The sequence below is a fragment of the Hordeum vulgare genome, chromosome 5H (genome assembly GCF_904849725.1).
Source record: "Hordeum vulgare subsp. vulgare chromosome 5H, MorexV3_pseudomolecules_assembly, whole genome shotgun sequence".
Taxonomy (NCBI): Eukaryota; Viridiplantae; Streptophyta; class Magnoliopsida; order Poales; family Poaceae; genus Hordeum; species Hordeum vulgare.
In genome coordinates, this window is record NC_058522.1 from 524,860,291 (window position 1) to 525,004,469 (window position 144,179).

A 144,179-nucleotide genomic window follows, 5' to 3' on the forward strand; every position below is an offset into this window, starting at 1 on the left:
ATCGAAATAACTAGCATGGCAATGATAGTAATGGTATCTGGGGAAATGATCATCTTGCCTGAGATCCCGCTTGGAAGAAGAACAACTCCGTGAAGTCGGCAAACCAACGTAGTCGAACGGGTCCTCACATTCCGACACGCTTGCGGAACTCTATCGAGACGGGCAAACCGGAAACAAACATCAACACAAATATTCACCACACGATGCACAACATGATGCATAACCTACTATCATGCATGATCAGTTCATTGATGCAAGGGATGGCATGGCAATTCATCTCACGCAAACTCTACACATTAAGTGAAGCTCGATATGCAACGGGTTGCATATCGATGAAACTCCACGATTAATTATTTAATTCACTCTCTTTAATTATCACGGCAATATTTAATTGTTGTTAACATGGCAAGGGGTGAAGCGACGGTTCTACGTGGCATCCTAGTCGGTTAACACGCGGAGCATAGACCGAACGCTACGGCACAAGAGACATGCAACACAAGATTATATGCCATGAATGCGTCATGCACGCGAGTTTATAACACCACGGTCAAGAAGAGAAAGAAACAGGTGTCGCCACAGGGTGCGAGAGGGAACCATGGCGGCAAAACGGAAACGAAGCCACGACAACGTTCCTATCCCGACAACTCGTCGAGATCTCGTGCCAACGTACTGGGAACGCGTGCGGGAACGTAAATAAAGATGGGGTGATCCTGTATCTCGGGTTCCCATGTGTCGAGGCACGACAAAAGAAGACAACGTGCAACGGGCAACATACGGTGCAAAAAAGGATACAACTCATACAACACTACACACGGTCACGACAATGTCTCAACGTTATACCTTCAAAGCGTGCATATCGGAGGGGTTCGGGTCGTAGCGGACCAACGGTCGTCGAGGAAGTCTTGGTCGTCGAGGAACTCGGGTCTCGTCGACGGTAGTCGTACTCGGCATTGTGGTACACGGTCTTCGACATCGGTAGTCGATCACGTTCCGGGGGTCATCGAGGACGTCGTGGTTCCCGGCGAACTTGTCGACGAACCACGGCAGGCGGGGAAGGTGCACACGGCCTTCGGCGTCGGTAACCAGCGACGCAACAGTAGCACCGGCGGCAACAACTAACAGCAAGCTACGGCGACACAACAACATGGAAAACTAGCACTATTTAGCAGCAATCTACAAGCAGCAGCAGCTACAACATCTACCCGCGGCAGCATAACGGCAAGCATCCTATAGCAACAGCCAGCGACAGGCAACAACATTAGGCACACAAGCAAGCCACTGACACAAGCTAGTAACAGCAACTAAGCAACTGCAGCAAGAGCAGGCTAGCATGCATGCTAGCAAGCATGCTACAGCACGACATCAAGCAAAACGCACGCAACAACTAGGCAAGCATTAGCAGCTAATTAGCAGCAGCAACGGCAGGGTAGCACCAAGATGCATCAGCCGGCAACGGCACAAGAAAGCATAGGCTCGCAGGCCAGCAAGCAACAGGCAACCGGCAGCAACAGCGGCAGCAAGCAAACAACAACTACATGACAGCAACATGCATCGGCACGCAGGCTTCAGGCCAGCAAGCAACAACACAGCGGGCAAGCAGCTAAGCAGCGGCAACTACAACAAAGCAGCTCGGCAGCAGGTCAACGACACGGCAACAACTACAGCGGCAGCAGCGGCTACCTCAACCGGCCAGCAGCAGCAGCTACAAGTCGGCAGCAACAGGCAGGCACTAGGGCATCAACAGCAACGGCAACGGGACACGCCAGGCAGAAGCTAGAACAGCAACAATCGGAAAGGCGAGCAAGGCTGCAGCAACAGCAAAACGGGCAGGGGAACGCCAAGGCGGCTCGGTAGCGAAGCATCGGGGGCCATGGCGAGGAGGAGGGAGGTGGCCATGTTGAGAGGAGGCGGCCGACGGGGGCTGCTGGAGGCGGCGGCGCGGCCATGGCGAGGGCGAGGCCGAGGGCAACGGTGGGGCCACGGCGACGAGCTCGGCTCGACGAGACGCGATCTGCAGGCGACAGGGCAGGGAGGCGGCGACCTGGAAGCGGGGGTTGGAGTGGCAAGCAGAGGACGGCGCGGTGGCTCGGGCTGCAGGAGGGTCGGGGCGAGCGCGGGCTGATGGAGAGGAGCGGGGCGCGGGGCACCTCGGCACGGCACGGCAGGGCAGCGCGGGGAGGGCGGCCATGACGGGAGGAGGAAGGGACTGGAGGGGAGGAGCACGACGAGGTCGGCGCGGCAAGGGGAGCTGGATCGGGCTGATGCTCGAGGGGAATCGGGGCAGAGGGCAACGCGCACAGGGGAGGACGACAGCGCGACAAGAGCAGGGAGAAGAGCTCCTCTCGCTAGGGCTACCAGGAGGGGGCTGGCTGGGCCTTGGGCCTCGCCGGCAGGCTCCTCCTCCTAATAGTTTTTTTAACTTTGAAATCAGATAAATTTAAAGAAAGAAAGCTTTTAACAAAAACAAATAAAATAAAACAAATGCTTTTGCTCGTTTGAAAATTATACCCCGACCATAAAAATAGATTGGGCATTTTAAAACAACTAAAAATAAAACCCTTTTGAAGAATAAAATAAAACCTCTTTTATTTATAGAATAAAATAAAATCTCTTTAAAAGAGAAAAGAAAATGAGACGGTTTAAAATTAAAACACAAGGAAAAATAAAATAAAACCCAAGGGTTGCCCCCACATTTAATAAAAAGGGTTTTTAAAAGAAGACTCATTTTTTAAAGGGTTAAAATGGAAACTTCTACACAACCCCAAAACAAAAATCAAAGAGAAGAGAGGAAGGGAGTTCCTATCGCCCTAAGACTCGGTGAGCACTCGAAGCACACACACTCAAAACACCACACGCGACAGACGATGCAAGATGCCATGCATGATGCGATGATGCAAAGTAAATGATGATGCAACCAACAAAATAAAATAGCCACACGACGGAAACGGAAATAAAGGGGAATCTTTTCGGGCATCGGTCTCGGGCTGCCAGACACCGCCCAGACCAGGCGGTACTACCGCTAGCTCGTGAAGCAGTACTACCGCCCTGTCCGAGCGGTACTACTGCTAGTTCTCGATTTGCTGCCTTTGCTAGCTACTACTTGGTTTCCTTTGTGGTTTCTCCTTGTTCTGGATGTTGCCATGACTTCTCTTGTCGTTTTCGTGTGTATGTGTTGCGTGTCTCAGGTGGTAGCTCTCGTTGTTCCAACCCGGTTCGCAACACCGAGTCCAAGATGTACCGCAACCCTGAAGAATTGGAAAGTTCTCGTCCTTTCAAGCGCCCCGTCAAGAAGACTGTATCCAAGGACAAGGGGTCCAAAGTTGACTTTGACACTATGGCTCCCAAGGAGTTTACCAGGCGCCGCAAGCTGAACCTTTATCTCACAGAAAGGGAGGAGTTCAGGAGCGGAGAGATGTTCTGGACGAAGCAACAACTCATGACCTATCAAGATGTCGTCCTGACCAAGAAGAAGAAGTTTGTTCTGGTGCAGTGGATTGATATCAATCATCTCCGGAGGGATATGGATTATTTTGGTGAGGCCCTGCGTATGATTGAGCAGCTTGGTATTGAGGACATCATCACCTTACACTGTGACTTTGATGCAGAGGTCGTGGCTCAGTTCTATACCACTGTCTTCTTCGAGAAAGATGAGAACCTCTCTTTGTCTTGGATGTCTCATGGCGAGCTGTTGCATGTCTCTTGGGCTGAGTTCATGAATCTTTTGGGGATCAAGTTCACTGGACTGCATAGCTCTCTTGGCCCGCGCCCTCATCGCAACCCTGATACCACCCCCAAGGACAAGCCTCAGCCGTTCTATGTCAGGAAGGGTGTGCTCATTCCCTTTTTGGATATCATGCATCAGGTCCTCCGCAACACTTTGTTTCCTCGGGTTGGTAACAAAGACGAGGTTCACTCCTATCTGGTGGACATGCTCCTGATGTGTCAAGAAGGACTGGAACAGCCAAATGGGCCACTTGATGTGGCAAATGTGATGTTCTGCGAGCTTCAGATGGCCATTTACAACCGTAGGGTGCCCATCTATGGGCCTTACTTGTACTACTACATCAAGACCAAGTGGGCTGAGACCTTCCCTGCCATGGCCTTTCCTGCACCCACAGAGCTCGTCAGCCATGATCCCATCAAACTGCGCCAGAAAGAGAAGTGGGCCAACACCTCCTCTTCTCGTTCTGCTGCTCACATGGAAGCTGAGGAGGAGACTGATGCTGCTCGGGCCGAGGGCGGCCCTGCTTCCCAGACCCGTTCTTCTGCTGAGCCATCTTGGGCCAAGAAGCTGAAGGCACATATGGGGTCCCTGTAGGACCAGATGAGGACCTTGTTTTGCATGCAGGCAAAAGGACAGTATCAGACTCATGTGGCTCAGAAGGAGAACCGTCAGCGGAATAAGTGTTTGCTGAGGACGCTTGATGTGCACGTCTCTAGTGGCTCTGAGGATGTCATCACTCCAGAGGCTGACTGGATGCACGCTAGAGACTACCAGTTGGTTGGTTCTGAGGACGAAGAAGCTGCAGCAGGGTCTGATCACAAGGAGGAGCAGCGGGATGATGAGGACGATGAGGACGCTACAGATGTGTCTGATGAGGATGAGGATGCATGAGCCACCACCTGTGTTCATGATTCTCTCTGCCTTTTTGGTGGACTAATGCCAAAGGGGGAGAGAGTGTTAGAGATTTGCCTTTCGTGTTTTCATTCGTGTTTGAGTCTTTCTTTTCTGAACTTGGTTGGTTTAAATCTGTTGGATATCTTATCATGTGTGTGAAGACTCTTCGTCATATGGTGTGAGACATATGCTATCTCTATATTATCTCTAAAGTCTCTCTCTATACTTAGCATGTGAGATCATTCATCTTGTGCTATTATCTTTATGCTCACATGTCTATGATGTTCTTTATTATGTGTTTTGGCAAATCCGGTGTTGTTGTCATTAATCCACCAAAAAGGGGGAGATTGTTAGGGCATATTTTGTTCTAAGTAGTTTTGGTGATTGATGACAACACCTCTGCGGACTAATCGTGTGCACTGAGCATTTCATATAATACATTGCAAAGCACAAGATGGTTCGTCGCCCCTCGGTGTTATTGGAGCACGGTGTTTCCTACGGTTATCTTTGTTAAGTGTTGAGTAAGTAGGAAAGCCGTACTATTAAGATGGGGTCCGCGTCGGAAAGGTTTGGGTGGAATCAACTCACTCACGCGCACATTTTTATTTTCCTCCACTTTCTCTTTGCGGCAATGGAGCATCCGCTAGGTCTCTCTCAGCCTTTGCAGAATGTCTAGCGGTAGTACCGCCAGCTCCTGGCGATAGTACCGCTGGGGCTTGCGGTAGTACCGCCAGATCTTGGCGGTAGTACCGCTCGGGCTTGCGGTATTACCGCTAGCTCCTGGCGGTAGTACCGCTAGGGATGGTAATACCTCCCTCTCTGAGCGGTTGTACTTCATCGGACTTTTTGCGAACACTTTTCTAGCGGTGGTAGACTCGGTAGTAGTATTTATACTACCGTGGCTTTGTGTCAGCCTAGCGGTAGTACCGCTTGGTCCTGGCGGTAGTGCCGCCAGGGTCAGTGGTAGTACCGCTTCCTCCTTGGCGGTAGTACCGCCAGCTGCGCCCAAGCAGCAGTACCGCCAGGAGCGTGCTGACAGTGAGGATAACGGTTGGTTTTGTTCTCCCACTATATAAAGGGTTCACCTACCTCACAAACCCAACCTTTGACCCTCCAAGACTCCATTGATGCTCCCTAAGCTCATATGTGCCCGATCTCTCTCCCTATCCAATCAAACTTGTTGATTTCCTAGGGATTGGTTGAGAAGGCCTAGATCTACACTTCCACCAAGATAAAATTGATTCCCCCCACTAATCCCTTGTGGATCTTGTTACTCTTGGGTGTTTGAGCACCCTAGACGGTTGAGGTCACCTCGGAGCCACATTCCATTGTGGTGAAGCCCTGTGGTCTTGTTGGGAGCCTCCAAGCTTTGTGTGGAGATAGCCCCAACCTTGTTTGTAAAGGTTCGGTCGCCGCCTTCAAGGGCACCTATAGTGGAATCACGGCACCTTGCATTGTGTGAGGGCGTGAGGAGAATACGGTGTCCCTAGTGGCTTATTGGGGAGCATTGTGCCTCCACATCGCTCCAAGGGAGACGTACTTCTTGTCAAAGGGAAGGAACTTCGGTAACACATCCTTGTCTTCATCGGTTCCACTTGTGGTTATCTCTAACCTTTACATTGTGTATGTTATTTTTGCAGAGTATTTCTTACTTGCCTTAGCGGTTATAGTTGGTAGCATCATATAGGTTGCTCACCTAGTTGTCATTTTAGAGAACCTTTATGTTGCTAACCCTAACTTGTTAAGAATAGCAAAAAATTGGTAGTTGCCTATTCACCCACCTTCTAGTCAACCATATCGATCCTTTCACTTTAGCTTAAGGATCCGAGTAGTGGCAATGAGTTGTTGCGTGAAAACTTCCTGATCCAATGGGTCTTCGGGGACAATAAAGTTTTCGGCTCCCAAGTTCTCATCCTCCTCGATTAGATGGATCTAGTTGCTATCTTCGGAGTCGTCGAGATCTTCAGGCTGGTGTGTATCCATGTATCCTAGTAAGTCGGGGTTATATGGGGGGTGAAGGTTTTGGGGATTCGGTGAGATTTTTTGTATCCTCGGGATGTGGGTTTTTCCCTATGCCTGCATTGCTTTCCTTGCCCTTACGAGCTTCACGCTTTCTGTGCTGGCGGCGACGTTTGACAGGTTTATCGCCACTGTTGTTGGTTGGGGTGTCGTCATCGATTTTCCCGTATCACCTTCGTACCTGGGGGTGTCAACCATATATACATCGTACGTAGAGGTGGTGGTCCATCGTCCCGTTATGGGAGGTTCTGGTGATTGAATAGCGATGTCCATATCTCCGGCTTCTTCAGAAGAGAAATCTAACACATCGGATAGATCTTTGATGGTGGCGATCAAGTGGTTGGTGGGTGGGGAATAAAGTTCCCTGCACCTAGTTCCAGGGCCGGAAAGGTACAGCGTCGGAGACTTCTCGCCCAAATAGTCATCGGTTCGGGCTTGGGGTCTTTGTCTCATACGACCATGAGAGATCTGCCAGACTAGCGCTTGGAGCCCGAACGGAACTGTATTCCGAGGCTTCGGCGTAGGAAGTGTGTTCGGGTGGGGTGACCCTCGTGCCCTAGAATTCCATAGCCGAATCCTGGCCCGAGGCCGAATCAAGGTTAAATCTATTCCGGACTCGAAGTGTAGAATAGGGTCCGAAGTTAAAGCTTCGGATTTTCCGAGGTTTTCACACACAACCGGAACCTCGAAAAATATCAGGTCGCCCCGGGTAACGACAACGAATTCCAACTCGCCGAACGTAAATTCCTGACCCGGGGTGACCCCGTCGATCTCATGATGAGCCACCTTGAAGTGTGAGGTACTACTGAAAGAAGAGGATTGGCCGGAGACGAAGATAACTCCGGAATTAACACTGTCGCTCGTGACCAAGCGAGCCATCGAGCCTTTCTGCGATCTCACGGCGGAGCTCTCAATGAAAGCACCAATGTCGATGTCAAAACCAACCGATCTCGAGTAAGGGGTCTGAACTGCAGATCTAGGGTCGATGGGTAATAAGAGATGATGGAGAAGGTGTTTTACCCAGGTTCGGGTCCTCTTAATGGAGGTAAAACCCTACGTCATGTTCTTGTTGTTATTGATGAGGTAGTACATAGTACAGAGTTGATCTACTACGATATCGATGTTGTGGTCTAAACCCTAATCGTAATGGGCTTGATGTGTCCTACGAGCTACGACCCCCTGGCTTATTTAGGTGCTAGGAGTGTCAGGGTTTACACAAGGTCGGTTACAATAGAGAAGGAATATGTCGATTACTACATCTCCTTGGATTACACGTCAAGTCTTCGGAAGAGACCATCTCGAATCCAACACTATTGCCAACGGTAGAATAGGCGAGAGAGTCTGCCCGATAAGGACAGCTAGGCGGCCTAGGGACCCCATAATTCCAGACTCCTTCACCGGGATTTTTTGGTAATTCCTCAAGTGCACTTGTGTGACAAGCATGTTGAATAAAGCATGAAAGCACTTCCCCTTCCAATAGGAATAAATAAGAGGAGTTGGGACCCCCCTTGTCCAGTGCCTCTAGTAGGTGTAAATTCTCCTGTACGTCATCCATTAAAAAGGACCAAAAGGTGAATGAAGGACACTCCTCATAACTGCATCCACACAATAATGACTCAGTCCAATCTTCTTCGTGATTCCCTCAAGATATACCCATTCCAATCTATCATAAGCATTTTACATGTCTAGCTTTAATGTGCAATGAAAGTTTATTTTGTTTATGTTCCTCTTCATGAAATGTAAATACTAATACGTTGTGATGACATTGTCACTGATAAGTCGACCGGGCACAACTGCTCTTCAGAAATAATTTCATGGAGAATTTACTTCAGTCTGTTAGCTAGTACTTTTGAGGCAATCTCAAAGACTACGTTGCACAAGCTAAATGGCTGTAATAGAGACAGAAGGGTTAGATATTGTACCTTAGGAATGAGTACTACGAGCGTCCTATTTCTCTCCTCATGGGAGTCCTCCCCTTTCAATATCCCGATGACAACCTTGGTCACCTCCTCACCACACATATGTCAATACTTTTGAAAGAGTGTGCTGAAAAATCCTCCGGTCCCAATGCCTTGGTTGGGAACATATGGAACAATGCAATTTTCACCTCGCGCCCGGTATACGAACTAGTAAGAATCTCATTCATATCGTCTGTCACTTTACAAGGTACATGTGACAACACTTCTTCCATGCCTATTAGCCCTCGGGTATTTGTTTAAATTTCCCTATTTCCTTGTTTTCTATTTCATGCGTCCCAAAATTCTTGTCTTCGATTTGTCTATAAATGGATGTATCTAGATACATCCATTTATAGACAAATCGAAGACAAGAATTTTAGATACATCCATTTATAGACAAATCGAAGACAAGAATTTTGGGACGGAGCACATGTCGCTGGGAACTCCTATGCGCCGCATTCTGCACGCAGTAGCCACTCGACGCACACACAGGCAGCATCCTGGGCTGCCCAGTAGGCCCGTGGGTACTGTAGTTTTTTTCTTATTTTGTTTTCATCTATCTGTTATTTATTTTATTTTCTATTTATTTTTAATTCCTTTTCCTTCTCTTTCTTGATTTTCACAATTTCATTTTTTTTAAAATTTCAAAAAATGTTCAATAGCTCAAAAAATATTCCTATGATTATTTTTATTCACAAATTAAAAAAAGTTTGCATATTTAAAAAACATGTTCGCCTTTCAGAAAGTATTCATAACTTCGAAAAATGTTGGGTATTTTCAAAACAATTCGGGAATTTCAAGAAATGTTTGTGTTTTCAAAATTGGTTGGGATTTTCATATTGATTTACTGATTTTAATTTTCGAAAACAATTCAAAAGATATATACCATTTGAAATTCCTGGACACTTTTTGAAACACAAACCATTTTATGAAAATCGTGACCAAATTTTGAGAATGAGGCTAATTTTTTAACCACAAACGTTTTATGAAAACCATGAACAAAATTTGAAAAGGAGAACAATTTTTGAAACACACAATATATTTATGAAATCATGTTTTTTATTTTAAAAATAAAAACATATTCTTAAATCCATGTTTTTGAAATAAGAAATTTGTGAAAATTCATACAGTTTTTTGAATACAAGAACCATTTTTGATAAAGGAACATTTTCGAAAATCTGAATACATTTTGGAAGTAAGAACATTTTTTGCAATTTCTGATTATTTTTTGTAGTATGAACATTTAAATATAAATTGTGAACACGATTTTTTTTTAAATTCACTACAAAAATTAGAAAATCTCAAACAAATGCAATAGGAAAAGCAAAAAGGAAAGAAAGACAGGAAAGAAATGAAAGGAAAACAAATTTTTCTTTGGAAATCCTGAACATTTTATGGAAAAGCGATTTTTTTTAAAACCCGAACATTTTGTGAAGTTGTGAATATTTTTGCAAAATAGCATTTTTTTTACAATTTAGAATATTTTTATAAAAGCAAGGACATTTTCTGAATTTATGAAAAAAATCGAACATTAACTTAATTTTAAAAAGATAAAATAACCTGGAAAAAGTAGAACCAGAAAACAAAAATAAAGAAAAGAAAAAATAAAAAAGAAACAGAAAAGAAGAAAGAAAAAACTGTAAAACACAAAAATATAGTTCGAAGAACCTCCTAGATGGTTTCCAAAATCGGTGGCTAATCAAAACTTGGCCGGCTCAAAACCAGTCGGGGGATGTGTGGAGCCTCGGCAATTCGCTGCAAAATGCAGTGAATAGGGTTTTCCCATGTCACCTTCCGTCGAGTGAGTGCTTTGGCGTCTAATTCACGCACAACGTGTGGAATAGGAGTTCCCTATTATTGGGTGTTCCAATATAATCCAATATAATCCAATATAATCCATCAACCAAATGTCCGCATTTGGTGAAGCCGACCTGTGATGATAGCAAATCCTATTGGATTCCTGCAAAAGTCGAGTAATAGTGGCAATACTTATGACCACCCTGAAGATAGGTCGACCCACGTTCAACTGTTTAATTTGGTTGTTTCTTTTCTGTTGTTTTGTCGTACCAAGGTCGGCCGAAATTGATGGATCCCACTTTCTCTGTTCACGGGTTTTCATTCTTTTTGTCTTTTTTTAATCTTGTTTTTATTTCTTTTTTCCTTTTGCGGGGTTTTCTCAATTTGTTTTTACATTTTCCCTTTTTATTTGTCCATACTACAAGCATTGTTTTTAATATAATAGATTGTGAACAAGTTTTTATGTACATTGAACTTTTTAATATATTTTAGACTTTATTAAAGTACAAATTGAACTTTTCTCAATATAGGGTGAATTATCATACACGTTGAACAATTTTTGTTTGCACATTGTTCTTTTCCAATATATGGTGAACAATTTTAATATATGGTGATCTTTTATACAAACTAGTCCTTTTTATATTGTATGGTGGACAGTTTTTAATATATTTTGTATGTTTTATACACAAGAAACTTTTTAAAATTACACATCGAATAATTTTTAAGAAGAATAAATAGAAAACGATGAAACAAAAGGAAAAATATCGAACAACCATTTTTGGGAAAATAAAGGACGAAGAAACCGAATAGAAAAGCCAAAGAGAATATGTTCAACTGAGGTTGCTGAGTGGGGCCGACCCATTTGCACTTGCTTCAGGTAACACATGGCCTATTTGACGCCAATGGACATTAACTAGGAGGTATCCTACTGGATCAACGATGAAGCCACACTTGCCCAAATGCCCACAATGTTGTTGGAGGCCGGAATCCCTTTCCTCTCCAACCTAAAAACACATGCGATCGCAACGATGGTTATTACCATTGTGGGTCAATAGCTTATGGGATCCAACCATCGCGCCCGATGCCTAGATATGTAACCAATGTATCTATAGTGTTTGTATCTTTCATCCATATTATCCTTTAAGAAGATGCTCGTTGCTTCATTGGGGCAAAAACCAGCTGCATCGTGGAAGCTAGCAAGCTATGGACGACATGTACATCAAGCATCCTTTTGTATCAATTATCCCCAAAGGATTCAATGCAACCAATATTTTGGATGAACCATACATAGGAAACCTCATAATATGATGCCGATAACCATGGTTATGTTGTGTCATTTCACCTTCACCCTTTTCTGCGGTAGCCCGTTGAAACCTAGGATAGAACCGTATGAGGTGGAAGCTAAGTGTTCTCGACATCCTTCAATTAGTTTTGATATCCATCACTAACCTCTTCAAAACCATTTTATCAGTGTTCTCCATTTTTTACATGACAACATCGTTTGAGGATAATCTACAAAACCATGTTTCAAGTTTGTTTTGGCAGCTACCACTCGTTGTCATTTAGTTCATATTCTAATATGAGTTTGCGATTGTTTCTGGTTGTGTAGTCCATTTCTAAGCGTATAGAATGATATTCGTGCCCCCTTGACCATAAGCAATGGATTTCACTTGCGATATTGAATCACCAGCATATATTGAAAAATAAATTACCCCTGTAAATAAATATAAGACTGTTTAGATCACTTATATTTCAATGATCTAAATGGCCTTATATTTCTTTATAGAGGGAATATGCAATTGATGTATCATCCTAGTAATTCTCGACGGAGCAAAGCGCAGATATCCATAAGTGAATCGTCATCATAATTGACCATTTCTCGGGTCTACCACCGGAATGGTGGTATTTCTCGCAAAAAATGAATAAATAATTACTGAAATGGTGCTGTTTCAACTCTCTCAGCGAGCACACGACTAGTCTGTTGGTGTTAAACTCAGTGATGTTCTCTTATCTTTTCAGTTTTACCATGTCGATCTTTACGTCATTTATATTTTAATCTTTTATGATACATGAATGAGATACGTATTACCATAAAAAAGTACAAGTCCAGCAAGTCCAGTCCATCAGAGACAAGACCACCATGAGAGCAAACAACGAAAAAGTGGGCGGATCCTATTGGACGCCCGTATGCATCCAATAGCGATGCTTTCGCTGAAGCGCGCGGAAAGGGCCGGCCCATATCAAACGTTTAAACCAGCGCGAGGCAACCGATTTTGGAAACCTTTCACAAGGTTCCCTCAACCGTTTTTGCTTTTTCTGAGCTTTCTGTTTTTCCTGTTTCGGGTTTACTTTTTTTTTAATTTTACTGGTTTTCTGTTTTTTCTTGTTTTCTTTCTTCTCTTTCCTTTTGTTATTTTTGTTTCTGTTTCAATTTGTTCTATTTTATTTTATTCTTTTATGTTATCCTTTTTCGTTTTCATTAATCCTTTGTTTTGAAAAATGTTCAGAAATCCAAATTTATTTATAATTTCAAAAATTGTCCACGGTTTTAAAAAATTTCATACTACAAAAAATGTTCAATGCATATTACAAAAATGTTAAATATATGTTTCGAAATTGTTCATCGCATATAAAAAAAAGTTCATTGTATATCTGAATATTGTTCAGCTTATATCACAAAAACTGTTCAAATTGTATTTTAAAACTGTTCATCATGTATTTACAAAATATGTTTCATGGAAATTTAACAAATGTTCTTTTTAGTTTCCTTTTTTCTTCTTGTAGATTTTTTGGCGTATTATACCTATTCATCGCATATTTACATACGAAAATGTTTATCGTATTTTAAGAAAATGTTCTTCATATTAAGAAAATGCTCAAGATATTTTTAAAAAGGTTCACTGTGTATTTTGAAATTGTTCAACATATATTAAAAATTTGTTCAATGTGTACTTAAATGTTGTTCAGTACATATCATCAAAATGTTCAGTGTGTATGTAAGTATTTGTTCAGCACATACCACAAAATGTTCAGTTTGTATTTAAAAGTTGTTCAGCATATACTACAAATGTTTAACGCGTATAAATAAATGTTCAATGTGTATTCAAAAATTGTTCAACGTATACTACAAATGTTCAATGCCTATTTGAAAATAGTTCAACGTATATACTACAAATTTTCAACGCATATTTCAAAATAGTTCAACATATACTGCAAATGTTCAATGCATATTTGAAAATAGTTCAACACATATACTACAAATTTTCATCGTATATTTGAAAATAGTTCAACGTATACTACAAATGTTCAATGCATATTTGAAAAAAGTTCAACGCATATACTACAAATTTTCAATGCATATTTGAAAATAATAAACCATACCCACAGGAAACATACAGGAATCAAACTTTCAGGAAACAAAGTTAGCGGGCCGAGAAAAAACCAACCCGCTAAGGGCATCTCCAAAACACACACAAAAAAGACCGCGCGGGCTAAAAACTAGCAGTTTTGTGCGCGGGAGACATAAAACGATGCTCCTGCACAAGCTTTAAAATAGGACGCGCACAAAAAGTGTCACCACGCGCGCTGCAAATGTTGTGCGTGCTGGCTTCCAGGCTCAAATTTAGGACGCCGGATCGCGCGCGTTTCATAATTTACACTGCGTGTTCTTTTGGGCGCGCATTTTTTGGCATTTGAAAGAGCAACGTTGGTCCACGTAATAAAAATGCTACAGTGACACTTTTAATTTTTTATTGCGTGTGAAACTTTTGTGGGGCTGTTGGGATGCTCTAACAATTTGTATGAGCGAAAGCTCCTAATTCTAACGCGCACCAGCGTCCAACAGGGAGTCTCAAAAAAGTGTGCCCTAAAAAAAAATACTCCGTTGTCGCGTCTCCTAATCTCCGTTAGTTCGACCCAAATCCATGAGCGGAGCCGGAAGGTGGCGAGCCTCACCAGCGGTCGGCCTCTGCAGGGAAGATGGGACAACCGACTCGCTACACTTGTACAATCTGGTTGAGGAGCAGGTGGAGGCGTTGGCCGCAGACTTCGCGCATCTTCTAAATGCAACAAGGGTGAGGTGGAGGAGGCCCGCAAGGCGATGCTTCCCGGGGGCAAGGCCAAGGAAACGCTTGTCAAGCGTGCACCTTTAGTTACGTGGTTCCACTTCTTTAGTTAATGGATGGTTTCAATCCAACATCTACGAGTGATCCAACGGCTCGCATGGCTTGCCGTTTTACCGAAACGTTATTACTTTTCACTGTACCGTTTCATTCTTAGCTGTAACTGTCACCCCATTGTCGGCTGAGCTATATAGCCAGCAACACGCGCCTGTAATCGCCATGGAATATTCTATGAACCAATCCAAACAATCATACATCTCATAGCAATACAAACCCTAGCGGTGACTACTTTTCCCCTTCCTCATACGCGTTCTGAGTGACCTGGTAGATGTTCTACGTCTGATCCCCTCTGGGCATGACAATTGGTATCATGAGCATAGTCTTTCATCGACGCTGTCGTAGTGATTTCCCACCCTTCCCTCCCTTTCTTTTTCGACGACGTGGTAAACATGGCGGCAGAGTTCTGGCGGCATGGCGGTGATAGACCCATTCGACGGTAACCCGTTGAGTGAGACTGGTTGTTTTAGCACACCGCTCTCTTAGTAAAATCCCACGTCAAGCGATGTGTGGTGCTATTTTGGTGGCGTAATCGACGACGGAAGCAGGATTTGGTGACCAGATCTGGTTCTCGACGAGGTCCGACGGTAAAATTCCTCTTGAAACCACTGAATCGGGATGGGGGCATTCCAAAGCTAGCCTTGATGAATTGGATGTGGCCTATCTGCTTGCTATGCAGGGCGACTTCATGTAGGAGCGTGAAAAAGCGACAGATCTGCGGGGTGAAATGGATGACCAACGGAAGGAAGTGCACAACATCAACATCAAACATGATACAATGGTTCCGGTGTTGAACGAAGTACGTAAAGCTGTTTCTTCACTGAATTGACAGTTATCGACTATGGCTGAGGTGCTCAAATCTCTTCGACCTAGTGAAGCTTCCAGTTCGCACAACAGGGCCAACCATCACCAAACAATTATCCCTCCTGCACAACAACTGCAGAAGGAAGTCACGGCAGTGGACACAACACTTACTGAAGAAACGTGAAAGTGTCTCCTTTTGGAGCAAGAGAAACCAAGGCATGTAGCTTCACAAATCCCACCTCACCTAGCACCAATTCAAGTACCTAGACTCTAGGCTTTGCAGCTATTCAGTGGAAATCCACTCGAGCAATGTCACCCCGATAGTAGCATACAAAACAGCCCGCACTCCAGGGTTCCACAGTTTCCACCCACGAGGCATTCTTCAAAACTCGGATGATTTCCAAAAGCAATATGATCAAGAGATGCGAACACAATTCCTTAAGAGCATCACCAAAGGCCCTCGCATGGATTTCCCTCGTTTTGATGGTGATAACTCTACTGGTTAGATTCACCAATGTGAGAAGTACTTTCAGATGGCACACACACTAGCCGAATATAAAGTCAATTTGGCACACCTATATGTAGTTGGCCGGGCTGATGTCTAGTTGCATCGTTCTGCCATTTTGAAGAAGCAACTCACATGGGCACAATTTTGTGAAGAAAGTCTGCACAAATTCTCTGCAGAAAGTTCCTATGAACTGACTCACAAATTTAGCAATCTGAAACAGGACACTTTAACAGTTTTAGAATAGATTAATCAATTTGAAGAATTAATGGCGCAGGTACAAGCAGAAAACCCAATCATGGATGAAATCTTGTTTGTTTGACGTTATGTCAATGGGTTGCGTTCCCAAATCAAGTTTCAAGTAAGACCATCAAGACCTTCAAACCTTACTGAAGCTTACTGTCTCACATCGACTTAGAAAAGGGAGTAGCTAAGAAGAAATCACATAGCAACTACTCTGGTGCCAACAAAAGCTCTGTAGGATGGCCGAAAACCTATGCAACTTCCCCTAAAAACCAACAGAGTCCAAACCACGTGTTGTAAATCAAAAGCAAGAGAGCGTGGCAAATGTTGGATATGTGGGGATGCTTGGTTTCATGGCCACAAATGTAAACTGGCCCCTGTCATCTATGTTCTTACTGGGGAAGATCCCAATGAACATCACAAAGAACCAGAGGAAATTGAAGAACAATATGCAGAAGAGCAAGCACAACCAGAAGAGCATTGCATGACTATTTCTGCACAAGCTATGCAATCTGACAATGTTAACACCATATCAATATTGGGTCAAATTGGGGGAAAACAAGGCATTGCTCTGGTAGATTCTGGGAGCAACTCTACTTTCACCAGTCTCAAGTTTTCTCTGTCTACAACCTGCACAATTCTGAAAGACACATCTAGAGCTGTAACAGTTGTTGGAGGGGGAACATTGTGGTATGGTTTTATATTCCATCCACAACATTCATTGCAGGCAACACTAAGTTTCAACAACAATTCATAGTCCTAGATATCTCTGGGCATGATATGGTCCTAGGAAGTGATTGGATGCCCCAACACAGTCCTGTCTCCTTCCATTAGAACCCTAGAAAAATCTCAATGATGTTGGACAAACACACTAAGGTGACTATCAAAGCCCGTGACACACTAACAGATGCCACTCCTATTGAGGCAGCTGAATTGGACAAGCTATTAGCACTAGGTCCTCTTGGTTATGTTCTACACCTCATTAGAGATACCATAGTGACAACACCAGTTCAGAAATAAATCCCACCTCCTGTGCAAGAAGTACTACAACAGTTTCCTGAAGTTGTCCAAGAACCAAAAGGATTACCCCCAAGAGATCACATGATCACAAAATACCCCTGAAAGCACAGGTAGTGCCACCAAATTCCAGGCCTTATAGAGTGCCTCACATGCGGAGGAATGAATTGGAAAGACAGATTGACTCCATGCTTAGAGATAAGATTATAAGAGCTAGTGAAAGTCCCTACTCTTCTCTAGCAAACCTAGTCATGAAAAAAGATGGCACTTGGAGAATGTGCATTGACTACAAAAAAATGAATGCTGCCACTATCAAAAACAAGTTCCCAATTCCTGTGACTGATTATTTATTGGATGAATGAAATGGTGAAACTTATTTCACCAAATTGGTCCTTAGATCTGGATATCATCAAGTGAGATGGATGAACAAGACATACCCAAAACTGCTTTCACAACATACTTTGGCCACTATGAATTTTTAGTTATGCCTTCTGGACTTGCTAATGCCCGTGGAACCTTTCAAGCCCTCATGAACAACATATTGGCCCATATCTGAGGAAATTTGTGCTGGTCTTTTTTGATGATATCCTTGTATTTAGCAAGTCCCTCTCTAAACACTTGGAACACTTAGAAATAGTTATGCAGCTCCTAAAAGAATATCAACTCTTTGTCAATCATTCCAAGTGTGCTTTTGCTACTCAACAAGTGGATTACCTTGGCCGTATCATAAGTGGTGAAGGAGTTTCTACTGACCCCTCTAAAGTGACAGCAGTTGCTGATTGTCCAGTTCCCACTACTCCTAAACATCTCAGAGGATTTCTAGGCCTTTGTGGTTATTACAAATGATTTGTATAGAACTTTGGGACCATAGCTCGACCACTGCATGATAACTTGAAAGAGGACAACTTCTATTGGACAGATACTCAAACCACTACTTTCCACAATCTAAAGCAAGCTATGAACAATGCACTAGTAGTGGCACTCCCCGCCTTCTCTGTACCCTTTACTGTGGAAACAGATGCTTCTGGAGCTGGTTTGGGAGCAGTAATGATGCAGAAAGGAAGACCCTTGGCCTATTACAACTCTACCTTATGCCCCCAAAATGACGTGCTTTCCACCTATGAAAAGGAAGCACTAGCAATTACTGTTGCTCTCAAAAGATGTAGGCACTACTTCCTAGGAAATGAACTTATCATTAAAACTGATCACGAGAGCTTGCACTTTATGATAGATCAAAAGATCAGTACAAGTGTTCAACATAAACTCATGTTGAAACTTATAGAGTTCAATTTTACTCTCCTATACAAAAAGGGCAAGGAAAACGTTGTTGCTGATGCTCTTTCCCGGAGGAATTCTCTCAGGGCTATCTCCATGGTTACACCACATTGGATTTCTATAGTGGAACAATCATATACCAAGGATAACACATGTCAGTCCTTGTTAGAAATATTACCGCTCTCTCCAAATCACCCTGAACACCATAATACTCTGCATTCAGGAATTATCAGGCACAAAGGGAAAATCTATGTGGGCAAGGATTTGGACCTGACAACTAAGTTACTGACAGCCTTACATGCCTCTGCCATAGGAGGACATTCTGGAAGGAAATCTACATACCACGGAATTAAGCAAATCTTCTAGTGGCCGGGTCCGAAACAAGCACTGGACAAGTTTGTGGCAGAGTGCCCTACATGTGAGAAAAAAAGATGAAAATTGCCAATACCCTGGTTACTTAGACCCTCTCCAGCTACCTGACATGGTTTGGACACACTTGAGCATGGATTTCATTGAGGGACTACCAAAATCTAATGGCCATGATGTCATATTTGTGGTAGTGGACAGGTTATCCAAATTTGCACATTTTATCCCTCTATCTCATCCATTCACTGTCCACAAAGTGGCTCAAGCTTTCATTGATAATGTATTGAAGCTACAAGGCCCACCATTAGCCATTGTGTCTGATCATGATCGCATCTTCACCGGCCAACTCTAGCAAGACATTTTCAAGGGCATGGGAACTGAATTACGCTACAGCTGTGCCTATCACCCTGAGTCTGATGGTCATGCTGAATGAGTAAACCAATGTATTGAGAAATACTTGCATTATCTCAGTTCAATGCAGCCAAAGAAATGGGCACAACACCTAGCAATGACAGAGTATTGGTACAACACCTCCTACCACAACTCTCTTTGGAGGACACCATTTGAAGCAACTTATGGATTTCCTCCCCCAAACATATGTGAAAACATCTTGCTAGATAGTATGACAGAGGATGCTCGACAGTTTTTTACTGACAGGGAAGCACTTATTCAACACCTGAAAAGTAACTTAACTGCAGCACGGGCTCTTATGAAGAACTATGCAGACCAAAAGCACACCAAGAGGACCTTGGAGGTTGGCGATATGGTCTACCTTAGAATGGAGCCATACCGGCTGAATGCGTTCGGATTGCGTACCCATATCAAGCTCCAAGTACGTACTACGACCCTTTCCGCATTCTTGCTAAAGTAGGGCATGTAGCCTACAAACTTATCTTGCCGGACAACACGAGCATCCACCCGGTCTTCCATGTCAGCCAAATGAAGAAGCACGTGGGACAAAAAACAATTCCGTGCTCTGATCTGCCCCTGGTCCGCTCAGACAGATTGATCTTAATTGAACCTGTTCTAGTTTTGGAGACTCGCCAGGTACCTCGCAACAACTTACCCTTGGTCCAGTGGCTCGTACAATGGGCTAATCTTCCTCGAGATGAAGCCTCCAGGGAAGACGCTGATTTCATGAAGAAAACCTTCCCTGCCTTCTTCAAGGCAACCATTGATAGGTGGTTCGATTAAACACCTCCTCGAGGACAAGTTCGTTTTCACCCAGGGGTATTGTTAGGCCTGCACCTTCAGTTACCAGGTTCCACTTCTTCAGTTAAGGGATGGTTCCGATCCAAGATCAACCAGTGATCCAACGTCTTGCATGGCTCGCTGTTTTACCGAAACGTTATTACTTTTCACTGTACCATTTCATTCTTAGCTGTAACTGTCACCACATTGCCATCTTAGCTATATAGCCAGCAGCACGCGTCTGTAATCTCTATGGAATATTCTATGAACCAATCCAAACAATCGTACATATCATAGCAATACAAACCCTAGCAGTGACTACTTTTCCCCTTCCTCATATGCGAACTGAGCGAACTCGTAGATGTTCTACGTATGATTCCCTATGGGTCATGACAACGCTCGCTGGTAATAAGACACCACCCATTGCCTCATGCTCGTCCTTCACAATTAGGGCTAATTTTGATCCCGCTAATAACAAATTTAGGGTTGATAATGTCGGGTGTGAGATACACGCTGTGATCGAGTCAGTTAACCGTACCGCCCCGTGTCATGAGGTTCTATGAAGTTTGAAGGTTTGGCAACACATCAATCTACTCCATCCGACGTTGCAGACTCGCAACATCCTCAAATATGTAGAGATCTGTCCCAATAAACAAAGTTGCTGAAGCATGCGGCATCATGCTTTAGAGAGCATCATATATAAATGACGGGGCGAAGACTGTTGCTGCATACAGGGTAAACATTAGGGGCTCTTGCTATTGTGTAGCTCCAGAATAAAGGTTTGTGAAGTTGGAAGAAATAATCTACATAGTTACGAAGCTTTGCTAAGAAAAAGAATCTATTCACGAAGTTGCAGCTACAATCTTATCATTTTCTTATGTCCGTCTTTATGTCGATTGCCTTTTACATTTTGACCCTCGTGGATATGTTACTTTGTGCAGATTTTATACCTTCACGTCACATTTGAATATGTGATTTGGTATGGTAGAGTTCTCAACGCTCCACTTTCAGAATGGAATTTATATTTGGTACTGATATTGTTGCCTTGCACGTAAGAATGTAGAACTCCAAGAGGGTGAGTTCGAGGATGTCAGAGTTTGTAGAGGTCTTCTTGCCCTACGAAGCACTGAACCTAAGGTAATGTACTTATCTACAAATCAGATGCATTCCTCAAAAGCTTGCAGCCCAGCTTGTGCATCTCATCGACTTTTCTGATTCCAATTTTGCATCTCTGGTTGGTTGGTTCCCTTGATGTTAATCGAAACCTAAGGAACTTCAAGATCGTCTTGAGCTTGGTGAATACACCAGGGATCATGAGCACAGTGTAAAAGTGTTGATAGAAAACCTTAGAAAACTAAAGGGAGCATTTGAGCCTCTGATGTCAAAGAAGGATAAGGATATTTATTCAGTAAAAGATGTTCTTCCGAACCAGTTGAGGACAATGGAAAGAAGGCAACATGCTCTTTGAGAACAAGAAACTAGAGGCAACACAAGCTACTGAAAGAAGCTTTTGCGGAATGTGCAGGCGTTGCATGTCCTAGGCCAAAACAAGGACGACGAGATTGACAAACTCCAAGCAGAAGATCTTGTGGCTCAAGAGAAGCTACATGAAATGGGTTCCATGCTGAAGGAGAAAGATGAAAGTATTGAAAAGCTCTATGCGGAAACATTGGGTTAGTTGCTGTAAAGGATTTTGTTTGCATCCAGTTCGAGATAAAGGAGCAAGAGGTGATGGACTACGACATCCTTCTTAAAAATGAGGAAGTGTTGGCAACAAAAGCTACTGAAGTAGCACAAAAGCTTGTAAAGGAGAATCGTATGATGGAAGCAAAAGTTGTTGATTATGGAAACAAGCTACTGATTCTAGAGGATAAGCTAAAGGACATGCGCTCCTTGGTGAAGGAGATAGATGATGAAATCCAAGAACTAAAAAATCGCCAACCGGAGATCACTAGTGTGAAGCACAAGTGTGACTCTTTGTTGGGGATATACCCCACGGTGTAACCCGGCTTGAAGTATGATCCGCCAAGGACTTGGCGACTCAGCAGTGACCTGGTGGGCAACTCATACTTGATCCCGCAGGCGACTCAGACAAACGACGAAAGCCCAAGGCTCGGCGTACACCCTGGCATAAAGGCGGCTCATAGAGAGGCCAAGAGGGCCGGCTTATAAGAGAAGGCCCAAGAAGAGGAAAGACTCCTTCACAAAGGAAACAAGACCCGGATTAGGATTCAATAGAGACTAGTCTTATTGCTACTCCTAGTAGGACTCTACATGTAAACCTACCCCTTCCACTTATATAAGGAGGGGTAAGGCGCTCCAAGAGGGACACGACAAGTTAGATTGGGCCATGACAAGTTTAAGAAATTAGAGATAGACATATTAGACACCCTCGAGATTAGAGGTAGCGATTCCGCACCCTTATAATCGAGATCATCATCTTCATCACTAAAACACAAGCATGACGTAGGCTTTTACCTTCATCGGAGGGGCCGAACCTGGGTAAACTCGCGTCTCTCGATTTCGACTAACCCCTCTCAAGCCGCCACATAGTTGCGATGACCTCACACCTAAGTTCTCCCACGAGGACATATGCCGGGACAAAACCACGACATTTGACGTCCACCGTGGGGCTGATCGCATGGTGGAATTGTGTTCTTAAAGGGATCTCTCCGAGGATCGAGAAGCTTATGATTCGCCAAATCTGCAAAAGATAGGATACAATAAAGATGAACATGGAGGAAAGAGAAGAAACAATCAAGTTTGACATCCGTCATGGAGCATCGATTGGACGGCGACGTACTGGCTCGAGTACAACAATTCTGTTACTCATGGCTGGTAGATTACATGCATTAGATCAGTTATAAAAAAGAGCAAAGGAAAATTTCACGACGACAAGATCCATCAAAAAGTTATGCAACCTCAGCGTAAAAGCAACTCCCAATCCATAACAGAGGAAAAACTGTGTGCTACGCGAACACTAGTGCATCGGCAAGTCTTCTGAGAAAAAAAGGCAGGGGTTTAGCTCGAGTACGAGCTGGAGATAGAGACAGAGATGAATTTACCCAGTCACGATCTAGAAGTAGACTCGGACTTCTTCGCCGCGACTTGGCCTCGAGACGGCTCGCCTCCGATGTGCCATCTGCATCGGCCGCGACTTCGCCTCGCCTCACGCCAGCTGCTCCGTCGCCACACATGTTCCCACGCACGCCTTGAGCCGACACCGCGTCGCGTCCGCTGCAGCTTGTCCGACTTCGCCGCCGCGCACGACCACGTGATACGTTCCAAACGTATCTATAATTTCTGCTTGTTTCATGATTTTTTGGGTGACATTGTTATATGTTTTGCTACACTTCTATATCATTTTACACATATTTTGACTAACCTACTAACTCAGTGCACCCAGTGTCAGTTTTTGTCTGCTGATGTCTATTTTGCAGGGGCTTTTACCTAATTTTTCAAAGTCCGAAAAATCCCGAGAAAAATATATAAAAAAATCAGCGTACCGGAAGCTTCCAGATTACCGAAGATGGGCCAGAGGGGGCCAGGGGCCGCCCAGGAGACCTGTGGGCGCGGCCTACCCCCTGGCCGCGCCAAGAGGCCGTCTGGGTGGGTCCCACATCCTCCGGTGCCCTCATTTCGCCTATATTTACTTCTATGAGAGAAAACCCTTCCACATGATCCAGAATCGCGAATTTCTCCATCGTTCCGCTGCCGCAGCGTTCCGAGATCGGGAGCGTAAGGATACCTCTTCCCGGCACCCTGTTGAAGGGAGGATTGACCTCCGGAAGCTTCTCCACCGCCATGGACGCTTTCCGGACCTGCCATGAGTAGTCCTCCTTGGACCATGAGTCCATGACCAGTAGCTATGCGATGTCTTCTCTCCAATCTTGTGCTTCAATGATTAGCCCTTGTGAGCTGCCCTACATGATCAAGGCATCTATGTAATTCTCTTGCTATTGCTATGCTCGGTTTTTGGGATCCGATGGATTATGAGATTATGTTCAAATTGTTATGAGTTTTATATTTGATTATCCTTTTATATTATGTTACTTAGTGGTTCATGCATGTTCTCCGTTGCTATTTATTGCTTTGGCCGAGTAGTAGATTGTACCTCCAAGAGAGAGCGTTATGCATGATTGTGGGTTCATGCCCCTCGATGTCTAGCTTGAGTGGTAGAAACATAAGACTAGGGGATGTGCTGTTGCCACCAGGGGGAAAACAACGGTGCTTCTGACCACGATTGCAAGGATTGTTTACCTTGCGCATAGTTCGTTAATGCAGTTGTCCGTTGCTTTGAGTTTACACTTTAGGTGGGGCTCGCAACTTAATATCAAAGAGATGTTCTGGATAGATATCTCAAGGTGGATGATTAGTAAGTAGATGATGATGAACAAACAGTCTACTTGTCTTGACGTACGGACCATTACTATTGAACCTCTAACTTTCAAGTGGCATAATTAGCATTGCGGTGCGTTCATAATTCTGTTAATTGCCCAACTGTAATTTGCTTACCCAAGCATAGTTGTTTATCGTCTTTTGGGAGAGAGACATCACTAGTGAACATCATGTGACTCCGGTCCATATCATCATCATTTTTACACCTTCATCATTTACTGTTTTCATTTAGTTTTCCGTTGCAATCACTATTACTTTTCCTGCTCGTGTTTTGATCCTTTGCAAACTAAAAGGCCGGAGAGATTGACAATCTCTCTATACTCGTTGGGAGAAAAGTTATTTGTTGTGTGTGCAGGTCCACATATTCTTCTAGCGCCAGGGTGAGAGACACCTACTTGTTAATCCCAGGAGTCCTCCTGGTTCGATAAACCTTAGAGTCACCGTGTCAGGGAAAACTTGGTGCTAACTACATCTCAACCTTCCACTTGGGGTAACCAACGAGGTGCGAGAAGTATATACACCATCTCGTCATCACCATGTTATTCAGGCCGCCCCCGTTCCAACGTTCCGAAACCTGCGCGTCGCTCCGCTACGCGCCGGCTTCGCCTCCCCGCGCTGTGCTAATCTCCGCTCCTTCACGTCAGAATTGCCGCGACTGATATGCCTCGCCGCCACCGTCGATCGCACGGCTTCACCTTGCCCTCCACCTTGCGCCGCTTGCCCATTGACGGTTCGCGCTGGTACACCGAGCCGCCATGACCACGCTGCGCGCTCACGCCCATGCTCCCCACTGTGCGTCGCCTGCTTGCAGCAACGACCCGTCGGCTCCCGCTCCTATCGCCGTTGCGCCGCTCCGCCCCACCACGCTCGCTACACCGTACACTCGCCGGTTCGCCACGCTGCTCGAGCCGCCCCGTGCGAGCCTGCTCCCCGCGCTGGCTCCGCCATGTCACGGCCGTTGCGCCTCTCCGCCTTGCCACTGCCCTGCCGGCAGTGGCCACACCATTCTCACCGTGGAGGAGGGTTACATCATGGTGAAGGATGACATGGACGTCCTGAAACTAGTCCAGGAGGGCATCGACCTCGGCGACTGCCATGGCCAGCACTCGGGCGCATGGGAATTCACCCTCGGCGAATCCCGCTCGCTGACCGATCCACACAAACGGCAAATTCCTCGCATACTCCATCTGCCGCGGCCTCGACATGGACAAAGCTTCGTGTCCGCGGTCTCAACACCAAGATGTTCAGCGAGGCGCTGCTGCGTTCCATCACCTGCTGCAACAATGTTTTCATCAAAGTTTGATTGAGCTAGATATCTGTTTCCAACAAGGTTTCCTGTTCATCATAACTACAAAACTCGCAAGACAACTAGGGGCTGCAGTGGGTCACGAGATATTTGATGGATCATTCTGCTACTACCTATCACCTGGAGAAAACTGGAGGCGATCTGTTATGATCTGCTATGATGTTAAACCAAGTAGTAGTAGTGCTACTACACCTCAGTGCATGCAAATTACGTGGAGGTGAAAGAAAAAAAAGAGAGAAAGACAAAGGAGGAGGAGTTTACTTGGAGGCCTGGTAGTGCAAGTAACATGATTTATACGGATCAAGGAGAAACATCTGCGTCTGACTACGCGCATAAAAATATCAGGTGTTGTATGTTCCATCTATTTTATTATCACATGATAATTTCTTTGAAAACATTACTTTGGCTTGTAATATTTTACTATGCAAGACAGTTGTTTATTAAAAACGGCGTCATATTGCGAGTACGGAGCTCGTGTCAATCAACGACTTCGGCGACTCACCATCTGTGCCGATTTACAATGACGCGGCCAACTCTCAAGTCCGCACGATCAAGGCGACTTACAATGACGCGGCCTACTTTCACGTCTGCGCGACTAAGACAACTTACAAGATATCGCCTTCGTGGTCCGGACGACATCAACCCGCCGATGCAGTGCACGCCAGTGCGAGCCGCCCAACAGACGCACCTGAGCCGCCGCCTCCGCTGCGTGGTTTATGTAAAATATGTCAGAAGATTTTCTGACGTTCATCCGTGAAAAACACATCAGGGGAATTCTTTATTAAAAAAGTGGTTTTATATCCCGGAGAGTGAGCGAGTACGAGCATCTTTCTCCACCGGGTCATGCCACAGAAAAATATGAAGATTCTCAAGCCGCCTCCTTGATTCGACTTAAGACTCGGGGGCTACACACACATGGCTCGCTAGATCCAAACAGGCTGAATAATTCAAAACACCGGGTCATTGCAGGGAAGATAACCCGGCCCCGAGGGCGATTGCCTCATTGGTAGACATTTTAAAGTCGCCCAAGAGGACGAGCCACCATGATGCGCAGTTCAAACATGGGTGCCCGGCTTAATGGCAAAATGGTTAAACCTGTCTGTCTGCGTGATGCTACCCCGAACCCCGTGTACCCGGTTTCACGATAAGTCAATCCATATGGATCCTGAACTTATCCGGGCTAAAACATAGATTGGGTCATGTGGGAGCCGACTTACAGAAAGTGAGGATACTCCATGGGCTATTAAGCCGCCTTCTTGGAAACTTGGTCAAACCTACCTATCTGGATGATGCTACTTGATACGTCTCCAAAGTATCTATAATTTTTGATGGTTTCATGCTATTATCTTGTCAAACTTTGGATACTTTGTATGCCTTTTATATCTTTTTTGGGACTAACTTATTAACTCAGTGCCAAGTACCAGTTCCTGTTTTTTCCGTGTTTTTGACCCCTTTCAGAGGAGGATTTTAAACGGAGTCCAAACGGAACGAAAGTTCCAAAAAGATTTTTTCCGAAACAGAAGACGATCGGGGGACTTGAGAACCAAGGCAGGGGGCCACCAGGGACCCCAAAAGCCCCCTAGCCACGGCCAGGGGGGCCCGCGCCTCCCAGGCTTGTGGGCTCTCTGGGCCACCTCTGGCCTAGGTCATTCGCCTATATATTCCCAATAATTTCAGAAAAAATCAGGAGATCATCGGAAGTACTTTTCTGCCGCCGCAAGCTTCTGTCTCCGCAAGATCCCATCTGGGGCACGCTCTGGTGCCCTGCAGGAGGGGGGATTCAGATACGGAGGGCTTCTTCATCAATAACATGACCTCTCCGATGATGCGTGAGTAGTTCACCATAGACCTACGGGTCCATAGCTAGTAGCTAGATGGATTCTTCTCTCTCTTGGATCTTCAATACAAAGTTCTCCATGATCTTCATGGAGATCTATCCGATGTAATCTTCTTTTGCGGTGTGTTTGTCGAGATCCGATGAATTGTGGATTTATGATCAGATTATCTATGAATCTTATTTGAGTTTCTTCTGATCTCTCTTATGCATGATTTCATATCCTTGTAATTCTCTTCGAGTTGTGGGTTTTGTTTGGCCAGCTTGATCTATGATTCTTGCAATGGGAGAAGTGCTTGGTTTTGGGTTCATACCGTGCGGTGACCTCACCCAGTGACAGAAGGGGTAGCGAGGCACGCATCGTGTTGTTGCCATCAAGGGTAAAAAGATGGGGTTTTCATCATTGGTTTGAGTTTATCCCTCTACATCATGTCATCTTGCTTAAGGCGTTACTCTGTTCGTCATGAACTCAATACACTAGATGCATGCTGGATAGTGGTCGATGTGTGGAGTAATAGTAGTAGGTGCAGAAAGTATCGGTCTACTTGTCTCAGACGTGATGCCTATATGTATGATCATTGCCTTAGATATCGTCATGACTTTGCGCGGTTCTATCCATTGCTCGACAGTAATTTGTTCACCCACCGTGATATTTGCTATTTTGAGAGAAGCCTCTAGTGAACACTATGGCCCCCGGGTCTACTCCACACCATATTTTCAGCCTTACTCTTTTACTTCGTTGCACTTTCCGCCTTCAGATCTCACTTTGCAATCAATCTTGAAGGGATTGACAACCCCTTTATAGCGTTGGGTGCAAGCTCTTTTGTGTTTGCGCAGGTACTCTGGACTTGGCGAGATTCTCCTACTAGATTGATACCTTGGTTCTCAAACTGAGGGAAATACTTACTACTCTGTGCTGCATCACCCTTTCCTCTTCAAGGGAAAAACCAACGCAAGCAAGTCTCCGTCAACGTGTCAATTTCTGGTGCTGTTGTTTGAGAAGTAGCAGAAGGATTTCTGGCACCGTTGTCGGGGAGGATCAAGTCAAGAACTCATCCAAGTAAGTGTCGCAAACTCATCTCTTGCATTTACTTTTTTGCCTCTCGTTTTCCTCTCCCCCACTTCAGAAAAACAAAAATTTATAAAAATATTTGCCTTTTTTTTCCTTTCCTTCGTTTGCCTTTTTCGTTCGCCCTTTTCTCTCGCTTGCTTTATGTTTGCTTGTGTGCTTGCTTGCTTGTTGAAGTTACCATGACTGAAAACACCAAACTTTGTGACTTCTCGAATACTAATAATAATGATTTTATTAGTACTCCGATTGCTCCAACCACTAGTGTGGAGTCGTACGAAATCAATGCTGCTTTGCTGAATCTTGTTATGAAAGAGCAATTCTCCGGCCTTCCTAGTGAAGATGCCGCATCCCATCTTAATACCTTCATTGAGCTTTGCAATATGCAAAAGAAGAAAGTGTGGATAATGATGTGATTAAATTGAAGCTTTTTTCCTTTCTCGTTGCGAGATCGAGCAAAAACTTGGTTTTCATCTTTGCCCAAAAATAGTATTGATTCTTGGAATAAGTGCAAAGATGCTTACATATCCAAGTATTTTCCGCCGGCTAAGATTATCTCTCTCTGTAATGACATCATGAATTTTAAGCAACTTGATCATGAACATGTTGCACAATCCTGGGAGAGAATGAAATTGATGATTATAAATTGTCCCGCTCATGGCTTGAGTCTTTGGATGATTATACAAATCTTCTACGTTGGCTTGAATTTCGCTTCTAGAAATATCTTGGACTCCGCCTCAGGTGGAACGTTCATGGAAATCACGTTAGGAGAAGCCACAAAACTCCTAGATAATATCATGAAGAACTACTCTCAGTGGCACACTGAAAGGTCACCTACTAGTAAGAAGGTACACGCTATAGAAGAAATTAACTCGTTGAGTGCTAAGATGGATGAGTTAATGAATTTGGTTGCTAGTAGAAGTGCTCCTTTAGATCCTAATGATATTCCCTTGTCTTCCTTGACTGAGAGTAGCAATGCTAGCTTGGACGTTAATTTTGTTGGTAGGAATAATTTTGGCAACAACAATGCTTTTAGAGGAAACTATGTTCCTAGGCCTTTTCCTAGTAACCCCTCTAATAACTTTGGCAACTCCTACAACAATACTCATGGAAATTACAATAGATTACCCTATGATCTAGAGAGTAATATCAAAGAGTTTATCAACTCACAAAAGTTTTTCAATGCGTCCATAGAGGAAAAACTACTCAAAAGTAACGATTTGGCTAGGAGCGTTGATAGAATGTCTAGTGATATTGATGCTTTGAAAGTTAGATGTGCTCCTCCCAAGATCAACATGGATGAAACTTTGAAAGCTATGCGTGTTTCCATGAGTGAGAGCAAAGAAAGAACCGCCCAAATTCATGCTAGACATGAATGGCTTAAAAAGGCGTGTTCTCTTGATAAGAATCACAAAGATCTTAAAGTGCTTGGTGTGACTCCCATTGAATCTTTGTTTTCTTGTGTAAAACTAATGATGACGGGGCTGGATATGAATCCACTTTGGTTGAAAAATGCCCCAATGATTCGGAGTCCATCTATCTTGATGCTAAAAGCATTGAAAGTGGAGTAGAAGATATTAAACTTTGAGTAGTAATGAAATTACTACTTTGGATTTCAAGGAATTCAATTATGATAGTTTCTCCTTGATTGAATGCATTTCCTTGATGCAATCCATGCTAAACTCTCCACACGCTTATAGCCAAAACAAGGCCTTTACCGATCATATCGTCGAAGCTATGATAAAATCTCTTGAAGAGAAACTTGAATTGGAAGTCTCTATCCCTAGAAAGCTTCATGATGAGTTGGAACCTACTATCAAAATCAAAATAAAAAAACTATGAATGCAATGCTTTGTGTGATTTGGGTGCTAGTGTTTCCGCGATTCCAAAGTCTTTATGTGATGTTCTGGGTTTTAATGAGATTGAGGAGTGTTCTCTTAATTTGCATCTTGCGGATTCTACTGTCAAGAAACCCATGGGAAGGATCAATGATGTTCTTATTATTGCAAATAGGACCTATGTACCCGTGGATTTCATTGTGCTTGACATGATTGCAATCCTACATGCCCTGTTATTCTTGGTAGACCTTTCCTAAGGACCATCGGTGCTATCATCGATATGAAGGAAGGGAATATTAGATTTCAATTTCCTTTAAAGAAGGGCATGGAGCACTTTCCTATAAAGAAAATAAGATTGCCTTATGAATCCATGATGAGGGCTACTTATGGTTTGAGCACCAAAGACGACGATACGTGATTCTACCGCCTTATGCCTAGCTAAGGGCGTTAAACAATAGCGCTTGTTGGCAGGCAACCGAATGAATTTATCTTTTTATTCCTGTTTTGTTGTGTCTACACCATCATAATTATGTTATGATAGTGTATTTTGTGTTTCTTTTTGTGTTTGAGCCAAGCAAAACCTTTTTGACTAGTCTTGGTGATGGTTGTTTTATCCTGCTGGAAAAAGACAGAAATTTTTCGCTCAGTAGATCATTTTTAATTTATATTCAGAAAGAGATTTTGAGTTTTTTCTTTTTGCTGCTGGTTGATATGCCTTTTTCCCAGGCAGTCGTAAGTTTTCAGAATTTTTGAGGTACCATAAGTATACGAAGTATACAGATTGCTACAGACTGGTCTGTTTTTGACATTCTGTTTATGTTGAGTTGGTTGCTTGTTTTGATAAAACTATGGATAGTATCGGGGGGTACTAGCCATGGAAAAGCGAGAATATAGTAATCTAACACCAATATAAATAGAAATCGAGATTGCTACAGTACCTAAAGAGGTGGTAGTTTGTTTTCTTGTGCTAATGATATCACGAGTTTCTGTTTAAGTTTTGTGTTGTGAAGTTTTCAAGTTTTCGGTGATGTTCTCATGGACAAAGAGATAAGGAGTGGAAAGAGCTCAATCTTGGGGATGCCCAAGGCATCCCAAGCCAAATTCAAGGACACCAAAAAGCCTAAGCTTGGGGATGCCCCGGGAAGGCATCCCCTCTTTCGTCTTCAATCCATCGGTAACATTACTTGGAGCTATATTTTTATTCACCACATGATATGTGTTTTGCTTGGAGCGTCTTGTATCGTAGGAGTCTTTTCTTTTTGTTGTGTCACAATCATACTTGCTGCACACCTTTTGAGAGAGACATGCACTCATCGTGATTTTGCTAGAATGCTCATCGTGCTTCACTTATATCTTTTGAGCTAGATAATTTTGCTCTATGTGCTTCACTTAGATATTTTAGAGCACGGCGGTGCGTGACTTGGTAGTTGGCTTGTGCTATGAAAGTAGTCCCAAAGGTGATAGGTACCCAAAGAGGATACAAAAACCTCCATCTTCATGTGCATTGAGTAGAAAGAGAAGTTTTGATTCCTCTCAATTAGTTTTGAGACGTGGATTTGGTAATATTAAGAGTTATGTTAGTAGGGTGTTGTGAATCTAGAAATACTTGTGTTGAAGTTAGTGATTCCCGTAGCATGCACGTATGGTGAACCACTATGTTAGGAAGTCGGAGCATAATTGATCTATTGATTGTCATCCTTTGTGTTGAGGTCGGGATCACACGATGGTAACACCTACCAACCCTTCCCCTAGGAGTATGCGTTTAGCACTTTGTTTCGATTACTAATGAAAACTTTCGCAACAAGTATGTGAGTTCTTCATGACTAATGTGAGTCCATGGTATAGATGCACTTTCACCTTCCACCATTGCTAGCCTCTCTAGTGTTGCGCAATTCTCGCCGGTGCACAAACCCACCATATGCCTTCCTCAAAACAGCCACCATACCTACCTAATATGGCATTTTCATAGCCATTTCGAGATATATTGCCATACAACTCCCACCGTTCCGTCCCATGACTTGTGCCGTCACCCTCATATTGCCATTGCATGATCTTAAGATAGCTAGCGAGATGTTTCAACGTCATACGCCAAGCTAGATCGTTGCACATCCTGGTACACTGTCGGAGGCATTTCCTATAGAGTCATCATTGTTCTGAGCTTTGAGCTGTGAGTAAATAAAAGTGTGATGATCATAATTATTAGAGAATTGTCCCATGTGAGGAAAAAAGCAGGCCAAAGAGCCTAAATAAAAAAAGGAGAAAAAAGAGAGAGGCCCAAGAGCCCCAATAAAATAAGAGAGAAAAAGAGAGAAGGGACAATGCTACTATCTTTTTCCACCCTTTTGCTTCATAATATCACCATGTTCTTCATGATTGGGAGCTTCTTGCTTTGTCACCACCATATACTAGCGGGAATCTTTATTATATAACTTGGCTTGTATATTCCAATGATGGGCTTCCTCAAAATTGCCCTAGGTCTTCGTGAGCAAGCAAGTTGGATGCACACCCACTAGTTCTCCTTTTGAGCTTTCACATACTTATAGCTCTAGTGCATCCTTTGTATGGAAATCCCTACTCATTCACATTGATATCTATTAATGGACATCTCCATAACCCTTTGATACGCCGAGTCAATGTGACCATCTCCTCCCTTTTTGTCTCACAACCACCACCACACTCTATTCCACTTATAGTGCTATATCCATGGCTCACGCTCATGTATTGCGTGATAGTTATAAAAAGTTTGAGAATGTAAGAGTGCGAAAAAAATTACTTGGCCAATATCGGGGTTGTGCATGATTTAAATTAGTTGTGTGAGGATGATGGAGCATAGCCAGACTATATGATTTTGTAGGGATAACTTTCTTTGGCCTTGTTATTTCGAAAGTTCATGATTACCTTTCTAATTTGCTTGAAGTATTATTGTTTTCATGTCAATAGCAAACTATTGTTTTGAATCTTACGGATCTGAATATTCATGTCACATGAAAGAAGTTACAAAGGACAACTATGCTAGGTAGCATTCCACATCAAAAATTCAGTCTTTATCACTTCCCTACTCAAGGACGAGCAGGAGTTAAGCTTGGGGATGCTTGATACGTCTCCAACGTATCTATAATTTTTGATGGTTTCAGGCTATTATCTTGTCAAACTTTGGATGCTTTGTATGCCTTTTATATCTTTTTTGGGACTAACTTATTAACTCAGTGCCAAGTGCCAGTTCCTGTTTTTTCCTTGTTTTTGACCCCTTTCAGAGGAGGATTTTAAACGGAGTCCAAACGGAACGAAAGTTCCAAAAAGATTTTTTCCGAAATAGAAGACGATCGGGGGACTTGAGAACCAAGGCAGGGGGCCACCAGGGACCCCACAAGCCCCCTAGCCACGACCAGGGGGGCCGCGTCTCCCAGGCTTGTGGGCTCCCTGGGCCACCTCTGCCCTAGGTCTTTCGCCTATATATTCCCAATAATTCCAGAAAAAATCAGGAGATCATCGAAAGTACTTTTCCTCTGCCGCAAGCTTCTGTCTCCGCAAGATCCCATCTGGGGCACGTTCTGGTGCCCTGCCGGAGGGGGGATTCGGATACGGAGGGCTTCTTCATCAATACCATGACCTCTCCGATGATGCGTGAGTAGTTCACCATACACCTACGGGTCCATAGCTAGTAGCTAGATGGCTTCTTCTCTCTCTTGGATCTTCAATACAAAGTTATCCATGATCTTCATGGAGATCTATCCGATGTAATCTTCTTTTGAGGTGTGTTTGTCGAGATCCGATGAATTGTGGATTTATGATCAGATTATCTATGAATCTTATTTGAGTTTCTTCCGATCTCTCTTATGCATGATTTCATATCCTTGTAATTCTCTTCGAGTTGTGGGTTTTGTTTGGCCAGCTTGATCTATGATTCTTGCAATGGCGGAAGTGCTTGTTTTTGGGTTCATACCGTGCGGTGACCTCACCCAGTGACAGAAGGGGTAGCGAGGCACGCATCGTGTTGTTGCCATCAAGGGTAAAAAGATGGGGTTTTCATCATTGGTTTGAGTTTATCCCTCTACATCATGTCATCTTGCTTAAGGCGTTACTCTGTTCGTCATGAACTCAATACACTAGATGCATGCTGGATAGCGGTCGATGTGTTGAGTAATAGTAGTAGATGCAGAAAGTATCGGTCTACTTGTCTCGGACGTGATGCCTATATGTATGATCATTGCCTTAGATATCGTCATGACTTTAAGCGGTTCTATCAATTGCTCGACAGTATTTTGTTCACCCACCGTGATATTTTCTATTTTGAGAGAAGCCTCTAGTGAACACTATGGCCCCCGGGTCTATTCCACACCATATTTTCAGCCTTACTCTTTTACTTCATTGCACTTTCCGCCTTCAGATCTCACTTTGCAATCAATCTTGAAGGGATTGACAACCCTTTATAACATTGGGTGCAAGCTCTTTTGTGTTTGCGCAGGTACTCTGGACTTGACGAGATTCTCCTACTGGATTGATACCTTGGTTCTCAAACTGAGGGAAATACTGACTGCTCCTGTGCTGCATCACCCTTTCCTCTTCAAGGGAAAAACCAATGCAAGCAAGTCTCCGTCAACGTGTCAATTTCTGGCGCTGTTGTTTGAGAAGGAGCACTACTCCGAACCACGTGTACTCTCGATATGTTAATCGAGTTGGACCCTAAACTATGCAGGTTCAAACATCGATTGGGTAGTGAGTGTCGGCTTACAGAATGCGAGGATATTCCATGGGCTATTAAGCCACCTTCTTTGAAACTTGGTTAAACCTGCCTGCCTGCATGATGCTACTCCGAACCCCGTGTACTCTCGATAAGTCAATCCATTTGGACCTGACTTCCAGGTTAAAACATTGATTGGGTAGTGAGGGCTGGCTTACAGAGAGCGAGGATACACCAATGACTATCAAGCTAGTTTCATTGAAGTAAGATTCAAGTCTCATAAACCAACACTATTTTGTCATATACATGCATCATCTTGCATTGCATCATGCATCATACATACATATCATGCCGGTCTTCAAACCGGGTCAAAGCATAAATTCTTGCAGGTGCAAATAAATCTTTGAATAGCCAATTTGGCTGGATTTTCATCATGGTTTATCATAACTAGTGTTAAATGATTGGGGTTTTTAAGCCAGCTCGGAAGAATTGACTATTGTCGAAGAGCCGCCCTATCACATATAATGTCGGGTCATCTAATTGACCGGCTCTTGGATTTCTTCAACCTGTGCTTTGTAGTAAACTACAACTCTTATGGATTTCTCAACCATATATTTCCCGGGTCACATTGCAACCACGGCCAAGGATTTCTTTCATCACAAAGGCATCATGAGAGTGGATATGATTCTACAATGGAAGGAATAGTCCCAAGTCACTGCAGGCACACAACCCGGCACTTGGGGGCTACATTATTCAAGATTACATCAAAGTATGGAAGTCCCATGTCGCTGCAAGCATGCACCATGACACTTGGGGGCTAATGCAAACTTCTCTTTCAAATCATCACATCGTCATCTGACCTAGCTACCTCAAGGAGATAAGCCGGTCCTTGGGGGCTACATATTGTTGCTCCACGTTACATAATCAGATCTACAAAGTCCCAACTCAATATTACATAATGACCCGGCCCTTGGGGTCTACATCATATGATGTTTTACTTTCAAAGGAGAAGAACATGGAAGTCCCGAGTCGCCGCAAGCAATCAACCCAGCACTTGGGGGCTATAGCACTCAATTATTTTCACACATCATGAGGTCCAAATTGGAGACCTGGCCCATCACACATTGATGACCCGACCCTTGGGGGCTACACCAGCTGAAGCTTTATAAATATAAGATGATTACAAGTTCGAGGCTGCTGCAGGCAATACAACCCGACACTTGGGGGCTACATGGTCAAAGATATTATTGCAAATCTCCAAGTCATCATGAACTTCTAAACTTGGAGCTTGGGGGTGATACGTCCATTTTGCATCATGTTTTCATGTTGATATTTATCGCTTCTTTGGCTGTTATTTCACTTCACAGTACAATTCTTATGCCTTTTCTCTCTTATTTTGCAAGGTTTACATGAAGAGGGAGAATACCGACATCTGGAATTCTGGCCTGAAAGTGGAACAAAGTTGAGATACCTATTCCGCGCAACTCCAAACGCCGTAAAAATCAACGAGGATTTTTTTCCGGATTTATAAAAAATACTGGGCGAAGAAGTGCCAGAGGGGCGCCAGGGGTTGGCCACAAGCCTACACGGGGCGGCCACCCCCGAGGCCGCGCCATGAGGGCTTGTGGGCAACCTACTAGCCCACTTGCCCCCCTCTTTTGCTATATGAAGGGTTTCGTCGAGGAAAAAAAATCAAGGAGGAGCTTTTTCGTGGTTTCGCCGCCGCCACGAGGCGGAACTTGAGCAAAACCAATCTAGAGCTCCGACAGGACAATCCTACCCGGGAAACTTCCCTCCTGGAGGGGGAAATCATCGCCATCGTCATCACCAACACTCCTCTCATCGGAGGGGACTCGTCACCATCAACATCTTCATCAGCACCATCTCATCTCCAAACCCTAGTTCATCACTTGTAACCAATCTCCGTCTCGTGACTCCGATTGGTACTTGTAAGGTTGCTAGTAGTGTTAATTACTCCTTGTAGTTGATGCTAGTTGGATTACTTAGTAGAAGAATTTATGTTCAGATCCTTGATGCTACTCATTACCTATCTGGTCATGGATATGATTATGCTTTGTGAGTAGTTACTTTTGTTCCTGATGACATGGGATAAGTCATGCTAATGGTAGTCATGTGAATTTGGTATTCGTTCGGTATTTTGATGTGTTGTATGTTGTTTTTCCTCTAGTGGTGTTATGTGAACGTCGACTACATAACACTTCACCATTATTTGGGCCTAGAGGAAGGCATTGGGAAGTAGTAAGTAGATGATGGGTTGCTAGAGTGACAGAAGCTTAAACCCTAGTTTATGCGTTACTTCGTAAGGGGCTGATTTGGATCCACTAGTTTAATGCTATGGTTAGACTTTGTCTTAATTCTTCTTTCGTAGTTGTGGATGCTTGCGAGAGGGGTTAATCATAAGTAGGATGCTTGTCCAAGTAAGGGCAGTACCCAAGCGCTGGTCTACCCACATATCAAACTATCAAAGTAACGAACGCGAATCATATGAACATGATGAAACTAGCATGACAGAAATTCCCGTGTGTCCTCGGGAGCGTTTTCCTCCTATAATACTTTGCCCAGGCTTGTCCCTTGCTACAAAAGGGATTGGGCCACTTTACTGCACCGTTGCTACTTTTGTTACTTGTTGCTTGCTGATACGTCTCCATCGTATCTACTTTTCCAAACTCTTTTGCCCTTGTTTTGGACTCTGATTTGCATGATTTGAATGGAACTAACCTGGACTGACGTTGTTTTCAGCAGAATTGCCTTGGTGCTATTTTTGTGCAGAAATCAAAGTTCTCCAAACGTCCTGAAAATTTACGAAGATTATTTTTGGAAAATATGAAAAATACCTGCGCAAAGATCCACGTGAGGGGGTGGGCCAGTGGGCCACAAGCCCTCTAGCCGCCACCCCCTGGTGGCGGTGGGCAAGCTTGTGGGGCCCATGTGGCTCTGCCGCCCCCAATCTCAGCTCTATAAGTTCACTTTCGTCCCAGAAGAAATAAAGAGAGAAGATTTCGTCGCGTTTGCGATATGGAGGCGCACGCCACAACCTGTTCTTCATCTCGAGGGCAGATCTGGAGTCCCTTTTGGGCTCCGGAGAGGGGAAATCGTCGCCATCATCATCATCAACCTTCTTCCCTCTCCAATTCCATGAAGCTCTTCGTCGTTCGTGAGTAATCTATTCGTAGGCTCGCTGGGCGGTGATGAGTAGGATGAGATCTATCATGTAATCGAGTTAGTTTTGACGGGGATTGTTCCCTAGTATCCACTATGTTCTGAGATTGATGTTGCTACTACTTTTCCATGCTTAATGCTTGTCACTAGGGCCCGAGTGCCACGATTTCAGATCTGAAATTATTATGTTGCCACCAATATATGTGTGTTTTAGAACCGATCTTGCAAGTTGTAGTTACCTACTATGTGTTATGATCCGGCAACCCCGGAGTGACAATAACCGGAACCACTCCCGGTGATGACCATAGTTTGAGGAGTTCATGTGTTCACCAAGTGCTAATGCGTTGGTCCGGTTCTTTATTAAAAGGAGAACCTTAATATCTCGTAGTTTCCTTTTGGACCCCGCTGCCACGGGAGGGATGGACAATAGATGTCATGCAAGTTCTTTTCCCTAAGCACGTATGATGACACACGGAATACATGCCTACATCACATTGACGAACGGGAGCTAGCCACATATCTCTCCGTGTTATAACTGTTGCATGATGAATATCATCCAAACAAATCACCGACCCATTGCCTACGAGTTTGTCCTACTGCTGTTGTTACTTGTATTGCTCTGCTGCTACTGCTGCTACTACTGTCGCTTGCTACTGTTGCTACTTGCTACTGTTGTCACTACTGCTGTTCCTTCCCGCTGCTATTACTCGTTACACTGCTGCTACCTGCTACAATACTTTTTCGCTGGTCGTTGACGGGAACAGACAATTTCCGTCAACGAGGCAACTTGGCGCCATTGATACAATCGTTAGAAATAGTCTGCCGTGTCAACAGATCGTTTCTGACACCGTTGTTATCATACTACTTTGCTGTTACTACTTTGCTTGCAGATACTAATCTTTCAGATGTGGTTGAATCTGACATATTCAGCTGCTAATACTTGAGAGTATCCTCTCACCTCCTATAGGCGTATCAACAAATTTGGGTCGAATACTCTACCCTCGAAAACTGCTACGATCCCACGCGCTGGTGGGCCGTCAACAACATTCTTCTAGTTTCGATTGCCGGAGAGTGCTAGCAGCATTCTTCTGGTGCCATTGCAGGGAAAGGTCTGCTGTCACGGAGTCAACATTTTTCTGGCGCCGTTGCCGGGGAGGTATTGCTATATTCTCTGAGTCACTTGGAATTTATATCTGCTGATCACTATGAAGAATCTAAAGGATCCAAAAACCAAAGTCTTGCCCTCAACTACGAGGGGAGGTAAGGAATTGCCATCTAGCTCTGCACTTGATTCACCTTCAGTTATGAGTAAGTTTGCGACATCACCTCCTGCTAGAAATCTTGATATGTCGCCTGTGCTTGATGATGCTTATGATGCTACTGCTAGAGATGCTATGCTTGATACTATGCCTGATGATGCTATGCTTGATACTGCTAGAGATACTACTTTGCCTGATGTTCCACTAGGGGTATCCTAGATGCTCATATTGCTAGAGTTACTGCCAATGCTCGTGATGCTTCTGAAACTGCCGATACTATTGGGATAGAACCTGCTTTTGCTCCTCCTAGATCTAGCTCTCCTAGATATGAATTGCCTGATATACCTGAGGGTTACGTTATGGAGGGAGAGATAGCTGAGGATTTTCTTGCGTGTAAGGATGCCTATGACGCTGAGAAATTACTTCTCAAGTGGAAGGAAAAATCTCTGAAAGCTAGGATGAAATACGACCCGAAGTTTGCCACTTCACCTATCTTTATCACCGATAAGGATTATGAATTCTGTGTCGACCCTGAGATAATCTCTCTAGTCGAATTTGATCATTTTCACGGTTATGAGTCTGAGGCGGTCGTAGCCCATCTTGCCAAACTACACGATATAGCCACCTTTTCACTAATGAGGAGAAGATCTGCCACTACTATATCCTTAAGTTGTTTCCTTTCTCTTCAAAGGATGACGCTAAAGCCTGGTTCACCTCTCTTGCTCCTGGATGTGTGAGTAGTCCCCAGGATATGGTCTATTACTTCTGTGAGAAATATTTCCCTGCCCATAAGAAGCAAGCTGCCTTGCAGGAAATATACAACTTTGCTCAACTCCAAGAAGAGAGTCTCCCACAAGCTTGGGGAGGCTCGTTCAGCTACAGAATGCTTTGCCTGATCACCCTCTTAAGAAGAACGAGATACTTGATATCCTCTATAACGGACTTACCGATGCCTCTAGAGACCACCTAGATAGTTGTGCCGGTTGTGTTTTTAGGGAACGAACTGTAGAACAAGCTGAGACCCTACTAAATAACATCTTGATCAATGATAATGCTTGGACTATTCCCGAACCACCTCCTAAGCCAACTCCTAAGAAAAGAGGTACTCTATTCCTCAGTCCCGAAGATATGCAAGAAGCCAAGAAATCTATGCAAGAGAAAGGCATTAGATCTGAAGATGTCAAAAATCTACCACCTATCGAAGAGATCCATGGTCTCAATAACCCGATACAGGTAGTAGAAGTGCATTCTCTGCGTAGGTTTGATGAGAGTGATATTCCTTTTGATAAACCTGCTAGCCTATGCTTTGATGAATTTGACAACTTTGTTGCCAAACAACAGAGTTTGAATGATTATGTTAGCAGTCATTTGGAACAAAGTACTCGTATGCTTAGCCATTTAAGTGCTTGTGTAGACAGAAATGTCAATGATCTCAAGCTTCTGAGTAAACATGCCTCTATGATTACTACTCAGGTAGAACAATTACTTAAAGCTCAGAATGACTTGCTCAATGAATTAAATGACAACTCGGTCAGAGTCATCACTAGAGGAGGCAAAATGACTCAGGAACCTTTGTATCCTGAAGGTCATCCTAAGAGAATTGATCAAGATTCTCAAGGAATTAATGCTGATACACCCAGTCATCCTAAGGAGAAGAAGAAGCATGATAGAAACCTACATGCCAGTTCACCAAATACTGTCACACCTGAAGAACCTAATGATATTTCTGCGTCTGATGCAGAAACACAATCTGGTGATGAACATGAACCCGGTGACAATATGGACAGTGATGTTCATAATAATGCTCAACCTAGCAATGATGAGGATGTGGAGATTGAACCTTCAATTAATCCTGATAACCCACAACCTAAGAAATACGATAAGAATGACTTCACTGTTAGGAATCATGGTAAAAAAAGGGAGCCATGGGTTCAGAGACCTATGCCCTTTCCTCGTAAGCCATCCAAGAAAAAGGATGATGAGGACTTGGAGCGCTTCGTTGAGATGATAAGACCCTACTTTCTGCAGATGAGGTTAACTGATATGCTCAAGATGTCTCCGTATGCCAAGTACATGAAAGATATCGTGACTAATAAACGGAAGATACCAGATCTTGAGATCTCCACCATGCTTGCCAACTACACTTTCAAAGGTGGAACTCCTAAGAAACTTGGTGATCCCGGAGTGCCCACTATACCTTGCTCCATTAAAGGAAACTACGTAAGAACTGCCTTATGTGACCTTGGAGCCGGTGTTAGTGTTATGCCGCTCTCTCTTTATCGTAGACTTGAATTGAATAAGTTGACACCCACTGAAATTTCTCTGCAAATGGCCGACAAATCAACTGCTTTCCCTATCGGCATTTGCGAGGATGTGCCTGTTGTGGTTGCTAACACCACTATCTTAGCAGAGTTTGTTATCTTGGATATTCCCAAGGACGATGCCATGGCTGTCATCCTTGGAAGACCCTTTTTAAACACTGCAGGGGCTGTTATAGATTGCAACAAAGGCAATGTCACTTTCAATGTCAACGGTTATGAGCACACAGTGCACTTTCCGAAGAAACGATATCAAGTACATTGCATCAGTGCTATCAAAAAGACTTCATCGATTCTTATTCGGAGCTTTGAATGCCCTATTCCTCGTGCCAAGATGAAGTATGATTCGCTTGCTGGGGAGATACATATCCCCATTGAGGTGACTTAGTGGCTATTTGAAAATTCTCCGTTCTCTCTTGCGATTCGAGAAGGTTTTTTCATGAGGACTTGATCAACCACATTGACGGATTTCTTTCGATGACCATGAAATGGATGAATCAAAGAGTCACATACCTCTGTTTTGAGCTTTCATTTTCTGTTGCTTAGAAGAAAAATGATAGATTTAGTTTAGATTTTCCTGTTTTCTGTTTTAGCGTCCCAGAGAAAAATACCTCGAAAATAAAAGTTCTCCGATGGTCCTGAAAATTTAGTATGATTTTTTCTGGAATATTTGAAAATTACTGGGCCTGAGAGCTGGCCTGGGGGCCAGACCAGTGAACCACCAGCCCTGCCACCGCCACCCCCCTGGTGGCGGCTAGCAAGCTTGTGGGGCCCACAGGGACCCCCTCCACTCATTCCGGCTCCCAGCCTCTTCTTCCACCTCCAGAAAAAATTGTTTCGCAGCTCAAACCCGTGTTCTTGCTCATTTGGCTGTGATTTTTGATCTCCTTGCTCAAAGCACCATTCTCCGAACCGTTTTGGGGAAATTACTCCTTGGTATGTGACTCCTCCATTGGTCCAATTAGTTTTTGCTCTAGTGCTTTATCCTTCGCGTATTCTTGCAACCTTGGTGACCCTGTTCTTGAGCTAGAAATGTTGATTTAGCTGGTCCCAAGTAGTTTTAGCGCGTGATATGGTCTCTAGGCACTAGTAGGAGTAGTTGCTACAAGGTGTGGTTGGTCTTCATTCACTTTTCTCTTGAACTTCAAAAATTTCAGCAAAAGGAAATTATGTTCAGGAGGAATTTTCATGGTGGTTCCTCAAGTAAGAAGGGTCCCCATCTTTCTTTTCGGGAGCCTGAACCTTTTCAACTAAGGGACGCACCGGTACAACCATGTGAATGGCCTTCCGATGAGTTTATGATCGAAGCAGGTTTCAAGGATGAGTTTGATACACTTGTCTGCAATGCCGGGTTAGAAGAATTCCTCTCACACAAATGTGAACAGTATGCTATGCTCACTGCCTCTTTCGTGCGTAGATTTAAATTTTCAGTTGGCCGTGACTCATCCATACTGTTTGGTCTGTATGATAAATCCTACGCCATGGATTTGGAGGATTTCAATAGGATTTGCAAGATACCCGATGAGGGTAGTATTAATGATCCTTCTAAGTCTTCGGTCAGAGACTTTGTCTCCAGTATAACTGTTGGAGAAACCAGAGATATCACGCAAGCCACCATAGGAAGCATCCATTTCCCTGCCTTTCATTACTTTGCCCTCTTCATAGGTAGGTGCATTAATGGCAAGGGTGCACATTGTCACCTATGCGCTTCCGACCTTAGTATCCTTAGGAGCGCAGTAACTGGTGACAGGAGCTTCAATATGGGAGCTATAATAGCAAGGAGGCTGAATAATAATGCCAGTGAGGGGGATTTCTTTGGTGGAGTTTATGCTACACGCTTAGCAAATTTTCTTGGATTATCCATCCGTTCAGAAGACCCTCCTCTCCGTACAGCCTACCTTGATCGTGTCGCTCTAACACGCTACCAGTTCCTTGAGAGAGATCATGGATCCCTCCTATACCGCTTGATATTTAACCGACAGCGTGTTTTCCATATTACCCTCTTGCTCCTGCTTTCTTTGACTTTCAGGTAAAACGAAGATACTACATAACCATAGGAGAGGCAGAGGAGTATGAGAGGGAGGCGACGGCTGCTCGACTTCGTGCGGCAGCTATTCAGGCAGTGGCTGCAGCACTCACGTATAACACCCATTATGATTTTGGGTTTCGCCAGGGCCATCCTTGGGAGTAGACCAAGCTAAGACAAAAGCCTAAGCTTGGGGGAGTACGTGTTCTCACCGACATTACATTCATGCTTATGCTTTCATTTTGATAGCCGGTGTTCACACTTTGCCACTGTATTATCCATGCTAGTTTATTTTAGTTTTCTTGTTTTGTGTCCTTTTGAGAAAACCCAAAAATATTTTTCTTTCTTCTTTTGCTTGTTTGGAGTTTTCCCGTGTACATAGTTTTCTTTTTCTTTGGGGCAAGGTAGAACATACTGGTTACAATGTTTAGTGGTTCTTGCATGCATACCTGTTTAGCTTTCAAAGAGCCAGATTACTTTGTCTTCTCCTTTGTGTTTGCCTGCAGATTTAGCTTAGTCCAATGCACGAGCACTCTTATTATTGTTCACATCTTTCGGTCGTGCAAGTGAAAGGCAATAATGATGATATATGATGAAGTCACTGAGACTGAAAAGCTGGTATGAACTCTATCTATTTTGTTTTTTGTAAATATGACTAGCTTGTCATCTCAGATTCAGCTTTGTTGATAATGGTTTGTCTTGATTGCCAACATAGATTTTGAGATGACTATGATGTAGTATGATAGGATGGTATTCTCCTTTGAATGTTTCAAGTGGCTTGACTTGGAGCATGTTCATGCATGTAGTTGAAACAAAATCAACATAGCCTCTATGTGTTCGTGTTCATGGTGATTTATATCCTGTTCATGCTTGCATTCAATGTTAGTCAAACTCATTGCATCTTGATGACTGTTGTTGCCCTCTAGTTGGTCGCTTCCCAGTCTTTTGCTAGCCTTCACTTGTACTAAGCGGAATACTGCTTGTGCATCCACCTCCATAAAGCCAAAAGTTTTTCCATGAGAGTCCACCATACCTACCTATTTGCGGTATCTACCTGCCGTTCCAAGTAAATTTGCATGTGCCACTCTCTAAACCTTCAAGAAATAATCTGTTTTGCATGCCCGAACCGCTCATGTGGTGACAGGGGGCTATTGGTATCTTCCATGCTAGGAGTGTTATCCTCGACATGTGTTTATTCAGTGTCATTCACGAGAAAGGGGCCGGTAATTGGAATGCCCAGTTCCACGCTTAAATCGAAAACATAACTGTAAAACAAGACTCCCCCCGGATTGATGTTAGTATGGACGGTACCTGAGGATTTGGCTAACCGTGGAGTGTGATTGATTGGTGGTGGGGGAGTTAAAACTTTACTTTTCTGTTTGGGAACCGCCTATATAATGAGTAGCATGGAAGATATTGAGAACTCTTAGTCATTGCGTTGACAATGAAAGCATGCCACCCAAAATTATTATCTCTGTTTTCAAAATCTTGAGCTCTGGCACCTTTGCAAATCAATGCTTCCCTTTGCGAAGGGCCTGTCTATTTATTTTCCTGTCGAGTCATCCTCCTCTTATATAAGCACCAATTAGAGAGCACCCCTATCATTTTTATGCTTTGCTTTTGATTGATATTGAGTATGACTATGACTGGATCTTCGTTGCTATGAATTACAATGTTTAGTCAGCCCTTGATCTTTGAAAGTGCTGTGCATTTATGTTTTGCGGTCTCAGAAAGAGCTAGCAAGATACCACCTATTCATATTGCTTCATGCTTGTTTTGATTGAAGTGTTGGTATTTGAAACTCATTATTATTTCCTCGTTAGCTGATTATGCCATTGATATTAGTTTACCGTGAGACCTTTGTGTTACTTGCTTTTGTGGTTAACTTGTGATCTTCCTGAAATTCTGGTTATGAGTTAGACATAGTTGCAACAACAAGATCAAACAGAGTTTGTCAATGTTTTTCTTTCTCTCTCAGTTTGTCAACTGAGTTGCTTGAGGACAAGCAAGGTTTTAAGCTTGGGGGAGTTGATACGTCTCCATCATATCTACTTTTCCAAACTCTTTTGCCCTTGTTTTGGACTCTAATTTGCATGATTTGAATGGAACTAACCTGGACTGACGTTGTTTTCAGCAGAATTGCCTTGGTGTTATTTTTGTGCAAAAATCAAAGTTCTCCAAACGTTCTGAAAATTTACGAAGATTATTTTTGGAAAATATGAAAAATACCTGCGCAAAGATCCACCTGAGGGGGTGGGCCAGTGGGCCACAAGCCCTCTAGCCGCCACCCCCCTGGTGACGGTGGGCAAGCTTGTGGGGCCCACGTGGCTCTGCCGCCCCAATCTCAGCTCTATAAGTTCACTTTCGTCCCAGAAAAATAAAGAGACAAGATTTCGTCGCGTTTGCGATACGGTGGCGCCGCCACAACCTGTTCTTCATCTCGAGGGCAGATCTGGAGTCCGTTTTGGGCTCCAGAGAGGGGAAATCGTCGCCATCGTCATCATCAACCTTCTTCCCTCTCCAATTCCATGAAGCTCTTCGTCGTTCGTGAGTAATCTATTCGTAGGCTCGCTGGGCAGTGATGAGTAGGATGAGATCTATCATGTAATCGAGTTAGTTTTGACGGGGATTGATCCCTAGTATCCACTATGTTCTGAGATTGATGTTGCTACTACTTTGCCATGCTTAATGCTTGTCATTAGGGCCCGAGTGCCATGATTTCAGATCTGAAATTATTATGTTGCCACCAATATATGTGTGTTTTAGATCCGATCTTGCAAGTTGTAGTTACCTACTATGTGTTATGATCCGGCAACCCTGGAGTGACAATAACCGGAACCACTCCCGGTGATGACCATAGTTTGAGAAGTTCATGTGTTCACCAAGTGTTAATGCGTTGGTCCGGTTCTTTATTAAAAGGAGAACCTTAATATCCCGTAGTTTCCTTTTGGACCCCGCTGCCACGGGAGGGATGGACAACAGATGTCATGCAAGTTCTTTTCCCTAAGCACGTATGACGACACACGGAATGCATGCCTACATCACATTGACGAACGGGAGCTAGCCACATATCTCTCCGTGTTATAACGTTGCATGATGAATATCATCCAAACAAATCACCGACCCATTGCCTACGAGTTTGTCCTACTGCTGCTGTTACTTGTCTTGCTGTGCTGCTACTGTTGCTACTACTGTCGCTTGCTACTGTTGCTACTTGCTACTGCCGTCACTACTGTTGTTCCTTGCCGCTGCTATTACTCGTTACACTGCTGCTACCTGCTACAATACTTTTTCGCTGGTCGTTGACGGGAACAGACAATTTCCGTCAACGAGGCAACTTGGCGCCATTGATACAATCGTTAGAAATAGCCTGCCGTGTCCACAGATCGTTTCTGACACCGTTGTTATCATACTACTTTGCTGTTACTACTTTGCTTGTAGATACTAATCTTTCAGGTGTGGTTGAATATGACATATTCAGCTGCTAATACTTGAGAGTATCCTCTCACCACCTATAGGCATATCAACAAATTTGGGTCGAATACTCTACCCTCGAAAACTGCTACGTTCCCGCGCGCTGGTGGGCCGTCAACAACATTCTTCTAGTTTCGATTGCCGGAGAGTGCTAGCAGCATTCTTCTGGTGCCGTTGCAGGGGAAGTTCTGCTGTCACGGAGTCACTTGCTACGAATCATCTCACTACACAATCACTTGTTACCGACAATTTCAGTGCCTCTAGATTTTACCTTGCTGAAAACCACTTGTCAGATCCTTCTGCTCCTCATTGGGTTCGACACTCTTACTTGTCGAAAGGACTATGATTGATCCCCTATACTTGTGGGTCATCAAGACTCTTTTCTGGCGCCGTTGTCGTGGAGTGAAGCGCCTTTGGTAAGTGGAACTTGGTAAGGAAAAATTCATGTAGTGTGCTGAAATTTATTGTCACTTGTCACTATGGATACTAATTCTTTGAGGGGTTTGTTCGGGGTATCTTCACCTCGAACGGAAGCACGAAGAGTTTCTCCTCAACCTGCTGCACCTACTGAAATTTTTTGCTTTGAATTTCCTTCGGGTATGCTTGAGAAACTGCTGGCTAATCCTTTTACAGGAGATGGAACATCACATCCATACTTGCATCTAATCTATGTAGATGAAGTTTGTGGTTTATTTAAGCTTGCAGGTGTGCCCGAGGATGAGGTCAATAAGAAGGTCTTTCCTTTATCTTTTAAGGATAAGGCGTTGACATGGTATAGGCTATGTGATGATACTAGATCACGGGACTACAATCGGTTGAAATTGGAATTTCATCAAAAGTTTTATCATATGCATTTAGTACATCGTGATCAAAATTATATTTATAATTTTTGGCCTCGTGACAGACAAAGCATCGCTCAAGCTTGGGGGAGGCTTAAATCAATGTTATATTCATGCCCCAATCATGAGCTCTCGAAAGAAATTATCCTTCAGAACTTCTATGCTCGGCTTTCTCATGATGATCGCACCATGCTTGACACTTCTTTTACCGGTTCTTTTATGAAGAGAGATATTGACTTCAAATGGAATTTATTGGAGACAATTAAACGCAACTCTGAAGATTGGGAGTTTGAAGAAGGTAAGGTGTCAGGTATGAATTTCACGTTTGATTGCGTTAAATCCTTTGTTGAGACAAATACTTTTTGTGACTTTAGCGCTAAGTATGGACTTGACTCTGAGATAGTAGCTTCATTCTGTGAATCCTTTGCTGCTCATATTGATCTCCCCAAAGAGAAGTGGTTTAAATATCATCCTCCTTTAGAAGTCAATGTAGTTAAACCCACTCCAGTTGAAGAGAAAGTCATTGCCTATAATGATCATGTTGTTCCCAGTGCTTACATTGAGAAACCACCTTTCCCTATTAGGATAAATGATCATTCTAAAGCTTCAACTGTGATACGTAGAGGCTATATTAGAACACCTAGACCACCTGAGCAAATTATAGTTGAACCTAACATTGCTATTATCAAAGATCTTCTGTCCGACGATGTTGAGGGACATAATATTCACTTCTGTGAAGATGCTTCTAGAATTGCTAAACCTCGTGTTAGAGACAAACATAGGCCTGTTGTTGACATGCCTGTTGTTTCTGTTAAGATAGGACACCATTGTTATCATGGTTTATGTGATGTGGGTGCTGGTGTTAGTGCAATACCTCAATCCTTATACGATGAAATCGAAGATGAGATTGCACCTGTTGAGATAGAACCTATTGATGTCACTATTTAGCTTGCCAATAGGGATACTATCTGCCCTGTGGGAATTGTTAGGGATGTTGAAGTCTTGTGTGGTAAAACGAAGTATCCTATTGATTTCCTCGGTCTTGCTACCGCACAAGATAGCTTTTGTCCCATCATATTTGGCAGACCTTTTCTCAATACCGTCAATGCTCATATTGACTGTGAGAAGCAAACTATCACTGTTGGCTATGAAGGTGTGTCACACGAGTTCAACTTCTCCAAGTTTGGTAGACAACCTCATGAAAAGGAGTTGCCTAGTAAGGATGAAACTATTGCCTTAGCTTCTATTGCCATGCCCCCTACTGATCCCTTAGAGCAATACTTTCTTGAGCATGAAAATGATATGCATATGGATGAAAGGGATGAGATAGATAGAGTTGTCTTAGAACAATATCCTATCCTTAAGAATAATCTACCTGTTGAACTGCTTGGGGATCCACCCCCACCAAAGGGTGATCCTATGTTCGAGCTTAAACAGTTACCTGATACTCTTAAGTATGCTTATCTTGATGAAAAAGAGATATATCTTGTTATAATTAGTGCTAGCCTCTCAGAGCATGAAGAAAAGAAGTTACTAAAAATTCTGAGGAAGCACCGTGCTGCTATTGGATATACTCTTGATGATCTTAAGGGCATTAGTCCCACTCTATGCCAGCACAAGATTAAAACTGATCATGATTTCAAACTAGTTGCTCATCATCAAAGGAGATTAAATCCTAAGATGAAAGAAGTAGTGAGAAAAGAAATACTAAAGCCCCTGGAAGCGGGTATTATCTATCTTGTTGCTCATAGCGATTGGGTGAGTCCGGTGCATTGCGTCTCTAAGAAGGGAGGCATTACCGTTGTCCATAATGATAAGGATGAATTGATCCCACAAAGGATTATTACTGGCTATAGGATGGTGATCGATTTTAGGAAATTGAATAAAGACACTAGGAAAGATCATTACCCTTTGCCTTTTATCGACCAAATGCTAGAAAGGCTGTCTAAACACACACACTTCTGCTTTCTAGACGGTTATTCTGGTTTCTCCCAAATACCAGTTGCACAATCTGATCAGGAGAAAACCACTTTCATTTGCCCTTTCGGTACCTTTGCTTATAGACGTATGCCTTTTGGCTTATGTAATGCACCTGCCACCTTTCAAAGATGTATGATGGCTATATTCTCTGACTTTTGTGAAAAGATTGTTGAGGTTTTCATGGATGAGTTCTCCGTTTACGGGTCTTCCTTTGATGATTGCCTCAGCAGCCTTGATCGAGTCTTGCAGAGATGTAAAGACACCAATCTTGTCTTGAATTGGGAGAAGTGCCACTTTATGGTTAATGAAGGCATCGTCTTAGGACATAAAATTTCTGAAAGAGGTATTGAAGTCGATAAGGCTAAGGTTGATGCAATCGAGAAAATGCCATACCCCACAGATATCAGAGGAATAAGAAGTTTCCTTGGTCATGCTGGTTTCTATAGAAGATTCATTAAAGACTTCTCTAAGATTTCTAGGCCTCTTACCAATCTCTTGCAAAAGGATATTCCTTTTGTCTTTGACGATGATTGTGAGGAAGCCTTCGAAATAGTTAAGAGGGCTTTGATAACTGCACCTATTGTTCAACCGCCTGATTGGAACTTGCCTTTTGAGATCATGTGTGACGCTAGCGATTATGTTGTTGGTGCTGTTCTAGGGCAAATAGTTGATAAGAAGTTGAATGTTATTCACTATGCTAGTAAAACTCTAGACAGTGCCTAGAGAAACTATGCCACTACGGAGAAGGAATTTTTAGGAGTCGTGTTTGCATGTGAAAAGTTCAGGTCTTACATAGTTGATTCCAAAGTCACTATTCACACTGATCATGCTCCTATTAAGTACCTCATGGATAAGAAGGACGCTAAACCTAGACTTATCAGATGGGTTCTCTTGCTACAAGAATTTGATTTGCACGTTGTCGACAGAAAGGGTGATGATAACCCAGTAGCAGATAACTTGTCTAGGTTGGAGAACGTTCTTGATGACCCACAACCTATTGATGACAACTTTCCTGATGAGCAACTAAACGTGATCAATGCTTCACGTAGTGCACCGTGGTATGCTGATTATGCAAACTATATCGTTGCCAAATATATACCACCTAGTTTCACGTACCAGCAAAAGAAGAAATTCTTCTTTGACTTGAGACATTACTTTTGGGATGATCCTCACCTTTATAAGGAAGGAGTAGATAGTGTTATTAGACGTTGTGTACCTGAACGTGAACAGGGACAGATCCTACAGAAGTGTCACTCCGAGGCCTACGGAGGACACCATGCGGGAGATAGAACTGCACACAAGGTAGTGCAATCAGGTTTCTATTGGCCCACTCTCTTCAAGGATGCCCGTAAGTTTGTCTTGTCTTGTGACGAATGTCAAAGAATAGGTAATATTAGCAAACGTCAAGAAATGCCTATGAACTATTCACTTGTCATTGAACCATTTGATGTTTGGGGCTTTGATTATATGGGGCCTTTTCCAAAATCCAATGGGTATACTCATATCCTAGTTGCTGTTGATTACGTCACTAAGTGGGTAGAAGTTATCCCCACTAGTAGTGCTGATCACTACACCTCTATCAGGATGCTTAAAGAAGTCATCTTCCCTAGATTTGGAGTCCCTAGATATCTAATGACTGACGGTGGTTCACATTTCATTCATGGTGCTTTCTGTAAAACGCTTGCTAAGTACGATGTCAACCATAGAATTGCGTCTCCCTATCACCCTCAGTCCAGTGGTCAAGTAGAGCTAAGTAATAGAGAGATTAAACTGATTCTGCAAAAGACTGTCAACAGGTCTAGAAAGAATTGGTCTAAGAAGCTCGATGATGCACTGTGGGCTTATAGAACTCCCTATAAGAATCCCATGGGCATGTCTCCGTACAAAATGGTGTATGGGAAAGCATGTCATTTACCTCTTGAGCTTGTGCATAAAGCTTATTGGGCAATCAAAGAGCTCAACTTTGATTTCAAACTTGCCGGTGAGAAGAGGTTATTTGATATTAGCTCGCTTGATGAGTGGAGAACTCAGACATATGAGAATGCCAAGCTGTTCAAAGAGAAGGTTAAGAGGTGGCATGATAAGAGGATACAAAAGCGCGAGTTTGATGTAGGTGATTATGTCTTGCTATATAACTCTCGTTTAAGATTCTTTGCAGGCAAGCTTCTCTCTAAGTGGGAAGGTCCCTATGTTGTTGAGGAAGTATATCGTTCCGGTGCTATCAAGATCAACAACACGGAAGGTAATTGTCCGAGAGTTGTAAATGGGCAGAGAATCAAGCATTATATCTCAGGTACTCCCATAAATGTTGAGACCAATATCATCAATACCATAACTCCGGAAGAATACCTAAGGGACATTTATCAGCCTGTTTGAGACTCCGAAAACGAAGAGGTATGTGATTCGGTAAGAAAACAGAGTCCAAAACTTTTCCAGTAGGAATTGTTTTTCGTTTTGGAGTATTTGAAAAAATACAAAAAATGGAAGTAGTCCGGAAAGTGCACGAGGAGGCGACAAGCCTGCACGACGCGGTCCCACCCCCTGGCCGTGCCGTGAGGGCTTGTGGCCACCTCGTGTGCCTCCCAGACTTCATTTTCGTGCGGGGTACTCCTTCTGGTCTGAAAAAAATCATTTTATATACTTCTGTTTGGTCTGACCCCTGCATCACGCAGATTTCCTCTGTTTTTCGTTTCGAGCCTGTTTTCTGTCGCATATTTAGAGCAAGATGTCGTCTCAGGAATCTGCGGGGGAGAACAATCTCCCCCAAGTTTATGGAGAAGCAAGTGCTGATCTGAAAAGGATGGAGGTCATGGAGGCTAAGGAAAGGCTACCTAAAGAAACCAAGGGCAAAACCAAGGAGAGGAATCATGCGTGGGACGAAGTGCAATTTGTGCTCAACAGGGAAGAAGTTGAAGAAGTGGATTTCCTCCAACCCTACCTCCACCTACTGTCTCCATCCTTGATTGAACTCTTGAGGTTTTGTGAAACAACTCGTGCTCGCAATACTTGTCTCACTCGTGAAGTTGTTTTGCTGGAAAAACATATCGCAGATCTCCAAGGTATAAATCAAAGATTAATGGCCCTCTTGGAGTCAAAGATTGCAACAACTCCTCCACCTTCACCACCAAAAGAAGACAACTGAGCATTGGTATGGGCAATCCCCTTGCCTTCTGCCAAGCTTGGGGGAGTTGCCCGGTATCATATCACCATCACATCTTTTACCTTTACCTTTGTTTTAGTTTTCCTTCTCAGTTTTCCCTTTCTCTAATAGTTTAAAAGTCTTAGTGTTTTAGTCTTAAGTTTTGCTTTGTGTCACCCTCGATGTATTCGAGCTCGTGAGCCATATAATAAAGAGTGTCTTAGTTGAAGGGCTTTGCCTCTTGTCATGATCAAAAGAGTGAGAATAGAACAAAAGCATGAAAGATCATGTAATGATCTTATGGGAAGTGATGGCTTCACATATAAAAAGAATGAGGATTGAAACTTGTTGAGGGTAGGAAAACGTAGACCTTGGTCATTGTTGCAATTAATAGGAAGTGATAAAGAAGGAGAGGTTCACATATAAATCTATCATCTCTCACACCATCTATGATTGTGAACACTCACTAAACTATTATATGCCTAGAAGTAGATGTTGGACAGGGAAGACAACATAATGAATTGTGTTTGCTTGGTTCCGAACAATGTTATATGATTAGAGATCCCTTAGCATGTGACGATTGCTTCCACCTCATATTAGCCAAAACTTCCCGCACCAAGTAGAGATACTACTTGTGCATCCATAAACCTTCAAACCAGTTTTGCCATGGGTGTCCATCATACCTACCTATGGATTGAATAAGATCCCTCAAGTAAGTTGTCATCGGTGCAAGCAATAAAAATTGCTCTCTAATATGTATGATCTATTAGTGTGTGGAAAATAAGCTTTATACAAACCTGTGATGAGGAAGACATAAAAGCGACAGACTGCATTATAAAGTTCTTTATCACAGGAGGCAATATAAAGTGACGTTCCTCCGCACTAAGAGGACACGCATCCAAACCTCAAAAGCGCATGACAACCTCTGCTTCCCTCTGTGAAGGGCCTATCTTGTACCTTTACTTTTTGCCCTTGAAAGAGAGATTTGCTTTACAAGCTCTTATTTGACTCTTTCTGATGTTGTGATAAATTTCAATTGCTTCAATGACTAAAGGCTATCGGTTATTACTTCTCGGTAAGGTTCTTGATCCATGCTTCACTTTGTGAAGGAATTATCACTTTAGCATGAGAGATTATATGTTGGTATTGCTGTTCTGATCTTGATCATGATGCATGCATGTTCGTATCTTGTTTTGTCGACACCTCTCTCCCTAAACATGTGGACATATTTATTGAGCTAGGCTTTCGCTTGAGGACAAGCGAAGTCTAAGCTTGGGGAGTTGATACGTCCATTTTGCATCATGTTTTCATGTTGATATTTACCGCTTCTTTGGCTATTATTTCACTTCACGGTACAATTCTTATGCTTGTTCTCTCTTATTTTGCAAGGTTTACATGAAGAGGGAGAATACCGGCAACTGGAATTCTGGCCTGAAAGTGGAGCAAAGTTGAGATACCTATTCTGCGCAACTCCAAACGCCGTAAAAATCAATGAGGATTTTTTTTCCGGATTTATAAAAAATATTGGGCCGAAGAAGTGCCACAGGGGCGCCAGGGGTTGGCCAAAAGCCTGCACGGTGCAGCCACCCCCCCAGGCCGCGCCATGAGGGCTTGTGGGCAACCTGCTGGCCCACTTGCCCCCCTCTTTTGCTATATGAAGGGTTTCGTCCAGGAAAAAAAATCAAGGAGGAGCTTTTTCGTGGTTTCGCCGCTGCCACAAGGCGGAACTTGAGCAGAACCAATCTAGAGCTTCGCCAGGACGATCCTGCCGGGGAAACTTCCCTCCCGGAGGGGGAAATCGTCGCCATCGTCATCACCAACACTCCTCTCATCGGAGGGGACTCGTCACCATCAACATCTTCATCAGCACCATCTCATCTCCAAACCCTAGTTCATCACTTGTAACCAATCTCCGTCTCGCGACTCCGATTGGTACTTGTAAGGTTGCTAGTAGTGTTAATTACTCCTTGTAGTTGATGCTAGTTGGATTACTTGGTAGAAGAGTTTATGTTCAGATCCTTGATGCTACTCATTACCTCTCTGGTCATGGATATGATTATGCTTTGTGAGTAGTTACTTTGGTTCCTGAGGACATGGGATAAGTCATGCTAATAGTAGTCATGTGAATTTGGTATTCGTTCGGTATTTTGGTGTGTTGTATGTTGTTTTTCCTCTAGTGGTGTTATGTGAACGTCGACTACATAACACTTCACCACTATTTGGGCCTATAGGAAGGCATTGGGAAGTAGTAAGTAGATGATGGGTGGCTAGAGTGACAGAAGCTTATGTTGGAATTATGCCCTAGAGGCAATAATAAATGTATAGTTATTATTATAATTCCTGTATCAAGATAATAGTTTATTATCCATGCTATAATTGTATTGAATGAAGACTCATTTACATGTGTGGATACATAGACAAAACACCGTCCCTAGCATGCCTCTAGTTGGCTAGCCAGTTGATCGATGATAGTCAGTGTCTTCTGATTATGAACAAGGTGTTGTTGCTTGATAACTGGATCACGTCATTGGGAGAATCACGTGATGGACTAGACCCAAACTAATAGACGTAGCATGTTGATCGTGTCATTTTGTTGCTACTGTTTTCTGCATGTCAAGTATTTATTCCTATGACCATGAGATCATATAACTCACTGACACCGGAGGAATACTTTGTGTGTATCAAACGTCGCAACGTAACTGGGTGACTATAAAGATGCTCTACAGGTATCTCCGAAGGTGTTAGTTGAGTTAGTATGGATCAAGACTGGGATTTGTCACTCCGTGTGACGGAGAGGTATCTTGGGGCCCACTCGGTAATACAACATCACACACAAGCCTTGCAAGCAATGTAACTTAGTGTAAGTTGCAGGATCTTGTATTACGGAACGAGTAAAGAGACTTGCTAGTAAATGAGATTGAAATAGGTATGCGGATACTGACGATCGAATCTCGGGCAAGTAACATACCGAAGGACAAAGGGAATGACATACGGGATTATACGAATCCTTGGCACTGAGGTTCAAACGATACGATCTTCGTAGAATATGTAGGATCCAATATGGGCATCCAGGTCCCGCTATTGGATATTGACCGAGGAGTCTCTCGGGTCATGTCTACATAGTTCTCGAACCCGTAGGGTCTGCACACTTAAGGTTCGACGTTGTTTTATGCGTATTTGAGTTATATGGTTGGTTACCGAATGTTGTTCGGAGTCCCGGATGAGATCACGGACGTCACGAGGGTTTCCGAAATGGTCCGGAAACGAAGATTGATATATAGGATGACCTCATTTGATTACCGAAAGGTTTTCGGAGTTACCGGGAATGTACCGGGAATGACGAATGGGTTCCGGGAGTTCACCGGGGGGGGCAACCCACCCCGGGGAAGCCCATAGGCTTTGGGGAGACACACCAGCCCTTAGTGGGCTGGTGGGACATCCCCAAGGGAGCCTATGCGCCAAGAAAAGAAAATCAAAGGAAAAGAAAAAAAAAGAGGGAGGAAGTGGGAAGGGAGGGGGACTCCTCCCACCAAACCAAGTCCAACTCGGTTTGGGGGGGGGGGAGTCCTCCCCCCCTTTGCTCGGCCGACCCCTTGAGGGTCCCTTGGACCCCAAGGCAAGGTTCCCCTCCCTCCTCCTATATATATGGAGCTTTTAGGGCAGATTTGAGACGACTTTCTCACGGTTGCCCGACCACATACCTCCATAGTTTTTCCTCTAGATCGCGTTTCTGCGGAGCTCGGGCGGAGCCCTGCTGAGACAAGGTCATCACCAACCTCCGAAGCGTCGTCACGCTGCCGGAGAACTCTTCTACCTCTCCGTCTCTCTTGCTGGATCAAGAAGGCCGAGATCATCGTCAAGCTGTACATGTGCTGAACGCGGAGGTGCCGTCCGTTCGGTACTAGATCGTGGGACTGATCGCGGGATTGTTCGCGGGGCGGATCGAGGGACGTGAGGACGTTCCACTACATCAACCGCGTTCTCTAACGCTTCTGCTGTACGATCTACAAGGGTACATAGATCACTCATCCCCTCTCGTAGATGGACATCACCATGATAGGTCTTCGTGCGCGTAGGAAATTTTTTGTTTCCCATGCGACGTTCCCCAACAGTGGTATCAGAGCTAGGTTCATGCGTAGATGTCTTCTCGAGTAGAACACAAAAGTTTTTTGTGGGCGGTGATGTGCGTTTTGCTGCCCTCCTTAGTCTTTTCTTGATTCCGCGGTATTGTTGGATTGAAGCGGCTTGGACCGACATTACTCGTACGCTTACGAGAGACTGGTTTCATCGTTACGAGTAACCCCCTTTGCTCAAAGATGACTGGCAAGTGACGGTTTCTCCAACTTTAGTTGAATCGGATTTGACCTAGGAGGTCCTTGGATGAGGTTAAATAGCAACTCATATATCTCCGTTGTGGTGTTTGCGTAAGTAAGATGCGATCCTACTAGATACCCTTGGTCACCACGTAAAACATGCAACAACAAAATTAGAGGACGTCTAACTTGTTTTTGCAGGGTATGATTGTGATGTGATATGGCCAACGGTGTGATGTGATATATTGGATGTATGAGATGATCATGTTGTAATAGAAATATCGACTTGCACGTCGATGGTACGGCAACCGGCAGGAGCCATAGGGTTGTCTTTATACTAACGTTTGTGCTTGCAGATGCGTTTACTATTTTTCTAGGATGTAGCTTTAGTAGTAATAGCATAAGTAGCACGACAACCCCGATGGCAACACGTTGATGGATGATCATGGTGTGGCGCCGGTGACAAGAAGATCGTGCCGGTGCTTTGGTGATGGAGATCAAGAAGCACGTAATGATGGCCATATCATGTCACTTATGAATTGCATGTGATGTTAATCCTTTTATGCACCTTTTTTTGCTTAGAATGACGGTAGCATTATGAGGTGATCTCTCACTAAAATTTCAAGACGAAATTGTGTTCTCCCCGACTGTGCACCGTTGCTACAGTTCGTCGTTTCGAGACACCACGTGATGATCGGGTGTGATAGACTCAACGTTCACATACAACGGGTGCAAAACAGTTGCGCACGCGGAACACTCGGGTTAAGCTTGACGAGCTAGCCTAGCATGTGCAGACATGGCCTCGGAACACATGAGACCGAAAGGTCGATCATGAATCATATAGTTGATATGATTAGCATAGGGATGCTTACCACTGAAACTACTCTCGACTCACGTGATGATCGGACTTGGGATAGTGTAAGTGGATCATGAACCACTCAAATGACTAGAGAGATGTACTTTTTGAGTGGGAGTTTAGCATATAATTTGATTAAGTTGAACTCTAATTATCTTGAACATAGTCTAAGTCCACTTTGAATATATTTGTGTTGTAGATCATGGCTCACGCGACAGTCATCCTAAATTTTAATACGTTCCTAGAGAAAGCTAAGTTGAAAGATGATGGAAGCAACTTCGTAGACTGGGCTCGTAATCTTAAGCTAATCTTACAAGCTGGGAAGAAGGATTATGTCCTTAATGCTGCGCTAGGAGATGAACCACCCGCTACGGCTGATCAGGATGTTAAGAACGCTTGGTTAGCACGTAAGGAGGTTAGCACGTAAGGAGGACTACTCAATAGTTCAATGTGCAGTCTTGTATGGCTTGGAACCGGGACTTCAACGTCGCTTTGAGCGCCATGGAGCATTTGAGATGTTCCAGGAGATGGAGTTTATCTTTCAGAAGAACGCCCGGATCGAGAGGTATGAGACCTCCGATAAATTCTATGCTTGCAAGATGGAGGAAAACTCGTCTGTCAGTGAACATGTGCTCAAAATGTCTGGGTACTCAAACCGTCTAGCTGAACTGGGGATTGAACTCCCGCAAGAAGCTATCACTGACAGAATCCTTCAATCACTGCCGCCAAACTATAAAGGCTTTGTGTTGAACTACAACATGCAAGGGATGAACAAGTCTCCCGGCGAGTTGTTTGCGATGCTGAAAGTCGCAGAGTCTGAACTCCGTAAAGAGCATCAAGTGTTGATGGTGAGCAAGACCACTAGTTTCAAGAGAAACGGCAAAGGCAAGAAGGGCAATTCGAAGAAGAGCGGCAAGCCTGGTGCCAATCCGCCGAAGAAACCCAAAGCTGGACCTAAGCCTGAAACAGAGTGCTTCTATTGCAAGGGTATGGGTCACTGGAAGCGCAATTGCCCCAAGTATCTGGCAGATAAGAAGGCGGGCAAAGAAAAATCAGGTATATTTGATATACATGTTATTGATGTGTACTTAACCGGCTCTCGTAGTAGTGCCTGGGTATTTGATACCGGTTCTGTTGCTCACATTTGCAACTCGAAGCAGGAACTGCGGAATAGACGAAGGCTGGCGAAAGACGAAGTGACGATGCGCGTAGGAAACGGTTCCAAGGTTGATGCAATCGCCGTCGGCACAGTGTCACTTCAGCTACCATCGGGATTAGTGATGAACTTAAATCATTGTTATTTAGTGTCTGCGTTGAGCATGAACATTATATCTGGATCTTGTTTATTGCGAGACGGTTACTCTTTTAAGTCTGAGAATAATGGTTGTTCTATTTCTATGAGTAACATCTTTTATGGTCATGCACCGAATGTGAGAGGATTGTTCATATTGAATCTTGATAGCGATACGCATATACATAACATTGAGACCAAAAGAGTTAGAGTAAACAATGATAGCACCATATTTTTATGGCACTGCCATTTAGGTCATATTGGTGTAAAGCGCATGAAGAAACTCCATGCTGATGGACTTTTGGAGTCACTTGACTTTGATTCACTTGACACGTGCGAACCATGCCTCATGGGCAAGATGACTAAGACTCCGTTCTCCGGAACAATGGAGCGTGCAAGTGACTTGTTGGAAATCATACATACCGATGTGTGTGGCCCAATGAGCGTGGAGGCACGCGGCGGATATCATTATTTCCTCACCTTCAGTGACGATTTAAGTAGATATGGTTATGTCTACTTGATGAAGCACAAGTCTGAAACATTTGAAAAGTTCAAGCAATTTCAGAGTGAAGTGGAAAATCATCGTAACAAGAAGATCAAGTTCCTATGGTCTGATCGTGGGGGTGAATATCTGAGTTTCGAGTTTGGTGCTCACTTAAGACAATGTGGAATTGTTTCACAGTTAACACCGCCTGGAACACCACAGCGTAATGGTGTGTCCGAACGTCGTAATCGTACTTTGTTAGAGATGGTGCGATCTATGATGTCTCTTACTGATTTGCCGTTATCGTTTTGGGGTTATGCATTAGAAACAGCTGCATTCACTTTAAATAGGGCACCATCAAAATCCGTTGAGACGACACCATACGAACTGTGGTATGGCAAAAGGCCAAAGTTGTCGTTTCTTAAAGTTTGGGGATGTGATGCTTATGTCAAAAAGCTTCAGCCTGAAAAGCTGGAACCCAAAGCGGAAAAATGCGTCTTCATAGGTTACCCAAAAGAGACAGTTGGGTACACCTTCTATCTCAAAACCGAGGGCAAAGTGTTTGTTGCTAAGAACGGAACTTTTCTCGAGAAGGAGTTTCTCTCGAGAGAATTGAGTGGGAGGAAGATAGAACTTGACGAGGTTGTCGAACCTCTCATCCCTCTGGATGGTGGCGCAGGGCAAGGGGAAACCTCTGTCATTGCGATGCCGGTTGAGGAGGAAGTTAATGATGATGATCATGAAACTCCAGTTCAAGTTTCTATTGAACCACGCAGGTCGACGAGATCACGCACTGCTCCAGAGTGGTACGGTAATCCCGTCTTATCAATCATGTTGTTAGACAACAATGAACCTGCAAATTATGAAGAAGCAATGGTGGGCCCAGATTCCAACAAATGGCTAGAAGCCATGAAATCCGAGATAGGATCCATGTATGAGAACAAAGTGTGGACTTTGGAGATACTACCTGAGGGCCGCAAGGCTATTCAAAACAAATGGATCTTTAAGAAGAAGACGGACGCTGACGGTAATGTGACCGTTTATAAAGCTCGACTTGTGGCAAAGGGTTTTTCACAAGTTCCAGGAGTTGACTACGATGAGACCTTCTCACCCGTAGCGATGCTTAAGTCCGTCAGAATCATGTTAGCAATAGCTGCATTTTTTGATTATGAAATCTGGCAGATGGATGTCAAAACGGCGTTCCTTAACGGTTTTCTTAAGGAAGAGTTGTATATGATGCAACCCGAAGGTTTTGTCGATCCTAAAAATGCTGACAAGGTGTGCAAGCTCCAGCGATCCATTTATGGACTGGTGCAAGCATCTCGGAGTTGGAACAAACGCTTTGATGAGGTGATCAAAGCATTTGGGTTTATACAAGTGGTTGGAGAATCTTGTATTCAAGAAAGTGAGTGGGAGCTCTGTGGCGTTTCTAATATTATATGTGGATGACATATTACTGATTGGGAACAACGTAGAGATTTTGGAGAGCATAAAAGGTTACTTGAATAAAAGTTTCTCTATGAAGGACCTAGGAGAAGCTGCTTACATTCTAGGCATTAAGATCTATAGGGATAGATCGAAACGCCTGATAGGACTTTCACAAAGCACATACCTTGATAAAGTTTTGAAGAGGTTCAAAATGGAACAGTCCAAGAAAGGGTTCTTGCCAGTTTTGCAAGGTACGAGATTGAGTAAGACTCAGTGCCCAGCAACTGATGAAGATAGAGAGCATATGCGCTCCGTCCCCTATGCTTCAGCCATAGGTTCTATCATGTATGCGATGCTGTGCACTAGACCGGATGTTAGCCTAGCCATGAGTATGGCAGGTAGGTTCCAGAGTAATCCAGGAGTGGATCACTGGACAGCGGTCAAGAATATCCTGAAGTACCTGAAAAGGACTAAGGAGATGTTTCTCGTGTATGGAGGTGACGAAGAGCTCGCCGTAAAAGGTTACGTCGATGCAAGCTTTGACACAGATCCGGACGACTCTAAGTCGCAAACCGGATACGTATTTATTCTTAATGGGGGTGCAGTAAGCTGGTGCAGTTCCAAGCAAAGTGTCGTAGCAGATTCTACATGTGAAGCGGAGTACATGGCTGCCTCGGAGGCGGCTAAGGAGGGTGTCTCGATGAAGCAGTTCATGACGGATCTTGGAGTGGTGCCAAGTGCACTGGATCCAATAACCTTGTTCTGTGACAACACTGGTGCCATTGTCTTAGCAAAGGAACCAAGGTTTCACAAGAAGACCAGACACATCAAACGACGCTTCAACCTCATCCGCGACTACGTCGAGGAGGAGGACGTAAATATATGCAAAGTGCACACGGATCTGAATGTAGCAGACCCGCTGACTAAACCTCTTCCACGGCCAAAACATGATCGACACCAGAACTGTATGGGTGTTAGATTTATTACAATGTAATTCACATGGTGATGTGAGGGCTAGATTATTGACTCTAGTGCAAGTGGGAGACTGTTGGAATTATGCCCTAGAGGCAATAATAAATGTATAGTTATTATTATAATTCCTGTATCAAGATAATAGTTTATTATCCATGCTATAATTGTATTGAATGAAGACTCATTTACATGTGTGGATACATAGACAAAACACCGTCCCTAGCATGCCTCTAGTTGGCTAGCCAGTTGATCGATGATAGTCAGTGTCTTCTGATTATGAACAAGGTGTTGTTGCTTGATAACTGGATCACGTCATTGGGAGAATCACGTGATGGACTAGACCCAAACTAATAGACGTAGCATGTTGATCGTGTCATTTTGTTGCTACTGTTTTCTGCGTGTCAAGTATTTATTCCTATGACCATGAGATCATATAACTCACTGACACCGGAGGAATACTTTGTGTGTATCAAACGTCGCAACGTAACTGGGTGACTATAAAGATGCTCTACAGGTATCTCCGAAGGTGTTAGTTGAGTTAGTATGGATCAAGACTGGGATTTGTCACTCCGTGTGACGGAGAGGTATCTTGGGGCCCACTCGGTAATACAACATCACACACAAGCCTTGCAAGCAATGTAACTTAGTGTAAGTTGCGTGATCTTGTATTACGGAACGAGTAAAGAGACTTGCCAGTAAACGAGATTGAAATAGGTATGCGGATACTGACGATCGAATCTCGGGCAAGTAACATACCGAAGGACAAAGGGAATGACATACGGGATTATACGAATCCTTGGCACTGAGGTTCAAACGATAAGATCTTCGTAGGATATGTAGGATCCAATATGGGCATCCAGGTCCCGCTATTGGATATTGACCGAGGAGTCTCTCGGGTCATGTCTACATAGTTCTCGAACCCGCAGGGTCTGCACACTTAAGGTTCGACGTTGTTTTATGCGTATTTGAGTTATATGGTTGGTTACCGAATGTTGTTCGGAGTCCCGGATGAGATCACGGACGTCACGAGGGTTTCCGGAATGGTCCGGAAACGAAGATTGATATATAGGATGACCTCATTTGATTACCGGAAGGTTTTCGGAGTTACCGGGAATGTACCGGGAATGACGAATGGGTTCCGGGAGTTCACCGGGGGGGGCAACCCACCCCGGGGAAGCCCATAGGCTTGGGGGAGACACACCAGCCCTTAGTGGGCTGGTGGGACAGCCCCAAGGGAGCCTATGCGCCAAGAAAAGAAAATCAAAGGAAAAGAAAAAAAAAGAGGGAGGAAGTGGGAAGGGAGGGGGACTCCTCCCACCAAACCAAGTCCAACTCGGTTTGGGGGGGAGTCCTCCCCCCCTTGGCTCGGACGACCCCTTGAGGGTCCCTTGGACCCCAAGGCAAGGTTCCCCTCCCTCCTCCTATATATATGGAGCTTTTAGGGCAGATTTGAGACGACTTTCTCACGGTTGCCCGACCACATACCTCCATAGTTTTTCCTCTAGATCGCGTTTCTGCGGAGCTCGGGCGGAGCCCTGCTGAGACAAGGTCATCACCAACCTCCGGAGCGCCGTCACGCTGCCGGAGAACTCTTCTACCTCTCCGTCTCTCTTGCTGGATCAAGAAGGCCGAGATCATCGTCAAGCTGTACGTGTGCTGAACGCGGAGGTGCCGTCCGTTCGGTACTAGATCGTCGGACTGATCGCGGGATTGTTCGCGGGGCGGATCGAGGGACGTGAGGACGTTCCATTACATCAACCGCGTTCTCTAACGCTTCTGCTGTACGATCTACAAGGGTACGTAGATCACTCATCCCCTCTCGTAGATGGACATCACCATGATAGGTCTTCGTGCGCGTAGGAAATTTTTTGTCTCCCATGCGACGTTCCCCAACAGCTTAAACCCTAGTTTATGCGTTACTTCGTAAGGGGCTGATTTGGATCCACTAGTTTAATGCTATGGTTAGACTTGGTCTTAATTCTTCTTTCGTAGTTGCGGATGCTTGCGAGAGGGGTTAATCATAAGTGGGATGCTTGTCCAAGTAATGGCAGCACCCAAGCGCCGGTCCACCCACATATCAAACTATGAAAGTAACGAACGTGAATCATATGAACATGATGAAACTAGCATGACAGAAATTCCCGTGTGTCCTTGGGAGCGTTTTTCCTCCTATAAGACTTTGTCCAGGCTTGTCCCTTGCTACAAAAGGGATTGGGCCACTTTTCTACACCGTTGCTACTTTTGTTACTTGTTGCTTGCTACGAATCATCTCACTACACAATTACTTGTTACCAACAATTTCAGTGCATGCAGATTTTACCTTGCTGAAAACCACTTGTCAGATCCTTCTGCTCCTCGTTGGGTTCGACACTCTTACTTACCGAAAGGACTACGATTGATCCCCTATACTTGTGGGTCATCAGGGGGCGACAAGTAACATGTATATATCAAAAGATTGAAGAGAACTTTCAAGATGATTAATTATGAGCAAGACCGGCTCAACATATTTTTTATCTAGTTGAAGCATTGAAAGACTGGTTCAGCATTTCATGGATTTCTTTATCCCCGATAATTTGATCAAAGTCAATTGGAGTTCAGTGGTTTGACGGGGCGTTACCAACAATCATAACCCGCCATTATCAATCATAACCCGCCGAAGCAAGAGAAGCTAGTTCAACATTGTGTGGATTTCTTATTCCCAAAATTTACATCAAGCCAAAGCATTGGAGGACGATTCAATGGCATATGTATTTTATTGCGGAGGACACATACCTGCAAGATGATTGAAGACAGTTCAAATAAACCCGGATTTTTCAAGGAGCCACTTTAGTAAATCAAGCCGGCCAGTGGAGCAAGCTAGTCCCTTAACATATTTATTATTCTGATTTCAGGAGATTACCTTGAAAAAATTCAAGCTAACCTGGGGGCTAATGTTGGGGATATACCCCATGGTGTAACCCGACTTGAAGTATGACCCGCCAAGGACTTGGCGACTCACCGGCGACTCAGCAGTGATCTCGTGGGCGACTCATACTTGACCCCGCAGGCGACTCAGATAAACGACGAAGCCCCAAGGCCCGGCGTACACCCTGGCATAAAGGCGGCTCATCGAGAGGCCAAGAGGGTCGACTTACAAGAGAAGGCCCAAGAAGAGGAAAGACTCCTTCACAAAGGAAACAAGACCCGGATTAGGATTCAAGAGAGACTAGTCCTATTCTTACTCCTAGTAGGACTCTACATGTAAACGTACCCCTTCCACTTATATAAGGAGGGGTAAGGCGCCCCAAGAGGGACAAGACAAGTTAGATTGAGCCATGACAAGTTCAGGCAATTAGAGATAGACATATTAGACACCCTCGAGATTAGAGGTAGCGATTTCGCACCCTTGTAATCGAGATCATCATCTTCATCAATGAAACACAAGCAGGACATAGGCTTTTACCTCCATCGGAGGGGCCGAACCTGGGTAAACTCGCGTCTCTAGATTCCGACTAACCCCTCTCAAGCCGCCACATAGTTGCGATGGCCTCACACCTAATTTCTCTCACGAGGACATATGCCATGACAAACCATGACACTCTTCCTTATCAGATGTAAGTGAGTCATTTCCAATTATAGTATCCTTTGAGTGTTATTTGTGTCGTGGTCAGTGATACGTCTCAACCGTATCTATAATTCTTGATGGTTTCACGCTGTTATCTTGTCTTCTTTGGTTGTTTTGTGTACCTTTTATATCTTTTTTGGGACTAACTTAATGATTCAGTGCCAAGTGCCAGTTCCTGTTTTTCCGTGTTTTTGACTCTTTTCAGATCTTATTTTGGAATGGAGTCCAAACGGAATAAAAACACCGAAATGATTTTTTTTCCCGAACGGAAGAAGACCAGGGGGCCTTTGGGCCAAGCCAAGTGGGCTCCAGGGAGCCCACAAGCTCCCACCACGCCACCAGGGGGGAGGCGGCGGTGGGCAAGCTTGTGGCCTCCCTGGCCGCTCCCTGACCTAGGTATTTGGCCTATAAATTCCCAAATATTCCGCAAAAAATCAGGGGAGCCTCGAAAATACTTTTCCGCCGCCGCAAGCTTCCGTTTCCGCGAGATCTCATGTGGAGACCCTTCCCGGCGCCCTGCCGAAGGGGACTTTGGAGTTGGAGGGCTTCTTCATCATCATCATCGCCTCTCCAATGACTCGTGAGTAGTTCACTTCAGACCTACGGGTCCGTAGTTAGTAGCTAGATGGCTTCTTCTCTCTCTTGGATCTTCAATACAAAGTTCTCCATGATCTTCATGTAGATCTATCCGATGTAATCTTCTTGGGATTATTCCATCTGTGCCCCCAATTCCTTAGTTGTGCTCAGTTTTCCCCATGCTTCAAACTTTTGCTCACTTTTCCCCTCTCCCTTAGTTGAAACTCTCACAAATGTTGATAACAAGCGTTTGCCGTCTTGGCCGTTAACTGACTTGTGGGGCCATGTTGAACTCTGTTGACTGTGGCTGTGGCTTCGCTGCTTGGTCCGTGTTTGTGTTCATAGGACGGGCCCGTTAGTTTGTTGGTAATAAATTAAAAAAGCCTACTATCGATGGATGCAGCCTGCTATGCATGCCCGTCTTTGGCATCGATGTAGCCTGCTATGCATGCGAACACCGCCATGCACGCATCTAGTGACCTAGACCTAAATGCATGCATGCACGCCGACACGCACGCATCGATCCATGCCGCACGGTTGCCAGTGGATTCAGTCGCTCCGCAACGTCGTTTCACGCGTCGCAGGCATACGTGCCGGTGGCAGAAGGGGCAGGCTGCACGCACGCTCGCACGCTCGCGTCCATATGTCGAGGCATTAGTTCACGCCGCACGGCTGCCGCTCGATTCAGTTGTGCCGGTGGCAGAAGGGGCATGCAGAAGGGGCAGCCGCCAACGCAGAGCACGCAGAAGGGGGAGGCAGGCAGCCGCCAACGCAGCAGGGGGTGGCAGCCGCCAACGCAGAGCACGCAGAGCCACCAACGCAGAGCACGCTCGCTTCGATTCATGTTCACACATTGATGATCGCATCAGTTCACACAGCAGCACTGAGTCACGATCTACGCCGTTTGCGCGTGTACCCACTTCGTCTCCCCCGACTATTTAAACTGCCCTTCATTGCCTCTTCTTCTACAGATCCATCTGCGCCTCCCACTTCTCTTCTTCCCCCAAAAGCCAGAGAGGTTCCACTCAGCGAAGCGTTCAAGATGCAGTTTTACGGCCCAACGTTCCAAGAGCCTCCCACCGTGCCGGAACGGCGGTACCCCGCCAACGTCGTCGTCGAGGAATCGCTCCGCGTGTGGGCGTTCTCACGCTGGAGGGGTAGCACTGAGCTTGCACGGGGGTTCCTTCGTGCGGGCTTCCACCACCTCCCGGTGGGCTCGCCGCCCATGTTCAACCTCGTGGAGCAGCGTCCCCACGCCAACGCTCCACCGGTAGGGCTCATCGTCCACTTCACCAACACGTTCGATGCCTACCACCTGCTCAGCAAGGTGTATTGGTGTGGGTGCGAGTTCATCGCATTCACCACCTATAACATCTTCACCGACTTCGAGAGCATCTTCCCCGTTCGCGACCGCATGCACAGCCTCCCGTACTACCTCAGCGACAACGGCCTTGAGGAGGAGGAGTACTGAAGCCGGCGGCGAAGAAGACGGTGAAGCCGGTGGTTAAGGTGAAGATGGCGGTGAAGACATGGCGGTGTTGCCCTAGCTACCCTATCTAGTATGTAGTATTAGTTTGGTGTGTGTGTTGCCCGACCTAGATACCCTAATTATTATTATCTATGTAAGAAATTGGTGTCGTGTTATATGTCCCAAGAACTTATGTTGCCCTAGCAACCCTATCTAAGTTAAGTTATGTGTGTTATATTAATGCTTTGTTATGTTTGTATTTTGTTTGTCCCAAGTTTAGACACGGCTAATTGGCGTGGGAAAAATTAACCAAACTAACTAAAAATGATGTGTTTATAGATGCCTTCTAAAAATAAGAACATATTGTACATTTGTACACGGCTTTGGTTTGCTGAGCTCTGTATTTTTTAGGTATTCCAAGAATACTTTGGTTTTCAGAAATATTGAAGTATCAAATACTTTGAGATGTTTGGCTTTAGTCAAAAGTGTAGTTTTATATACTTTAATCCCTACTTTAATATATAGAAAACTACACTATGTTTGAAGTATGGTTGGACCTCTTTTTCCAATCATGAAGTATAAATTACACTATGTAGAAAACTACACTTTGAGATGTTTGGCTTTAGTCAAAAGGATAAATGAAGGGACCCATAAAGGAAAGCCAAAAAAATTCCTCAATGAGATAGAAGAGATTGGGCAATCAAATTAATGAAAAAAGCAATCAAAACAAAAAAGAACAAAGCAATCGTTCCTAAACAAAAAAAGAAACACCACTTGTTTCTGGGCCTCATTTATCCTTTGTGGGCCTATTGCAGCTTGATTCTCTTTGGGCCCGCAAACTAGGTTTTTTTTCTAGCAGAACTGACGAACTCGAGGACAAAAGTTTGGCAAGTGCGAGAGAGAAGAGATGAACTTGATGTATATCCCTCGTGCTGCTCAAGTACTGCTTACTGTCATCTGACGAGCTAGGGTATGACCCAACACTCGAGGTTATTAGCTAACAAAATAATCCTATCACTGAACTGGTAGTTGTCTTCTGTCGAAACTGAAAGTGTCAGAACTTAACAGTAAACTGCATACATTCAGAGATCGACAGTTGCACTAAACAGAGTTGCATTTGAGATAAACAGACGAGGATTGCTAAACAGTGGCAACAACAGTAGACAAACATCTCTAACGAGAGATGGCCATCAAGTAAAAAATTCCTAGAGCAAGTATTCCTAAAGCTAACAGATTGGATTGCTTCTTCAAATCAATCAACTGCTTGAAGTTCTTTTTCATCTTCTTCAATTCCGTCTTCAGTTCGACATCTACCACCGTCGGGTATTCCGGACGCGCTGCTGCTGCCGGAGTGGCACTGTCATGGGGCAGATTGAACTCGCGGATTGCATCCCCCCTCGAATCCAGCAAGCCCAACCCTTGAAGCCTCTGGATGTAATCATCCATCCACTCGAAATGGTGGCATTTCTTCACGATCTGAAAACAAAATCATGTAACCTAAATCCAAATCTGACAGAGATAAAGGATGCGAGGAAAACTCAGATCTAACCTGCCCCTCCGGCTTGCTCTCGCATTTGACGAACTCGCGCCCAAAGTTCCCATTCTTCTCCTCCTTCGAAGTCAACCGCTTCAGTGGCGCAATCCGTGGGCAGTCAGTGCATCGAGTCATCGGCACTGGACCATACACCGGCCACGTGGAACGGGGGGCTGACGAGGAGGTCGACATATCGCCCGAGAGGAAAAAACACAGGAATTGGTCGAGAGGAAGAAGAACGAGAAGATGGGGAAAGAAACAAAGGAATTGCTCGATCTGCTCGATGCATTTGTCTGTCACATGGAGAAGAGGAGAAGGGGAAGCTATATTGACGATTTTCCATATTGTATTTTGCAGTTTGAATATTTGAACCAACTCTTAACACTGACATGTGGTGGTCATGTGCGAAAAATACAATTTCATATGTAAAGTGGGGCAGGTCGTAAAACCCCGAGAAGGACAGTGCAGTAGCCAATCAGGATGCATCACGCGGATCGTGCATGCCTGCCCACATCTGATGGGTGGTGTTTGGCGCTAGGGTATGATCCGACGGCGGACGTTCGACGCTAGGGTTTGGAGCATTTCTGTGGGGTTATGTGCGAGTCAACGGGGTTATTAGGGTTTGACCAGATTTCAAATGGCCATAACTAAATTAGAAAAAATCGCAAAAATATAAAACAAACGTAGTTCGTCTGTTTATGAGACCTAGTTACCATAAAAAATATAAACTCGGTATAGGGGCGTTTTTTTGAAAAGTCATTTTTTGAAGTGACCTGTCGAAATCAAGTTCAAATGTTTTTCAAAAATTCAAAAAAGATCAAAATATTGTAATTCTTGCGCACATAGCCGTCATATGTGACAAGGTTATGAGAAAAAAATATAAACTTGGTGTAGGTCATTTTCATGAAAAAAGCCTTCACAAAAATGAGCTATCACCTATGAACATTTTCAGATTTTGTAGAATAGGGAGAGAGGGTTTAGGGTTTGAAAAGAAAATTCAAAAAAAATCAGAAAAAACTCCATAGCTTCATTTTGGAGTGAATAAGAAGGATCTGAACTTACTTTTTCATTTTCATATCTAAAACGTATTATTTGACGGTTTTGAATTAAAAGCATATTTTTTCAGAAAAAATGTAGTAATATGAATATTAATCAATAAATAGTGAGACTTCGTTTTTACCCTATATATATGGAACAAGTGTTAATAAAAATATATATGTCTCATTTAGGGAAGGTAAAAAAAACTTGATTTTAAATAGGGCTGTTTACCCTAGCTTTCGAGCTCGTTTCTAGCACATTTCTCATTCGGACTGTTCACCTAAGAATATTGGACTTGAAATGCTCGATCAAATACACCGCATAGAACAATGGACCTCCAATGTTCAACTTCAACTTTGGCTCGAATCCAAATTTTGGCCCAAATTCAAATATTGATTTAAATTCAAATTTTGATGGAAATTTGAATTTTGACTCAAATAAGGAACCGAAGTAGAAGCAACATTATTACAATTGATGCCAACATTATTACAGTAGCTCAAAGCTACCAAGTTTTAAGATGTCAACATCTTAATACAAATCTACCAAGTTTTAAGCGATCGACTCGCCCTCAAATTGACAACACAAACATTTTCCAACAACTTAATTCAAATTTTTGACTTGCTCCTTGTGCTTGCAGCTGGCTTCACCATCTTGCTCCTGGTTTACCTAGTTGAGATGCTCTTTTCTTTCAGACTCTTGTTCCTTTTGATCTTGGGCTTTACTTGGTGTTTTCCCCATGGAGGTGCTGATGGAGTAGTTCCACTCGCCGAGCACTTGACGACCATTTGACGGTCATCTATGGGTTCAGTAATCTTTAAAGGCACAATTGGAACAATTACCCCCTCCTCTTCCTCTCTTATAGCTTCAAAACCATCAAAGGCCATGGTTTCAAAATCTTCTGCTTCATTTGCTGCTGTATTCTCCACTGCATCTTCAATCTCCATTGCTGCTGCATTCTCCACTGCATCTTCAATCTCCATTGCTGTTGCATTCTCCTCAGCATTGGCTGATGTCCATCTTTCCTCCTCTCCAAATGATGCATCCACTGCATTGGTACAAAGCCTAGCAATATGCCCCAGAACTCCACACTTTTTGCAAGCACGCTTCTTTGGTAGACGACCCTCCTCACCTGCTCTAATCCTCTGGTTCCTTGGTCTTCCTGGTGGTCTAGTAATGACAGGAGCGTGGAGTTTGAACCCTGGATCTACTATGTTCCACTGATCTTTCCCCAATAGTGCAGGCACATTGTCAGCATAAGCAGCCATAAATTTGGCAACAGAGAAATACTCAGAGCAATATTGATCAACTTCACCATCTGCACCCCCGATAACGATCATCAGATGTAGGGCATGTATGCATGGCTTCCCATGGATCTGCCATTGCCTACAAGTACATTCTCTAGTACATAGGTTCACAGGATACCTCCATACCCTATTTTTAGTGTCAGTATAGGTAACCTCTCCCTCATATGTACCAGATCGAATACATTTCATCTTCAGGCCTCTTGCCTTCAAGTGCAATGCCTTAATTAGTGATGGGAGCATTTGATGACCAACATATTGTGTTTCTGCAATTCTTTTGCGAAGAGCCATCTTTATCATGATCATTTGCCTTATCTTGTCAAATGCTTGCCACAACAAGAGCCCTTTCACTGACTTGAACTTTGAATTGAAGCACTCTCCAAGGTTACTGGTCACATAATCTACTTTGCAGATTTTGTTGAATTTGCTTCTTGACCACACCTTACCATGATGTGCATCCATGTACTCCTTCACAAGAGGATTTTGAGCATACAACACTCTCAAATGGTGTTCATGCTTCCTTTTGCTGCATGTGTATGATGCTGGCCATAAGTTGTCATCATAAACTTTACCTTTGAACTTCTTTTTGAAATTATGCGCTAGGTGTCGCATACATTCCCTATGCTCCACTCCAGGGAATACAATTTCCATTGCACTCTCTAAACCCTTGCAAGCATCTGTGTGTATAGCCAAACCTGGGGGTGTGCCTATAATGTTGCACAACTGCTGCAGAAACCAGACCCAACTTTCCTCAGACTCTGCCTCCACCACACCAAATGCAACTGGGAATAGCCAGTTGTGTCCATCAACTACGGAAGCTGCTACTAGCTGTCCTCTCCATCTTCCAGTCAAATGTGTAGCATCTACAGCCAAATAGGACCTGCAACCATCTAGAAACCCCTGCCAGCAAGCCTTGAAACAAACAAAAGCCCTTCTGAAGCACTCCTTCTGAAATGACTTCCCTTTTATTTTGAATTGAACTGTATGCTTGTCAATCTCTACAACACTCCCTGGACTTGCCATCTCCACTTCAGCTTTGAAAGTGTAAAGCAGCTGAAAACTGTCATTCCATTGACCATTAATTCTGTCAAGAGCCTTTTCCCTAGCATTGAAAATTCTCATGTAAGGAATTTCTATCTTGTATTTCTCAAAAAGCTTCCCATGGAGTGCTGTTGGACCAAGTCCAGGTTCTTCTCTCAGCCAATCCAATATAGCATCTGCCACCCACCTAGTTTTTGCTAGCTTGGTTTTGGCCTTCCCCCTCCCCCTCCACGCGGACAGGTGTGCTTGTGTGGGTTTTTCTTTATCTGAAACAAAATAAAAGGGTAAAAAACAGTTAAGAAACCTTACTCAACATTCTGAAACTAAATTACTAACTGAACTTGGATTACCTGAATATATTTGCTCTTTCTCATACGAGATGCATGCAACTTCCACCTACACCTAGGATATGGACAAAAAACTGTGAACCTTGCTGGCTCACTCCTTTTAATCTTATAGGTGTTTTCAGATATAATGCACCATGTTGTCACTGCATTCCGACAGTCCACCATTGATTGGAAAATGGTACCTACACTAAGCTTAGGTTTTTCCCTGTTCCACTCAATTGTTGGCATGTCATCACCATCGTATTCATCCTCGATTAAGCTATCCATGTTCTCCACCTTCTCTCCATCGTCAATGTCATCAAACCTAGCTTGGCTGATGGGCTCCTCCATATATTCGTCATCCACTGCTTGATGACTGGCTACATCGACCAGTTCAGGAAACAGCATCTCGTCTTCGTCATCATTTGTAGGCACTGCCTCGTCAGGTTCTGCATCCTCTTCTACACCAACTGCAGAAGGTACACGAGAAGCAGCAGCTGAATCGGAACCACAATTGGCAGTAGGCATGTTGTGGCTCCATGAACCACTTGCTTTACTTGGTGTCGACCTACAAGGAGTGCCGGGGTGCTGGCTATTAGCACAGACAGATGATGTCTGAACTCCCTTCCCCTTCACCCGTTCTGCGCGTGGATGAAGCACATCGATTTGGAGTTTACCGAATCGGCAGCCAGCAATCCCAGCAAAAAGCAACGGCATATGATCGTCACAAGTTAGTGGGAGAAATCTTTGCTCGTCACTGCTGAAGTAATTTAGTTCAATAGCATCGGCATCACTCCAGGGATAGGTGTTTCTTAGCTCAGCTTGCAAATCTTTGAAAGATATGCTGGTTTCTACCACTTTGGGATAGAAAAATGATGAAATCAAATGCGGTTTAGTACCACGCAGCACACTAGTTTCCATTCTAATGGCCAGCCGGAAAGCCAGCGCGGGATCAATCCTATTTTGTTGAAGGAAATAAAGGCTTCAGTTAGCCGGGTAAAATCGAGCACAAATTCGAACGATTCAAGCAAACAGAAGTCAAATACGGTCTACAATACGACTTAGAACGTCAAGTCGAGAGGAAACAATGCTTACCCAGGTTTAATCCATGAATTATCTGCCGCGGATTCGACCCAATCCTCTCCACGGGTGACTGCATTCCGGGCATCCTCACTCAACATCGCCATGTAGTCCTAGATGGGGAGGTGGGCTATATCTGGCGGAGACGCGATGTCGCCGACGAACGGAATAGGGGCATAGGGTGGAGGAAACAACTGCGGTGGACGCGGCACGACGCCGGCGGAGTAGGCGGGGCGGCGCGGTGCAGTGCGGCCTGTCTAGATATGTTTCAGATTCAGACAAGCTGCCCAATACGTGTCTCCTTGCGGTCCCACCCATCAGCAAGCAACAGTCAGCCGAAGACTCGGCCCCACTCGTCAGCAATTAACGGTCAATGGACGGTCAATGGACGGTCAAGACAACAAACGGCCGCTATGAGCATTTGTGAGAGTTTCAGCTAATGAAGAGGGGAAAAGTGAGCAAACGTTTGGAGCGTGGGGAAAAGTGAGCACAACTAAGGAACCAGGGGCACTAATTTAAATATCCCAATCTTCTTTGGCGGTGTATTTGTCGAGATCCGATGAATTGTGGATTTGTGATCAGATTATCTATGATATATATTTGAGTCTTTGTTGATTTCTTATATGCATGATTTGATATCCTTGTAAGTCTCTCCGAGTCTTGGGTTTTGTTTGGCCAACTAGATCTATGATTCTTGCAATGGGAGAAGTGCTTGGTTTTGGGTTCTACCATGTGGTGAACTTTCCCAGTGATAGTAGGGGCAGCAAGGCACACATCAAGTGGTTGCCATCAAGGGTAAAAAGATGGGTTTTTTATCATTGGTTTGAGATTATCCCTCTACATCATGTCATCTTGCTTAAGGCGTTACTCGGTTCTTATGGACTTAATACACTAGATGCATGCTGGATAGCGGTCGACGTGTGGAGTAATAGTAGTAGATGCAGAAAGTATCGGTCTACTTGTTTTGGACGTGATGCCTATATGTATGATCATTGCCATAGATAACGTCATGACTTTGCGTGGTTCTATCAATTGCTCGACAGTAACTCGTTCACCCACCGTCTACTTGCTTTCATGATAGAAGCCACTAGTGAACACTACGGCCCCCGGGTCTATTCACGTCCATCGTTTACACCTCCGCTTTTACTTTGCTTTGTTACTTTGTTGCTTTCAGTTCTCACTTGGCAAACAATCTATAAGGGATTGACAACCCCTTCATAGCGTTGGGTGCAAGCTTGTGTGTTTGTGCAGGATCTTGAGATACTCTTCCGCGGGATTGATACCTTGGTTCTCAAACTGAGGGAAATACTTACCGTCACTGTGCTACATCACCCTTTCCGCTTCGAGGGAACACCAACGCAAGGCTCCAAGGCCACGGGGGAAATCCTTTGCATACTTGCCTAGGAAGTCCCTTAAGGTGTAGCCGCAGCTGAAGGATTCCTGGTGTCGTCGACACAACTATTTCTGGCGCCGTTGCAAGGGATACACAACAAACATCGAAAGTATTTCTGGCGCCGTTGCCGGGGAGGAGAAAACAAGATCTATCCAAGTAGGTCTCACAAACTCTTCTCTTGCATTTACTTTTGTTGCCAGTTGCCTCTCGTTTTCCTCTCCCCCACTTCATATTTTCCGTTTTCATTCGCCTTTCGCCTTCGCCGTTTTCTTTTGCCTTTGCTGGTTTTCTTGCTTGCTTGTGTGCTTGTTTGGTTGCTGAAGTCATCATGCCTGAAAACTCCAAACTTTGCGACTTGTCAAGCACTAATAATAATGATTTTATTACTACTCCGATTGCTCCCGCCACTAGTGCGGAATCGTATGAAATCAACGCAGCTTTGCTGAATCTTGTTATGAAAGAGCAATTCTCTGGCCTTCCTAGTGAAGATGCTGCATCCCATCTCAATACCTTCATTGAGCTTTGTGATATGCAAAAGAAAAGAGATGTGGATAATGACGTGATTAAGTTGAAACTTTTTTCCTTTCTCGTTGCGAGATCGCGCAAAAACTTGGTTTTCTTCTTTGCCTAAAAATAGTATCGATTCTTGGGATAACTGCAAAGATGCTTACATATCCAAGTATTTTCCGCCGGCTAAGATCATCTCCTTACGTAACGATATCATGAATTTCAAGCAACTTGATCATGAACACGTTGCACAATCTTGGGAGAGGATGAAGCTTATGATTAGAAATTGTCCCGCTCATGGCTTGAGTTTGTGGATGATTATACAAATCTTTTACGCTGGCTTGAATTTCGTTTCTCGCAATATCTTGGACTCCGCCTCAGGTGAAACGTTCATGGAAATCACGTTAGGAGACGCTACAAAACTCCTAGACAATATCATGACCAACTACTCTCAGTGGCACACTGAAAGGTCGCCTGCTAGCAAAAAGGTGCACGCTATAGAAGAGATTAACTCGCTTAGTGCTAAGATGGACGAGTTGATGAATTTGGTTGCAAGTAGAAACGCTACCGTAGATCCTAATGACATGCCACTATCTTCTTTGATTGAGAGTAGCAACGCTAGTTTGGACGTGAATTTTGTTGGTAGGAACAATTTTGGCAACAACAATGCTTTTAGAGGAAACTATGTTCCTAGGCCTTTTCCTAGTAACTCCTCTAACAATTATGGCAATTCCTACGGCAACATTTATGGAAATAAAAACAAATTACCCTCTGATCTAGAGAGTAATATCAAAGAGTTCATCAACTCCCAAAAGATTTTCAATGCGTCCATAGAGGAAAAACTACTGAAAATAGACGATTTGGCTAAGAGCATTGATAGGATGTCTTGTGATATTGATGCTTTGAAAGTTAGATGCGCTCCTCCCAAGGTCAACTTGGATGAAACTTTGAAAGCTATGCGTATCTCCATAAATGAGAGCAAAGAAAGAACCGCCCAAATTCGCGCTAGACATGAATGGTTTAAAAGGGTGCGTTCTAGTGATGCAAATCACGAAGATCTTAAAGTGCTTGGTGTGTCTCCTCTTGAATCTTTGTTTTCGCGTGTCAAACCTACTTATGGAGGGGCTGGATATGAATCCACTTTCGTTGAAAAACGCCCCAACGATTCGGAGTCCACTTATCTTGATGATAAAGGTGTGGAGAGTGGAGTAGAAGAAGTCAAAATTTTGGGTAGTAATGAAACTCCCACTTTGGATTTCAATGAATTCAATTATGATAATTGCTCCTTGTTTGAATTCATTTCTTTGATGCAATCCATTGCAAACTCTCCACATGCTTATAGCCAAAGCAAAGCCTTTGCCGCGCATATCGTAGATGCTACGATGAAATCTCTTGAAGAGAAGCTCGAACTAGAAGTCTCTATACCTAGAAAACTTCATGATGAGTGGGAACCTACTATCAAAATCAAGATCAAAAACTATGACTGCAATGCTTTGTGTGATTTGGGTGCTAGTGTTTCCGCGATTCCAAAGTCTTTATGTGATATTCTTGGTTTTCATGAGATTGAAGAGTGTTCTCTTAATTTGCACCTTGCGGATTCTACTGTCAAGAAACCCATGGGGAGGATCGATGATGTTCTTATTGTTGCAAATAAGAACTATGTACCCGTGGATTTCATTGTACTTGACATAGATTGCAATCCTTCATGTCCCATTATTTGTGGTAGACCTTTCCTAAGGACTATTGGTGCTATCATCGATATGAAGGAAGGGAATATTAGATTTCAGTTTTCTTTAAATAAGGGCATGGAGCACTTTCCTAGAAAGAAAATAAGATTGCCTTATGAATCTATGATGAGGGCTACCTATGGTTTGAGCACCAAAGATGACTATACGTGATTCCATCACTTTCGCCTAGCTAAGGGCGTTAAACAAAAGCGCTTGTTGGGAGGCAACCCAACGAATCTATCCTTTTTCTTTCTGTTTTGTGTTTTCCACACTTTCATAATTCTGTTATGATTGTGTTTTTTGTGTTTCTTTTTGAGTTTGTGCCAAGCAAAACCGTTATGATTAGTCTTGGGGATGATCGTTTGGTCATGCTGGAAAAGACAGAAACTTTATGCTCACGAAAAGAATTTTCATTTTTTTTGTAAGATATTTTGAGTTGATTCTTCTTTCTTCTGATTGCTACGCAAATTCTTGAGGCTTTCGTAATGTTTCAGAATTTTTGAAGTACCAGAGGTATACAAATTATACAGATTGCTACAGACTGGTCTGCTGTTAACAGATTCTGTTTTTGTTGTGTTGGTTGCTTATTTTGATGAAACTATGGATAGTATCGGGGGGTATTAGCCATGGAATATTGAAAGTACAGTAACCCAACATCAGCACAAGTAGAATTTAAGTTTGCTACAGTACCTAAGGAAGTGGTGGTTTGCTTTCTTGTACTAATGTTATCACGAGTTTCTGTTTAAGTTTCGTGTTGTGAAGTTTTCAAGTTTTGGGTGAAGTTCTTATGGACAAAGAGATAAAGAGTGGCAAGAGCTCAAGCTTGGGGCTGCCCAAGGCACCCCAAGAGATTCAAGGATGTCGTAAAAGCCTAAGCTTGGGGATGCCCCGGGAAGGCATCCCCTCTCTCGTCTTCAATCCATCTGTAACGTTACTTGGGGCTATATTTTTATTCACCACATGTTATGTGTTTTTGCTTGGAGCGTCTTGTATCGTAGGAGTCTTTTATTTTTGTTGTGTCACAATCATGCTTGCTGCACACCTAGAGAGAGAGACATGCACACACCGTGATTTTGTCGTGCTTCACTTATATCTTTTGGTAGACAATTCAGCTCACATGTGCTTCACTTATATCTTATGTCAGGATCGCGCGATGGTTTATACCTACCAACTCTTCCCCTAGGAGTATGCGTTGAATGCTTTGTTTCGATTACTAATAAAACTTTTGCAACAAGTATATGAGTTCTTCATGACTAATTTTGAGTCCATGATTTAGATGCACTTTCACCTTCCACCATCACTATCTTCTTAGTGTCGTGCAACTTTCGCGGGTGCACAAACCCACCATTAGCCTCCCTCAAAACAGCCACCATACCTACCTACTATGGCTTTTTCAAAGTCATTCCGAGATATATTGCCATGCAACGACCACCATGACATGTGCCACCACGTCTACTTTGCCTTTGCACGATCGTAAGATAGCTAGCACGATGTTTCCATTGATGTCTATGCCATGCTAGATCATTGCCACGGTACACTACCGAAGGCATTCCATATAGAGTCATCGTTACTCTAAGTTTTGAGTTGAAAGTGTGATGATCATAATTAATGGAGCATTGTCCCATGTGAGGAAATAAAAGAGGCAAAAGAAGCCCACAAAAAAAGAGGCCAAAGAGCCCACCAAATAAAAAAAATGAGAGAAAAAGAGAGAAGGGACAATGCTACCACTTTTTCCACACTTGTGCATATTAAGCACCATGATCTTCATGATTGAGAGTCTCCCATTTTGTCACCACCATATAGCTAGTGGGAAATTTTCATTATATAACTTGGCTTGTATATTCCAATGATAGGCTTCCTCAAAATTGCCTTAGGTCTTCGTGAGCAAGCAAGTTGGATGCACACCCACTAGTTTTCTTTAAGAGCTTTCACATACTCGTAGCTCTAGTGCGTCATTTGTATGGCAATCCCTACTCATTCACATTGATATCTATTGATGAGCATCTCCGCAGCTCATTGATATGCCTAGTTAATGCGACTATCTTCTCCTTTTTTTCTCTTGCAACCTCCACTACATTACACACCATCTATAGTGTTATAGCCATGGCTCACGCTCATGTATTGCGTGAGAGTTGAAAAGGTTTGAGGAACTAAAGGTGTGAAACAATTACTTGGCCAATACCGGGGTTGTGCATGATTTAAATTCATTGTGCAATGATGATAGAGCATATCCAGACTATATGCTTTTGTAGGGATAACTTTCTTTTGGCCTTGTTATTTTGAAAGTTCATGATTACTTTGCTAGTTTGCTTGAATTATTATTGTTTCCACGGAAATAGAAAACTATTGTTTTGAATCTAATGGATCTGAACATTCACGTCACATAAGAGGAATTACAAAGGACACCTATGCTATGTAGCATGAAAGCATCAAAAATTCATTCTTATCACTTCCCTACTCGAGGACGAGCAGGAGTTAAGCTTGGGGATGTTTGATACGTCTCAAACGTATCTATAATTTTTGATGGTTTCACGCTGTTATCTTGTCTTCTTTGGTTGTTTTGTGTACCTTTTATATCTTTTTTGGGACTAACTTATTGATTCAGTGCCAAGTGTCAGTTCCTGTTTTTTCCGTGTTTTTGACTCTTTTTAGATCTGATTTTGGAACGGAGTCCAAACGGAATAAAAACCCCGAAATGATTTTTTCCCCGAACGGAAGAAGACCAGGGGGCCTTTGGGCCAAGCCAGGTGGGCTCCAGGGAGCCCACAAGCTCCAACCACGCCACTAGGGGAGGCGGCGGTGGGCAAGCTTGTGGCCTCCCTGGCCGCCCCCTGACCTAGGTCTTTGGCCTATAAATTCCCAAATATTTCGCAAAAAATCAGGGGAGCCTCGAAAATACTTTTTCGCCGTCGCAAGATTCCGTTTCCGCGAGATCTCATCTGGAGACCCTTCCCGGAGCCCTGTCGGAGGGGACTTTGGAGTTGGAGGGCTTCATCATCATCATCATCGCCCCTCCAATGACTCGTGAGTAGTTCACTTCAGACCTACGGGTTGGTAGTTAGTAGCTAGATGGCTTCTTCTCTCTCTTGGATCTTCAATACAAAGTTCTCCATGATCTTCATGGAGATCTATCCTATGTAATCTTCTTTGGCGGTGTGTTTGTCGAGATCCGATGAATTGTGGATTTGTGATCAGATTATCTATGATATATATTTGAGTCTTTGCCGATTTCTTATATGCATGATTTGATATCCTTGTAAGTCTCTCCGAGTCTTGGGTTTTGTTTGACCAACTAGATCTATGATTCTTGCAATGGGAGAAGTGCTTGGTTTTGGGTTCTACCATGTGGTGACCTTTCCCAGTGACAGTAGGGGCAGCAAGGCACACATCAAGTAGTTGTCATCAAGGGTAAAAAGATGGGGTTTTTATCATTGGTTTGAGATTATCCCTCTACATCATGTCATCTTGCTTAAGGCGTTACTCTGTTCTTATGGACTTAATACACTAGATGCATGCTGGATAGCGGTCGACGTGTGGAGTAATAGTAGTAGATGCAGAAAGTATCGGTCTACTTGTTTCGTACGTGATGCCTATATATAATCATTGCATAGATATCATCACGACTTTGCGCGGTTCTATCAATTGCTCGACAGTAATTTGTTCACCCACCTTCGATTTTCATTCATGAGAGAAACCACTAGTAAACACTACGGCCCCCGGGTCTATTCACATCCATTGTTTACACCTCCGCTTTTACTTTGCTTTGTTACTTTGTTGCTTTCAGTTCTCACTTGGAAAACAATCTATAAGGGGTTGACAACCCCTTCATAGCATTGGGTGCAAGCTTTTGTGTTTGTGCACGATCTTGAGATACTCTTCCGCCGGATTGATACCTGTTGGGTAACGTAGCATAAATTCAAAATTTTCCTACGCATGTTCAGATCTTCCTATGGAGAGACCAGCAACGAGAGAGGGGTAAGAGCATCTTCATACCTTTGAAGATCGCTAAGCGGAAGCGTTGCTAGAACGCGGTTGATGGAGTCGTACTCGCAGCGATTCCGATCTAGTGCCGAACAACGGCACCTCCGCGTTCAACACACGTGCAGCCCGGTGACGTCTCCCGCACCTTGATCCAGCAAGGAGGAGGGAGAGGTTGGGGAAGAAGACCAGCAACACGACGGCGTGGTGTTGGTGGAGAGACGAGGTCTCCCGGCAGGGCTTCGCCAAGCGCTGGCAGAGAGGAGGAGGAAGAAGTGCAGGGCTGCGCCGAGGGAGAGGGAAAACCGTGTCCTCCAAAGGCCAAAAGTGCCCACTATATATAGGGGAAGGGGAGAGGGGGTGCCACCCCTAGGGTTCCTACCCTAGGGGGTGCGGCAGCCCTCCCAGATGGGGAAAGTGGCGGCCAGATGGGGAGGAGGGGGTGGCGCACCCCTCTGGTGGGCCTAAGGCCCACCTAAGTTAGGGTTCCCCCCTCTCCCCCCTTTTCTGATGCACATGGGCTGGGTGGGGGGCGCACCAGCCCACTTAGCGGCTGGTTCCCTTCCCCACTTAGCCCATCTAGCCTCCCGGGGTCGTCACCCCCTTTCGGTGGCCCCCCGGGACCACCTCCGGTGGTCCCGGTGGTCCCGGTATGTTACCGGTGATGCCCGAAACACTTCCGGTGTCCGAAACCATCCGTCCTATATATCAATCTTTACCTCCGGACCATTCCGGAGATCCTCGTGACGTCCGGGATCTCATCCGGGACTCCGAACAACTTTCGGTAATCTCATATAACAATTCCCTATAACCCTAGCGTCATCGAACCTTAAGTGTGTAGACCCTACGGGTTCGGGAGACAGGCAGACATGACCGAGACACCTCTCTGGCCAATAACCATCAGCGGGGTCTGGATATCCATGGTGGCTCCCACTAGCTCCACGATGATATCATCGGATGAACCACGATGTCAAGGATTCAATCAATCCTGTATATGATTCCCTTTGTCTGTCGGTATAGAACTTGCCCGAGATTCGATCGTCGGTATACCTATACCTTGTTCAATCTCGTTACCGGTAAGTCTCTTTACTCGTTCCGTAGCACGTCATCGTGTGACTAACTCCTTAGTCACATTGAGCTCATGATGATGTTCTACCGAGTGGGCCCAGAGATACCTCTCCGTCACACGGAGTGACAAATCCCGATCTCGATTCGTGCCAACCCAACAGACACTTTCGGATGTACCCGTAGTGCACCTTTATAGTCACCCAGTTACGTTGTGACGTTTGATACACCCAAAGCACTCCTACGGTATCCGGGAGTTGCACAATCTCACGGTCGAAGAAAAAGATACTTGACATTAGAAAAGCATTAGCATACGAACAATACGATCTAGTGCTAGGCTTAGGATTGGGTCTTGTCCACCACATCATTCTCCCAATGATGTGATCCCGTTATCAATGACATCCAATGTCCATTATCAGGAAACCATGATCATCTATTGACTAACGAGCTAGCCAACTAGAGGCTTGCTAGGGACACATTGTGATCTATTCATTCACACATGTATTAGTGTTTCCTGTTAATACAATTATAGCATGAACGATAGACGATTATCATGAACAAGGAAATATGATAATAACCATTTTATTATTGCCTCTAGGGCATATTTCCAACAGTCTCCCACTTGCACTAGAGTCAATAATCTAGTTACATTGTGATGTATCGAACACCCATAGCATCATGGTGTTGATCATGTTTTGCTCGTGGAAGAGGTTTAGTCAACGGGTCTGCAATATTCAGATCCGTGTGTACTTTACAAATATATATCACTCCACTCTGGACATGGTCCTGGATGGAGTTGTAGCGGCGCTTGATGTGCTTCGTCTTCCGGTGAAACCTGGGCTCTTTGGCTATGGCAATGGCTCCAGTGTTATCACAGAAGAGTGTCATAGGACCCGACGCGCTTGGAACCACTCCAAGGTCGGTGATGAGCTCCTTCATCCAAATTCCTTCATGAGCCGCTTCTGAAGCAGCTATGTACTCCGCTTCACATGTAGATGCTGCCACGACTTCTTGCTTGCTGCTGCACCAGCTCACTGCCCCACCATTCAACACATATACGTATCCGGTTTGTGACTTAGAGTCATCCGGATCTGTGTCGAAGCTAGCATCGACGTAACCCTTTACGACGAGCTCTTCGTCACCTCCATAAACGAGAAACATTTCCTTAGTCCTTTTCAGGTACTTAAGGATATTCTTGACCGCTGTCCAGTGTTCCGCACCGGGATTACTTTGGTACCTCCCTACCAAGCTTATCGCAAGGTTTATATCAGGTCTGGTACACAGCATGGCATACATTAGAGAGCCCACGGCTGAAGCGTAGGGGACAGAACTCATCTTCTCTCTATCTGCTGCCGTGGTCGGCGACTGAGTCTTACTCAATCTCATACCTTGCAAAACTGGCAAGAACCCTTTCTTTGAGTTTTCCATATTGAACTTCTTCAATATCTTGTCAAGGTATGTACTCTGTGAAAGACCTATGAGGCGTCTCGATCTATCTCTATAGATCTTGATGCCTAATATGTATGCAGCTTCTCCAAGGTCCTTCATTGAAAAACTCTTGTTCAAATAGGCCTTTATGCTCTCCAACATCTCTATATCATTCCCCATCAATAATATGTCATCCACATATAGTACGAGGAAAGCTACAGAGCTCCCACTCACTTTCTTGTATAGACAGGCTTCTCCGTAAACCTGTATGAACCCAAACGCTTTAATCACCTCATTAAAGCGAATGTTCCAACTCCGAGATGCTTGCACCAGCCCATACATGGAGCGCTGGAGCTTGCACACTTTGTTAGCACCCTTAGGGTCGACAAAACCTTCTGGTTGCATCATATACAACTCTTCCTTAAGGTTCCCGTTAAGGAACGCTGTTTTGACGTCCATTTGCCAAATTTCATAATCATAAAAGGCGGCAATTGCTAACATGATTCGGACTGATTTCAGCTTCGCTACGGGTGAGAAAGTCTCATCGTAGTCAACTCCTTGAATTTGTCAAAAACCCTTTGCGACAAGTCGAGCTTTGTAAACGGTTACATTACCGTTCGCATCAGTCTTCTTCTTGAAGATCCATTTATTTTCTATGGCTCGCCGGTCATCGGGCAAGTCCACCAAAGTCCATACTTTGTTCTCATACATGGATCCTATCTCGGATTTCATGGCCTCAAGCCATTTGTTGGAATCCGGGCCCGCCATCGCTTCTTCATAGTTCGAAGGTTCACCGTTGTCTAACAACATGATTTCCATCACAGGGTTGCCGTACCATTCTGGTGCGGAGCGTACCCTTGTGGACCTTCGCGGTTCAGTAGTAACTTGATCCGAAGCTTCATGATCATCATCATTAACTTCCTCTTCAGTCGGTGTAGGCACCACAGGAACAACTTCTTGCGCTGCGCTACTTTCCTGTTCGAGAGGGGGTGTAATTACCTCATCAAGTTCTACCTTCCTCCCACTTACTTCTTTCGAGAGAAACTCTTTCTCTAGAAAGGATCCGTTCTTGGCAACAAAGGTTTTACCTTCGGATCTAAGATAGAAGGTATACCCAATAGTTTCCTTAGGGTATCCTATGAATACGCATTTCTCCGCTTTGGGTTCGAGCTTTTCTGGTTGAAGTTTCTTCACATAAGCATCACAGCCCCAAACTTTAAGAAACGACAACTTAGGTTTCTTGCCAAACCACAGTTCATACGGTGTCGTCTCAACGGATTTAGACGGTGCCCTATTTAAAGTGAATGCTGCAGTTTCTAATGCATATCCCCAAAATGATAGCGGTAAGTCGGTAAGAGACATCATAGATCGTACCATATCTAATAAAGTGCGATTACGACGTTCAGACACTCCGTTGCGCTGCAGTGTGCCAGGCGGCATCAGTTGTGAAACGATTCCACACTTCCTTAGGTGTGTGCCAAACTCGTGACTCAAATATTCTCCTCCACGATCAGATCGTAGACATTTAATCTTTCTGTCACGTTGATTCTCAACCTCACTCTGAAATTCCTTGAACTTTTCAAACGTCTCAGATTTGTGCTTCATCAAGTAGATATACCCATACCTACTCAAATCATCGGTGAGAGTGAGAACATAACGATAACCACCGCGAGCTTCAGCGTTCATTGGACCACACACATCAGTATGTATTATTTCCAATAAGTCGGTTGCTCTCTCCATTATTCCTGAGAATGGAGTCTTAGTCATCTTGCCCATAAGGCACGGTTCGCATGTGTCAAATGATTCAAAGTCAAGAGACTCTAGCAGTCCATCAGTATGGAGCTTCTTCATGTGCTTAACGCCGATATGACCAAGGCGGCAGTGCCACAAGTAGGTGGGACTATCGTTATCAACTTTGGATCTTTTGGTACTCACACTATGAATATGTGTAACATCACGATCGAGATTCATCAAGAATAAACCATTCACCAGCGGAGCATGACCATAAAACATATCACTCATATAAATAGAACAACCATTATTCTCTGACTTAAATGAGTAGCCGTCTCGCATTAAGCAAGACCCTGATACAATGTTCATGCTTAAAGCTGGTACTAAATAACAATTATTAAGGTTTAAAACTAATCCCGACGGTAGATGTAGAGGTAGCGTGCCGACGGCGATCACATCGACCTTTGAACCATTCCCGACGCGCATCGTCACCTCGTCCTTGGCCAGTCTCCGCTTATTCCGCAGTTCCTGCTTTGAGTTGCAAATATGAGCAACAGCACCGGTATCAAATACCCAGGAGCTACTACGAGCGCTGGTAAGGTACACATCAATAACATGTATATCACATATACCTTTAACGTTGCCAGCCTTCTTGTCCGCTAAGTATTTGGGGCAGTTCCGCTTCCAGTGACCTTTTCCCTTGCAGTAGAAGCACTCAGTCTCAGGCTTGGGTCTGTTCTTTTTCTTCTTCCCGGCATCTGGCTTACCGGGCACGGCAACAGCTTTGCCGTCTTTCTTGAAGTTCTTCTTACCCCTGCCTTTCTTGAAACTAGTGGTCTTGTTGACCATCAACACTTGATGCTCCTTCTTGATTTCTACTTCTGCAGACTTGAGCATCGAGTACAACTCGGGAATGGTTTTCTCCATCCCTTGCATGTTGTAGTTAAGCACAAAGCCTTTGTAGCTTGGTGGGAGAGACTGGAGGATTCTGTCAATGATAGCATCATCCGGAAGTCCGACTCCAAGTGAAGTCAGACGACCGTGTAACCCAGACATTTTGAGTATGTGCTCACTGACAGAACTGTTCTCCTCCATCTTACAGCTGAAGAACTTGTCGGAGACTTCATATCTCTCGACACGGGCATGAGCTTGAAAAACTAGCTTCAGCTCTTGGAACATCTCATCTGCCCCGTGTTGCTCAAAACGTCTTTGGAGCCCCGTTTCTAAACTGTATAACATGCCACACCTGACCAGAGAGTAGTCATCACTCCGCGCTTGCCAGACGTTTAGAACGTCCTGCGCTGCTGCGGGAGCGGGAGGGTCACCTAGCGGCGCATTAAGGACATAAGCCTTTTTAGCTGCTTCAAGGATGAGCTTCAGGTTGCGAACCCAGTCCGCATAGTTGCTACCATCATCTTTCAGCTTGTTTTTCTCTAGGAATGCGTTGAAGTTGAGGTTGACGTTGGACATCTACAATATTTATAAAGACAACTTTTAGACTAAGTTCATGACAATTAAGTTCATTTAATCAAATTAAGTATGAACTCCCACTTAAATCGACATCCCTCTAGTCATCTAAGTGATACATGATCCATGTTGACTAACCCGTGTTCGATCATCACGTGAGACGGACTAGTCACCATGGTGAGCAACTTCATGCTGATCGTATTCAACCATACGACTCATGTTCGACCTTTCGGTCTCTTGTATTCGAGGTCATGTCTGTACATGCTAAGCTCGTCGAGTCAACCTAAGTGTTTCGCGTGTGTAAATCTGGCTTACACCCGTTGTATGCGAACGTTAGAATGTATCACACCCGATCATCACGTGGTGCTTCGAGACAACGAACCTTCGCAACGGTGCACACTTAGGGGAATACGTTCTCGAAATTTTAAGAGGGATCATCTTATTATGCTACCGTCGTTCTAAGCAATAAGATGTAAAACATGATAAACATCACAATGCAATCATATAGTGACATGATATGGCCATTATCATCTTTGCTCTTTCGATCTCCATCTTCAGGCATTGCATGATCATCATCGTCACCGGCGTGACACCATGATCTCCATCATCATGATCTCCATCATCGTGTCTCCGTGAAGTCGTCACGCCAACTACTACTATCACTACTACTACAGCTAACCGTTAGCAATGAAGTAAAAGTAGTAAGCACATGGCGTTGCATCTCATACAATAAATTAAGACAACTCCTATGGCTCCTGCCGGTTGTCATACTCATCGACATGCAAGTCGTGAAACCTATTACAATAACATGATCATCTCATACATCATACATGCAACATCACAACTTTGGCCATATCACATCACATGTCAAACCCTGCAAAAACAGGTTAGACGTCCTCTAATTGTTGTTGCAAGTTTTACGTGGCTGATTTGGGTTTCTAGCAAGAACGCCTTCTTACCTACGTGACAGCCACAACAATGATATGCCAAAGCTATTTACCCTTCATAAGGACCCTTTTCATCAAATCCAATCCGACTAGAGTAGGAGAGACAGACACCCGCTAGCCACCTTTATGCACGATGTGCATGTTTGTCGGTGGAACCAGTCTCATGTAAGCGTACGTGTAAGGTCGGTCCGGGCCGCTTCATCCCACAATACCGCCGGAAAAGAATAAGACTAGTAACGGCAAGCAAATTGACAAACCATCGCCCACAACTTTTGTGTTCTACTCGTGCATGGAATCTACGCATAGAAAACCTGGCTCGGATGCCACTGTTAGGTAACGTAGCATAAATTCAAAATTTTCCTACGCATGTTCAGATCTTACTATGGAGAGACCAGCAACGAGAGAGGGGTAAGAGCATCTTCATACCTTTGAAGATCGCTAAGCGGAAGCGTTGCTAGAACGCGGTTGATGGAGTCGTACTCGCAGCGATTCCGATCTAGTGCCGAACAACGGAACCTCTGCGTTCAACACACGTGCAGCCCGGTGACGTCTCCCGCACCTTGATCCAGCAAGGAGGAGGGAGAGGTTGGGGAAGAATACCAGCAACACGACGGCGTGGTGTTGGTGGAGAGACGAGGTCTCCCGGCAGGGCTTCGCCAAGCGCCGGCAGAGAGGAGGAGGAAGAAGTGCAGGGCTGCGCCGAGGGAGAGGGAAAACCGTGTCCTCCAAAGGCCAAAAGTGCCCACTATATATAGGGGAAGGGGAGAGGGGGTGCCACCCCTAGGGTTCCCACCCTAGGGGGTGCGGCAGCCCTCCCAGATGGGGAAAGTGGCGGCCAGATGGGGAGGAGGGGGTGGCGCACCCCTCTGGTGGGCCTAAGGCCCACCTAAGTTAGGGTTCCCCCCTCTCCCCCCTTTTCTGATGCACATGGGCTGGGTGGGGGCGCACCAGCCCACTTAGGGGCTGGTTCCCTTCCCCACTTAGCCCATCTAGCCTCCCGGGGTCGTCACCCCCTTTCGGTGGCCCCCCGGGACCACCTCGGTGGTCCCGGTGGTCCCGGTATGTTACTGGTGATGCCCGAAACACTTCCGGTGTCCGAAACCATCCGTCCTATATATCAATCTTTACCTCCGGACCATTCCGGAGATCCTCGTGACGTCCGAGATCTCATCCGGGACTCCGAACAACTTTCGGTAATCTCGTATAACAATTCCCTATAACCCTAGCGTCATCGAACCTTAAGTGTGTAGACCCTACGGGTTCGGGAGACAGGCAGACATGACCGAGACACCTCTCTGGCCAATAACCATCAGCGGGGTCTGGATACCCATGGTGGCTCCCACTAGCTCCACGATGATCTCATCGGATGAACCACGATGTCAAGGATTCAATCAATCCTGTATACGATTCCCTTTGTCTGTCGGTATAGAACTTGCCCGAGATTCGATCGTCGGTATACCTATACCTTGTTCAATCTCGTTACCGGTAAGTCTCTTTACTCGTTCCGTAGCACGTCATCGTGTGACTAACTCCTTAGTCACATTGAGCTCATGATGATGTTCTACCGAGTGGGCCCAGAGATACCTCTCCGTCACACGGAGTGACAAATCCCGATCTCGATTCGTGCCAACCCAACAGACACTTTCAGATGTACCCGTAGTGCACCTTTATAGTCACCCAGTTACGTTGTGACGTTTGATACACCCAAAGCACTCCTACGGTATCCGGGAGTTGCACAATCTCATGGTCGAAGAAAAAGATACTTGACATTAGAAAAGCATTAGCATACGAACAATACGATCTAGTGCTAGGCTTAGGATTGGGTCTTGTCCACCACATCATTCTCCCAATGATGTGATCCCGTTATCAATGACATCCAATGTCCATGATCAGGAAACCATGATCATCTATTGACTAACGAGCTAGCCAACTAGAGGCTTGCTAGGGACACATTGTGATCTATTCATTCACACATGTATTAGTGTTTCCTGTTAATACAATTATAGCATGAACGATAGACGATTATCATGAACAAGGAAATATGATAATAACCATTTTATTATTGCCTCTAGGGCATATTTCCAACAATACCTTGGTTCTCAAACTGAGGGAAATACTTATCGTCGCTGTACTACATCACCCTTTCCGCTTCGAGGGAACACCAACGCAAGGTTCCAAGGCCACGGGGGAAATCCTTTGCATACTTGCCTAGGAAGTCCCTTAAGGCATAGCCGCAGCTGAAGGATTCCTGGTGCCGTCGACACAACTATTTCTGGCGCCGTTGCAAGGGATACACAACAAACATCAGTCAGATCTGGCCAAATAGAGCAATGTTTTCTTTACTATGTAAATTTGCTTGATAATTTTTAACATTGAAAAGGTTATTTTTTCTAAATTCACTTCTGTCAGTTTGGTTGTTTCGCCTCATGTTTTGTTATGTTCAACTCACCTTGTGCTAGTTTTCTAATACACATAATAAAATAGACTAGTTTTATTTATGGTCAGATGATCATATTTTTATATGAGCGACTCTAATTTTGTGCTGAAAGGACATGAGCATCTAAATTCTTCATTTGGATGTATGCATCAGCTATGAGGTGTTGGAACACAAACCAAGAATAAAGTGTATATATTGGGTTTGCTTTATATATGATACTATATCTATTATCTATATGACCATCATAATGCTGTTGTGGGGAGTGTTAATCAATATGGTCTGTAATAGGAGACTAGTAAAAAGCACAGGAGGGATATCATTGGCATGCATATAGCTTCTATTCAGCAATGCAAGTCCGGCAGGCAGTGTTTTGGACATCGCACAGTGAGTCTCCCTTGACTCACCATTTCCCATCCCAACTACATCTTTACACTATGTCCCATATATACATTCTTTTTTGTTAATCTCGTGAGGTTCTAGTGAATCTCATTGGTTAATCTTCTGCTAAACAATCTTGTAGTGCCTTCTTGTCTAGAGCTAGGTAGATATGTGCCTTCACGTTACGTATCTGCTATCTGAGTTTTTCTTTTTTGCACAATGATATATGCCTTGTATGATTATATAACCTCAAAATGTTCTTCTACATATTCAACACTTAACATTTCCTTGCACTATATTGTTTCTAGACAATGACTGATCCAAGAAACTTTATAAATCATTGACGTTTTATGCTAGACAATAATGGATTATGGGACGATATTTTACATCATAATTACGTGGCTGTTAATGCTTATATGTTGCTCCCTTTGTATCTAAATAATTGTAGTTCTTTTCAACTACAATTATTTAGGTATAGAGGGAGTACAAGATATTCTAATCATAATACAATTGTTGATGATACTAGTAGCATACAAATTCATGATGTGGATAGCATCTAGAAAATATTGATAATGCTTGGGTGGAAAAGGTCCTTCTTTATTATCTTCGAATGTCGGGTTTGCTCACTTAATTAACCCACCAAAGTATTCCTGTAGTCCATTTACTCCATCTAAGTACGAATACCTCATCCACTATGCTTGGTTTTGTGATGTAGCATCAATTTGAACATTATTAATCACATAACATCTTGACAAATCATCTTGTTCCTCTGTCATTCTCTTGCACCTATCTGAATTACCCATTTCTTCCTCTGTGTGGGTACTCATACGCATGGAGCTGTGAAATACTTGTTTGAGGGATATAGTGATCATGTACTTATCCTTAGGAGGAGCAAAGTGGGACCAAAATAATTACCTAGGGGGTTAAGTGGACAAACCTTACACTTAAGGCCGGGGTAGAAAAGTCAAATTCTTCCTGATGGTACTGATTTTTCGAATTGTTTTATATGTATGAAAGTATGACGGGACAAACAAAGATAGTCTGAATATTTGTTCTGGTCATTCATTCTTAGTCCATGTGCAGTGTAAAAGTCCCTAGTTATGATCTGAACTAGATGTCTTACCCATGCAATTGGAACTGTCATCCCCATAAAATCTGTTGATTTGTTGTGGCTGATGACTGGATTTTGGTTCTTGGTTCTACCATATGATGGAATTTTTATTCGGGGTCTTTAACGGGAACTCTTTGTCTAAAAATAGCTCATTTTTTGTATGCTTGTTCAACAGATGCAAATCTTTGTCAAGACCACAAATGGCAAGACTTGCACTCTAAAGGTCAATAGTTTAAGCACGATCGAGGATGTCGAGGCTAAAATCCTTGATTGTGATCACATCCTATACAAACGGTCTCTCATGTTTGTTGGCAAGAATTTGGAGTATTTTTTGACAAGCTACTGTAGGGAAACACCCCACAGCTTTTCTTTTATTCCATTAAGAGATTATATGTACATGAGAGGGGGTTAGGATATACAAATGGGGAGGGGTGGGGGTGTAGAAACCTCAAGGAGGTAAAAAACATATCCACTTAAGTAAATCATCCCTAAATCTAGCCTTAATCATGTGAGCTAAAAGGGATATATCATGAGTAAAACCAGACTTCCATTTACTGAATCGTGGACGCTCATTGTTGAAAATCTTGGCATTTTGAATTGTCCAAATATTCCAGCATGCAGTAAACACTACCTCAGAGAAAAAAGGATGATGAAACTCCTTTCTGGCTGCCAATGAAGTGGTCCACATAGAAGTACCCTGCCAAGAGATCTGAAGGTAAGTCCATACCCTCCTCCTCATACGTCTCCAACGCATCGATAATCAATGATCAAAACTATTCACTATGCTAGCATTCACACTTTATAAATTAATTCTTTTATCATTTACTTACTCGAGGGCGAGTAGGAATTAAACTTGGGGGTGCTGATACGTCTCCAACGCACCGATAATTTATGAAGTATTCATGTCATATTTTCCTATGTTTATAATACTTTTATATGATTTGGATGCACTTTATATGATTTATTTAGAACTAACCCGGACTAACGCTTATTCTAACAAAATTACATGGTGTTGTTTTTGTGCACAAAATAAAAGTTTTCAGAATCGCCCAAAACTTTTTTATGGTTTTTCGTAGGGAAAATAAGAAATATCAGAGCGAAAAACCATCGGAGGGGAGCCACCTGTGGGCCACAAGCCAATAGGGCGCACTCACCTCCGATGGGTGCATCGTGTTAGCTTGTGGGGTCCACGTGTCTTCGGCCAACGTGATTCCAATGCTGAAAATTCCTATAAATCTAGAAACACCAGAAAGTTAACTTAGAACTTCCTCTCCATTGCTGCAACTCTCTGGGTAGAAGAAATCTCATCCAAAGCCCTTTCCGGCACCTTGTCGGAGGGGGCAATCATCACCGAAGGCCATCTTCATCATCGGGTTCAGCACCATGATGAAGAGGGAGTAGTTCATCCTGGGGTAGCTAAGGGTATGTAATAGTAGATATCTGTTTGATCTCTCTCTCTCTCTCTCTCTCTCTCTCTCTCTCGTGTTCTTGAGATGTCATGATCTTGGTGTATTATGGGCTTTGTTAATATAGTTTGATCATATGGTGTTCTCCCTTGCTATCTTGATGTGATGAATTGAATCTTTCCATTTGATATTTTGTTTTCTTAGATTGAATATTGGATTTGAGATCACTTGATGTATGTCTTGCATGTGGATACCCGTAATGACAATGGGGCGTTCTATTGATTGACTTGATATATGTTTTGGTAATCAACTTACGAATTCCCGAGGTGACATTGGGGTAATCTATGCATAGGGGTTGATATACGTTCTTGTCCTACTTTCTCCGATGGAAATCTCGGGGTACTCTTTCAAATTCTTTGTGTTGGATTGAATATGATGAATCTGAAATTGTTTGATGCATGTTGACTAATTAACCCACAGATAGATGAGGTGACACTAGAGTTTCTAGGTGACATTAGGGTTGATTGATATGTATCATAGTTTTTATTCTAGTACGAACTCTAGGGATGTTTGTGACACTTATAGGAATAGTTCAAAAGATTGATCGGAAAGAATAACTTTGAGGTGGTTCCCTGTCTACAACAACTTCTTCTTATGTTCTCCGCTAATAGGAACTTTGGAGTGATTCTTTTTGCACGTTGGGGGTGATCATATGTTTCTACTATGTTAGCATTGTTAAGAGATTGCACTAGTGAAAGTATGAACCCTAGGACTTTTTTATAAGCATCTTATATACCTAAGAGATTCATCCCCACTATCTTATTTATCTTCACATGCAGCCCATCCACCTCAGCACTTCGGCCACATCAGCAACGCTCACCCTACATGATGCCACGTCATCTGTTCCATACGAGTTTTTTGGTGAAACAATTTTCTTTCTGTCATGTGTATCCAATAAAAACCCTTCCGAGTGGTCACTGAAACAATGCGATCGCTTCCACTTTCGCCTTCCAAATTTATAATTAATGAGTGAATATTTTCCACACGTCACGGTTACACCCAAACCATAAATACTAGTGATGTAGGAACCAATATGGGCATCCAGGTCTCGCTATTCGTTATTGACCGTAGAGGTGTCTCGGTCATGTCTCCATAGTTTTCGAACCCGTTGGGTCTGCACACTTAACGTTCAGTGACAATATAAATATAGTTGAGTTAGTGTGTTGGTGACCGAAAGATGTTCCGAGTCCCGGATGAGATCCCGGACGTGACGAGGAGCTTCGGAATGGTCCGGAGGTAAAGATTCATATATGTGAAGTTGGTATCCGAGTTCTGAAATAGTTCTGGAAGGTTACCGATTTTGTAACGAAGGTTCCGAAAGGGTTCTGGGGGTCCACTGGGAGGGTCCACCTATCCCGGAGGGCCCCATGGGCTGTGGGAAGTGGCGCACCAGCCCCTCCCACCTAAGGCCCATGCGGCCAGGGTGGTGGGCTGGCCCTGAGATGGTCGTCGCCCCACCTAGCTTGGTGGCCAAGCCACCTAGGTGGCCGCAACCCACCCTAGGGGAAACCCTAGGGCGCCACCCTTTCTCCCTCCCTCCTATATATACTAGAGGAAAGGGAGGGCAGCCGCACCTGAAAACAGCCACGACCCTTCCCTCTCTCTCTCTCATAGTACTTCTCCACCGTCGTGATCGCGGCAGCGCTTGGTGAAGCCTTGCCGAGATTGCTCCACCAGCATTGCAGCCACGAACCTCTAATTCACCATCGCTCACTGGATCGAGGAGGTGAAGGTATCATCGAGCTATACGTGTGTTGGACGCGGAGGTGCCGTCTGTCCGGCACTTGATTGTGACGTTCATGATCGGACCGCGGCACGGATCATGATTTGATCGCGAAGAGTTCGACTACATCAACCGCGTTTCTTAACGCTTTCGCTTAGAGATATACATGGTATGTAGATGCACTCTCCCTCTCGTGGTTGTTGATCTCTATATATTGATCTTGGTGAGCATAAGATTTTTTTTGTTTTCCATGTGACATTCCCCAACATTATCGAGTTTTGTAGGTGTGAGTGATGGCTTAAGATGGTTTGATGTATGTTTTTGTTATCTCTATGTTGAATTATGAATAAAGATGAATATATGCATCGATTAATGCAGAGGCCAGGTTTTTAATCTCCTTTTCTAAAAACAAGCAAGACCGAAGATATTCGATTAGAAAATTCCTGTTTCTAGTCAACCGGTCGTGGGCATGTCAACAGTGCAATGTGCTGGGCCATGCTAGGGGTAAATTCTATTTAACGCTCTCTGCGTCAAACTATGGGCCATGGACTGATTGTACATGTGACCCATCGATCGTTTAGATTGTGTCGACCCATCTAAATGTTTTCAGCTTTTTCGGTTTCGGGAACCTTTTAGAGCTTCCCAGCCATCTTTTACGGTTTTGGAAAACTTCTAAAAGATTCCTGAGCCGGAATGGTTGTGTGTTTTGTTTCTCTTTTATTTTGTTTCTATTTCTTTTTTTCTTTTTCTGGTTATTTATTTCTTAAATTTATTTTTATTTTTAAACAAATGTTCACATTTAAAAAAAAGATCCTTTCTAAAGAAAATGCTCCCGTTTTCAAATTTTGTTCGTAAATTCCATGAAAACCGGATTTCCAATTTGTTCACTTGTTTTCAGAAAATGTTCGGTAATTCAAAAAAATTGTTCACAAATTTGTTTTTAAACAATGTTCGCATTTAAAAAAAATCATTTATAAAGAACATGTGTTCACAAATTTGACAGATATTCGTGCTTTTATATTTTTTTAGGAAGTGTCAAAATGTTTTCAACTTTTGTTCTGGACCTGCAACTCATCCTCTCGTGTCCGCATCTCAGCCCACCATCCCTGGCCCAAACTGTTTGTTTGTCTGTTTTTTTTTTCCTTTTCCTTTTTGTGGTCAGATAAGAAGAAGACGAATGGAGTTGGAACTTGGACGGTAGCATGCAGCACGTGCGTGTGGTTGGAAGCGAACTCTGCTGTTCTGCTTCTGCGCGCGCGCGCGCGTGATGGAAAGTTGGAGCTAACCACCAAACAATCTATAAGTAACCCTAAACCCATTCCATCCATGAACTCCATCCATTCCGATCCCCGATCAGCAACCAAGCAAAGTGACTCAAATCAGAGCATACCACCGGAGGAGGAAGAAGAAAAGATGGCGCGGGTGGAGGCGCTGAGCATGAGCGGCCTCTCGGCGATCCCAGCCGAGTACGTGCGGCCGCAGGAGGAGCGCCAGGGCCTGGGCGACGCCTACGATGAGGCGGCCGCCAGCTGGTCCGCCGCGGGCTCCCCGCAGATCCCCGTTGTTGACGTGGCCGCCTTCGACGCCGCGCACCCGGCCTCCCCGGCCAGCCTGGCCGTCGTCGGCGCCGTGCGCGCCGCCGCGGAGGAATGGGGCGTCATGCACGTGGCCGGCCACGGCATCCCGGAGGACCTCATCGACGCGCTGCGTGGCGCCGGCACGGGGTTCTTCCGCTTGCCGATCGAGGACAAGGAGGCCTACGCCAACGACCCGGCAGCGGGGAGGCTGGAGGGCTACGGCAGCCGGCTCGCGGGATCCGCCGGCGAGGACGGGAAGAGGGAGTGGGAGGACTATTTGTTCCACATGCTCCACCCCGACGCCCGCGCCGACCACGCGCTCTGGCCGGCGCATCCGCCGGAGTACGTGCCCGTCACCAAGACCTTCGGGGAGCGCGTGAGCGAGCTCGCGTCCCGGCTCCTCGCCATCCTCTCCCTCGGGCTCGGCGTCCCGGCCGACACCCTCGAGCGCCGGCTCCGCCTCACCTCCGGCGACGCCGAGGTGGAGGTGGAGGACGACCTGCTGCTGAAGCTCAAGATCAACTACTACCCGCGGTGCCCGCAGCCGGAGCTGGCCGTGGGCGTGGAGGCGCACACCGACGTCTCAGCGCTCTCCTTCATCCTCACCAACGGGGTGCCGGGCCTGCAGGTCGTCAACAGCGACGGGGCATGGGTCACCGCGCGCGACGAGCCGGGCACGCTCGTCGTCCACGTCGGCGATGCGCTCGAGATCCTCAGCAACGGGCGCTACACCAGCGTGCTCCACCGGGGGCTCGTCAACCGGCAGGCTGTGCGCGTCTCCTGGGTCGTCTTCGCCGAGCCGCCGCCCGACTCCGTGCTGCTGCGCCCGCTGCCGGAGCTCCTTGTGGACGAGCCGCCACGCTTCGAGCCGCGCACTTTCAGGCAGCACCTCGAGCGCAAGGTCCTCAAGAAGAATGATGCACAGGAGGAGGAGGAGGTGAAGAAGCCGCCCGTCGCTGCTCAAGAGGAGGAGGAGGAGGCCTCGAAGCCGCTGGTCGCCGGCGAGGAGGAGCACAAGGTCCTGAAGGAGTAGAGCGAACAGGTAGAGGCCATGAAGCCGCCGGTCGCCGGCGGGGAGGAACACAAGGTCGTGAAGAAGGTGCAGAGTGAACAGCAGGAGGCCAAGATTGGAGAGGCGCCGGTGGAAGTTAATTAAATATATATATACGAATATAGGATACTGGGAGAAAGGAGTGCATTATAAGCAGGAGTATTATGTATTCACATTGAATTAATGGGAAATCTAAATTATGTACCATGCACCGCCGTCCTCTCGTGCAGCGGCTCGGACGCCACACGATTCCTTTCAGTTGCAGTAGTTTTCCTACAATACGTAATGAGTTGTTTTTCTCACATAGGTCTGTAGCTAGCAGTCGAATGTTACAATGCATATTTCTAAGATCATAACTGTTTTTTCTACAGCATACAAGCATGTAATGATGTCATCAAGATTTCCTTTGATGTTTTGTAATTTTAAAAAAAATCTATAAATCGTTAATTCAATCGATGATCCGTTTTTACCCTTGACTTTATCGCGACGAGTTCTTTGAAACTAGATCGCATGTCGACATGTTCCGTCAACTATTTTTTTCGTTCATACTTGTCATACACTAATAGAAATAAGGGCTTTCGTCCCAGCTCGAAAAACACATTAGTCCAGGTTCCTTTACGAACCGGGACTAATGTTAGTATTTGTCCCGGTTCGAGCGGCAAAGGCGCCGGTCGGGCATTAGTGCCGGTTCAAATGGGACCTTTAGTCCCGGTTCGTGTGTCGAACCGGGACTAAAGGGTTTGGAGGATTTAGTCCCGGTTCGTGTCTTGGACCTTTAGTCCCGGTTCGTGTCTCGAACCGGGACTAAAGGGTTTGGAGGATTTAGTCCCGGTTGGTGTCTTGAACCGGGACTAAAGGGTAGACCTTTAGTCCCGGTTCGTCACGAACCGGGACTAAAGGTGTTCAGATTTTTTTTCTGTTTTTAAATTCTTGTTTGTAGTTTCTGTTTTAAATTGCTTATATCTTTTATGATATTTGATGTTTTTGATTGATTCTTTTTGCATTAGATTCAAAATTTTGTCTAGTCTCTGTTTGTGCCATCAGTTTTCAAATTTGAATGGTTTAAATTTGAATTTGTTTAAATTTGCTTCAAACCCAGTTTTTGAATAACTTGAGTTTATAAATAGTTTTTAATTTAATTCTTTTTGCTCCCACTCATGTGTTAGATTGTTGTCACAGTAAGATTTATTTGGTTATTTTTAGAATAATTTAAATTAGGATTTTAATTAAAGAAATATTGTTTTGCTTATATAGTTGTTTTAGTCATTTAATTGTTGTTTTTTTATTATTTTTAGTTAGTTTTTTCTGTAGATTTTAACATGTTGTAGTATGGTGCATATTTAATGCACAAAAAATCTACAGTTCTATTAATTTTAAAAAATGTCTTTTTAGCAGATGGGTTTTCGTATGAAACCTTGATACTTTGAGTTTTGTAGAAAATAAACAAAAATGATAAAATCTTTAAAAAATAAACAAAAATGATAAAATCTTCAAAAAATAAAATCCTTTGAGATGTTGTTAGGTTTTAGTGTCTAGTCGGTATAGAAATTTTGAGATATGAATTTTGACCGTTTTTGCAAAAAAAAGAAAAAAAATAAACAGTCATAACTTTTGCATACGACGTAAAAAAAATAATATATAAAAAAACTAGAAAAAATTGGTACTCGATTTCACCCGGGCTTGCCCGGTGAAGTTTTCTCACATGCTCAAAATTCCAAATGGAAAAAAAGTTATTTCAAAAAGAAGTTTTTTCCAAAAAAAGAAGAAAAATAATTTTATTTAAAAATATTAGGTTGTTTTCATTGAAATTCACTATTATTGTTACTTATTAAGTTTATTTTAATAATTGTTTGTAATTCAAAAAATTAAATCCTGTGAAATGACATCAAGACCCAAGTTGTTTAGGATTGATAGCTTACTATTGTCAGGAAAACAACAAGTGCACACTTGGCAACTAGGGGCGATAGAACCAGAAAGTTAAGCGTGCTCGGGCTGAAGCAGTGAAAGGATGGGTGATCGGCCAGGGAGTTAGACGATTTGAAATGAGTGATCCACGCTAGAGATTAAATTATCAAATAATTCAAAGATTAGAAAGTTGGAATAAAACATAAAAAATATTCAAAAATAAAATTTGAAAAAATTTTAAAAAAAATTCTACCTTTTCGGTTCAAAAAAACAAAAAAACTGACGGATCCTTTAGTCCCGGTTCGTAAGTAGAACCGGGACTAAAGATACTCCATCCGAGGCGGCCACGTGGAGCACCTTTGGTCCCGGCTTGGAACAGGGCCAGGACTAAAGGTTAGGCCTTTAGTCCCGCCCCTTTAGTCCCGGTTGGTGAACCGGGACTAAAGCCCCTTACGGGCCGGGACTAAAGGCCATGTCCCCACTAGTGATATTTTTTGACTCACTTGTCATATTATTAACCACTTAATTGCCAGAGAAAATAATTTAATTGGCACTTTTTAATGTTGTTTCGTACAAAGCCTTGTAGCAGTTGTCTTTATGCACGATATAAAAGCATGCCATAGGTTGTGTTTGTCAATTTAAATATGCCAACTTGTCATATTTACATACAAATTTGCACAAAACTATTATGTGTGCTTGTTAGTTTAACTATGTCGAGTTGTCATATTTACAACCGTCGAGTTGTCATATTTACAACCGATGACTAAAAAAGATTTCTTGTGATCACCGATTTTAAATATATTAAGTTCTCATATTTTGCATCTAATCGACTAAAACTCGAAACAAAGTCAACGGCGAATTAACGGTTTATGAGATAAAAAATTTTAAAATTCAGATCATTTAGAACGAATCTCATAACATTATTGCATGCATGCATGACGAAGAGAGAAAGTTTTGACGACAACATGGCAATGCTTTTTGAAGTAACTGATTAGTAAAGTAACACTATTTTATTATTAAGAAGGTGATTAACTGGCCGCCGCACGGCAAGGCACAGGTGCGACGCCGTTGTGTAGTGTTGTCCTTGAATAATTTAATCCAGAGCTCAACAGTACCACAATTTGAAAGGTAAAAAGAGAAAAAAAAAATCCAGGGTTAGTGTTTCTTTTTTTTAGCAGAGTACAATCGAAGTCGCTCACATACACGAAGGCACATTCACCCCTATGAACGCACGCATGCACAACCTATCCTTATGAGCACATTCTTGAAAGGCACGCACGCACACCCTACCCCTATGAGAACCTTCGAGAGACTAAGCCGGCACATCATCTTGAGATTGACGAAGTCACCACTATCGCCTTCGTTGTCGACGGGAACGTCTCTTCCCACTGAAAGCACATCACCGAAAGACCTGGAATAAATCCAGAAAAATGCAAGCACCAACGTCAAGTGTGAGACTTGAACACTAGTGGGCACGGGATACCACAATCCTCCTAACCATCCAACCATGGATTGGTTTGCCAGGGTTAGTGTTTGGGTTACTTTGAAGAGGTGGCACTGCTGCAGAACTTGGATGCATTGGGATGCCTTAGAGCATCTTGCGTCGCGTTTCTAAAAAATTATTCAACATCGAAATAGCGTTATTTTAGCACGCCGGAAAATGTTTGCAAAATATGGCGCCTAATCCGACGACCTCATCTGCGACAACCATCGCACAATCCGGCGCCTTAAATATGCAGTACGAAAGCCAGCACATCCAATATTTATAGCGCGTGAGTTCATGCTTTTTGTGCGCGTCCGATTTTACAGCCTCTCCTCAAGGACTATGTTTTGTCTCCAGTGCATAAAAACGTCAACTTTTAGCACACGAGGCCTTTTTTGTGCATTAGAGCATCTTCAACACAGGCGCTAAATAAGCCGTGCACGTGAAACAACGGTTTTTGAACACGCGCGCAATAGAATCGGCAGCTTAGCAGACGCGCAAAAATCATGTGCAGCTAAAAATCACTCCGCCCGTCGAATAGAACTGCATTGCGCGCTACTTTTTTTCAACATCCGCTCCTGCGCACTGAACAACGACTCACGCGCGTGAATGTTCACCAACCGTCTGGATGTGAAATATCCACTCGCATGCGTGACTTCCTCATCTTCTCCGGTGACCCATCGGCGCTCCCCCCGTCGTTCCCCATTGAGGGCGCCGCTTCCCCCTCTTCCCTGGTGGCTGTCGCTACTTCCTCCGTCGCGGCTGCCCCTAGAGTGCCATGTTCCGCACACGAACAGCGCCCGGCGTGTGTTTGCAACTCGGCGTCCACAATGTGTTTGACAAAACGCTTGCAAGGTATGTATTGCTAAACTTTATTTTTGTAGATGATTTTGGAGTATGTTGTTTGTAGTGTTAAATTTTAGTTTGAATTCAAATTTGTAGATGAGTTCAGCCCACGATTCTTCCGATGAAAAATTTCATCTTAAAGAGGAGGAGGACCTCGCAATGGTCCTAGCTATGCAAGTCAACAAAAAGCAGAAGCACAGTGGTTCGGTTTTTGGTCGTCGGAAATTGTGGCAGGAAAGGATCAAAGCTCACAACAGATTCACGAGGAACTATTTTGCGAAGATTCCCACATATCCCGAGTCCTACTTTCGGCATCATTTTAGGATGAGCATCGAGTTGTTCTAACACTTGAGAGAGAGTCACGAGCCATGATCAGTTTTTTCGGCAAGGGAGGAATGCCGCCGGAGAACTCGGCCATAACAGCTTTTAAAAGGTGATCACCGCTTTGTGTATGTTGGCATACAGTACTCAGGTGGATCTTGTTTATGATCACTTGGCCATGGGTGAGAGCCAAGCCATCATGTGTGTCAAGCGCTTTGCGGTTGGAATCGTGCAAGTGTTTGGTCAAGAATATTTGAGAGCTCCCAATGCCGAAGACGCCACAAGGCTTTTGGAGATGAATAAAGGTTGCGGGTTCTCAGGTATGCTTGGCTCAATAGGTTTTATGCATTGGAGTTGGAAGAACTATCCTAAGGCATGGCATGGACAATTCCACGGTCAGAAATAAAGTGACACTATAATCCTTGAAGCGGTGGCCGATCAGGAGACTTGTATTTTTCATGCTTTTTCAGAATTCCAGGATCTTTGAACGACATCAATGTTGTTCAGCGGTCACCACTCATGAATAATATTGCAAATGGTGAACTACCACCGATGTAGTTTGTAGCAAATGACCATACATACAATTATGGCTACTATCTTGCGGATGGCATCTACCCAAGGTGGCAAACATTTGTGAAGCCGTTGAAAAAACCGGAAGGTAAGAAAAATCTTGATTTCCATAATGCTCGGGCGGCGGCTAGGAAATATGTGGAGAGAGCTTTTGGGATTTTGCAAGACCAATTTGCTATTATGATAGGACCGGCTATATTTTGGGATCAAAATATTCTTTGGTACATCATGAATGCTTGTGTGATGTTGCATAAAATGATCATCGGGTACGAGCGTGGGAAGATTTAGACTATTCTGAGTCCGAGTTGTTGGGAAGTCCTGTGCGAGTGCGGAGGAGGGTCGAGAGGGTGGTCCGCTTTGTTGCCTCCTATCATTCCATTCGACATTCTGAAACGCATGTTGATCTGCACAAGGATCTAGTTGAGGAGTGGTGGGGGTGGAATGGGCGAAAAAACGTATGATGTTGTATGTTTGTTGTGCTAAACATTTATTGTATTGGTCATAAACTATTTTTTTTATTGAAGTTTAATTATTTGTTTCAGTTATAATAATAATTGAACTATTTTTTGACGAATTATTTTTTGTTTGTTTGATCTTCTTTGTTTCACACTGAATGCAAAATGTTGTTTCTGTTGGGCGCGCGCCCTCGATTTTATAGCCCCTGCTAAAGCAGCATGCTAGCACGTTAAAAATTTACAGCGCTGGCTGAAGCAACTCACTACTCACGCGCAAAAACGGTCGATGCGCATGCTGTAAAAAAAATTGTGCATCGCGTGTTAGTTGGAGATACTCTTAGAGCATCTTGGTACGTCTCCAACGTATCTATAATTTTTGATTATTCTATGCTGGTTTGTTATCATTCTTGGATGTTTTATAATTATTTTATAGCAATTTTATATCATTTTGGAGACTGACCTATTGACATATTGCCAAGTGTCAATTGATGTTTTTTTCCTTCACAAAAAATACATGTCAGATGAGGTCCAATTGCCATGAAACTGTACAGAGATTTGTTTTTTACCAGAAGGAAACTTGGGAACCAAGAATAAGAAGCAGACGAGGCCTAGGGGCCCACTAGACATCAGGGCGCGCTAGAGGCCCCTAGCGCGGCCTCCTGTCTAGTGGAGCCCTCGATAAGCTTCTCCATCGCCTCTAAGCTCTATAAATATCCCAACATTCAAAAAACCCTAGAGGAATCGACGAAAAATCATTTCAGCCGCCGCAAGTTCCACAGCCAAGAAATCCAATCTAGAGCCCGTTCAGGAGAGGACCATGATCACGGAGGGGTTCACCATCCTCACTGGTGCTCCTCCGATGATGCGTGAGTAGTCCATATCAGACCTATGGGTCCGTAGGCTGTAGCTAGATGGCTTTCTCTCTCGTTTTGTTTTTCAATACATTGGTCTCTTGGAGATCCATATGATGCAACTCTTTGTTTTGTGGTGTGTTTGTTGGGATCCGATGAATTGTGAGTTTATGATCAAATCTATGAAAAGTTGAAAATATATTCATGCTTGATTATTATAGCCTCGTGTTTCTTTTCCAATATTTGGTTTTCGTCTGGCCAACTTTATCTTTTATCTTGCAATGGGAAGAGGTGCTTTGTGATGGGTTCGATCTTGCGGTGCTCAATCTCAGTGACAGAAAGAGACATGACACACATGTATCGTTTCTATCAAGGATAAAAGATGGGGTCTATTCCTACATGAATAGATCTTGTCTACATCATGTCATCGTGGCATTACTCCATTTCTCCATGAACTCAATACATTAGATGCATGCTAGATAGCGATCAATGTGTGGAGTAATAGAAGTAGATGCACGCAGAAGTTGATCTAATTATGTTGGACGTGATGCCTATATACATGATCATTGTCTTGAATACCGTCATAATTATTTGCTCTTCTATCAATTGCCTAACACTAATTTGTCTATCCACCGCTTGCTATTTTCTCGAGAGAAGCCACTAGTGTAACCTACGCCCCCCGGGTCTACCTCACATCGTCTATTTGCAATCTCTACTTTGCTTTTTCAGTTTCTACATTATTTGATCTTTTTTTCATATATATATATTACCAAAAAACCCAAAAATACCTTGTTGTGTTCTATTTGCTATAACTCTTATATGCATCTATCAATCTATCCTTACTTTACCCACGAGGGATTAACAACCCCTCTATGCGTTGGGTTGCGAGGATTTGCTATTTGTTTGGAGGTATTGCTTACATAGTCTTGTGGATCTTCCTGTTGGAAGTATGCTCTAGAGGAAATAATAAATTAGTTATTGTTATATTTCCTTGTTCATTATAATTGTCTATTATCCATGCTAGAATTATATTGATTGGAAACTGAGATACATGTGTGGATACATAGACAACACACTGTCCCTAGTGAGCCTCTAAGGACTAGCTCGTTGATCAAAGATGGTCAAGGTTTCCTGACCATAGACATGAGTTGTCATTTGATAACGGGATCACATCATTAGGATAATGGTGTGATGGATAAGACCCAAAGTATGAACGTAGCATGTGACCATGTCAGTTTATTGCTACTGTTTTCTGCATGTCAAGTATGCGTTTCTATGACCAGATCATGCAACTCCCGAGCACTGGAGGAATGCCTTGTGTGTATCAAGCGTCACAACGTAACTGGGTGACTATAAAGGTGCTCTACAGGTATTTCCTAAGGTGTTTGTTTGGTTGATGTGAATCGACACTGGGATTTGTCACTCCGTATGATGGAGAGGTATCTCTAGGGCCCACTCGGTAATACAACATCACAAGAAGCTTGCAAGCAATGTGACTAGGGAATTAGTCACGGTATCTTGTATTATGGAACGAGTAAATAGACTTGTCGGTAACGAGATTGAACTAGGTATGGAGATACCGACGATCGAATCTCGAGCAAGTAACATACCGATAGACAAAGGGAACACTATACGGGATTGATTGAATCCTTGACATCATGGTTCGACCGATAAAGATCTTCGTAGAATGTGTAGGAGCCAATATGGGCATCCAGGTCTTGCTATTGGTTATTGACCGGAGAGTGTCTCGGTCATGTATACATAGCTGTCAAACCCGCAGGGTCTACACACTTAAGGTTCGGTGACGTTTTCGGTATAGTTGAGTTATGTACATTGGTAACCGAAGGTTTTCGGAGTCTCGGAGGAGGACTCCTCCTCTTAGGGCCGCCGGCCAACCCTAAGGTTTTTTCCTAGGACGCTACCCCTTCCCTCCCTCCTATATGTATTGGAGAGGGGAGAGAGAAGCCGCACCCAAGCCACGACGTAGCTCTCTCTCCCTCCTCTAGTTCATTCCACCTCTAGATCGATTCGGTAGCGCATGATGCAGCCCTGCCAGATCGGCTCCACCAACACCGCCACCATGTCGTCGTGCTGATGGAGAACTCATCTACCTCTCCACCCTCTCTTGCTGGATCAAGGAGGTGGAGATCGTCATCGAGCTATACGTGTGCTGAACACGGAGGTGTCATCCGTTCGACACTAGATCGGGATGGATCGTGATGGGATCGCGGACGGATCGTGATGAGATCGTGGGACGGATCATGATTGGATCACGAATACGTTCGACTACATCAACCACGTTATATACACTTCCGCTGAGCGATATACGAGGGTATGTAGATGCACTCCTCCCTCTAATAGATGTTGATCTCCATAGATTGATCTTGGTGAGCATAGGAATTTTTTTTGTTTCCCATGCAATGTTCCCCAACACTTCCTACTAGAATGATACCTTGGTTTATTAACTGTGGGAAATACTTGTCGTCGATGTCCTACATCACCCTTTAAGCTTGGAGGGAAACCAACGCACCTCCGAGGAACGTCAAGATCTATCACGTTCCTACATACAAGTCTCATATCCTTGCAATTACATTATTTGCCATTTGCCTCTCGTTTATCTCTCCCCCACTTCACAAAATTTTGCCTTTTTATTTGGCTTCTTTCCTTTGCATTTTCTTGTTGGATCTCTTGTTTGCTTGTGTTCTTGCTTGCGTAGTCATGATGACTCAAGAAAACGCTAAGTTGTGTGATTTTTCCAATACTGATAACAATGATTTTGTTAGAACCCCTATTGCTCACCCCGCCACTAGTGTGTAGTCTTATGATATTAATGCCGCTTTGTTGAATCTTGTTATAAAAGAGCAATTTTCCGGTACTCCTAATGAGATGTCGTGTCCCATCTAAACACTTTTGTAGAATGGTGTGATATGCAGAAGGAGAAAGATGTGGACAATTATATTGTCAGGCTGAAATTATTTCCATTCTCTTTGCGTGATCGTGCTAAAATATGGTTTTCATATTTGCCTTGAAATAGTATTGATTCTTGGAACAAGTGTAAAGATGCTTTTATCACAAAGTATCCCCCCCACGAAAATTATTTCTCTTAGAAATCAGATTATGAATTTTAAACAACTTGAGAATGAGCATGTTGCCCAATCTTGGTAAAGGATGAAATTGATGATAAAAAATTGCCCAACTCATGGTTTGAATTTGTGGATGATCATGCAAAACAATTATGCAGGATTGAGTTTTGTTTCTAGAAATATTTTAGATTCTGGTGCGGGTGGTACTTTTATGGAAATTACTTTGGGTGATGCTACGAAACTGCTTGATAGTATTATGGCTAATTATTCATAATGGCATACCGAAAGAGCTCCTACTAGTAAAAAGGTTAATTGTATTGAAGAAATTGGTGCATTGAGTGAAAAAGTTGATGCTCTTATGAAATTGGTTGCTAGTAAGCATGCTCCTATTGATCCTAATTATGTGCCTTTGTCTACTTTGATTGAGCAAAATAATGATCTAGTAGATGTGGATTTTTTCTCACGAAACAATTTTAATAATAATGCTTATAGGAACAATTTTGATACTAGGCCGTATCCTGGAAGTTCTTCAAATAATTATGGTAATTCCTATGGTAATACTCATAATAATAATGCTAGGATACCCTCTCATCTTGAGAGTAATATGAAGCAATTTATCAATGCGCAAAAAGCTTTCAATACCACTATAGAAGAAAAGTTGAATAAGATTGATGATATGTCTAGAAGCATTGATAGAATTTCACATGATGTATATAATCTCATGAATATTTTTTCCTAAGGTTGACATTAATGAATCAATTAAAGCTCTTTATGTTTCCATAGATGAAAGTAAGAAAAGAACCACTATGCTTAGAGCTAAAAGAATTTTTTTAGAAAGAGCATTTCCCGATTGCTTTCATAAAAATGACGAAGATATTAAAATGCGTGGCGTTTTTTCTATTGATTCCCTATTTAGTAATGTTAAAATTAATGATGACGGAACCCAAGAATTTTCAACTTTAGCTAGGAGGCTTTCCTTTGATTTGGAGGGTGAAAATCCTAAATCACCCTCCTATAAGCAATAAACCCCATAACCACCCTTATGTGCCAACGTCTTACTTATTCACATAATTTATATCAAGACACACACATTTAAAACTGACCATACATCAGGTCGGGCCAGGTTTTGGTCAAGCTTGCAAAAGCTCGATCCTGAAACCACAAGCGTGAGGTCAGCCCAAAGAATAGAAATAACTCTGTTCTCAAGCCCAAGCTTGACCCAAAAACTATCCCAATTCAAACACCATGTTTCAACCAACACAAGTGAAAGCTATACTACCCCTAAAAAATGTGAAAGCTCGACTAAAAAATAGGAAAACGAAAGGCCAAGCCCAACCAAAATACTCTATCGGGTTGTAAAATGAAGCCCAAGCCTAGCCTAAAAGGAAATACCAACCCAATCATTTATGGATCGGGTGTCGAAACAACCCATGATCAGGTTTACGCGTATCCACACGCTAGCGCATGAATTTATAGAATATACATGAGATATCTATATTTGGTGTCGCAAGGATTTATACCAAAGATTGCAAATCAATACATTTCAATCACTAGAGCTAACAAATATTCGATACTGATATTCCAGTCGCAAACGTAAATGCGCTGGAATAAGGGGCATACAAGGACGAAGTGAGGGGTGGGCGAGCCAGAGCCATGGCTCCCCCCTTCCCCATGCCCAACTTCTTATTCTTCAATAACACACATATATTGTTAGAATAAAATGCTATAATTTTTACTTTTCTCCCTTTCAATGTTATACTTCTTTCATGGCCCCTTTGCATAAGATTCCTAGCACAACCCCTTGGGGGCATCAATGTGAACGTACATACTCCATATAAGAATATATGTAATAAAAACACAGAAACTCATTAGTTGCATATGAATTTACTTACAATATTTCCATCATCTTATATATTTTTAAAAGAAAATAGAGTAAATATTCAGTAAATTTGAACCACACACTTTGCAAAAAATGTGAATTACATTCGTCGCAAAAGTAAAGCAAAATGAGTTTGTGGTGTGACCATATTGATCCAAAATGGATTACAAAGTGCTTGAGTTCATGATTTGCATGTTCTCAACTATCAACTATACAAAGAAAAAGGTGTAGCTTCTGGAGATCGTAGTTATCCTCCGCAACGAGGGTTGTTTCGGGCTTACGGGCGGCAATTTTGAAACATCATTGTAGGAGCAACCACTAAAAAGGTGCTAACCATTACAATTATCATATCAGCTCCCTAGAAGCAATAAACCCCATAACCACCCTTATGTGCCAAAGTCTTACTTATCCACATAATCTATATCAAGCATTTAAAACTCATCATACATTGGGTCGGGTTAGGTTTTGGTCAAGCTTGCAAAAGCTCGATCCTAAAACCACAAGCCCGAGGCTCGCCCAAAGTATAAAAATAGCTCTTTTCTCAAGCCCGAGCTTGACCCGAAAAGCATCCCGGTCTGAACACCATGTTTCAACCAACACAACTAAAAGCTCAACTACCCTAAAAATGTGAAAGCTCAAATAAAAAACCAGAAAAACAAAAGGTCGAGCCCAACCCGAATATTCTATCGGTTGTAAAATGAAGTCGAGCGTGGCCTAAAAGGAAAGACCGGGCTTGTCATTTGTGAATTGGGCTTTGGGGCAACCCATGACCAGGTTTAAGCCTATCCACACGCCTATGCATGAATTTATGGAATATATCTGAGATATCTATATCTGGTGTCGCAAAGATTTATAGCAAAGATATGCACAATAATATGTTTCAATCACCAGCACATAACAAATATTCGGTATCGATGTTCTAATTGCAAACGCAAACGCGGTGGAATAAGGGGCATCCAAGGACGAAGCAAGGCGTGGGCGGGTCGGAGCCATGGCTCCACCTTCCCAGTGCTTAAATGTTTTCTTCGGAAACATCCATAGATTGTTAGAATGTAATGCTCTTAAATTATATGTTGGCCCCCTTTCAATGTTTTACTTATTTCATAGCCCCTTCGCATAAGTTCCTAGCCCAGCCCCTTGGGGGCATCAATGCGAACGCAAATATTGCATATAGCACTATATGTAATAAAAAAACTCAAAACCCCATTAGTTGTATATGAATTTACTTACAATAATTTCATCTTCTTTTATATTTTAAAAGAAAACACAGTAAATAATCAGTAAATTTGAACCACACTCATTGTAGAAAATGTGAATTACACTCGTCGAAAAGCAAAGCAAAATGAGTTCATGGAGTGACCATCCTGTTCCAAAATGAATTACAAAGTGCTTGAGTTCATCAGTTGCATGATCTCAACTATCAACTATAAAAAAATTGCCCGTTCTAGAAATCATAGTTATCCTCAGCAACAAGGTTTGTTTAGGGGTTACGAATGGCTATTTTGAAATATCGTTGGAGGAGCAGCCGCTAAAAATATGCTAACCTTTACAATTATCATATCAGCCCCCTAGAAGGAATAAACCCCATACCACCCTTATGTGCCAAAGTCTTACTTATTCACAAAATTTATATCAAGATAAGTGCATTTAAAATTGATCATACATCGGGTTGGGCCAGATTTTGGCCAATCTTGCAAAAACTCGATCCTGAAATCACAATCCCGAGGCCGACCCAAAGCATAAAAATAGCTCTTTTCTCAAGCACAAGCTTAACCCGTTCTGAACACTGTGTTTCAACCAACTCATGTGAAAGCTCTACTATCCCTAAAAATATGAAAGCTCAACTAAAAAATAGAAAAACGAATGGCCGAACCCAACCCAAATACTCTACCGGGTTGTAAAATGAAGCCCGAGCCTGGATTGAAAGGAAATACCGACCGTTCGTTTATGGATCAGGCATCGGGACAACCCATGATCAGGTTTACCCGTATCAACACGCTAACACATGAATTTATGAAATATATATGAGATATATTTGGTCTCGCAAAGATTTATACCAAAGATATGCACATGAATACGTTTCAGCACCAGCGCATGGAAAGTATTTGATATTGATATGCCAATCAAAAATGTAAATGCAGTGGAATAAGGAACATCCAAGGACAAAGCAAGGGGTGGGTGAGCCGAAGCCGATTCCCCCTTCCCTATGCTCAACTTTTTTTTTGAGAACACCATAGGTTGTTAGAATAAAATGCTCTAAAATTTATATGTTAGCCCCCTTTTAATGTTTTACTTCTTTCATAGCCCCCTTTGCATAAGATTCCTAGCCCAGACCCTTGGGGCCTCAATGTGGACGCAAATACTGTATATAGCACTATATGTAATAAAAAAACAGAAACCATTAGTTGTATACAAATTTACTACAATATTTTCATCGTCTTTTATATTTTTAAAAGAAAACACAAAAAATATTCAGTCAATTTGAACCACACTCTTCACAAAAAATGTGAATTACACTCGTCGCAAAAGTAAAGCAAAATGAGTTTGTGGTGTGACCATATTGTTCCAAAATGAATTACGCAGTGCTTGAGTTCATCAAGTTGCATGTTCTCAACTATCAACTATAAAAAAAAAGGTTGTAGGTTCTGGAAATCGTAGTTATCCCCCGCAACGAGGGTTGATTCGGGGTTATGGGCTGCAATTTCGAAACATCATTGCAGGAGCAACCGCAAAAACATGCTAACCATTACAATTATCATATCACCCCCCTAGAAGCAATAAACGCCATAACCACCCTTATGTGCCAAAGTCTTACTTATCCACATAATCTATATCAAGCATTTAAAACTCATCATACATTTGGTCAGGTCAGGTTTTGGTGAAGCTTGCAAAAGCTCGATCCTGAAACCACAAGCCTGAGGCTCGCCCAAAGCATAAAAATAGCTCTTTTCTCCAGCCCAAGCTTGACCCGAAAAGCATCCCATCTGAACAACATGTTTCAACCAACACAATTGAAACCTTAGCTGCCCCTAAAAAATGTGATAGCTCAAATAAAAAAGTCAGAAAAACAAAAGGCCGACCCAACCCTAATACTCTACCGGATTGTGAAATGAAGTCGAGCCTGGCCTAAAAGGGAAGACCGACCCGGTCGTTCATGGATTGGGCACCGGGACAACCCATGACTAGGTTTAGGCCTATCCACATGCCAACGCATGAATTTATAGAATATATGTGAGATATCTATATATGGTGTCACAAATATTGATAGCAAAGATATGCACATCAATACGTTTCAATCACCAACACATAGCAAATATTAAATATCGATATTCTAGTCGCAAACGTAAACGCGGTGGAATAAGGGTCATCCAAGGATGAAGCGAGGCGTCGGCGAGCCGGAGCCATGGCTCTCCCCTTTCCGGTGCTTAAATTTTTTTCTTCGAAAACACCCATAGATTGTTAGAATATAATGCTCTAAATTTATGCATTAGCCCCCTTTCATTGTTTTACTTCTTTCATAGCCCCCTTCGCATAATATTCCTAGCACAACCCCTTGGGGACATCAATGCGAACACAAATACTGCATATATCATTATATGTAATAAAAACGCAAAACCCCATTAGTTGTATATGAATTTACTTACAATATTTTCACCGCCTTTTATATTTTAAAAGAAAACACAGTAAATAATCAATAAATTTGAACCACACTCTTTGCAGAAAATTGGAATACACTCATCGAAAAGCAAAAGAAAATGAGTTCGTGGTGTGACCATCTTATTGCAAAATGAATTACGAAGTGCTTGAGTTTACCAGTTGCATGATCTCAACTATCAACTATAAAAAGAAAAAACTGCAAGTTCTGGAAATCGTAGTTATCCTCAGCAACAAGGTTTGTTTAGGGTGCCCTCGCAAAAAAACAAGGTTTGTTTAGGGGTTATGACCAGCAATTTTGAAATATCGTCGCAGGAGCAGACGCTAAAAATGTGCTAACCTTTACAATTATCATATCATCCCCCTAGAAGCAATAAACCCCACACCACCTTTATGTGCCAAAGTATTACTTATTCACATAATTTATATCAAGATACATGCATATAAAACTGATCATACATCAGGTTGGGCCTGGTTTTGGTCAATCTTGCAAAAGCTGGATCCTGAAATCACAATCCCGTGGCCGACCCAAATCACAAAAATAGCTTTTTTTCTCAAGCCCAAGCTTGACCCGAAAAGCATCCCGACCTAAACACCGTGTTTCAACCAACACGTGTGAAAGCTCTACTATCCCTAAAAATGTGAAAGCTCAACTAAAAAATTGGAAAATGAAAGGCCGAGCCCAACCCAAATACTCTACCAGGTTGTAAAATGAAGCCCAAGCCTCGCCTGAAAGGAAATACCGACCCGGTCATTTATGGATCTGGTGTTGGGAAAACCCATGATTAGGTTTGCGCGTACCCACACGCCAACACATGAATTTATGAGATATATATGAGATATCTATATTTGGAGTCACAAAGATTTATACCAAAGATATGCACATCAATACGTTTTAGTACGAGCGCCTAGAAAATGTTCAATATTGATATGCCAATCGCAAACGTAAATACGGTGGAATAGGGGCCATCCAAGGGCAAAGCAAGGGGTAGGCAGCTATGGGGATCCACCTCCAAGGACCATATGTTCGACTCGACCAAACTACGGCCCAACCATCTTCCTAGACAAAAATGAGATACCGTTAAGGATCTCCCAAGCGTCAAGCTCACCCATACCACGACATATCCTCAAGACCCTTTATTCAAGGTCTGTCTACCGACAACAACAACCTTTAAAGGATACTACCCCTTGATACGTCTCCAATGTATCTATAATTTTTTATTGTTCCATGTTGTTATATTATCATTCTTGGATGTTTTACAATCATTGTATAGTCATTTTATATCATTTTTTGGTACTAACCTATTGACATAGTGCCTAGTGTCAGTTGTTGTTTTCTGCATGTTTTTTACATCGCGGGAAATCAATATCAAACGGAGTCCAAACGCAGCGAAACTTTTTGTAGATTTTTTTGGGCCAAAAGACATCTAGTGGGCCAGGAACGCACCTGAGGGGAGCCCCAATGGGAGCACTGTTGGAAATATGCCCTAGAGGCAATAATAAATTAGTTATTATTATATTTCTTTGTTCATGATAATCGTTTATTATCCATGCTATAATTGTATTGATTGCAAACACAATACTTGGGTGGATACATAGACAAAACACTGTCCCTAGTAAGCCTCTAGTTGACTAGCTCGTTGATCAAACATGGTCAAGGTTTCCTGACCATAGGCAAGTGTTGTCACTTGATAACGGGATCACATCATTAGGAGAATCATGTGATGGACTAGACCCAAACTAATAGACGTAGCATGTTGATCGTGTCATTTTGTTGCTACTGTTTTCTGCGTGTCAAGTATTTATTCCTATGACCATGAGATCATATAACTCACTGACACCGGAGGAATGCTTTGTGTGTATCAAACGTCACAACGTAACTGGGTGACTATAAAGATGCTCTACAGGTATCTCCGAAGGTGTCCGTTGAGTTAGTATGGATCAAGACTGGGATTTGTCACTCCGTGTGATGTCTCGGGGCCCACTCGGTAATACAACATCACACACAAGCCTTGCAAGCAATGTGACTTAGTGTAAGTTACGGGATCTTGTATTACGCAATGAGTAAAGAGACTTGCCGTTAAACGAGATTGAAATAGGTATGCGGATACTGACAATTGAATCTCGGGCAAGTAACATACCAAAGGACAAAGGGAATGACATACGGGATTTATGAATCCTTGGCACTAAGGTTCAAATGATAAGATCTTCGTAGAATATGTAGGATCCAATATGGGCATCCAGGTCCCGCTATTGGATATTGACCGAGGAGTCCCTCGGGTCATGTCTACATAGTTCTCGAACCCGCAGGGTATGCACACTTAAGGTTCGACGTTGTTTTATGCGTATTTGAGTTATATGGTTGGTTACCGAATGTTGTTCGGAGTCCCGGATGAGATCACGGACGTGACGAGGGTTTCCGGAATGGTCCGGAGACGAAGATTGATATATAGGGTGCCCTCATTTGATTACCGGAAGGTTTTCGGAATTACCGGGAATGTACCGGGAGTGACGAATGGGTTCCGGATGTTCACCGGGGGGGGGGGGGGGCAAGCCCACCCGGGGGAAGCCCGTAGGCCTTAGGGGTGCCACACCAGCCCTTAGTGGGCTGGTGGGATGCTACTGCAACAAAAGACCTTCCAACGGTGCCAGAAACAAGCGTGCTGACGGGAGACTATTCTTGTCTTGATACTCCTGAGCAACGGCACCAGGAATCCTTCTGCTACGGCTACGCCTTTAGGGACTTCCTAGAAAAATATGCAAAGGATTCCCCTATGGCCTTGGAGCCTTGCGTTGGTGTTTCCTCGAAGCGGAAAGGGTGATGTAGCACAGCGGTGGTAAGTATTTCCCTCAGTTTTGAGAACCAAGGTATCGATCGAGTGAAGGAATATCACAAGGACCTGCACAAACACAAAGAGCTTGCTCCCAACGCTATGAAGGGGTTGTCAATCCCTTATAGATTGTTTGCCAAGTGAGAACTGAAAGCAATAAAGAAACAAAGCAAAGTGAAAGAGAAAGTGGAAACGATAGGTGTGAATAGACCCGGGGGCCGTAGTGTTCGCTAGTGGCTTCTCTGATGAAAGCAAGTAGACGGTGGGTGAACGAATTACTGTCGAGCAATTGATAGAACCGCGCAAAGTCATGACGTTATCTATGGCAATGATTATATCTATAGGCATCACGTCCAAAACAAGTAGATCGATACTTTCTGCATCTACTACTATTACTCCACACGTCGACCGCTATCCAGCATGCATCTAGTGTATTAAGTCCAAAAGAACAGAGTAACGCCTTAAGCAAGATGACATGATGTAGATGGACAATCTCATATCTACGATAAAAGCCCATCTTGTTACCCTTGATGGCAACAACACGATGCATGCCTTGCTGCCCCTTCTGTCACTGGGAAAGGTCACCACACGGTATGAACCCAAAACCAAGCACTTCTCCCATTGCAAGAATCATAGATCTAGTTGGCCAAACAAAACCCAAGACTCGGAGAGACTTACAAGGATATCAAATCATGCATATAAGAAATCAGCAAAGACACAAATATATATCATAGATAATCTGATCACAAATCCACAATTCATCGGATCTCGACAAACACACTGCCAAAGAGGATTACATTGGATAGATCTCCATGAAGATCATGGAGAACTTTGTATTGAAGATCCAAGAGAGAGAAGAAGCCATCTAGCTACTAACTACGGACCCGTAGGTCTGAAGTGAACTACTCACGAGTCATTGGAGGGGCGATGATGTTGATGTAGAAGCCCTCCAACTCCAAAGTCCCCTCCGGCAGGGTACCGGGAAGGGTCTCGAGATGAGATCTTGCGGAAACGGAAGCTTGCGGCGGCGGAAAAGTGTTTTCGTGGATGCCCTGATTTTTTCTGGACTTTTAGGAAATTTATAGGCCAAAGACCTAGGGCAGGGGAGCACCAGGGGGCCACAAGCTTGGTTGCCGCGGCCTCCCCCCTGTCCGCGGCAACAGGGCTTGTGGGCCCACTTGCTTGGCCCTCAAGCCTCCCGATCTTCTTCCATTCTGGAAAAATTCATTTCGGGGATTTTATTCCGTTTGGACTCCGTTCCAAAATCAGATATGAAAGGAGTCAAAAACACAGAAAAAACAGGAATCGACACTTGGCACTGAGTTAATAAGTTAGTCCCCAAAAAGATATAAAAGGTAAACAAAACATCCAAAGTTGACAGGATAACAGCGTGAAACCATCAAAAGTTATAGATACGTTTGAGACGTATCAAGCATCCCCAAGCTTAACTTCTGCTCGTCCTCGAGTAGGGAAGTGATAAAGAATGAATTTTTGATGCTTTCATGCTACCTAGCATAGATGTCCTTCATAACTCCTCTTATGTGACGTGAATGTTCAGATCCATTAGATTCAAAACAATAGTTTTCTATTGACGTGGAGACAATAATAATTCAAGCAAACTAGCAAGGTAATCATGAACTTTCAAAATAACAAGGCCAAAAGAAAGTTATCCCTACAAAATCATATAGTCTGGCTATGCTCTATCATCATTGCACAACGAATTTAAATCATGCACACCCCCGGTATTGGCCAAGTAATTGTTTTCACACCTTTACATTCTCAAACTTTTTCAACTCTCACGCAATACATGAGCGTGAGCCATGGTTTTAGCACTATAAGTGGTCTGAAGTGTGGTGGAGGTTGCAAAACAAACAAGGAGAAGATGGTCACATTAACTAGGCATATCAATGAGCTGTGGAGATGCTCATCAATAGATATCAATGTGAATGAGTAGGGATTGTCATACAAATGATGCACTAGAGCTAAGAGTATGTGAAAGCTCTTAAAGAAAACTAGTGGGTGTGCATCCAGCTTGCTTGCTCACGAAGACCTAAGGCAATTTTGAGGAAGCCTATCATTGGAATATACAAGCCAAGTTATATAATGAAAATTTCCCACTAGCTATATGGTGGTGACAAAACGAGAGACTCTCAATCATGAAGATCATGGTGCTTAATATGCACAAGTGTGGATAGGTGGTAGCATTGTCCCTTCTCTCCTTTTCTCTCATTTTTTTGGATGGGCTCTTTGGCCTCTTTTTTTTCTTTTTTTTATTTTTGTGGGCATCTTTGGCCTCTTTTATTTCCTCACATGGGACAATGCTCCATCAATGATGATCATCACACTTACAACTCAAAACTTAGAGCAATGATGACTCTATATGGAATACCTTCGGTAGTGTACCGTGACAATGATCTAGCATGGCATGGACATTAATGGAAACATCATGCTAGCTACCTTACGATCATGCAATGGCAATGTAGACGTGGTGGCACATGTCATGGTGGTAGTTGCATGGCAATATATCTCGGAATGACTTTGAAAAAGCCATAGTAGGTAGGTATGGTGGCTGTTTTGAGGGAGGCTAATTATGGGTTTTGTGCACCGGCGAAAGTTGCACGACACTAAAGAAGATAGTGATGGTGGAAGGTGAAAGTGCATCTAAACCATGGACTCAACATTAGTCATGAAGAACTCATATAATTGTTTCAAAAGTTTTATTAGTAATCGAAACAAAGCATTCAACGCATACTCCTAGGGGAAGGGTTGGTAGGTATAAACCATCGCGCGATCCCGACCGCCACGCAAAGGATGACAATCAATAGACTAATCATGCTCAGACTTCATCACATAGCGGTTCACCATACGTGCATGCTACGGGAATCACTAACTTCAACACAAGTATTTCTAGATCCACAACACCTTACTAGCATGACTTCAATATTACCATAACCACAACTCAAAACTAATTGAGATGAATCAAAATTCTCTAACTATTCAATGCACATGAAGGTGGAAGTTTTTGTATCCCTTTGGATAACTACCCCTTTTGAGACTACTTTCAAAGCATAGATCAACTACCAAGCCATGCACCGCTGCGCTCTAAAAGATATAAGTGAAGCACATAGAGCAAAAGTATCTAGCTCAAAAGATATAAGTGAAGCACATGTGAGCTGAATTGTCTACCAAAAGATATAAGTGAAGCTCGACAAAATCATGGTGTGTGCATGTCTCTCTCTCTAGGTGTGCAGCAAGGATTATTGTGACACAACAAAAATAAAATACTCCTGCGATACAAGACGCTCCAAGCAAAACACATAACATGTGGTGAATAAAAATATAGCCCCAAGTAACGTTACCGATGGATTGAAGATGAAAGAGGGGATGCCTTCCCGGGGCATCCCCAAGCTTAGGATTTTACGGCATCCTTGAATCATCTTGGGGTGCCTTGGGCATCCCCAAGCTTGAGCTCTTGCCACTCTTTATCTTTTTCTCCATAAGAACTTCACCCAAAACTTGAAAACTTCACAACACGAAACTTAAGCAGAAACTCGTGATAACATTAGTATAAGAAAGCAAACCACCACTTCCTTAGGTACTGTAGCAAACTTAAATTCTACTTATGTTGATGTTGGGTTACTGTATTTTCAATATTCCATGGCTAATACCCCCCGATACTATCCATAGTTTCATACAAATAAGCAACCAACACAACAAAAACAGAATTTGTTAACAGCAGACCAGTCTGTAGCAATCTGTATACTTCATATACTTCTGGTACTTCAAAAATTCTGAAAACTTACGACAGTCTGAAGAATTTGCATAGCAATCAGCAGAAAAAAGAATCAACTCAAAATCTCTTACAGAAGAAAAAAATGAAAATTCTTTTCGTGAGGAGAAAGTTTCTGTCTTTTCCAGCATGACCAAACGATCATCCCCAAGACTAATCATAACGGTTTTGCTTGGCACAAACGCAAAAGAAACACAAAAAACACAATCATAACAGAATTATGAAAGTGTGGAAAACACAAAACAGGAAGAAAAAGGATAGATTTGTTGGGTTGCCTCCCAACAAGCGCTATTGTTTAACGCCCTTAGCTAGGCATAAGGTGATGGAATCACGTATAGTCATCCTTGGTGCTCAAACCATAAGTAGCCCTCATCATAGATTCATAAGGCAATATTATTTTCTTTCTAGGAAAATGCTCCATGACCTTCTTTAGGGGAAATTGAAATCTAATATTCCCTTCCTTCATATCGATGATAGCACCAATAGTCCTTAGGAAAGGTCTACCAAGAATAATGGGACATGAAAGATTGCAATCTATGTCAAGTACAATGAAATCCACGGGTACATAGTTCTTATTTGCAATAATAATAACATCATCGATCCTTCCCATGGGTTTCTTGACAGTAGAATCCGCAAGATGCAAATTAAGAGAACACTCTTCAATCTCATGAAAACCAAGAATATCACATAAAGACTTTGGAATCACGGAAAGACTAGCACCCAAATCACACAAAGCATTGCACTCATAGTTTTTGATCTTGATTTTGATAGTAGGTTCCCACTCATCATGAAGTTTTCTAGGTATAGATACTTCTAGTTCGAGCTTCTCTTCAAGAGATTTCATCATAGCATCTACGATATGTGCGGTAAAGGCTTTGCTTTGGCTATAAGCATGTGGAGAGTTTACAATGGATTGCATCAAAGAAATGCATTCAAACAAGGAGCAACTATCATAAGAATTCCTTGAAATCCAAAGTGGGAGTTTCATTACTACCCAAAATTTTGATTTCTTCTACTCCACTCTCCACACCTTTATCATCAAGATAGGTGGACTCTGAATCATTGGGGCGTTTTTCAACCAAAGTGGATTCATATCCATTCCCTTCATCAATAGGTTTGACACGCGAAAACAAAGATTCAAGAGGAGTCACACCAAGCACTTTAAGATCTTCGTGAATTGCATCACTAGAATGCACCCTTTTAAACCATTCATGCCTAGCGCGAATTTGGGTGGTTCTTTCTTTGCTCTCATTCATGGAGACACGCATAGCTTTCAAAGTTTCATCCAAGTTGACCTTGGGAGGAGCACATCTAACTTTCAAAGCATCAATATCACAAGACGTCCTATCAACGCTCTTAGCCAAATCGTCAATTTTGAGTAGTTTTTCCTCTATGGACGCATTGAAAATCTTTTGAGAGTTGATGAACTCTTTGATATTACTCTCTAAATCAGAGGGTAATTTGTTGTGATTTCCATAAGTGTTGTTGTAGGAATTGCCATAATTGTTAGAGGAGTTACTAGGAAAATGCCTAGGAACATAGTTTCCTCTGAAAGTATTGTTGTTGCCAAAATTGTTCCTACCAACAAAATTAACGTCCAAACTAGCGTTGCTACTCTCAGTCAAGGAAGATAGTGGCATGTCATTAGGATCTAAAGGAGCGTTTCTACTAGCAACCAAATTCATCAACTCGTCCATCTTAGCACTAAGCGAGTTTATTTCTTCTATAGCGTGTACCTTTTTGCTAGCAGGTGACCTTTCAGTGTGCCACTGAGAGTAGTTGGTCATGATATTGTCTAGGAGTTTTGTAGCGTCTCCTAACGTGATTTCCATGAACGTTCCACCTGAGGCGGAGTCCAAGATATTGCGAGAGGCAAAATTCAAGCCAGCGTAAAAGATTTGTATAATCATCCACAAACTCAAGCCATGAGCGGGACAATTTCTAATCATTAACTTCATCCTCTCCCAAGATTGTGCAGCGTGTTCATGATCAAGTTGCTTGAAATTCATGATATCGTTACGTAAGGAGATAATATTAGCCGGCGGAAAATACTTGGATATGTAAGCATCTTTGCACTTATCCCAAGAATCGATACTATTTTTAGGCAAAGAACAAAACCAAGTTTTTGCGCGATCTCGCAACGAGAAAGGAAAAAGCTTCAACTTAATCACGTCATTATCCACATATCATTTCTTTTGCATGTCGCAAAGCTCAATGAAGGTATTGAGATGGGATGCGGCATCTTCACCAGGAAGGCCAGAGAATTGCTCTTTTATAACAAGATTCAGTAAAGCTGCGTTGATTTCATACGATTCCGCACTAGTGGCGGGAGCAATCGGAGTACTAATAAAATCATTATTATTGGTACTCGAGAAGTTGCAAAGTTTGGTGTTTTCAGCCATGATGACTTCAACAAACAAACAAGCACACAAGCAAACAAGAAAACCGGCAAAGGAAAATGGCAAAAAGGCAAAAGAAAACGGCAAAGGAGAAAAGCAAAAGAAAACGGCAAATGTGAAGTGGGGGAGAGGAAAACGAGAGGCAACTGGCAAGAAAGTAAATGCAAGAGATGAGTTTGTGAGACCTACTTGGATAGATCTCTCCTTCCCCGACAACGGCGCCAGAAATACTTCTGCTACTGCAACAAAAGACCTTCCAACGGCGCCAGAAACAAGCGTGCTGACGGTAGACTATTCTTGTCTTGATACTCCTGAGCAACGGCACCAGGAATCCTTCTGCTACGGCTACGCCTTTAGGGACTTCCTAGGAAAATATGCAAAGGATTCCCCTGTGGCCTTGGAGCCTTGCGTTGGTGTTCCCTCGAAGCGGAAAGGGTGATGTAGCACAGCGGTGGTAAGTATTTCCCTCAGTTTTGAGAACCAAGGTATCGATCGAGTGAAGGAATATCACAAGTACCTGCACAAACACAAAGAGATTGCTCCCAACACTATGAAGGGGTTGTCAATCCCTTATAGATTGTTTGCCAAGTGAGAACTAAAAGCAACAAAGAAACAAAGCAAAGTAAAAGCGAAAGTGGAAACGATAGGTGTGAATAGACCCGGGGGCCGTAGTGTTCACTAGTGGCTTCTCTCATGAAAGTAAGTAGACGGTGGGTGAACGAATTACTGTCGAGAAATTGATAGAACCGCGCAAAGTCGTGACGTTATCTATGGCAATGATTATATCTATAGGCATCACGTCCAAAACAAGTAGACTGATACTTTCTGCATCTACTACTATTACTCCACACGTCGACCGCTATCCAACATGCATCTAGTGTATTAAGTCCAAAAGAACAGAGTAACGCCTTAAGCAAGATGACATGATGTAGATGGACAATCTCATATCTACGATAAAAGCCCATCTTGTTACCCTTGATGGCAACAACACGATGCGTGCCTTGCTGCCCCTTCTGTCACTGGGAAAGGTCACCACACGGTATGAACCCAAAACCAAGCACTTCTCCCATTGCAAGAATCATAGATCTAGTTGGCCAAACAAAACCCAAGACTCGGAGAGACTTACAAGGATATCAAATCATGCATATAATAAATCAGCAAAGACACAAATATATATCATAGATAATCTGATCACAAATCCACAATTCATCGGATCTCGACAAACACACCGCCAAAGAGGATTACATCTGATAGATCTCCATGAAGATCATGGAGAACTTTGTATTGAAGATCCAAGAGAGAGAAGAAGCCATCTAGCTACTAACTGCTAGGGAACGTAGCATAAATTCAAAAAAATTCCTACGCATATTCAGATCTTCCTATGGAGAGACCAGCAACTAGAGAGGGGTGAGTGCATCTTCATACCTTTGAAGATCGCTAAGCGGAAGCGTTGCTACAACGCGGTTGATGGAGTCGTACTCACGGCGATTCAGATCACGGTGTGATTCCGATCTAGTGCCGAACCACGGCACCTCCGCGTTCAACACACGTGCAGCACGGTGACGTCTCCCACACCTTGATCCAGCAAGGAGGAGGGAGAGGTTGGGGAAGATCTCCGGCAGCACGACGGCGTGGTGTCGATGGAGAGACGAGGTCTCCCGGCAGGGCTTCGCCAAGCACCGGCAAAGAGGAGGAAGAAGGGGGGCAGGGCTGCGCCGAGGGAGATGGGAAACCGTGTGTGAAACAGCCCCAAAACCCCCACTATTTATAGGAGGAGGGGAGGGGGGTGCGCCACCCCTAGGGTTCCCACCCTAGGTGGTGCGGCAGCCCAAATGGGAGAGGCGGGCGGCAGCCAGGGCAAGTGTGACAGCCCGAGACCGACGCCCCAGAAGATTCCCCTTTCTTTCCGTTTCCGTCGTGTGGTTAGTTTTATTTGTTGCATCATCATTTAGTTTGCAACATGCATCATGCATCCTCTCCGTCATCTCTGGTGTGATTGCTTCCCTTGTTGTGTTTATTTTCTTTTTCCCTCTTCTCCTAGCCACTCCTGATCCTTCCTTTCTTTTTCCCTTTGCTTTCATTTATTTGAGTTGCAGATTTAGTGCTCAAATAAATGTTGTTGTGGAACCCATAAATTATATCTATTGCATAGGGTCTCCATCTTAAATCTCAGTCCAATTAGGGTTGGTTTGGTTAGGGTTTAAAGGTTAGGCAAGTTTGAAATAATTCAAACTTGTCCGAATTTATATTCTGTAAAAATCCCCAAACCAATTTTATTAAATTCCCCAAATTTTTCTGGCCCCGGGAAAATTTCTCTCTTGTTGGAATTCCACCAAAATCCTTGGTTTTCTTTCTTGCAAGTTGCTGTAAAAGATTTAAAAAAACCAGAAATGAGGGAGAGAGACCCCAGGCCAAGGCCCAGCCGGCCAAGGCCCAAGGCCTCCTCTTCCCCTGCCCTACCGAGACCCTCATCTCCCTCGTTCCCTGTTTCCTCCCGTGCGCAGCCTCTCCTCTCCCCGTTCCTCCCGACCCCCTCGATCTCCCGTTTCCTCGTCCGATCCTCGCCTCCAGGCCTCCCCGCCGTGGCTCGCCCGTTCCTCGCGGCTCCTCCCTCGCTGCCATGGTCGTCGCCTCCATGCCGCGAAGCTGTTGCCCTGGTTGCCTACCCTGGTTGCTAATGTTGTTTTGAGCTACTGCGCGTTGTAGCGCTGCTCCTTCTGCCCGGTGTTGTCTTGCCACTCTTGCTGCTGCTGCTAGATGCGGCCATTGTTGATCTGTTGCTGCTTGTGCTGCCGGGTATAGGCTAGTTGCTAGCTAGCTGATGTCGTTGCATGTGCCTTGCTTGCCGTTGATGTGCCATGCTGCTAGCTTGCTTTTGCTGCTTGGCAGGCTTGCTGTTGCGTAGATTATGTTCCTACCGCCGGGTGCTTGCCGTTTAGCTAGATGCATGACGTAGCTTGTTGTTGCTGCTAGCGTAGTCTGAGTCAGATGCTTAGTTGTTGTTGCTTGCTTGCGTGTTTCCTTTGCCCGTGCTGCTATAGATTGTTGTTGCTAGACTGTGCTGCCGCTTGTCGTCGCCGCTTAGACCATCCCCGCGACGTGGAACCGTCAGACCGCGTGTACCACGACGTCCTCGACGACCCCGACCATCTTCGGAAAATGAGTTCGACTACCGTCGCCGAAGATCGTGAACCACGACGCCGAGCGAACGACTACCATCGATGTGACCGTGTACCACAACTTCCTCTACTTCCACTACGACCACGACGACCGTTGTTCTCCTTCACCGAACCGAACCGCTCCGATTCGCACGCGTCGAAGGTATACCAATGGAATATTGTCGTGACCGTGTGCATGTGATGTATCAGATGAATGTATGTTTACGTCGAATGTTGCCCGTTGCACGTGTACCTCTTTTATCGTGCCCTGACACATGGGAACCCGGTAATTGGGATCACCCCACCTTTATTTAACCTTTCCGCACACGCTTCGTATAAGTTGGCACGATATCTCGACGAGTTATCGGGATAGGAACATTGCCGTGGCTTCGTTTCCGTCTTGCCGCCATGGTTCCCTCTCGCTCGCAGTGGCGACACCTGCTTCTTTCTCTTCTTGTCGTGATGTTTGAAACTCGCATGCATGACGCATTCATGGCATGATATTTTATGTTGCATGTCTCTTGTGTCGTAGCGTCCGTTCTAAGCCCCTCGTGTTAACCGTCTAGGATGCCATGTAGGATCACCGCTTCACCCCTTGCCATGTTAACAACATTTAATATTGCGTGTTAAATAATCAGGAGTGAATTAAATAATTAATCGTGGAGTTTCGTCGATATGCAACCCGTTGCATATCGAGCTTCACTTAATGTGTAGTGTTTGCGTGAGGTGAATTACCATGCCATCCCTTGCATTTTAACCTGATCATGCATCATAGTAGGTTGTGCATCATGTGGTGCATCGTGTGGTGAATGCTTGTGTTGATGTTTGTTTCCGGTTTGCTCCGTCTCGATAGAGTTCCGCAAGCGTGTCAGAATGTGAGGACCCGTTTGTTGGAATTATGACCTAGAGGCAATAATAGATATAGTTATTATAATTCTTGTATCAAGATAATTGTTTATTATCCATGCTATAATTGTATTGAATGAAGACTCATTTACATGTGTGGATACATAGACAAAACACTGTCCCTAGCAAGCCTCTAGTTGGCTAGCCAGTTGATCAAAGATAGTCAGTGTCTTCTGATTATGAACAAGGTGTTGTTGCTTGATAAATGGATCATGTCATTAGGAGAATCACGTGATGGACTAGACCCAAACTAATAGACGGAGCATGTTGATCGTGTCATTTTGTTGCTACTGTTTTCTGCGTGTCAAGTATTTGTTCCTATGACCATGAGATCATATAACTCACTAACACCGGAGGAATACTTTGTGTGTATCAAACGTCGCAACGTAACTGGGTGACTATAAAGATGCTCTACACGTATCTCCGAAGGTGTTCGTTGAGTTAGTATGGATCAAGACTAGGATTTTTCACTCCGTGTGACGGAGAGGTATCTCGGGGCCCACTCGGTAATACAACATCACACACAAGCCTTGCAAGCAATGTAACTTAGTGTAAGTTGCGGGATCTTGTATTACGGAACGAGTAAAGAGACTTGCCGGTAAACGAGATTGAAATAGGTATGCGGATACTGACGATCGAATCTCGGGCAAGTAACATACCGAAGGACAAAGGGAATGACATACGGGATTATATGAATCCTTGGCACTGAGGTTCAAACGATAAGATCTTCGTAGAATATGTAGGATCCAATATGGGCATCCAGGTCCCGCTATTGGATATTGACCGAGGAGTCTCTCGGGTCATGTCTACATAGTTCTCGAACCCGCAGGGTCTGCACACTTAAGGTTCGACGTTGTTTTATGCGTATTTGAGTTATATGGTTGGTTACCGAATGTTTTTCGGAGTCCCGGATGAGATCACGGACGTCACGAGGGTTTCCGGAATGGTCCGGAAACGAAGATTGATATATAGGATGACCTCATTTGATTACCGGAAGGTTTTCGGAGTTACCGGGAATGTACCGGGAATGACGAATGGGTTCCGGGAGTTCACCGGGGGGGGGCAACCCACCCCGGGGAAGCCCATAGTCCTTGAGGGTGGCGCACCAGCCCTTAGTGGGCTGGTGGGACATCCCAAAAGGGCCCTATGCGCATTGGAAGAAAAATCAAAGAGAAAAGAAAAAAAGGAGGAGGTGGGAAAGGAAAGAAGGACTCCACCCACCAAACATGGTAGGACTCGGTTTGGGCGGGAGTCCTTCCCCCCTTTGGCTCGGCCGACCCCCTTAGGGCTCCTTGAGCCCCAAGGCAAGGTCCCCTCTCTCCCACCTATATATACGGAGGTTTTAGGGCTGATTTGAGACGACTTTTCCACGGCAGCTCGACCACATACCTCCACGGTTTTTCCTCTAGATCGCGTTTCTGCGGAGCTCGGGCGGAGCCCTGCTGAGACAAGGTCATCACCAACCTCCGGAGCGCCGTCACGCTGCCGGAGAACTCTTCTACCTCTCCGTCTCTCTTGCTGGATCAAGAAGGCCGAGATCATCGTCGAGTTGTACGTGTGCTGAACGCGGAGGTGCCGTCCGTTCGGTACTAGATCGTGGGACTGATCGCGGGATTGTTCGCGGGGCGGATCGAGGGACGTGAGGACGTTCCACTACATCAACCGCGTTCACTAACGCTTCTGCTGTACGGTCTACAAGGGTACATAGATCACTCATCCCCTCTCGTAGATGGACATCACCATGATTGGTCTTCGTGCGCGTAGGAAAATTTGTGTTTCCCATGCGACGTTCCCCAAAACTGGCATCATGAGCTAGGTTCATGCGTAGATGTCTTCTCGAGTAGAACACAAAAGTTTTTGTGGGCGGTGATGTGCGTTTTGCTGCCCTCCTTAGTCTTTTCTTGATTCCGCGGTATTGTTGGATTGAAGCGGCTTGGACCGACATTACTCGTACGCTTACGAGAGACTGGTTTCATCGCTACGAGTAACCCCGTTGCTCAAAGATGACTGGCAAGTGTCGGTTTCTCCAACTTTAGTTGAATCGGATTTGACCGAGGAGGTCCTTGGATGAGGTTAAATAGCAACTCATATATCTCCGTTGTGGTGTTTGCGTAAGTAAGATGCGATCCTACTAGATACCCATGGTCACCACGTAAAACATGCAACAACGAAATTAGAGGACGTCTAACTTGTTTTTGCAGGGTATGCTTGTGATGTGATATGGACAACGATGTGATGTGATATATTGGATGTATGAGATGATCATGTTGTAATAGATAATATCGACTTGCACGTCGATGGTACGGCAACCGGCAGGAGCCATAGGGTTGTCTTTATACTAATGTTTGTGCTTGTAGATGCGTTTACTATTCTGCTAGGATGTAGCTTTAGTAGTAATAGCATGAGTAGCACGACAACCCTGATGGTGACACGTTGATGGAGATCATGGTGTGGCGCCGGTGACAAGAAGATCGTGCCGGTGCTTTGGTGATGGAGATCAAGGAGCACGTGATGATGGCCATATCATGTCACTTATGAATTGCATGTGATGTTAATCCTTTTATGCACCTTATTTTGCTTAGAACGACGGTAGCATTATGAGGTGATCTCTCACTAAAATTTCAAGACGAAATTGTGTTCTCCCCGACTGTGCACCGTTGCTACAGTTCGTCGTTTCGAGACACCACGTGATGATCGGGTGTGATAGACTCAACGTTCACATACAACGGGTGCAAAACAGTTGCGCACGCGGAATACTTGGGTTAAGCTTGACGAGCCTAGCATGTGCAGACATGGCCTCGGAACACATGAGACCGAAAGGTCGATCATGAATCATATAGATGATATGATTAGCATAGGGATGCTTACCGCTGAAACTATACTCAACTCACGTGATAATCGGACTTGAGCTAGTATAAGTGGATCATGAACCACTCAAATGACTAGTGAGATGTACTTTTTGAGTGGGAGTTCAGCAAATAATTTGATTAAGTTAAACTCTAATTATCTTGAACATAGTCTAAGTCCACTTTGAATATATTTGTGTTGTAGATCATGGCTCACGCGACAGTCACCCTGAATTTTAATACGTTCCTAGAGAAAGCTAAGTTGAAAGATGATGGAAGCAACTTTGTAGACTAGGCTCGTAATCTTAAGCTAATATTACAAGCTGGGAAGAAGGATTATGTCCTTAATGCTGCACTAGGAGATGAACCACCCGCTACGGCTGATCAGGATGTTAAGAACGCTTGGTTAGCACGTAAGGAGGACTACTCAGTAGTTCAATGTGCAGTCTTGTATGGCTTAGAACCGGGACTTCAACGTCGCTTTGAGCGTCATGGAGCATTTGAGATGTTCCAGGAGTTGAAGTTTATCTTTCAGAAGAACGCCCAGATCGAGAGGTATGAGACCTCCGATAAATTATATGCTTGCAAGATGGAGGAGAACTCGTCTGTCAGTGAACATGTGCTCAAAATGTCTGGGTACTCAAACCGTCTAGCTGAGCTGGGGATTGAACTCCCGCAGGAAGCTATCACTGACAGAATCCTTCAATCACTGCCGCCAAGCTATAAAGGCTTTGTGTTGAACTACAACATGCAAGGGATGAACAAGTCTCCCGGCGAGTTGTTTGTGATGCTGAAAGTCGCAGAGTCTGAACTCCATAAAGAGCATCAAGTGTTGATGGTGAATAAGACCACTAGTTTCAAGAGAAACGGCAAAGGCAAGAAGGGTAATTCAAAGAAGAGTGGAGAGCCTGTTGCCAATCCGACGAAGAAACCCAAAGCTGGACCTAAGCCTGAAACAGAGTGTTACTATTGCAAGGGTATGGGTCACTGGAAGCGCAATTGCCCCAAGTATCTGGCAGATAAGAAGGCGGCCAAAGAAAAATCAGGTATATTTGATATACATGTTATTGATGTGTACTTAACCGGCTCTCGTAGTAGTGCCTGGGTACTCGATGCCGGTTCTGTTGCTCATATTTGCAACTCGAAACAGGAACTACGGAATAGACGAAGGCTGGGGAAAGATGAAGTGACGATGCGCGTAGGAAATGGTTCCAAGGTTGATGCAATCGCCGTCGGCACAGTTTCACTTCAGTTACCATCAGGATTACTTATGAACTTGAATCATTGTTATTTAGTGCCTGCGTTGAGCATGAAAATTATATCTGGATCTTGTTTATTGCGAGACGGTTACTCTTTTAAGTCAGAGAATAATGGTTGTTCTATTTCTATGAGTAACATCTTTTATGGTCATGCACCCAATGTGAGAGGATTGTTCATATTGAATCTTGATAGCGATACGCACATACATAACATTGAGACCAAAAGAGTTAGAGTTAACAATGATAGCGCCATATTTTTGTGGCACTGCCGCTTAGGTCATATTGGTGTAAAGCGCATGAAGAAACTCCATGCCGATGGACTTTTGGAGTCACTTGACTTTGATTCACTTGACACGTGCGAACCATGCCTCATGGGCAAGATGACTAAAACTCCGTTCTCCGGAACAATGGAGCGTGCAAGTGACTTGTTGGAAATCATACATACCGATGTGTGTGGTCCGATGAGCGTAGAGGCACGCGGCGGATATCGTTATTTTCTCACCTTCACTGACGATTTGAGTAGATATGGTTATGTCTACTTAATGAAACACAAGTCTGAAACATTTGAAAAGTTCAAGCAATTTCAGAGTGAAGTTGAAAATCATCGTAACAAGAAGATCAAGTTCCTACGGTCTGATCGTGGGGGTGAATATCTGAGTTTCGAGTTTGGTGCTCACTTAAGACAATGTGGAATTGTTTCACAGTTGACACCGCCTGGAACACCACAGCGTAATGGTGTGTTCGAACGTCGTAATTGTACTTTGTTAGAGATGGTGCGATCTATGATGTCTCTTACCGATTTGCCGTTATCATTTTGGGGTTATGCATTAGAAACAGCTGCATTCACTTTAAATAGGGCACCATCAAAATCCGTTGAGACGACACCATACGAACTGTGGTATGGCAAAAGGCCAAAGTTGTCGTTTCTTAAAGTTTGGGGATGTGATGCTTATGTCAAAAAGCTTCAGCCTGAAAAGCTGGAACCCAAAGCGGAAAAGTGCATCTTCATAGGTTACCCTAAAGAGACAGTTGGGTACACCTTCTATCTCAAATCCGAGGGCGAAGTGTTTGTTGCTAAAAACGGAGCTTTTCTCGAGAAGGAGTTTCTCTCGAGAGAATTGAGTGGGAGGAAGATAGAACTTGACGAGGTTGTCGAACCTCTCATCCCTCTGGATGGTGGCGCAGGGCAAGGGGAAACCTCTGTCGTTGCGATGCCGGTTGAGGAGGAAGTTAATGATGATGATCATGAAACTCCGGTTCAAGTTTCTATCGAACCACGCAGGTCAACGAGACCACGTGCTGCTCCAGAGTGGTACGGTAATCCCGTCTTATCAATCATGTTGTTGGACAACAATGAACCTGCAAATTATGAAGAAGCAATGGTGGGCCCAGATTCCAACAAATGGCTAGAAGCCATGAAGTCCGAGATAGGATCCATGTATGAGAACAAAGTGTGGACTTTGGAGGTACTGCCTGAGGGTTGCAAGGCTATTCAGAACAAATGGATCTTTAAGAGGAAGACGGACGCTGACGGCAATGTGACCCTTTATAAAGCTCGACTTGTGGCAAAGGGTTTTTCACAAGTTCAAGGAGTTGACTACGATGAGACATTCTCACCCGTAGCGATGCTTAAGTCCGTCACAATCATGTTAGCAATAGCTGCATTTTTCGATTATGAAATCTAGCACATGGATGTCAAAACGGCGTTCCTTAACGGTTTCCTTAAGGAAGAATTGTATATGATGCAACCCGAAGGTATTGTCGATCCTAAGAATGCTAACAAGGTGTGCAAGCTCCAGCGATCCATTTATGGACTGGTGCAAGCATCTCGGAGTTGGAACAAACGCTTTGATGAGGTGATCAAAGCACTTGGGTTTATACAAGTGGTTGGAGAATCTTGTATTTACAAGAAAGTGAGTGGGAGCTCTGTGGCGTTTCTAATATTATATGTGGATGACATATTGCTGATTGGAAACAACGTAGAGTTTTTGGAGAGCATAAAGGATTACTTGAATAAAAGTTTCTCTATGAAGGACCTAGGAGAAGCTACTTACATTCTAGGCATTAAGATCTATAGGGATAGATCAAAACGCCTGATAGGACTTTCACAAAGCACATACCTTGATAAAGTTTTGAAGAGGTTCAAAATGGAACAGTCCAAGAAGGGGTTCTTGCCAGTTTTACAAGGTACGAGATTGAGTAAGACTCAGTGCCCAGCAACTGATGAGGATAGAGAGCATATGCGCTCCGTCCCCTATGCTTCAGCCATAGGTTCTATCATGTATGCAATGCTGTGCACTAGACCGGACGTTAGCCTGGCCATAAGTATGGCAGGTAGGTTCCAGCGTAATCCAGGAGTGGATCACTGGACGGCGGTCAAGAATATCCTGAAGTACCTGAAAAGGACTAAGGAGATGTTTCTCATGTATGGAGGTGACGAAGAGCTCGCCGTAAAAGGTTACGTCGATGCAAGCTTTGACACAGATCCGGACGACTCTAAGTCGCAAACCGGATGCGTATTTATTCTTAATGGGGGTGCGGTAAGCTGGTGCAGTTCCAAGCAAAGCGTCGTACCATATTCTACATGTGAAGCGGAGTACATGGCTGCCTCGGAGGCGGCTAAGGAGGGTGTCTGGATGAAGCAGTTCATGACGGATCTTGGAGTGGTGCCAAGCGCACTGAATCCAATAACCTTGTTCTATGACAACACGGGTGCCATTGCCTTAGCAAAGGAACCAAGGTTTCACAAGAAGTCCAGACACATCAAACGACGCTTCAACCTCATCCGCGACTACGTCGAAGGGGAGGACGAAAAAAATATGCAAAGTGCACACGGATCTGAATGTAGCAGACCCGCTAACTAAACCTCTTCCACGGCCAAAGCATGATCAACACCAGAACTGTATGGGTGTTAGATTTATTACAATGTAATTCACATGATGATGTGAGGGCTAGATTATTGACTCTAGTGCAAGTGGGAGACTGTTGGAATTATGCCCTAGAAGCAATAATAAATATAGTTATTATTATAATTCCTGTATCAAGATAATTGTTTATTATCCATGCTATAATTGTATTGAATGAAGACTCATTTACATGTGTGGATACATAGACAAAACACCGTCCCTAGCAAGCCTCTAGTTGGCTAGCCAGTTGATCAAAGATAGTCAGTGTCTTCTGATTATGAGCAAGGTGTTGTTGCTTGATAACTAGATCACGTCATTAGGAGAATCATGTGATGGACTAGACCCAAACTAATAGACGTAGCATGTTGATCGTGTCATTTTGTTGCTACTGTTTTCTGCGTGTCAAGTATTTGTTCCTATGACCATAAGATCATATAACTCACTAACACCGGAGGAATACTTTGTGTGTATCAAACGTCACAACGTAACTGGGTGACTATAAAGATGCTCTACAGGTATCTCCGAAGGTGTTCGTTGAGTTAGTATAGATCAAGACTAGGATTTGTCACTCCGTGTGACGGAGAGGTATCTCGGGGCCCACTCGGTAATACAACATCACAAATAAGCCTTGCAAGCAATGTAACTTAGTGTAAGTTGCGGGATCTTGTATTACGGAACGAGTAAAGAGACTTGCCGGTAAACGAGATTGAAATAGGTATGCGGATACTGACGATCGAATCTCGGGCAAGTAACATACCGAAGGACAAAGGGAATGACATACGGGATTATATGAATCCTTGGCACTGAGGTTCAAATGATAAGATCTTCGTAGAATATGTAGGATCCAATATGGGCATCCAGGTCCCGCTATTGGATATTGACCGAGGAGTCTCTTGGGTCATGTCTACATAGTTCTCGAACCCGCAGGGTCTGCACACTTAAGGTTCGACGTTGTTTTATGCGTATTTGAGTTATATGGTTGGTTTCTGAATGTTGTTCGGAGTCCCGGATGAGATCACGGACGTCATGAGGGTTTCCGGAATGGTCCGGAAACGAAGATTGATATATAGGATGACCTCATTTGATTACCGGAAGGTTTTCGGAGTTACCGGGAATGTACCGGGAATGACGAATGGGTTCCGGGAGTTCACCGGGGGGGGCAACCCACCCCGGGGAAGCGCATAGGCCTTAAGGGTGGCGCACCAGCCCTTAGTGGGCTGGTGGGACAGCCCAAAAGGGCCCTATGTGCATTGGAAGAAAAATCAAAGAGAAAAGAAAAAAAAAGGAGGAGGTGGGAAAGGAAAGAAGGACTCCACCCACCAAACCAAGTAGGACTCGGTTTGGGGGGGAGTCCTACCCCCCTTTGGCTCGGGCAAGGTCCCCTCTCTCCCACCTATATATACGGAGGTTTTAGGGCTGATTTGAGACGACTTTTCCACGGCAGCCCGACCACATACCTCCACGGTTTTTCCTCTAGATCGCGTTTCTGCGGAGCTCGGGCGGAGCCCTGCTGAGACAAGGTCATCACCAACCTCCGGAGCGCCGTCACGCTGCCGGAGAACTCTTCTACCTCTCCGTCTCTCTTGCTGGATCAAGAAGGCCGAGATCATCGTCGAGATGTACGTGTGCTGAACGCGGAGGTGTCGTCCGTTCGGTACTAGATCATGGGACTGATCGCGGGATTGTTGGCCGGGCGGATCGAGGGACGTGAGGACGTTCCACTACATCAACCGCGTTCACTAACGCTTCTGCTGTACGGTCTACAAGGGTACGTATTTCACTCATCCCCTCTCGTAGATGGACATCACCATGATAGGTCTTCGTGCGCGTAGGAAAATTTCTGTTTCCCATGCGACGTTCCCCAACACCGTTCGACTACGTTGGTTCGCCGACTCCACGGAGTTGTTCTTCTTCCAAGCGGGATCTCAGGCAAGATGACCATTTCCCCAGATATCTTTACTATCATTGCCATGCTAGTTTTATCGCTTCTACTGTTTATGTCTCGTTGCCTACCACATGTTAAATATGAGCCTCTCAACAATGCCATGTTAACCTTCAACCTGTTCGACCTAGCAAACCACTGTTTGTCTATGTTACTGCTTGCTTAACCCTGTTGTTAGCGTTGCTAGTTGCAGGTGTAGTTGCTTCCATGTGATAACATGGGTTCCTTGTTATATCACCATACTAATGCTATTTAATTTAATGCACCTATATAGTTGGTAAAAGGTGGAAGGATCGGCCTTTCTAGCCTGGTGTTTTGTTCCACCTTTGCCCCCTTAGTTTTGGCTACCGGTGTTATGTTCCATAAATGAGCGCTCCTAACACGATCGGGGTTGTTATGGGGAACCCCTTGATAATTCGTTTTAGATTAAAGATTGTCTGGCAAGGCCCAACTTTGGTACTACATTTTCGTAATAACTAAATGAACTGCATATGGAGTAATTAACCCGAGGATAATTTAATCAACCCCCGGGCCAGTGCTCCTTATAAGTGTTGGTCCAAAACAGAGCAGCTTATTAACGCTACCCGGGGCAACTCGGCGTTTGGCGTGGTAACCATCGCTCATCCGCCGTGTCCTGAGAACGAGGTACGCGACTCCTATCGGGATCGTCGACACGTCGGGCGGCCTTGCTGGATTAGTTTTACCTTTGACGGAATATCTTGTGCATCGGGATTCCGGTGATGCTTTGGGTATTCTCAGAGTTGAGGTTTTCCACTAGGGAATCCGACGAGATCGCGAGCTTCATGATGGAGGATTTATATGCGGCTTGTGGTAATTTGTGATGGACTAGTTGGAGCACCCCTGCAGGGTTAAATCTTTTCGGAAAGCCGTGCCTGCGGTTATGTGGCAACGTGGAAGCTTTGTTTAACACTGGTTCTAGATAACTTGAAGTTAACTTAATTAAAATATGCCAACTGTGTGCGTAACCGTGACTGTCTCTTTCGTGAGTTCCTTCTCCGATCGAGGACACGGTGGGGTTATGTCTGACGTAGGTAGGTGTTCAGGATCATTCATTTGATCATCAGTAGTTCACGTCCGTTATGCGTAGATCTTCCATCTCTTATTTCTTGTACTCGTAAGTTTAGCCACCAAATATATGCTTAGCCGTTGCTGCAAGCTCACCACTTAACCTCGCCTCACCCATTAAGCTTTGATAGTCTTGATACCTTTGGAAATGAGATTGCTGAGTCCCCTGTGGCTCATAGATTACTACAACACCAGTTGGAGGTACAGGTAAAGGTTACTTGACGTGAGCGCGTTGATTGTTCATTTGGACTTGCTTCTTCTTCTTCTTCTTCATCGATCTAGGATGGGTTCCAGGCCGGCAGCCTGGGATAGCAAGGATGGACGTCGTTCTTCTTTTATCGTTTGTTTTTGTCCGTAGTCGGACCCTGCTCTTACTCTTGATGATTATCTAATGTACTGATGTGACTCTGATGTAGCTTGTGGCGAGTGTAAGCCAATTCTATATATATCTCTTCTTTTCAGTACATGTACTTGCAATGATATCCATCCTTGCGACACGACGAGATGCGCTTCTATCCCTGACGAGGCCTTCGTGCCAAATTGAGGATAGGGTCGCATCTTGGGCGTGACAAGTTGGTATCAGAGCAGTACCGACCTAGGAGCCCCCTTGATTGATCGAACTTGGCTGAGTCGAGTCTAGTGAAAAACTGCTTTGAGTCTAGTTATATATCGGAGCGTAGGATTCTTTTTTTCTCCTCTTCTATGCTGTGGTCAGGAATCTTGACGTAATATTTTAATTCTACTCCTCTTCTCACTCAAATTTTTTTAGGATCACGCAGATATTTTTGGAATCTATATGATGCCGATGTGACGGAGTTCTGTCTTGGTGCCTCCTGTCTGACTTGATTTTCTTCCGGGGAGTTGAGCTCCAGGGGATTCTTGAGCACATTGTTATCATTCAGATTTCTTAGTATCTCATAACGAAGGATGTTCATAATTGCTTCAATACTAGTAGTGGCGAGATAACCTCGATGTCCCCAGTATTTGTGCAGATTGTTCGGGAGTACTACCATACTTTGTATCGTTGTGATCACGAGGGTCTGTTGTAGATGAAGGTCCGAGATTCTAGTTGTGTGTTGACGGATGTGATACAAGTGACGGGTTAGTATAGGATTTGTGTGATATTACTCCTTGTATCCGTGTACCAGATTGCATGACCAGATATTTCGGGAATTCTTAGGTGGGAATTCAAGTAGTTGCTTATAGGACAATGTTCTAACAAATGCATGATGTTAGGTTGGCGTTCGACATCTAATGGATTCGTTTGTTGACGGTCGACTTACAGCGGTACACGTTGTGTCTTAAAGAGTCCTTGTAGCTTGCTACGACTCGGGGACGCTTCGTATGTCGGGTGCACTGCCTTGCACTTGATGGCTACTGTAAGGATCGAGCCCGTGCGATCCTGTCCACGAAAATATCGGACGAAATCTTTCTCATGAGTTTGTTCTGGCTAATTGTAAGCCTCTCCCTTTGTTTTGTTGATTATGGTAATTTGAGTTGCTTCGATGTCAAGTGGTGATTTCAAATCTTTCCAAGAGGTGTTCTCATAATTTTTAGGTGAATGCAAATTCTTTTGTTCAATCAGGTTGTCATATCAATCCTTATCAACCGGAGTCGTCATGTTAATTCTTTTCCAACCGGTGTGTTTCTCTCCAAGTAATTCTATCCTCTCCAATTTTGCAAGATCATTCTCTCATTTCTTTCCGGAGTTCATCTCATGTGTCCCAGTTGTCTTGTTTTTCCCCGCCCTCCCACCCTTTTTCTTCAGTGATTGGATTTTCATCCAAGAGTTTTCTTTCATATGCTTCCGCTATCTTTTCTTCCGTGTCCTATCCAGTGATTCATTGTGAAGATTCTCAGGAGCTTCGTGTTCATCTTTATTCATTCTGGTTATCTTTTCCGGTGAATTCAAGTCAGTTGTGTGTGTTCATCATATCCTATTCGTCTTTTAATTCTTTCCTATGTTATAGATTGTTTTCAGCCTATCTTGTTATTCATTCTACTCTTTCCTATCTGGAGTGCTAAAGATATCTCTGAGTTTTGTGTTTTCAATTCTTTTAATTATTTCGAGGTGCTAACCTCATCTAGTTTTCATTTGTACCGGTGAAATATCCCTCTTCTAAGCAATCTTGTCAACGGTGATTTCTTTGAGTGGGCCCATAACCCACAGGTTATTTTCCAGGATCTTTCCTGGCGCTTTTAATCTTTTCCAGAGACCTCTAAATCTTTTCAACTATGACGTAAGTATGATTTCCATCATACATATTACTTCTTCAAGATCTATTTGAATTAATTCTCATATTTGGCTAAACCTTGCATTCTTCTTTAGTCCGGAGTGTCTCATTAGTTCTTCGTGGTGTTCTCCTCCTCACTCTCAGCTTGCTATCCGAAGGGGTATTTCTCTCAATCTTGGTCCATTCTCTTGGGAATTCGTCATTTCAGCTTTGTGCCATCATCTTAATTGTTGTCTATCATGAGTAATCCCTTTCTTGCTATTCGGTGCTTTTCTAAGTTGTTTTCATTCTCGATCCTCCGAAGGCCATCATTTCAGAAGACTTCTTCGTTCTCAGCTTTCAGCTTTCATCCTCAATTCTTCTCCATTGTTGTCTCTTCGTTCGTCTCTCGATTATCCGGTGCCTTGTTCAAGTTTTCTCTCAGGTGGCTCATGAGCTCTTCATTCTCATGTTTCTCCATTAACTCTTGGTATTTCCATTCAACTATGAATTCTTACCGGTGTTTCCTTCAATTATGCTTCAAGTGGTGCTTATCTTTCTTTTCCAGAGTTCCAAGTTCTTTCAAGTATCTGTTTGTGAAGCTTCATCTAAATCTTGGCAAGGTCATAATCTGATTCTTTTCTACCTCCATATCGTTGCATCATTCATTTGTATACGGAGGTCCTTCATGGTGGTTCATCAAGGTTTCAATTCATTCTCAAGTATTCTTCAAGATTCTTGTTGGAGAACCTCAACTATCCCTTCTCTTGCATTTCAAAGTGCAATTCTTCCTCCTTTATCCTTTGAGGTGGTGTTATAGCATTCTTGTTAGTGTAGGAGCCTCGAAGAGTTTTCCTTTCAAGTATGAGATAATTAAAGCCACCAATTGTTTGCTCATGAGATATTTTCAACCCATGATTTCTTCATTGAGATATCTTGGTTTGGACTTCACCTAAAGCTTGTCTAAGGATGTTGCTATTATGGTGATTATCATTTATCCAAGTTCTCAAGGTATCCTCTTGGTGTAAGAAGTTTTGGTATCTTTGCTTTCAACTATCCTTGTTTATTTTAGTGGTTGGTTGTCACCTCATAGATGTTGAGATGATTTTCATAAGCCCACTACTATCTTGTTCTTTTCGTTGTTGGTTTTCCAACTACTACGTCAATTCTCTGTCCGGAGGCTCTTCAATTCTGTTGTGATGATAGTTGTCATTCTTTTCTTCATTCTCTTCTTCCGCTTGAGCTAGTTCATATTCTCTTGTTCCGGAGGCATTGTGATGTTGCTCTTTTAGGTCTATTATGTTGTTCTATCAAGATTATGGTGTTCCCTCATTCTATTTAGCTATTTGTTATGTATATTGTCTAATTCTCTCTTCTTATCGAATTTTTTGTCCCATTTTCCTACCGAAGTGCTGCCGAAATTTTCCATGAATTCTTGCCTCTTTCTCATATCATTCCTCATCTCTTTGCAACCTTCAAGGATTGTTGGTTTCACTCGTTTGCAAAGAAGCGACTAAATTTTACCTCGTGTTCTTTCTCATCCTCTCCCCCTTTCATTTTTGGATCTCGGGGCAAGATCCTCTTGTAGTGTAGGAGAGTTGTGACAGCCCGAGACCGACGCCCCAGAAGATTCCCCTTTATTTCCGTTTCAGTCGTGTGGTTAGTTTTAGTTGTTGCATCATCATTTAGTTTGCATCACGCATCATGCATCATCTCCATCATCTCTGGTGTGATTGCTTCCCTTGTTGTGTTTATTTTCTTTTTCCCTCTTCTCCTAGCCACTCCTGATCCTTTCTTTCTTTTTCCCTTTGATTTCATTTATTTGAGTTGCAGATTTAGTGCTCAAATAAATGTTGTTGTGGAGCCCATAAATTATATCTATTGCATAGGGTCTCCATCTTAAATCTCAGTCCAATTGGGGTTGGTTTGGTTAGGGTTTAAAGGTTAGGCAAGTTTGAAATAATTCAAACTTGTCCGAATTTATATTCTGTAAAAATCCCCAAACCATTTTATTAAATTCCCCATATTTTTCTGGCCCCGGGAAAATTTCTCTCTTGTTGGAATTCCACCAAAATCCTTGGTTTTCTTTCTTGCAAGTTGTTGTAAAAGATTTAAAAAAAACAGAAATGAGGGAGAGAGACCCGAGGCCAAGGCCCAGCCGGCCAAGGCCAAAGGCCTCCACTTCCCCTGCCCTACCGAGACCCTCATCTCCCTCGTTCCCTGTTTCCTCCCATGCGCAGCCTCTCCTCTACCCGTTCCTCCCGACCCCCTCAATCTCCCGTTTCCTCGTCCGGTCCTCGCCTCTAGGCCTCCCCGCCGTGGCTCGCCCGTTCCTCGCCGCTCCTCCCTCGCCACCATGGTCGCCGCCTCCATGCCACGAAGATGTTGCCCTGGTTGCCTGCACTGGTTGCTATTGCTGTTTTGAGCTGTTGCGCGTTGTAGCGTTGCTGCTTCCACCCGGTGTTGTCTTGCCGCTCTTGCTGCTGCTGCTAGATGCGGCCACTGTTGATGTGCTGCTGCTTGTGCTATCTGATGTAGGCTAGTTGCTAGCTAGCTGAGGCCGTTGCCTGTGCCTTGCTTGTTGTTGCTGTGCCATGCTGTTAGCTTGCTCTTGTTGCTTGGCAGGCTTGCTGTTGCGTAGATTATGTTCCTGCCGCCGGGTGCTTGTCGTTTAGCTAGATGCATGCCGTAGCTTGTTGTTGCTCCCAGCGTAGTCTGAGTCAGATGCTTACTTGTTGTTGCTTGCTTGCGTGTTGCCGTTGCCCGTGCTGTTGTAGATTGTTGTTGCTAGACTTTGCTGCTGCTTGTCGTCGCCGCTTAGACCATCCCCGCGCCATGGAACCGTCAGACCGCGTGTACCACGACGTCCTCGACGACCCCGACCATCTTCGGAAAATGAGTTCGACTACCATCGTCGAAGACCATGAACCACGACGCCGAGCGAACGACTACCGTCGACGAGACCGTGTACCACGACTTCCTCTACTTCCACTACGACCACGACGACCGTTGTTCTCCTTCACCGAACCGAACCGCTCCGATTCGCACGCGTCGAAGGTATGCCAATGGAACGTTGTCGTGACCGTGTGCATGTGATGTATGAGATGAATGTATGTTTGCGTCGAATGTTGCCCGTTGCATGTGTACCTCTTTTGTTGTGCCCCGACACATGGGAACCCGGTAATCGGGATCACCCCACCTTTATTTAATGTTTCGGCACACGCTTCGTATACGTTGGCACGATATCTCGACTAGTTATCGTGATAGGAACGTTGCCGTGGCTTCGTTTCCATCTTGCCGCCATGGTTCCCTCTCGCTCGCCGTGGCGACACCTGCTTCTTTCTCTTCTTGCCGTGATGTTTGAAACTCGCATGCATGAAGCATTCATGGCATGATATCTTCTGTTGCATGTCTCTTGTGCTGTAGCGTCCGTTCTAAGCCCCTCGTGTTAACCGTCTAGGATGCCATGTAGGATCACCGATTCACCCCTTGCCATGTTAACAACATTTAATATTGCGTGTTAAATAATCGGGAGTGAATTAAATAATTAATCGTGGAGTTTCGTCGATATGCAATCCGTTGCATATCGAGCTTCACTTAATGTGTAGTGTTTGCCTGAGGTGAATTACCATGCCATCCCTTGCATTTCAACCTGATCATGCATCATAGTAGGTTGTGCATCATGTGGTGCATCGTGTGGTGAATGCGTGTGTTGATGTTTGTTTCCGGTTTGCTCCGTCTCGATAGAGTTCCGCAAGCGTGTCGGAATGTGAGGACCCGTTCGACTACGTTGGTTCACCGACTCCACGGAGTTGTTCTTCTTCTAAGCGGGATCTCACGCAAGATGACCATTTCCCCAGATATCTTTACTATCATTGCCATGCTAGTTTTATCGCTTCTACCATTTATGTCTCGTTGCCTACCACACGTTAAATATCAGCCTCTCAACAATGCCATGTTAACCTTCAACCTGTTCGACCTAGCAAACCACTGTTTGGCTATGTTACTGCTCGCTTAACCCTGCTGTTAGCGTTGCTAGTTGCAGGTGTAGTTGCTTCAATGTGATAACATGGGTTCCTTGTTATATCACCATATTAATGCTATTTAATTTAATGCACCTATATACTTGGTAAAAGGTGGAAGGCTCGGCCTTTCTAGCCTGGTGTTTTGTTCCACCTTTGCCCCCTTAGTTTCGGCTACCGGTGTTATGTTCCATAAATAAGCGCTCCTAACACGATCGGGGTTGTTATGGGGACCCCCTTGATAATTCGTTTTAGATTAAAGCTGGTCTGGCAAGGCCCAGCTTTGGTACTACATTTTCTTAATAACTAAATGAACTGCATAGGGAGTAATTAACCTGAGGATAATTTAATCAACCCCCGGGCCAGTGCTCCTTATGAGTGTTGGTCCAAAACAGAGCAGCTTATTAACGCTACCCGGGGCAACTCGGCGTTTGGCGTGGTAACCATCGCTCATCCGTCGTGTCCTGAGAACGAGGTACGCGACTCCTATCGGGATCGTCGACACGTCGGGCGGCCTTGCTGGATTAGTTTTCCCTTTGACGGAATATCTTGTGCATCGGGATTCCGGTGATGCTTTGGTTATTCTCAGAGTTGAGGTTTTCCACTAGGGAATCCGACGAGATCGCGAGCTTCGTGATGGAGGATTTCTATGCGGCTTGTGGTAATTTGTGATGGACTAGTTGGAGCACCCCTGCAGGGTTAAATCTTTTTGGAAAGTCGTGCCTAGATATATGTGGCAACGTGGAAGCTTTGTTTAACACTGGTTCTAGATAACTTGAAGTTAACTTAATTAAAATATGCCAACTGTGTGCGTAACCGTGACTGTCTCTTTCATGAGTTCTTTCTTCGATCGAGGACACGGTGGGGTTATGTCTGAGGTAGGTAGGTGTTCAGGATCATTCATTTGATCATCAGTAGTTCACGTCCATTATGCATAGATCTTTCCTCTCTTATTTCTTGTACTCGTAAGTTTAGCCACCAAATATATGCTTAGTCGCTGCTGCAACCTCACCAATTAACCTTGCCTCACCCATTAAGCTTTGCTAGTCTTGATACCTTTGGAAATGAGATTGCTGAGTCCCTTGTTGCTCACAGATTACTACAACACCAGTTGCAGGTACAGGTAAAGGTTACTTGACGCGAGCGCGTTGATTGTTCATTTGG

The 144,179-nt window shown here is 43.8% G+C and overlaps 2 pseudogenes; both read left to right on the plus strand.

Annotated features, from left to right (window-relative positions):
• Window positions 1-19,288: 19,288 nt before the first annotated feature.
• On the plus strand, window positions 19,289-91,839 carry LOC123397141 (annotated as a pseudogene).
• A 5,556-nt stretch (window positions 91,840-97,395) lies between these two features.
• LOC123399273 lies at window positions 97,396-98,761 on the plus strand (annotated as a pseudogene).
• The last annotated feature ends 45,418 nt before the right edge of the window (window positions 98,762-144,179 follow it).